Source organism: Fringilla coelebs, assembly GCF_963513975.1.
Source record: "Fringilla coelebs genome assembly, chromosome: 20".
NCBI classification, from domain to species: Eukaryota; Metazoa; Chordata; class Aves; order Passeriformes; family Fringillidae; genus Fringilla; species Fringilla coelebs.
The window spans coordinates 8345562-8469215 of record NC_140046.1 but is presented as its reverse complement, the minus strand read 5'-3'; the positions used below and the strand labels follow the sequence as shown (position 1 = coordinate 8469215).

General features: G+C 42.5%; 3 protein-coding genes across 10 annotated transcripts; all 3 read right to left on the bottom strand.

Annotated features, from left to right (window-relative positions):
• Positions 1 to 7115: 7115 nt before the first annotated feature.
• On the bottom strand, positions 7116 to 25778 carry RCC1L (RCC1 like). Of its 2 annotated transcripts, XR_014616650.1 has the most exons (12): positions 25478 to 25778; positions 24240 to 24369; positions 21665 to 21793; positions 20915 to 20981; positions 19807 to 19858; positions 18170 to 18254; positions 16982 to 17163; positions 15496 to 15580; positions 14257 to 14430; positions 12842 to 12927; positions 10573 to 11312; positions 7116 to 7271 (listed from the first exon to the last, which is right to left on the bottom strand). XR_014616650.1 is itself a non-coding variant. In XM_084219140.1 (11 exons), exons 1-11 carry the CDS (start codon positions 25742 to 25744, stop codon positions 11235 to 11237), a joined length of 1335 nt encoding a protein of 444 aa, XP_084075266.1. In that variant the 5' UTR covers positions 25745 to 25778; the 3' UTR covers positions 10019 to 11234. The 2 variants fall into 2 exon arrangements, 1 of the variants encoding a protein (XP_084075266.1); XM_084219140.1 differs by lacking the exon at positions 7116 to 7271 and having other exon boundaries at positions 10019 to 11312.
• Positions 25779 to 26386: 608 nt separating this feature from the next.
• On the bottom strand, positions 26387 to 34503 carry NCF1 (neutrophil cytosolic factor 1). Its single transcript, XM_084218990.1, has 11 exons — positions 34397 to 34503; positions 33866 to 33946; positions 33482 to 33557; positions 32107 to 32272; positions 31919 to 31974; positions 31495 to 31617; positions 31007 to 31114; positions 30086 to 30203; positions 29369 to 29476; positions 27691 to 27833; positions 26387 to 26764 (listed from the first exon to the last, which is right to left on the bottom strand). Exons 1-11 carry the CDS (start codon positions 34466 to 34468, stop codon positions 26646 to 26648), a joined length of 1170 nt encoding a protein of 389 aa, XP_084075116.1. The 5' UTR covers positions 34469 to 34503; the 3' UTR covers positions 26387 to 26645.
• A 3093-nt stretch (positions 34504 to 37596) lies between these two features.
• Positions 37597 to 107733, bottom strand: GTF2I (general transcription factor IIi). 7 transcript variants are annotated; one of them, XM_084219233.1, is made up of 47 exons: positions 107597 to 107733; positions 98338 to 98443; positions 96847 to 96985; positions 88717 to 88851; positions 88174 to 88357; positions 87955 to 87983; positions 86887 to 86935; positions 86135 to 86178; positions 84975 to 84992; positions 84799 to 84876; positions 80771 to 80830; positions 79247 to 79309; positions 78032 to 78160; positions 76982 to 77044; positions 76447 to 76548; positions 71762 to 71824; positions 71307 to 71420; positions 69790 to 69852; positions 68571 to 68675; positions 68195 to 68257; positions 66861 to 67046; positions 66482 to 66544; positions 66112 to 66216; positions 64409 to 64471; positions 63017 to 63121; positions 62172 to 62237; positions 60275 to 60458; positions 58878 to 58930; positions 57266 to 57349; positions 56387 to 56570; positions 56029 to 56087; positions 55290 to 55361; positions 54608 to 54791; positions 54030 to 54088; positions 53305 to 53397; positions 52729 to 52824; positions 51097 to 51162; positions 49385 to 49568; positions 48484 to 48536; positions 47827 to 47934; positions 46908 to 46991; positions 45916 to 46099; positions 44972 to 45000; positions 43542 to 43607; positions 42184 to 42222; positions 40685 to 40759; positions 37597 to 38536 (listed from the first exon to the last, which is right to left on the bottom strand). In XM_084219233.1, the coding sequence occupies exons 2-46, from the start codon at positions 98434 to 98436 to the stop codon at positions 40701 to 40703; spliced, it is 4128 nt and encodes a 1375-aa protein (XP_084075359.1). In that variant the 5' UTR covers positions 98437 to 98443; positions 107597 to 107733; the 3' UTR covers positions 37597 to 38536; positions 40685 to 40700. The 7 variants fall into 7 exon arrangements, with proteins under 7 accessions (XP_084075359.1, XP_084075364.1, XP_084075365.1 ...); XM_084219238.1 differs by having other exon boundaries at positions 63056 to 63121; XM_084219239.1 differs by having other exon boundaries at positions 66861 to 66965.
• Positions 107734 to 123654: the final 15921 nt, after the last annotated feature.

The window sequence follows — 123654 nt, the reverse complement described above, 5'->3', positions numbered from 1 at the left end:
GTGGGGATAAAGGAGGAACATGTCTCAGCCTTGGGCTAGGAGCCTGGATTACCTGCAGCTGCCAGTGCTGCCCTCAGCATCCCTGCTCATGCTCTGGGCAGTTCCACCTGGCCATGGCTGCTGTAATGAGGGATTCCCTCAATGCTGCAGGGCCCTTCCTGTGCCCTCTCTCCTCTCCTTGCACAGAAATTCACCAAACAGCAAAATGCAAAATTGTTTCCAGCCTTGCAGGAAGGGGTAAGCAGGGGAGGACAGCATGGCCTTGATGCATCCTCTTTCTTTCTCCAAGGCCTTTTTTTCTTAGGAGCCTCAACCTTTCCAAGTTGTGTTGTTAAACAGGGTTTTGTCTTTCTCCCTCAACCCAGGTAGAATTTGACTACAAGTTCCTTTCCACTGAGCAAGTGTGTGCATATATATATACACACACAAAGTGTTTCCATAGAAATCCATCGTGTGTCTCTATTTCACACCTATAAATACCCGTGTTTGTCTGTAGGGGTGTGGGCACTCACACACATGTCCAGGGTATGTGTGTATCCTCTGGGCACACACCCTTGTGTGTGCATCTATGTAGTGATCACTGTATACACACATTTATTCACCATATATTTTTAATTCAAGTAATGGCCAATATGAATAGTAGTTCCATTCTTGCTTTTTCTCTCCATATGTTTAGTGAAGAGCAGCAGTGCAGTTGACCTGAAGCAAATCTGGGGCTCCTCTGCTTGCTGGAAGCAGCGCTGGATTTCCCTCCCTGCTTCAGAAAATTCCAAAAATTCTCTTCCTCTCCAGTTTGGTGCCTCAAGCACAGAGACTGTAGGAAATCCACTCTTTTTCTTTCTGTATGTTTTAGCTGCTGGCCTAAATTCCCTCAGCCTGTTGGTAGGGCTGGTCTGTTTGCACAGTGCCTGCCCAGAGCCTGGCTGGGGTTTCCAGGGGGTTCCAGCTCCTGCAGGCACAGAGCACTGCCTGTCTTCCCCTGGCAAGGCAGGAGCTCTCCAGGTTTCCTGCAGCCAGGGTGGCTGGGCTGCAGCATCCCCTCTGAGCTGCTCCCTGGTGCCCTTCCCCAGCACCTCTGCAAGACCTGGGGCAGGTGCAAGGTTTGATTTCCTGGTGGGTTTGTCTGCAGTGGCAGCCCATGGCTAGTGCAGGGCTCTGGTATTTGTTGGGGAATTCACACTGGTTGGCCTGTGAGGAGCTGAAATCAGTGGCTTATTTTTAAATAGATGGAAGTGTTGGAGGGTCTTTTCCTGTTAATGGCAGAAGAGGTTGCTTGAACCCAGTCACTGGAAGTGTGTGGTCTTTGCATCTCACCACTGGAGATTTCTGCTGACCAGGAGTGCAGTTAGGTCCATGGAGGGAAACATCCTGCACTCCCATTTCAGGAGAGGGGGGTGGGGGCTGAGGGGTGCTGCCTTGCCACTGACCTTCGGGCACTTGGAAACTGTTCACTCCTCAGGCTGCTCCCCTGCACAGGTTTGTGCAGCTTTTGGTTTCTTTCCAGGCATTGTTTGGAGTTTCTGCAATGCTGTGCTTTAGTTGGCATGTATCAGCCTCTTACATGGGGAGGCTTTCATGGAAATATCTGGTTTTGCTGCAGCATAGAGACAGTGGCACCTGCAGTGGGTGACATAAGTATTAAGACTCACCTAATGACAATTTATAAAGCATACTCATCATAGTGCTGCTCTGAAATGTGTTTTAAAGTCCAGGTTCTCTGTTACCATTCCCAGGGCACAGGCTGGTCAGAGATAAATCAATCTCCCCTCTCACCAAGAGCTTGTTGGTGTCAGGTCCTGCTTTGGGCTAGCACGTGACACTGAGCAGGGATTTACTTTTTAAGATGTGCCATGCAGATTTGGGTGTGGAGACTTCTAGGTTCTTCTGGGAGGTCCTGTTGGCTCCAGCCAATGAAAGCATCCAACAGAAGTGAATCAGGTTTTATTTTTCTGAAGCATGATGTTTTGTCCTGCCAGAGAGGGAGGAAATAAGGCAGTGCAGCATAAGGAATGTGTGGCAGAGGAGGTTGCTCAGGCTCCAGCATAGCTCCCTGAGCACCCAGCTGTTTCCCTGGTGCTCTTGATGCTTTAAGGAATGTGTAGACCCTGAGAGAGGCAAGGCAGGGAGCAGCTCTGCTCAGAGCTCTGCCACTGCACTGCACTTGCAGGATTTGCTGCCTTCAGGCGTGAGCTCCTGACACATCCCCCACTGGCTGCCCCACAAGTCTCTCAGTGTGTCTGTGAGATGAGGGTTTAGTGGTTGACTCTGACATCCTGTGAAGGTTGGGAAGCTGTCTGGGGCATAAAAGGCTGAACTGCATGTGCTTGATCAGAAAACCTCTGAGGTTTTCTGTCTTTTCTCAGCTTTGTTATGCAAAGCTTGAGTTCTTCTTCTTACAAAGGGGCCCCATGCCTGGTGTAAGCTGATGTTGCTGTGGCTGCAGGAGGGCCAGGGCTGCAGGCCATGCTGACCTGCAGCAGCCACGGGTTCAGCCCAGGTTTCTCTGTTCCAGAAGGCTCTAGGGTCTGACTTGGCATTGTCCCACACATCCATTCTGTGGCAGAGCAGGGACTGCAGAGATCCCTCCTAATGACAGGCATGGGAAAGGCAGGGGAAGAACAGGGATAAGTGGAGTGCTGAGTGATGCAAAACAATTAATATGGTCATTTTTAGCTGCGCACATACACAGATATTGGAGTTCTGCTTGTTGTTGTGAACACCAAAGCATTTTCTTTCTCATTTTTGACTGAAACAGGCCACTCCACCCTGCCCAGCCTCCATGCTCAGCCCAGTATCCCAGAGGATGCTTTTGTCCCAGTCACACCATCCCAGCAAGGGTGGGCAGCATGACCCCTCTAAGCCCCCAGTACTTAGAATATCTCTTGGTGCTCTGTCCATTGGGGAAGGCTCCCAAGCATCACTGTGTGTTTTGATGTAATGATGATATTGGGTTCTGTGGCCAGAGAGGTTCCTCCCATCCTTGTGGTTTTCCCCATCCATACACCCACACAACTGTTCCAGAGCACCAGGTCATCCAAACTCCTTAACTTAGAGGTCAGCAACGTGAATAGAGGTGCTGGGTCCTGCACTGGTTCAGTCACTGTTCACTGAGCACAAGTGCTCCTCTCAGCACTGGATAATTGGTGTTTTCTGTTAATGAAAAGGGAGAAATTCTTTGTTTGGCCTCAGGCTGAGCATTGCTGCTAATTCCTGAAAGAATGACCAGCAGCATTCTGTTAAGGACAAGAAGTCATTTTCTGATGAGGATTTCTTCTCTCTCTGTTACTTTGACTGTTGTGGACACCTCCAGTAAGCAGCTTAAGGCATCTCACTTACCTGTTCCAGTCCTGCCTGCAAACATTGGATTGGATTAAACTTTTATTATCTGCAGGAGAGTAAAACCCACTAATCCTTTGCCAGTAGTATTCACACACTGTAGCATGCACTGGGTGTATCTACATTGGCTGAAATGTGCAAACCTGCCTCCAGATTTCCAGACCTTCTCCCCATGGGTGCATGTCTGTCTGTCTGTCTGCACCCTGCCATATGTCAGGGGCCAGCAATATCCCTCAGGGATCCTGGCAGCACTGAACTGGTGTGGAAACAGTCTGCACATCCTCAGCAAGGCTGTGGGACCTTCCCAGGCTCCCTGGAAGGGAAACACTTGACTGTGAAGATAGTTTTGAGTTACTCTGCTGTCCTTGGCCTCCTTTATTTAATCCTTATGAAGCACAGCTGGGTTGAACTACCAGCTCCAGTTAGCAAAGGTGAAGGAAAGAAAGGGGTTGTGCAGTGTGAGACGTGCCCTGGATGCTGATCAGCAAATCCTGGCTGCAGCAGTAACAGCCTCTGCAGATGCTCTGGTGAGCACAGAGCAATGCACAGCCCCTGTTGTATGAAGGGGAAATGGATGAAGTGTGTGTCAAAGTACATTCTCATTTTAGGATATGAATTTTAGGGTTCAGTACCTCTTTGGAACATATATAAGCCAAGATCCTTTCTTGGTCTCTCTAGACAGGACTGGTCATTTCAGGTTCAAAGCCTGGGAATGAATTAACAAATAACCTTGTTATTGCAGATTACATGGAATAGCTTCCTCCTGCTCCATAATTCTCTTGCAGCCATGACCTGTGCTTCTGCATGCTCTGAGTTTGCAGAGGGCCTGACCACAGGGGGCACAAACCCCTGGCACCTCCTCCCAGCTAAGAGTGCCCAAGTTTTGTGGCCAAGGTGAAGGGAGTGGCAGAGGGATGGCAGCTCTTCCCCTGCCTGCACAGTTCCAGTATGGCCACAGCCAGCCCAGCTCAGCCCTGTGTGAAGCAGGACAGTTGCAAAACAGCTCTTTAGTGCCCTGGGCTCCCTTGGGGTTTTGTTTTCATCCAATTTTAGCTCAGGACCGACCTGCACAGAGAGCAGGACCCTTCCCACCAGGGCTCAGCCCTGGGGCATGGGATGTTTCCCTGCAGCAGGACAGACAGAGACAGACAAACTGAACCAGAGCTGCTCTTAAAGAAATCCCTGAGTTTTAACACTTCCTTCCTGGGAGCAAACCTCTGTTTTTCCTGGTGCTGTGTGTCAGTCAGTTGGTGCAGATGCAGGAGGTTTAGAGTATGAAGGAGGTAGCTCTGCAGGAGGAGGAGCACCCCATTTCTCCTTCACCCAGCTCAATGACCTCAGCCATTTTTTAGTTCTATCATGGAATTAAACATGAGTCATGTCCTTGTTCTCCCCAAAACCCCACCTACCCAGATCCCTGCCAGCCCCATGTGCCAGTGCTTCCTTCCTCCAGGTCTTTATTTGTTCTCCAATTGCAAACTGCTCCAGTGACACCATGGCAGAAAATCAGCATCCCAGGGTGGTCTCTTCTGGATTCTTCTGGTTGTGCTGGATCCAGGGCTGCCCTCACCTCTTACCCAAAATCCTCCTGCAACTGCTGCTAAAAATAATCCTGCCAATCCAATGGCTGTTGATAATAGTGTGAGAAGTGCATCCAAGTGCCATTAGAGCCCAGGTTAATGCCTGGAGATGCACAGGGTAGTGCCTCTTTCCAGCCAGCAGGGTTGTGTCCCCTGTCCCTGCTGGTTGTGGCTGTTAGCCCTCCAGGTTTGACTTTGGGGCTTGTGGGACATGAAGCTGAGGAGCAGGGTGTTCATTTTGGCACAGTTGCAGCCACGTTTTCTGCCAGTGCATCCTCCTCCACACTGCCTCTGCAGCGGCTGGGGGTGGCAGTGACAGAGGGGACCCTTTTCCTGCTGACCCAAGCACCAGGACAACTGTGGCTCTTGGAGAGACAGAAGAGGAGGGTGCCAGGCAATAATTCACAGGAGGGTACAGCTTCAGAAGCTGTTCCTGCCTTTGGAAGAGCCTGTCTCATTCCCTTACTGTCAACTCCTTACATAACCCAATCCCCCCTTGTTTCCATTAGAATTAGAGGGTGGGTGATCACCTCAATTTGCTTGACACATTCACCTGCTCCCACCCCCAGCCATGCCAGCAGCTCCTGTTGCTGCTGTGATCTGGGTCTTGGTGCCCCAGTGCCCAGGGAAGATCTGCAGCCACCTTGCAGTGAGCCTGGCACTGGCTGGTTGGCTCCTGCTGGTTGGGCAGCCAGAAGGGTGAGTTCTGAGGGAGCCTCATTTCCTCCTCGGTGCTTAGGGCAGGATTTTAGTTTGGTTCCTCTGGGCTAAGCTTCAGCAAGCCACCAATGCAGCAGGGTCACACAGGGGAGGGTCACAGCCCCACTGCACTGCTCCAGTTCTGGGCTGGTTATGAAGGGCTGGCACAAGTGGCTTGAACAAGTCTGAGCATTTTCTCTCTTTCTCCCCTTTGTAGGGACTCCAAAGGAGCCCAGATTCCCTCCAGATACCTACACAACACTAACCCAGATTTCTAGAACTGCCAAGAGAGCAGAGATGCTCCTGGTGCAGAAGCTGCCCAGCTTGGATCAAGGTCTGTCTCTCATCCCTGGTCACCTCAAACAGCTGTGCTGACCAGCCTGGGGAGGAAACTCAAATCTTTAGGACTTTTTTATTTAATAAGTTATTTATGTATCATTTGCTCTCTAAGTGAAATAGCACTTTTGGCCTCAGACACACACCAAGCAGGCTGAGGTAGGGCTGTGAACCCCAAACTCTTGCAGCCTCTCCTTCCTGCTCACCTCTCAGAAACCCTTCGCAGCCTTTCACTGCGAAGGGTAGGAAAAAAAATGTATTTATTTCCCTTTAATTACCAGATCTGATGTATGCAGACAGGGTGAGGGAATCCTGCCTGTGCAGGGGCCTTTGGCACAGCTCCTGCTCTGGGCTGCAGCCATGGAAAAGCTGCTTGCACCTGCTTTATGAGCAGTGGCCCTGGGCTCAGTGGGGCCAGGCCCTGTAGGTGTGGGGGGACAGTTCCTGCAAACCTGGGGGTACAAGGCACAGGGGAGCCTGAAAGCATCAGTTGCCTTCGTGCCCTCTGCACAAGGGGGGATGTTCTACCAGCAGGCACAGGGAGCGGTGGCAGCAGCCTGGGATCATGCACTGGACATTGTGTGGAGCTGAGAAGTGGCTGCTTTGCTTTCCCAGCAAGTGCACATGCTGCTTTTCTTTGCTGGTCTTATGCTGAAAAGCTGAGATTTATGTACTGTATGAAAAAAAAAACAAAACAGAAAAAAAGGAAAAAATCCTAATGTTCCAAAATAAATGACAGTATATTTTGTATTTTGTAAAGTAATTAAATCGAAAAAGAATAAAAAGTGAAACTTATGCTGTCTGCTTTTGTACTGATCAAACTGATGAAAATAAAGCAGAGCTTGGCATTGTCTGCAAGATGTAACTCTCATTTCTTTCACCTGCAGCCATGCTGGGTGTCACTCACATACACACCATTTATGAAGACCAGCAGACATCCCTGAGGCTCTCTGGTGTCCAGGTCCTGTCTCTGGGTGCACTGTACCCCTACAGATGGAACCCACCACCATCTCCATCCTCCAGCTGGTTTTTGAAAACCACCAAACCTGCCATATGCTCTTTCTTTAAAATAAGAGGTCAGTGGGATGCTGCTAGTGCATTTGCCAGATGTAGTTTTACCTGCTCAGTGCAGAATGCAGGAGCCCAGGAGTCTGGGCAGCCCCCCCAGAGATGGTGGCAGGACACCCCCAGAGCTCTGCACCCCAGCAGTGGCAGGGGAACAAACTCAGCCTCCTCAGGGACTATTTTAGGGCAGCCACTGTGGGTCCTGAGTCTCAGCAGCGTCACTGTCACATGGTCTGCAAGAAAAAGCTGAACAACCTGTGTGAAGTGTGCAAGAAAAACAGTGAAATCAGGCATCTCATCAGCCTATTACAGTTTTAACCATTTATAGTGGATGTTTAAAGGGGAACAGCTCATCTACATAAACTGTAGTCAAGAAAAGCATCTCCTTTTTAGTGTAGTGTAATCCACTGTTTACTCTGGTGATCAACTGTTAAAACATTCATGTAAGAAATTAACTGAGGGATTGTTAATATGGAATGCAGCCTTAATGCAGAGCACTGCCTCAAGGGTTTAATCCAGTACAACAAAAACCCAAATAAATCAACACAGACACTGCCACACAACCTTAACACTCCCCATAAAAGCAGATGGCATCTTATGGTAAGTAAGAGGACTGAGGACTGGTATCCAGACCCCAAGGACACTGATGCCTCCTCCCATCAGTGTTTTTCTTACCTCACCTGCCCAGGCTCACCCCTTTGAGCAGGAGGTGCTGGGGCACTGGAGGGAGATGAGGGGAAATTCCAGCCCCTTGCAAAAAAGGCTACAAAAATAGATTTTTATGAGTTATCATGAAGCACAGTGAAGTAATATTGTTCCAGGAGTATTTTGAATGCCAAAGGCTAATTATTAGTTCTCTGACTCATCTGTTTTTGAAGGATCCTGTAGAGAAAAGTCTGTTGTAACACAGCAAGTGCCTAAGATAATCTTTGCCTTACAGGTGTTGATGTGTTTTATCCCCAGTGGGGCAGGCAGTCTGCTGACAGATGAGACCAGCCTTGCTGTGGGGGGCTGCAGGGCAGCCCAGGGGCCGTGCTGGACTCAGCTCTCCAGGAGGGAACTGCCAGGATCCCTTGGGATGATGGGGTGTGGAGACCTGAGCTTGCACAGGTGCACTTGAGCCTGAACCTCTCCCCCATCCTTCCTGCAGCTCCTGCAGTCCTCAGCCACTGTGGCAACCCTGCAGTGCTTGGAGCTGCTCCTGCACAGGGCTCTGCACCAGGGGACCATCCTGAAGCCCTTCTGGGCTATTTTAAGCCACACACACCAGCACAGTGCTGATGTGAGGGCAAATCACTTGTGTAATCAATGCCAAATCAAGTAGGTTATTCTAGTTCTAATTTGAGCTGCTCCCTATGAGCATCCTTGGCCCATACACTCCCTCACTGCAGGTATATTTAGGGATGCTGGTATATTTTGGGCTGTCTACTTTGCTCTACTTTGAAGGACAAAATGATGCAAAGTTGCTTTGCAGCTCCCAATGGTAGTGACCTGAAGCTACCCCAGCACAGTTGGTTTCCTGTGTGGCCCTGATCCTGCAGGAGGAGCAGAAGCCACACAGGTTGGACCTGCCTTCAATAGGCAGGGGGATGTGACAGGGAAGAGGGTGTTTTTGTTTTCTGAGCTAACACTGACCCATCAGCAACAGCAGCTCTCAAAGAACTGTATTTTACAAAGGGGAAAATCTGCTGCACAGCAGCAGCCAAAAGAAAGAAGTAAGGATCTGTGACAGACAACCATGTAGATACAAAGGTCAGCAGAGGAGATGAAGGAAGGAGAAAAGTCAGGAGCAGGGCTGAGCCTGGGAAGAAGGGAGATGTGTGGGAAAGGCACTGTTACACTTCTATTCAGACATACTAATTCCTCATTACCTTGCTCTACTTCATTGGCAATAAAATCATCTCCCCAACATGAGTCTGCCGTGCCCACGATGGTAACAGGTCCCCTGTCCTTGTTCCAACCCACGTTTTCCTTCAGATTCTCTCTCCCTGTCCTGCTGATGGGGGAGGGATGACAGAGCAGGTTGGGGGGCACCTGGCTAAGGTCAAAATGCTCCTCCCACACTGTAACCAAAACATGGGTAAGTGCTGGTGCTTGCCAGACTGCCCTCACTGCCACTAACCATGTTGCCACCAAGCAACATGTCTGAGAATGCCCACAACCACTATGATGAAGGCACAAACACCCCCACTGCACTAAGCCATACAAAACCTCTGTTTAGGGCTGAAGACCTCCCTGGCATCTCATTAACACAAAGAATTTGCAATTTATTGTATGGCAAGAATGCAACACAAGGACTGAACCCAGCTGTTCAGAAGGCCCAGCCCCAAGGTGCACTGGGAAACAGCTGAGAATGAGAGCCCAGCACTAACCAGCCCACCTCGACAGCAACATCCACAAAGGGAATTGTTTGTAACACCTTTCTCACCAGTTTTTGTACGTGTTTTCCATGGTTTAATAAACCTCCTCAAGTTGAAAGGGCAAACCCACTCCCATGAGGCCAACAAGACATGCTTGGGCACTGCAAGTTGCCCAAGTTGCACATAGAATCAGGTGTAAATTAAAGCCAACCAAATGGGAGTCCAGAGCAGTGAAGGTCTGCCAGTTTCCTAGCAGCTTTCTGTTCTGCCTCACCCACCCAGCAACACCTGTTACACAGGAACATCAACAACTCAAGAGATGGGTCTCTATTTCCATGTACTTTAGTTCACCTTTCCTATATTTTATGCAAACCCTTCAAAACTGATTTAATCAAGGTAAAGTTTACAGACCAAGTTTTGGTACAGAATTTCCTCTAATGAAGTCAATATATGTGGTGTCCCATGGGGCCATGGGTGCAATGCCTGATTACAACACTATAAATCCTGCAGGTAGGGAGCTGGCTCAGCTGACAGAAGTGGTTTCCTGTCACATAACTGTGACCCAAAATACTGCAGTTCAAATGCAGACCCAATCAATGCATGAGCAGATCATGCTCAAGAACATTCCTATTACTACTGATAAAGATTTTATAATCACTTTATTGAAAACCTACTAGCTTGGATTCCACCAAAATAGTTTGCACACTAGAAATATCCCACACAGAGAGAAAAGACACAACTCTGCCTGATATCTGGAGTGTTTCACAGGAGACAGTTTGCCACACTTGGGTGTGAGATTGGGTAAGTGCCTGCTACAAATACTCACTGTTGCATCCCACCTCCATCACCTTACTGCTACAAAGGCATCAAGGAATGAAGCTCTGCTTCTTACCCATTAAGACTCCTTCCCCTGCTAGGCCATCCTGAAATCCCCAGCTAATTGCAACTGAGAGCCATACCTCTGAAAACAGAAAGGGTGTAGGGAATCAAAAAAAAATCAAAGGCAGTGATGTGTGATCAGCACAAGGAGACAAAGGTACCTGAGGGGCAGTGAGCACTGCTCACATCCATGCCTGAGCACTGATTTTGCAGGGCTTTGTTTCCAGCCTCCCTCAATAAGCTAGATTGGCTGCTGTCACCATCCATCTGTCCTCCTGCAGCACAGACAGTCTGCTGTCTCATTTAATAGTACTTACCCCTGCAAAGAGGTTCTCACTCTTTGAATGTGTTCCTTTGGTGTTCAGTCTTTAGCACTAACAGAGAAAGCCTTCAACAGCCCAGAGACACTGCCTCCAGGCACAAGGGCTGTGCATCCAGTTTCTGCACAGGACAGCCTGGGCACAGTGCAGCTGAGGGTGGCCACCCAGGACTGCTGTGCTGGGCTTCAAGACCTTGCATGACCACTCTTCCACATAATAGTCATTAAAAAACACCCAACTTTTCACTTGAGAAATAGTTTGGCTCTGCCCAACGCTGACACTCCAGAGCTGGTGACAGGAAATGTCCATATATCAAAGTCCTGTGCTGTCGATTTCATCCCATGCCAGTCTTCCTTAGGGAGATGCTCTTCATCTTCAGGCACAGAGGAGCTCACCAGCTTGGGGCTGGGCCTCAGATCCTCTGGGAGCTCATCAGGAAGGAGCCAGAGCACTCCTTGCACTCTCACACTCCTTAGGGAACATGCTTCCTTCCTGCAGCCAGGCCAGGGCATTCCAGTGATGCAGGGACAATAATGCACCCAGACACTGCTGTCTCTGCTCACAGTCACTTGGTTTCATAAAATGAGTCTTCCTTTCCAAGAAGCTTGTCACCAAGTTCCTGCATGGCCCTGGTGCAGTGCTGAGACCCAGCAGCATCCCTAGGTGAAAGACCTGACCATGCTTACCATATGATCAACTCCACAGGCCACATCCACCACCTCACCGGGCACAGTCACCTGGATCAAACACAGCAGAGTGGGTTAGTGATCAAGCTGCTCCTTCACACCTGGTATTTCCTATTTCTCATCCTCCTTCCACTCAACACACCAGCTAGTTTCACTGGGATTTGTACCAATGTAAGTGCCAACTAGAAAACACAGAAAGAGCAAGATTCAGCACCAGGCAGGCTTGTGCACTGAGCTGTGAAATACTCCTCTTTTTCCTTCACAGAAGCACATAAAGTTTTGGAAGGAGAAAGAAGAGAAGGCTCACTAGCAGGCAGAGAGGAGATTGGAGCCTCAGCCCATCTGTTCAGCAGCAGAAGCAGCATGACTGAGCAGAGCATAATCTAGACATTAGGAAGAGGATCTGCCCAAGCACCACAGGGATTTGCCTCTTCTTTCATCAGCAAGAACTGGAATGAGGCAAAGGCTCAACTAAGCCTAAGGCAGTTTGTGCTTTGATGCTGAGACCAGCTCCTCACTCCTGAAGCTTAATTCACCTAAAACTGACTTAAAACTTGAGGAAAGCAGAGTCTAATAGAAAAAGTTTTTCTTCAGAGACAAGAGACAGGACAGCAGCTAGTTCTAGGGCAGGAGGTCACAAACAAGGATCCTGGCACAGTGCCATAGTACTGTCAGACAGGAGCTGGCTGGCTGACAGAGCATAACCCCCAATGTCCACATCTGGGGAAATGAATTCAGAAATTCAACCCAGCCACAGCAGCGTGATTTTAGGCAAATGTTCCAGAGCTGGTCTGGTTTTGTTCATTTTTAAACAAAGAAGAAAGCATACTACAGAAACACATTTGCTGCAAGTTCAGACACACAAACAGGGACTCCAGGGTGGTCCAACTGATTGCCTCCCTCATCTCCTACTTGGCCTTCATGGAGACCAGGAACAGCTGCTAGGCTGAATGCTGAACTCCAGAACCAAAGGCTCTTCTACATCCACTGAGTCTGGCTCTCAGAGCCAGCTGGGAGGAAACACTGGAACTGGAAGGACAGTGAGCAGCTATGAACACAGCTGAGTAAGGATCTCCTGGATAACCTGACAGTCAGTCCAGTGTGCCACCACCACAGATGGGAAGGAAGCCCACCACTGTGTGGACCTGTAGCCACTACAGACCAAAATGTTCACCTAATTTAGGTGAGTAATGATTTGAACAGAAGACCAATACTGATGTTTTCTTTGGAGCACATACAAATAGAAGAGCAGGTTAGAAGGGGAAGGAAAAGGAATAAAGGTAGCAAGCAGATGATGATGGACAGGAAGGAGACAAAAACTGTTCAGATGTGGTGGCACAGCACCAGATGCTGTTTTAGGATTCAAAATCATTACTGGCATAGCAGACTAAAACATTTACTGAATACCTCCATTCCCAGGCTCCACAAGGACCTCTGGAAAATAAAGCACTTCTACAGTCATCTTAGCCTTCCACTCCTTTTAGAATTACTCAACAAAACACAGAGCAAATTATGGTCCTTGCCCTCTGGATAACAAAAATTAGCCCAAGAACTCTTGGCCTTAATACCACCATCCTTACTCTCCATGGGAAGTACTGGTCTTCCATTCTTCCAGTTCCCAGGCATCCTCTTAGATTCTTCCCCCACACAAACAGTTCTCCTTTGTCTACACAGGAGAAAAGAAAATAGAAAAGAAGAGAGTCATTAAAAAGGAAGAATTCTAATTGTGATGCTGGCAAATGTGGCTACAGTGTTTCTGAGAGTATACAGGGTTATACAGGCAGTATGACAGCTATCAGATTTACTTCAATGTACAATAAATGTGTTTGGAGAAAATGATGCCTAATGAGCAGTACACAGAATTTGTTCCTTGCACAAGTCTTTGTTTCCCCCTCTTACTCCACCTGCTTTGGAATTTTATTTGAAGGAATAGTGCAGCAGCAGAAATTCCAGGGAATCATTTGTGAAGTGAATAATTTGTGCTGAAAGTTAGACAACTGCAGTTGGTCTGTGTCAGCTATCACCAGAGCAAACCCAGTAAGCAAGGCAGGGAGATCTGTCCCAAGCCATCATCTGGAGACTGCTTCCTTCACTGTCTAAAGAAGTGACCTTCTAATGAGAGTTAGGGAAAGGCAAAAATTTGTGTTCAACACAGTTGAAGAGCTTTGAGCTCCTCAGGAAAACACACAGATCTCAGAAGTGTTTGGATCAGCTTCAAAGCAGAAACAACCAAAACATAATCTATAAGATAATTCTTATGTATGATTAACAATTTAATCAGAACACTCTTTCTGAATACCAAGGGGAGCCCCCTTACAAGCACCCTGCAACCAAACTGACAGTGTCACACATACTGCTTGTCCCAAAGGACTCAGCCCTGGCATTTTTTCCTGCTGCCAGCTGGATCTCTGAAACTGCTGCTTGATGTTAAATGCCTTTCAAATTTCAAACCCTTTGAAGGCTGAGAACCCACACAGGGTGCACAGAGCACAGTATCACAACCCTTGCATATTAAAGGCTTGGGTCTGCCCACCTCAGGCTGCTAACTCAGTTGGCCAGAAATGCCAAGAAACTCTGATATTTAGCTTCATTTAGACTCAGTTTGTTCAATCATCACGTTAATTTTCTAAACTGCTAAAGTGCAGCAGACTGACTCATTCTGTACAGGAAAATTAAAAAAATCTGCTGGATTTTGTGTATGAGAAAAGTTTTTGTGTTAAGACAAATAACATTTTCTTATTAAAGCATAAATTAGCACAAAACATATGCCAGGAACCATCCTGACACCTGTAAATGTGCTGTCTGGCTCCCTGCTGCTGCATTCCAGTGTGCCTTCAGTTTCAAGAAAGATGGGTACATTTTTTGGGGTGTGGGGGTTTTTCTGTTTTGTTTTGGATTTGTTCTGGTTTTGCTTTTTGGCTTGGTTTGCTTTTTTTCTCTTCTGCCAATAACACAGCAACATGACCTCTCCATGAGAGCAGGATGAGAAACTTACTTGTAAGGGCTGCAAACTGGCTGAGCCCACAGCGAACATGAGCAACACGGGTGTCTGGACTGAAGTCTGACCAGCCAAAAAGGCTGGGTGGGATCATCTCTGGCACTGCTGTCTCTATTAGGTTTGGTCCTTTCCCAAGAATTCCATATCCCCAGACAAAAACATTTCCTTCTTCTGTATTACAATAAGAACACATTCTGTAAGAAAATCTGTGCTTGTGAAATTCATGCCACAACCAAAAGTTAATCAGAACCAAGGGGATATTTTCCTTTCTTCCAACTCAGTCTAACACTTTTTAATTATTTAAAATCTGCAAATAATGCATTCCCATCCAAATGCCTCAATCTTTTCCTAAGCTATGCAAGCAAATCAAGCCTCCCAGGCAGAACTTTCATGAGGAAATAATGCCAACACAAGAGTGAGCTGGATAAAATACTACTGACTGATGGGACAAAGGTTGAGAGTTTATTATCATGGCTTTCTTCTTTGATGATTTTTCAAGTGACAGTGAAGCTGTGGGCACTGACAGACATGCCCAAACCAGCAACTGGATGTCACTCTGCCTGGCATTCAGCCTTAAGCTGGGTGCCTGACAAAGGCAACAGTTGCACAGCATAAAAAAGAGGAAATTTCTATGTCAGCCAGCTCTGGTCCCTTCATATTAGAAGCTCTGGTCATCACAAAACCCCCATTATAAATATGAACATCTTCATGGAGATAATCCTTCAAGACAGTAATACAATCCCCTCCCTCACTCCTTCATAGAGCAAGCCTCCAGCTATGCTCCCCAGACACTGACAGTCCAAAGAACAGTCACTAAGGACTTGCTGCAGTTTCACTGTTCTCAGAACTCTCTTCTTTCCATCCTAGTTCATTATTTATAAACGTGTCAGATTCATATGGAGTCTGAAGGGCTCTACTTTCTCTCAAGTGCTGCCTTACTTCCTCCCTATATCCATACTCATCATAGGCCACACTCAGTATGACCAGCAAAAGAGAGCAGAAGAGCAAACAGCTGCCATGCTCCTGCTCCAGTCTGCAGGAGCACTCACAACAGCACACACTGCAGCAATGCTCTGCACTAGTAAAAACAACTCCTCTAGCACATTGTTAAACCATGTTTCTCAGTCTCCCAGCTCTCCTCACAACATACAGTATCTCCCTGCTCCAGAAAACAAGATACTTGTTTCATGATGTTACAATCCACCTACTGTGCAGCCTTGCACCAAGTGAACTCACCTGTTAGCACAACATTGCCAGTCCCTCCACAGGCAGCCTCCTTCACCTTCCCAATCTTGAATGGCAAATGCCTGGGAACATTCACCTGTACAAGATTGCAGAAGAGTTGTTAGAGACAAGGTAAACTACAAACTAGACATGCATTTTAACTTGTTCTCTAGTTTTGATTAGAGCTTACATACAATGGATCCTGATACAACCTTTATAATAAAGCCTGAATTATAAAATGAATGCAAGTCCCAAAATTTAAAAAAATCTACGTGAAATTCATTAAGGTGAGGACAAGGTGGGAAAAGTTGCCTACTGAAAAGCTTACATGCATGGCAACAAGGCTGAACATGGCTAATAACTGCTGCTTATCCCTGGCTTTTAAAGTCAGACACAATGGGGAGGTCAATAGGTGAGCATGTCTTCGAGTCTTCACACTGGATTAGATCACTAAAATTCAGTCTGCAGTGGCATTTTTTAACAACTAGGGAAAAATTACTTAAAGGAAATGACACTCATTTGGTACAGTCCAACAACACACATACACAGCTTGACATATGTAAAGAGCATTTTATAGCTCTGCCATTCTACACTTTGGACTGCATTAATATTTTAGCTAAGACTCTCATTTTTGGCCAAGATGCCATTCATCCATTTCAGATGCCACAAACCTCCATCACACACCCAGCCAGGAAAACTGCTGCACAATCTGATTGATGTCCTCAGGCCTTATGGGCCTCAGCATTTAGCCCAAAACTAAGGTTACACCAGGAGAGGCACAGGAAACAATGCTTTCTAAAATGTTGCTAAAGCTATTCTAATACAATTGTCTGCTTTTAGCCTTCCACCAAGAGTAACTTAAGTATTAATTACTTGACTCCATTTCCTAAAATAGCTGTAACATGAAACCAACAGCCTAATTACCCCAGTAGTACAATGCCTAGTGTGAAGACAGCACTCTACCAACGCCCCATGTAAGTTTGCTCAAAAAAAACTTTTATCTATGAGACACTGGAATTTGTTTAGGACTCAGTTTATTAAACCACTAAGGATGGCCATGAAAAATTAACCAGCAAACAAGGTTGACTGGAAGGGACTTCCAAGGGCCATCTGGATCAGCACTAAGCTCAAAGTAGTATCACTTTTAGCCAGCCAAAAAACTCATTCCTGTTCTGAAATTAGCAAAAGCACTTGAGCTGGGTCTCAATTTGGTGCGAAGTCCATGGGATGGAGAAACAAAAAAATGGAGTTCTTAGGCTAACACACTGGGTGAGGTGACACAAACCTTTGCCTATCAAAGCAGGGAAATATACTGTCCCCTAAAGCTACACAAACATGTCAGACAGGTTGGTTCTATAAGCTTATGTAAAAACAGCCTGCTAGTGGTGTTTGCATCTGCTGTCAAAAGAATCCAGAAGAGGGAGAAACATGTAATTTTTAACTCTGCGCCCAGCAGCTCAACTGAAACACATAAAAACACACCCTCAGGTCAACTGACCTGTGTGGTTTCTGTCACAGAAGCCAACTGCAAGTATTCTGAATTTCCCCAACCAAAGACATCTCCTTCATCTGAAACAGCCAGACAGGAGTCCCCATAGGAAGAGACCTGGATAATGTTTACTCCAGCAATGTCACCATGCAGCTTAGTAGGAACACTGGTGATGTTATAGTGTCCAAGACCTGAAGGGAAAAAAAGTAGAGATTATGCAGAATTTTTTTTCCAGACACACTTTTAATGCCTGCATAGGACCATTTTGTCATGCTATAACAAAATCACCCTTCCTCTGAAATAAATCTTTCTGTCCATACTGCTTACTGTCCACCAGCTGCAACAGAAAAGCAGCCACAAACACAACTTCCCCTAGCCAAAGCCACCTCTCTGGAGTACACAACTTTATACAATCACACCCTGAAGAGTCTCATATCTCTTGTCTGCATGGACCAAAGTGTTTGAAGAACAATAACCAAGCCAGGCAGATATCCCAAAAGGGATGAAGTTTCACAAACTGGCTGCATCCTGTCTTCTGCAAGGAGAGCCCTGAGTGACAGCACACTGCAATCAGTTAGCCAACAGGAGGGGAAATGGCTAAAGAGGCTGGGAAGCAAACATTCTACATGACAAACTGCTGCCTGGAAAAGAGACCAGAATGTAGGTAACAGCCAGGTTACACTATACTGGCACAAAAGTATCATGGGAAGAACTCAGCTTTGGGAGCAGCAAAACAAATAAAAAGTAGGAATGACTGTGAGGAGGAAGTTCTCTGAAGCAAAAGCCACCACAAAAAGGGCCTGCCCAAGGATCCCATGCTAAAACATGCAACAGCTACCAAAGGACTCGTCAGTTCAAAGGAGCAGAACAAACCCCAAGAATCAGGAAGGCAAAGCTGCCACCAAACTGAAGAGCAAAGCTGCCCATATCCCCTCAGAAGCTTTTAACAGCTGATACACTCTCCTCCCGACTGCATGCTTGGATTGCCAGGGCAGCATCCTAAAGCTCCTCAAAAAATGAACTGGATTGTCTCAGTTTGGTTACACAAGAATACTGAAAACATCTACACACAACTGGAAACACGAGCAGCCCCTTTCTGTCCATACATACATGACAAATACACATCACAACTTCTCAATTAGGAGAGCTTGCTATTTTCATCAATTCCCTGAATAGCAAGCTGAGCTGAGTTCCTACCTGTTTGTCCATCAGCTCCCCATCCACATGCATAGACTGTACCTTTCTTGGTTCTAAACAGACTGTGGTCTTGCCCACACACAACCTGTACACAAACAAGAAGTCAGTCAGGAAAAGTTACGTGTTCAGACTTGATTTAGTGAAGCATTACTGACAGCCAAATTGAGCAATAAACCTCTATGATGCCCATCAGCTCAGATTTTGACCTTTTCCTCCTGATCACATAGCTCTTGAGAAAGGGAAGACCAAGAACCACAAGATACAACAGAGAAAACAGCAGAATTTTCTTTATGGGAAGTGATGCTGCACTTGAATTGTTCTAAGATCCAAAACAAGGAAAGAAAGCTCAGTTCAGCAGTACAACACAATAAAAGCAGCAAAGAGTAAATAAGAGCTCTCCCTTCACAGGATGCTAACCACATCATTCTTGATGCCAGCTACAAACTGCTATGGATTCTTTGCCATGTAAGCGCTTGAGGCACTTACAGCTGTTCTCAAATCTATATTTATGTTGAAATAGCCATCATGTCTGCCACAGGCTTGGCATGAATTAAAGCCAAAGAAAAAGCCATTCAAAAGCAGACATTAAAAATTAAAATATTAAAGGGATTTAATCAACAAGTTAAGAGAGTGACTGCCAATATTAACTGCATAACCGCTGTTATCAAAGTACAAACAGGTACCAAGTATTCAATCCCCCTAAAAAAATTAAAACCATGAAAAGGCCAAACAGAAGTTTTACAAGCCTAATGTAAAACAGTTTTAGGATGAACCACAGCACAGTCTCATCAGGTGGGTGTAAATGAATGACCCTTCCTTGGAACAGGAGCAATATCTGTCCCTGTATGGCTACAGGGGCACAGACATACCGACATACTGCTCTGTGCCTGAAAGAACACTGCAGCCATGGCAGGTGTTTCTGCTGCCCTGCAGTCCCTTGCTCTCCAAGGAACCTGACCCAGAGAAATGCTGGCTAGTCTCAGTGGATGGTTTCACAGCCCATTTTTGAAAAGGCAAAGACAAAATTTAAACTCCTAAGCAATATAAAAGTGACAAAAGGGTACAAGAAATCACAACAGGAAGAGAGTAGGGGAGGAGAGAGCCCAGAAGTAGACACAGTACTCTGAATGTGGCTTAGCAGAAAAGAAGAATCATCTTCACCTGCAGGTAACACTTCTCCTAATGCAGCCCAGGGTGTCCTTAGCCTTCTCTACAGCAAGGCACATTGCTGAGTCATGGTCAGCCTGGTGTACCCTAGGGCCCTTTCCACACAACCACCTCCCAGACAGTCACCCCCAGCCCATGGTGGTGTCTGAAATTGCTCTTCACCAGCAATAGGATTTGGCCATTTCCACTGCTGAACTTGATGAGGTCCAAGTAGGCCTGTGGCTTCAGCCTCTGGATGGCAGCACCACCCTCTGGTTTATCAGGTGGTACTCAGAGAGCAGTGCCATCTGCTATCTGCTGAGGGAACACTCTGTGATACAGATCATTAGGGAAAATGTAAACAGGATTGGACACCAGATCCCTGGGGTACCCCACTTGTTACTGGCCTCAACTCAGCTTCGAGCCAACAACTGCCACCTCTGAGCCTGGTTCAGCTGGCTCCCAATCCATTTTCAGGACTGAGCTCTCACCTGGACAACTCTGCTGTCAAATTCCTTCAGCTGATGAATGAGATGGCTTCCACTGGACACCAAACAACCACCAAGAAGAGAAAAGGCAACATAGAGGATTTCAGAAGACTGCAAAAAAACACAAAGGGAAACCTGCCTCTACTGAAAGCCATTTTATTACAAATAGAGAAATTTGTTTGCATGTTGTTTCACTGCAAAATACCTGCACAAAGAAGGAACATAATTCTGTATTCTCTTATTTAAGATGTTAAGAATTGTCATTTTTTAAATATAAGCTCTTGTGACTGGGGGTAGGAGCAACCCTTAAAGACAGTCCCTAGTCTAGAATGAGCACACAATACATAATACTGCAGTACCCATAGAAAAACTACACCTAGCTAGAGATAATCCACATATCCCAGAGCACAGTGTAGTGCTAACATCCCTGACATTTTTTCACAATACAGGAATTATCAACAATTCAATGACTGATTTCCAACATCAAGACTAACAAAAGCTACCTAATTACAGCTATTTTCTCTAACTTCACAGACCAAGTGTTGTAGATCACAGAGCAATTTTTGGTCCTACTAGGGAATCAGAAACTCAACGTATTCCCACTATTCACTTACTCTATCATACAGAGCACTCTGAGCTTATGCTTTGGTGAGACCCACAAAAAACCCAATGAAGGAAAAGCACTACAGACTCAGAGGCAGTTACAGCAGAGATTTAACAAGAGGATGCCTCTTTCATAATTAAATGGCACTTCTAACATCCTCCAGAACAGCACATGTACTCTGAGCAGCTAAAGGGAGAAAGCCAACTACTAACACAAATTACCTCAAGCAATTTAGGAAGGCTGGGTTGTCCCACTATGCCCTGCAAGAACTATCCCATGCTGACATTCTTTTGTCTCCTGTGAATGTTGTCAGCAGAGTGCTAGTGACCAGCATGGGTTCAAAGTCAGGCTGTTTGTATGATACCTGCAGGACAAAAGCAGACTCCCTAATCTTAATTGGCATGCTTATACTACCAGACCATTTCCACCTTCAGGCTTTTCTACAGGGTTGTTTTCATGCAATTATGTTTCCAACAACAAGAAAGTTCAGGATCTTCGAATTCTCACCTGTAAATTTCATCTTCAACAACCTTCCGGCCACACTGTCCATAAGAATTGTTTCCCATTGTGAAAACTGAAAAACAATTATGAAACACACTAGTTTTATTACTGCCTCTTTTCAGGTCCTCAAAATATTTTCACACAGTTCTAAGTCTGAAAGGTAGAGCACAGCAATGTAAAAATTGGCATAAGCTTTTTTCAAAGTCCATTTGAACGAAAGTGACTGAATCAATTTTCACCAGCAACACCTGGCAGTATTGTTGCAGGCACAGCAGCAGTACCTGGAGCCTGCTGTCTGTCACAGTGGGGAACTGCCTAATTCATCCTGCCGCTGCCAAAGAGACTCAGAAACAGATCAGCATTCCCACAGGAGTGGGAATCAACAAAACAACCAGCACACCCATTAAGAAGCTGCACTGGATCACTTGGTGCAGCACTGAAGCCACTGCACCAGAGAGTTCCCAGAGATCTGGAGAGACAATTCACAAACAGGATCTTCTCTATAAAGAACTATTAATTAATTAATTAATTGCTTTTATAAACATAGCACTCTGGGGCTTAAAGGGGAGGTAACACAGGAGTACTGGCACAGTCAGAAGCAATCCCACAAAGCCCAACAGCTGCCTGCATCCCACTTACAGTGCAAACAGCCCACCTGGGATATAGTTCTTAAGGACAGAACACAATTTTTTTAAAGCTTTTAGTAAAAGCATAGCCAGGCACTCATAGACATCACCAGGACAAGCAACACTGTACCTCCTTCACTATCTGTCAGGACCAGGGAATGGGCTCTCCCACAGGACACCTGCAAGACTCGAGTTTGCTGTGGCTTCTCCAGTGGTAATGGAATTGGAGATGGTTCCAAGACATATTCATAGCCCTTAGCTTAAGGAAAAGAGAACGATTTTAAGTCAGTAGATTCCACAAAGTAAATTTAACATATATTTGCTGATCCTATTGTACATTCACACACTCACTTCTGCTTTTTTATAAAAGCAGATACATTTTAGAAAGCCAAGACACTAACCAAAGAGGCTGACAGGGATTTATCACAGAGGGAAGGAGAATGTAAATGCTATGGAGACAGCTGAAGCCAATCACTGCCTAAACAAAAGCCCACCATAACTAGAGGGTGAATGTTATTAAGGCTTCAGGTGCCAGAATTGAAACTGAGGCTTTCACCCACATGCTCAACCACTTCAGTGAATACAGCTGCATTATTAGAGCTTAATACCATGCACAAACATTCTGTGCAACTGGGGATATTGCAAGCAAGGTACAAGAGCAACAATCACAAAAATGTATCAGGAAAGGTGAACAAAAAAATCTTAAAGAAAAGTAGATTACAGGCACTTTCAGAAGTAAGGAATGTAAGAAAAACTAGCTAGGCTAAGTCCATAGGGAATAAGATAGCTAACGTTTATGAAGAATGACATGCTGTACTTTAAAAAGATTTAGCAACTTGAAGAACATGGACAGTCAACTGGGGGAGGGGGGGAAAGAACAGCAAACCCTAAATCAATACTAGGGAAAAAGTTAAGAGGAGATAAAACATCTTGATATCAAAGTTACTGTAATAAGTGAAATCAAATCCTGGAGGATCCAAAGCAATATTGCCCACAGGCAGCAGTGCTTTACTGGTTCTCAATAAAAATAAAAACTAAAAAAACAACAAAACCAACCAACCAAAAAAAACCACAACAACAAAAAAAACCACCTAAGATAAAAAAAAAATTTAAAATTAAAAAAATCTACACAAGGTCTTTTGCAGTAAGACACTACTGAATGTGAGGATAGGCAGCACAACAGGCAGCTTGCCAATGGTGGGCATCTGCCATGCAATAGAGCAGGAACTCAAAGACAACCAATTCTCTACCAGTCTAGAAACACCTGGAAGACACAAAGCAAAATAACCTTTTCCTCTCTCTGTCCTCTCCAGCAGAAAGACACATGCTACTGGGATATGTAGTAACCATCACTGACAGCTGAGGGGATCTGGAGAAAAGAGACAATGAGGTGGCTAAGGAACAGAGGGGTGAGTGTGAAATATTAGTAGTTTAGATACAACCACCTAAAAGTCAGAAGGCTGCAAATTCTCTTGGAAATGAAGCATCTACAGCAACACAGTGTTGGAAGCAGCAGGCACCAAAGTCAGTCTGTAAAACAGCAATGAGCAGCACATCCCAAAGGAAAGCTTGTCTGGGGGAACATTAAACATGGAGCAGTAGCAATCCCACTGATCTTCACCACATTTTCAACTGATCTTGCCAAACACACTCTCTTACTTAGCAGGGCTTGAACTATAAAACTATTTAACCTACTTCTGCATTCTCTGACAAAAATAATTTCCAGGTCACATGAAAAACAAGGTAATTGCAAGACACTCCTAAGATATCAGCACATACATAAGACCCAGCAAGAGCTGAAACCTTTAAAAGCAGAAGTGAGCAGAAGCTCCTGCATTTTGCAGCTGCTGTTTAAGCACACACTGTGTGTACACACTCTTACAGAACTACCCAGTGTGCCACCACAAAGCAGCACCACTGCAAACCTCAACATGCTGCAATTTTCTTTTGCTTCTCCAAGTTTAATCTTCCGCCCATATCAGACACACCCTACCATGATGGATTACATCATAATGACAAAAACTGCTTTTATTGTGATTTTCCTCAACTGTTTATGGAGGAATGTCTATGCAGTCAGCCATTCTATGAGGAAAGTTTGGGTTTTTCCTGTCTTCAGTGGTAGGTGGCAATGTTCTGCACAGAAATCCCCTTCTTAAATGAGTTTGAGAGCCTGGTGTAAGACAAAATGACTGAAAAACAAGTTTTTCCTTCAAAATGCAACCTGCTATTAAAATAATTTTAAAACAAACCCTACAGCTTTACAAAAACCCCACAGACTGGATTAAAAAAACTCTTAACTGGGGAGGGAAGGAGGACTAAAGGACTTTAGTTTTTAAGTGCAAAGGCAACAGAAGTGAGCAAACCATCCTGCCAAAATGCTTTTATTAACTACATTGTGCCTATTATAAACTATAGATCCAAAGCCACAAATTAACCAACATCACACTCTGTAGAATAAACAGCTACATTCCTATCCAGATGAAACTCATTAAGTGTACAGAACAGAGGCACGTTGACCAATTACAAAGCACAAAAAAAACCACATATAAATTTCAGAAGAAGATCTGTTTAAAAAAATAAAACACAACCTGGGATTGCATCAAAGCCTCCTGATGTTTTTCACAGCTCCAAACACACTGAGATTCCCATACCACAGGCATACTGCAGTGTCACCCTGTAAGTCTTTAAAACACTTAAATCCTTACTTTGATCTCTTCTGCTTCTCTGGAATCCAAGCTGGGAATCCTTGTTGAGCCCCATGCCCCACACTTTGGTGATGTCTCTGGTATTAGAAGCCAGCAGTGTGAATCCATAACCACAGGCAGCAGAGGATATCTTTGAAGACAGACAAAATCCACACCATTCAGTTAGAAACTGAGGTTTACAAAAGCAAGTTTCACTCCATGCTACATTTCATCAGCATTCATTCTTCATTAAGCTACATTCACATGCAGCCCAAATTCATGGCATGTATAGTCTTGCAAAAATTATCAGTCTTCTATGGTGAAAACTCAGGTCCAACCATTCTGCCTTAAAACTTTGGGTTTTGTGTGCATACATCTTTATTTCTGCATTATCTTGGTCCCATTCAACACCACAGAAAGACCTGTTTGCTGACCTGCATCAGCAGATTAAAAAGAAAATTAAAATTTAAAAAAAAAAGAAAGATACAGATATTAAGAGAATAACATGTTTTACTCCTTTTGACAAAAAAAGCCCAGCATAAGAGTCACATGAGGAGCAACTGGGGTCACTCGGTGTTCGGCCTGGAGAAATGGAGAGACTGAGATCAGACCTCATCAGGGTCTGCAGCTCCTCCCGAGGGACCAGGGACAGGACCCGAAGGCAGCCGTGCCAGGGGAGGCTTAGATTGGATTTCAAGAAAAGGTTCCAGCCCCAGAGGGTGGTCGGGCACTGAGGAGGCTCCCCAGGGAATGGCCCAAGGAGGGTTCAGACAACTCTCTCAGGTGCAGGGTGTGACTGCTGGGCTGTCCTGCGCAGGGCCAGGAGTTGCACTTCATGATCCTTCTGAGCCCCTTCCAACTCAAGCTATTCTATGAACGCTCTGACTTTCTTGCACTCGAAAGCAGAGGACGAGTGAAACACGTAAGCAACAGAACAACATGATTTTCAACACAAGCTTCCCGTTTGTCAGGTGGGAGCAGCCATTGGAAAAGGCCCCTTTTATCTGGCAAATGCTCTTCACACCCTGGCTCTCTAATGCTTCCGATAAAATTACAAATACATATTCTCTAAACTATAGGCTGCTGCAGTTAAAACAGTCATCATCCCAAGCAATACCACTACATTGATAAAAAACACTGAATCATAGCAAAGCCTTTAAAGCCGATCCAGTAAGGCCGTTCTCGGCTGTGCTAAGCCCTGAGCAGGCTCCGGAGGCCGGGGGAGACACGTTGGCCCCGCCGGACGGGGCCGGGCCCACCTTGTCCTCTGTCTCCAGGCGGTACGGCGTGGGCTGGATGCGCCGCGGCTTCTTCCAGCCCGCGTCCGGCTTCACGAAGCTGGGGATGCCCAGGGCGCCCGAGTAGCTGAAGCCCCACACGAACACGCGGTCCTTGCGCCTGGCCGCCTTCCCCACGTACTGGAACACCGGGGCAGCCTCGTCAGCCTCCCGCAGCTGGCGGGTGCTCGGCGGCCGCGCCGGCACGCAGAAACCCCTGCAGAGCAGGCGCCGCGCCAGCCCCGCCATTGCCGCCCTCAGGCCGCCGCCATCTTGACCGCTCTCACTCGCGGGCCCGCGCGGCGTCAGCTCCCTGCGCGCATGCGCGCGGCCGCGGCGCGCTTCTCTTAAAGGGGCCACACCTCCCTCTGAGGGGAGCGTCCGCACCCGCCCGGACCCTGAGCTGCGTTTGAACCTATAGCCAGGCCTAGGCCTAAATCTAAACATACCCCAGACCCCAGTGTGGACTTAGACCCAGCCCCAGACAATCAAAACTAAAGCACCCAAGCACAAACCTACAAGTCGACCCAGAGCCGTCCCAAAGCCAAAGGCAGCCCCGTGCAGCACAGCGATGGCAGCGCTGACTGGGCCCGTAACCGAGTGCAGCCATCCCACCACACTCCGTGTGTGAAGCGGCTCTGTCTCAGCACTGGGCCCTCGCTGTCCTCTCGAGGGAGCCAAGCAGCGCTTTCCAGGAGGAAGCTGCTGTCCTTTAATCCCCCCAGCTAAATTTCCTCACTGCCAGCATCTTTTGCAAGGCTGCCTTGCCCAATCTCCACCTGGAGGAACACCTTTCCTGCCGCCATGCCCACATTGCTCCTCAGGGTCTGTCATGTGTCTCTCCTTTATTGATGAAAACCACAAAAAAAAATTCAAAATACAAAGAGGTAATAGAGTGGCATGTAGAGATGAGGACTTGGTGCTTATAAGGAGCTGGTAGAGAGGACTGGTCCCTCCTCAAAGCGCTCCCAGGACACCATGGGCTGGCTGAGGTGGAGGATGAGGACGGGCCCTGGGCTGGGCTGATATGGCCGCAGCCTCCCTGGCCTGTGGTGGCTGCCAGAGCCACCTGGATCCCTGATCCAGCTCCGAGCCCTAGCTGCACAGGAGATGAAGCTTTGGGTGGCTGGTGTGGGGGCTCACAGGATCCTCACAGGATCTTCCTCCATGTGCTCTCAGTGCAGCGGTTCAGGATGAGGTCCTTGCTGGGACGGGGAGGAACAGCAGGTTGAGCCTTGGGCTTGTTGTCCTCTGGCTCGTTTTTCTCAACTGCAAGTAAAAAAGATGTACGGATGGGCCGGAGCTCTGCACCACACACCACCCTCACGAACATTCAGCAGCTTCCTACGTCATGGCCACCAAAGCTCCTGCCTCTCCTCCTGTCCCTGCTGCATGTATGGGTCTTTCTGTAGGTCATGGTGTCAGGATGCACCCACCAGTGCCCACCTGGGAGCTGTGCTCAGGGAAAGCCTGTTGTTAAATCTGTACGATGTCTGCCCATTTTTAGCTCTGGGAAGGTCATGGATACTGCATGGGGACTAGCAGATCTAAAGGGTATGCCTCAATGACTGCCTCTCTCCTTCTTCATGAAAGACACCTTTTACAAGGGCCTGAACTGGTAGGACAAGGGAGAGTGGCTTCACACTGTCAGAGGCCAGGGTTAGATTAAATATTAGGAAAAAATTCTTTTCTGTGAAGGTAGTGGGGCACAGATTGCCCTAAACAACTGTGACTACACTGTGCCTGGAAGTGTTCATGCCTAGGTTGGATGAGGCTGGGAACAGCCTGATCAAGGGGAAGCTTTGAATGAACTGGTCTTTAAGGTCCCTTCCTACCAAAACTGAATTCTGTAATTCTATGACTCTTCATGCAACACTTCCCCCAGGGGCTCTGCTGACAGCTAACATACATGGCAATTGCAATGGCAATGGCAGCATGGGGGAGGTTAGGTGCATAAAGGAGAGCACAGGTCCCCACTGTGGGCTCACCTCCTTCCAGGACCATATCCTGCTCTGTCTGACCCATAGCCAGGGGTAAGAAAACCCCTTGAAAGAAACACCTCCCTTCACAGACTTTCCCCATGGAAAAAGGGCAGATGGGCATGGTGTGACCTCAGTGTGCCATCCTGCTCCAGCTGCCAGCATTGGTGGGGTGCACGGGTCATGGTGCATGATTCCAGTTCCATTGAGACTTACTGATGACATTGGCCTTGTTCTGGGAATTTCCCCGCATTTTCCGCTGGTTCTGGATGTACTTCTTGCTGTTCCTCCTGTAGGTGTCCTGGCTGATTTGCTTCCGGCCCTGCTTGTGGATGCTCTTCACATTTCGGATGGTGGATCTGCAAGGAGTGAGAAGCAAAACTTTCAGTTTTCATGCTGGCAGCTCTCACACCACACACCTCCTTTCCCCACACTTCCTCCTCTGCTTCACCCAAACCCCAGTTTCTGCTTTTGGGTTCTGCCTGGTGGATGCCAGCCGTTGAGGGCAGCCATCAGTGAGATACAATCTATGATGTGTTCAGATGGTGCTCTGCAAGCAAACATTGAAGGGTGAACCCTGAGCACAAGTCTGGAAAGTAATGATAGGGATTGCTGAGGAAGATTGGGTGTAAGGCTGGAAGGATAAGATGGGCATGAGGGTTGTCCAAGAAAGCCCCAGAAGTGATCTATAGCTCTTTGATGAATTAACATACAGCACCTATCCTGGCCACAAAACTGAGGTCCCTGGTGTGGGGCTTGGCGTGGCTCCCTGAGGCTCAAGGGTCAGATACAGGGGAATGGAGTATGGGGAATGTGTCAGTGTGCACCCAAATGTGCAGTGTCCAACCCACAGGAGAGAAACTACTAAGAGAAATGAAAAGCTGAGCAGCCTGAGGCTGCTGCAGGGGAAACCCCAGCACTGGGACTGTCCCTGGGCAGGCAGACAGGGGACCCTGCTTTGTCTTCAGTACCATGGCAGGAGTGAGGTTGTTCCTGATGTCCACCCCTTGGCATCGTCCTCCTGCTCTTCTCAAAGAAATGTTCCTCTCTGCCTTCAGCCCCTTCCTGGTCTGAGCACATCCCCCATGTCAGAGCAAAGCTCTTGCCTGTAACAGGTCACCACATTCACAACAGGGCTTGGCCTGGCTGCCAGTGCCACAGAGGCAGCAGTCACAATGGCAGGGGGACAAGCCACTGTCCTTGGAACAGGCCACCTCATCTCCCCCAAGGCTACCAGCAAACATCTCTGTGGTCAAATAGGTGGATCTGGACTATTTTACACTGTCTTGCACTCAATCCATGCTCCAGCAAAACTGGATTTGGAGAGATTTTATAGCAGGCCTGACATGTCATCTTGCAGGGCAGAGAGATAGCAGCAAATTCTGCCCTTTTTAGCCATTCTCTTTGCACTGGAATTTGTGAGTTATTTGTGCTTTTTATCTTTTTATTAAAAATAAAATCCCTTGCATTAGCTCAAATCCTCCCATTAGATTAGGCCACTTGGCAGCTTCATTTAGTCAAATCTCTCCTTGCCTCTGAAAGATTCAGTGCACACACTTAGGAAGTAAGAAAAGGGCCAATTTGAAAATCAAACAAGATTAGCCCAGAAAAGAAACTCTGCAGAAGGACAAGGAGAAATACACCTGGGTGGTATGGGTGGACCTGTTGGAGCAAAGATCTTGGAGCCTTGCATCAGCAGTGCCTGTGGTAGTTAGGGAGCACAGAGCTGGTGGGAGGACAGCCCTGCTCTGTCTGTGCCCTGCTTACATTTCTCCAGGCAGTTCCTCACTGACAGGGCAAGCAGGTGACACCACAACACCCTGTCTGGTTTAATTTCATCTCCCTGACAGAAGAGGGAGATGTTCTTCTGCCCTCTACACAGAGCTTCTCCTACCTCCGTGGAGGAGCACCCCGGTTCCTCAGCTCACTCTTCACAGAGGTGTTCACCTCCCCAGCTTTCTGCAGGTACATGGAGGGGTAATAACCTGTGGTTTCATCCTTCCTGCAGTGCAACACAAAGCAACATCACTTGCAGTTGTGGCTCTGCAACCACCTCCTCAGTCCAGGAGAGAGATTGGATCATTCTTGTGGGTGGTCACAGAGTCCCAGAATGGTTTGGTTAGAAGGGACCTTAAAGGACCTCGTTCCAAACCCCTGACACAGGCAGGGACACCTTCCCCTGGAATAGGTTATTCCAAGCCCCGTCCAACCTGGCCTTGAACTCTTCCAACTCAGGACATTCCATGAGTCATGGTTCAGGCCTGTCCCTTGCTGCTGTCATGTTATCTCAGATGTTCCTTGCAGCTGGGATGAAAGTTGAGGTTTTGCAAAGCAAAATGTGCCAGAACAAACAGAGGCAAAATAACAGATACATGTTGTTTTTCCATCTGCCTCCTTCTTGGATATTTCTGAAGCCCTCAGGAGAGGAATTTGCAGCTGAAACGTTTAATATTTGCCAAACAACAGACTCTGAGAAGCAGCTCTGCAAAAGGAAGTGCTGGGCAGTGGCACCAAAGACAGCAAGGCTTTCAGAGCCCTGATGTGAGCACCATGGATGTCCCTTCCCTCTGCCTGAGTGCTGCTCGCCTGAGCTGCTCATAGCATCTCTCACCTGATGACCCACCAGCCATCAAGGAGCTTGTGGATGACTTCAATGGTATCACCCTCCTTGAGGGTCAGCTCATCCTCTTCCACAGCAGTGTAGCTTTTCTGGACCACGTATGCTTCACCTACACATGAAATGGTGATGGTGGATCATGTGCTGACACCTCGGGGATGGGGCTGAACCCCCCAGCCACTGAGGAGGCACCAGAGCATTAGGAGGCACCCTACATTTTAGGCAAGACTCAGGTGCTTGAGGTTTGGATTCAGACTTCTTGTCATTACCCATGGCTCATCCCAGCCCCTTCACCATCTCTCCAGAAGAAAACTTTTGGGTGTAAGCAGAGGAAGCACTTCTATCTCTGCTCGAAAGTGTGCTCAGAATTCAGGTGGTGAAATAAGGCAGAAGGAAGTGTTGTGCTAATAGAGCCTTTTCCAATGTTATGAAACCCTCAAAGCTGAAGCCTGTTGAGCAATTGGCCCGAGTCTGCAGGATCCTTCCTCTGCTCCACGTGATAAAGCCCCGCTGTCATGGCAGGGCAATGCAGAGGGCAGGGAGCAGGGCCAGGCCCTGATAAGGACAGTACAGAGGCAAAGCTCTGTGAATGCCTGTGCCTGATTTGGATGCTGCACCATGCTGTTCTGCTAGCCCAGCACCTCAGCCCTCACCCAGGCAGCTCACCATGGCCACTGGGTAAAGATCAGCCAAACCACAAATCTAACGCTGAGTTGCAGGTCATGGAAAGCTCCCAAGGTTGACAGTGAGGCACCAAGCCATGAAATTTATCCCTCCTGGCAGTTCCTACAGCAGCATCTCCCTGCCCAGTGATCCTGCTCAGTCTGAATTGCCCAGCTTTGCAACCATCACAGTGGAGAGCTGCAGAAGGCTGTGGTCTGACACACACACACCCTGGTCACCCCAACATTTTACCTGCATAATTAGGCTCCTGCTCTTCAGACTCATCAGGACCATCCAGTGGCTCTAGATAGGCAGCAGGTACCCAGCCTCGTTTATTCTTTAGTTGACAAAACCACCAGCCTGCAAAGAAAGCGACCATGGGCAAGAGCAGAGAGTGTTGTGGGGACTGGCACCAGGTCTGTCCTGGCCAGGGCAGGTGCAGGCATCTCTGTGTCATGGACCAAAGGGACAGGGCTGGGGCCAGTCTCTGTTGACATGGTGCAACCAGAGAAGTTGACCAGTTCATCCTGCTCCTGCTGGGCAGGAAGCCTCACAGGCTGAGGCATGGCCAGGATGTTGCATAGTTTTCTAGAACTGCCCCTCACCCTCAGCCTTCACTGCCACAGCTAGCTCACATGCTGTGTTTGGATACAAGATACAAGGGCAGTACTCATTCCTGCTGAAATTGTGGCAGGGAGTGGGCTGGCCCCCAGGGGCTCTCCAGGGGGATGGACACATACCATTCTCACTCTTCTCCACGACATCCACCATGTCCCCAGCCTTGAGAGCCATCTCAGATGTGGAGCCCTTCTCATAGTCAGCGATGGCTCGGTACGTTTGCAGGACAATGGGGCCGGTGATGTCTGCATGAGAGAAGTGACAGATGTTCCCTCCTCCAGCCTGCAACCCAGAAACACTCACACCAGGCAGGCCAAAAGCAGCCCCAGGACAGCCCAAAGTGTCCTCCCAGCCTCTTTCAGCCCCAAACCAATTGGATTTCAGGACAATGACTAATTCCCCCTGAGGATTTGGCTTCCAGAGCTGCGGCTCTGGCACAGTGACCATGGTTTTGGTGAGGGTATCTGCCATGGAATGACAACCTCTCTCCCCAGCAGGCTTTGCTGCTGCTGAGGCAGCCACTTGCAGCCCTCTGAGACCTCTTACCAGTGGGGTTTTTCTTGGAATCCTTTGTCAGGAGGAAGACCTCAGGCTTCTTGATCCTAGACAGGTCAGAGCAAAGGCAGCTCAGTGCCAACCATCCCTATCCATCAGCACCCTCCTTGCAGGCTACTGTCAGCACCCAAGGCCAGGAATGCAGGATTTCCCTCAAAATAGCAGGCAGCTGGACTCACTGGCTGTCTGTGACAGGGTTCATGTCATCATGACGGACCTTGAAGAAGTTGACCACATGCAGGCACCGGGAGATCTTGTGGGGCAGGTTCACCAGTGTGTGGCAGTACTCGGCCAGTGTGCCCTGCCTGTTCTCAGTTGAGCGCTGCCCATCAAACCACTTTGGGGCTGGGGGAGAGGAAAAAGGGCTCAGAAAAAGCAGACAGAACACCTTGTTTCTAATACTTTCCCAAGCACACTGTTCTGAATCATTAATTTTGCCCTGCAAAGAAGTGGGTCTGGCCCCAAGGTGCTGCACGGCTGCATTGTGCCAGTAAGGTGAAGCTTTGTGGGGGCACAGCTCTTGTAAGCCCAGCAATGATCCTGTTTGACCCGGTTTCAGTTTTAGGGTAACTCCTACATGTGTGTTCAGACCAAGCCTAACTGCTGGGCCAGAAATACAGCAGATGCACCAGGGTACCAAGAGGGGCCCAGCCTGCAGTCAGAGGAGATGTTTATCCTCCCACCCCACTGCTTATGGTGTTCTTGACTCCAGAGCTCTAAAATACTGCTGGCAATCCCGACCCCAAGCAGTGTTGTGCATGATGGAGATACTTCTGTGTGGTCAGTGGCACCCCATGCCCCCCCAGCAGCCTGACACCTGTCTTGTCCCCAGTGCTCTCAGTTCCTCAAATGGAATAAAGATGCTTTGACCAGCCCCAGCACGGTGGGGGACAGTGTAATGGAAAAGGCCCAGCATGGTGGTTGGTGTCAGTCCAGCTGCAAAGGAGCCCCCCCAGACTGGCACCCACACTGCTACATAGTGCAGGCTTACTCCTCTTCCAGAGATGTTGACCACAAACAGCTCTTTTTCAGACTCCCTTCTGCTTCCTTTAAAGCAGGAAATTAAATAAAATGGGGAAGTTTTCTGACATGCACCTTGCTTAGAGAAAAAGTGTCAGCTGTTTGGATCAAGAGTTCATTTTCTGTCATTGAAGACATATTGCATTATTTCCTCTTACAAAGTATCTGTGTTGCCCCAAGGGCATTAAGCCAACACCAGTGATGGTATCACCAACAGAGGGCTCAGCTCAGCTCCACTCAGTTCAGCCTCCCCAAAGCCAGACACCTAGCACCAGCCAGGAGTCACAGGGGTCACAGCTGATTCTTCTGGATGTGCCTCTGGGGTGCCTTCAGAGAGCAAGGATGGGGTCCACAAGGCTGGGAAAAACCACTGCCACTGCTCAGATCTTTCTGGGGTTTTGATTTCAAGCCTGGTGTACAGGAAATACTGCACCACCCTGTCTGGGAGCCAGCCAGCACAGCTCAACCCACCAAGGAATTTCCCAGCTAGCTGCAATTTCTATTCATGCCCCGGCCACGGTGCTTGCCCCTCACCTGGCAAGTGCGGGATGATCCGGTTCTCTATGTTGATGTCCCCGGATTCAATGGGGAACATCTCCTTCAGCGCTTTCTGCAGAGCAGAGTCAGGCACAACAGTGAGGATGGCACCAGGGGAACACGCTGTGACACCCACTCCTCTGCCCCTAGCTTGACTCCTTTCCTGGAGCTCACCCTGCTGCCACTAGCATGTCTTGGCTGGATCCCACACCTCGGCACTCTGTGCCCAGGGACACAGAGCCAATGGCTCCCACCTTCAAAAGAGATCAAACAACTGCACCCAGGAGCCTCTTTTGAACCAGGTTTGCTTTGAGGCAATTTCAGATGGCATTCACCCTCCTTTTTCCCCACCCCGAGCCCATGTGCCCTAGGAGGACTCACGTGGAACTCATATATCTCAGTAAAGCGGCGGTAGACGACCTTTTCGGAGAGGTCATTCCACTTCACCAGGAACATGTAGACCTGAAGAGCAAAGCAGAGGCTGCAGTTTTGCAGATAAGTGGGACACCACTCCCCACTGTGCCCAGGGAGCCCTGGGGATGGTCCAGTTTCAGATAAAATTGAATATTTTCCTTCTATCACCCCAATGGAAGTAGCTCTGCCTTGCCAGCAAATAAACTGGGCACTAGGGGAGTTGGAATGGATGGAGAGGGGACAGAATCATGCAGGTGGGTGGGAAACAAAGAGGAAAAAGCCCTTTCCAAGACTGCAAAGTAGCCAATGGCTTGCAAAGGAGGTGCCTGAAGTCTTGTTCAGGACAGTTTAGTCTCCGGCTGCCTGCAGCTCATGTTATCAGCCATGACCCCCTTAGAAGGAAGTATTTAGGCTCTCAGTCACATTTACCTAAGAAAATTTGTAAAAACCCTGGCCAGTCCTCAGTCCTCACATGCCAGAACGCTGCTGAGTACTCACATAGTGCTGGCTGGGGAAAAACCTTTTCTCGTAGCCCAGCAGTTCGATGTGCCGGATGAAGGCGTCCCCCATTGCTGCTCCTGCCCGAGGTGCTCTACTCCGGACCCTGCTCCCGCCTGTCTGGGCGCTCTCCCCTCCCCTCTGCCCTCGCTCAGCTCTGTCTCCCCTCCCCTCTGCCCTCGCTCCGTGTTAAAGCCCTGGGGAAGCGGAACTGCGGCTGCAATCGCACCCGTAACTGTTCACTCGCTGTGGTTTGTACTGAGCCGGTGTTTCCCAGCCCAGCCCCTCCAGTGGCTCCAGGGCTGGGGAGGAGGTGAGCTTGGAGGCCTCGGGGATAACCTGGAGCGACCTCTGGAATCAGAGGGCAGTGAAGGGTGGGGGCCAGGCTGGCTGCCCTGATATCCAAAGGACTCCTCTGACTGCTGATGCTGCCCCATGATGGCACAGGGGACTGCAGCAGAGGGTCAGGGACAGGTGCCTTGGATATGACAGCCAGAGGCACCTTCACCCTCTCTGTCAGAGCTGGAACGGCTGAATGAAGCATGTGATACACTCCCTGAGCCCCAAGAATGGCACTACTGTCTTCTGTGTGTGGGAATGGCAGGTGGGGAATCTGGGGCACAGCACTGCCAGGATGGGGCAGCCACAGGTGTGCAAGAGCCCCTCCCCTTGCAGTCCCCTTTCCTCTCAGTCACTTGCAGCTTCTTCAAAATCTGCCACCAGAAGGTTCCCTTGAGGAGCTCCTGAGGACCTAAGCCAGTCCCATCCCTGCTCAGCACCTTACCTGGGCACAGGGCTGAATGGAAGGGGACCCAGGCACAGGGAAACCCTAGAGTGGGCTGGAGACAGACCCCTGTGTCCTGCTGAGAGAGCAGGAGAGTCCTCTGCTAAGCTGTTCTGAAATGCCAGTGCACCAGCTGCATTCATGTCCTCCTCCTTCTCCATCCTCAGCCCTGAGCAGAAAGACCTGAAAGGATGTGAGAGCTGCAGGGATCAATTCCACACTCCTTGCAAGCAAAGGTGTACCCAGGAGTGCTTTTGTCCCCACCAAGGGCACCCTCAATTACAGGGGCACCAGAGGTGGGCAGTCACCTTACAGAGCCAGGCCCTGTAGGAGGAGGAGGAGCCCAGCTCCAGCCAGCTGTGAACACTCATCCCCTCTGGAAACCTGTGCCCCAGTGCAGCCGATGTCCCCAGCAGCCCAGCTCACACCATGAGCTGGGTGTTGGAGCAAACCCAGCCCGCACTCAGCCAGGGGCAGAGATCCTCAGGCTGAGGCAGCACCCCTGTCCCCTGCCCCTGGCAGGAAGCAGCCCCAAACCACAACAGAGCTGACAGGGGCTCTCCCCACTGACAGCAGCCCAATGCCCTTGTCAGCTTCTAAAGACCAAAGATTGCTCTGGCCACATTAAAAACATCAAATACTAACTGTATCCCTCCCCTGGAACTTGGCTGTGGTAATTGCAGCTGTGCAATAATAAATGGTCATTTACATTTGGTTTCTTATTATTTTAACAGGGGGACTTCCCTACATGCAAGGGAAGTCCCTTGCATATTACACAACCACAAATATTAAAAAAGACCCATCCAGGGCTGTTGGGATTCTGCTCTGTTAGTCACCAGATAGCTGCTGCGTATGCAGAACACCATAAACTTTGTCATAACAGCTAATTTCATAATTGCAATTGTTTGTACTAAATTTAAAACTGCATTACAGACAGTACATTTCTGGAAACCACTTAATTCACATGTTCCTTCCTGTTTCCTCATTCCTCATCCTGTGATGTGAGAAATGAAAGGTTTTAGATGCCACTGGCCCTCAAGGATTAGCTCACAGTGAAACACCACCTGTAACTGTGTGAGACACAAATGTCTAATAGTGTCAAGAAGCAAGATTTTAGAAGAAAATTCTCAGAAGAGGAACATCCCATCTGAACAAGCCAAGTCCTTTTGGTTTTGCACAGTCTGGTTTTTGGTAGCAGGGGGGCTCCGGAGGTGGCTTCTGTGAGAAGCTGCTCAAAGCTGCCAGATGTCCAGCAGGGCCAATCCCTGATGGCTCTGAAGATGGACATGCTGCTGGCCAATGCCCACCACAGACTCCAGTCCTTTCAGCAACACCACTGCAACCACTTTCACTTCATTTTTCTGTCAGCTCCTGCATACAGAGTTTCAATTGAGCCACTCTGCTGTTACACACTTGACAAGGCAACACCTTGGAATTATTTATTTTCCCAGTTCCTTTGCTGTGACACTGCCCTCATTTTGAGTGAGCACTGAGAACTCCACCAGCAACAGACAGCTGGGCAGGCAGCTGTGCTGGAAGTGCCTCCTAAAGAGGGCTGTGAGTAAAGAAGGGATGAACCATCCTGCTTTTTCAGAAGGGGAAGTCAGGCCAGCTGAAACCTGGGAAAGCTGCATTATGTCATTTCCCCGTTCTAAACATGTCCAGGAGCAAGTGTGAAACCTGGTCCTGAACTACTGCTGGAGGTTCCCTGGCTCAGCATGCCTGTTCAAGTGAGCAGCAGGCCAATGTGGGGTGGTTATAGGGTGGACAGTGCCCACATGGCTGGGCTAACAGGTAAGGTACAGCAGGTGGGCTCATTCCATGGGGCTGGGAATGCTGTCTGCTGAGGCAGGAAGGCAGCATGGCACCAGTCACCACCAGCTCCTATCTGGAGAGAAGGAAGGTAGGACCAGGATGAGCTTTTTCAAAATGCCTCAGCATGGAGCTAACCCTGCTCCTGCTGACATCACCAGCACAAGGTCCCAGTATTCAAGTGGGAGCACCTTGATCTGCATGCTGTGAAACACAAGCAGATGTCCTATAGGGTCTCCCTTATCTCCAGAATGACAGAAATGTGCTGCTCTGAATTTACCTGCTGAATTTCAGGTTGCTCCCATGCAACAGACACTGCACTCAATTGAATTTAAGGCTTCAAAATTTTCCTTGAAGATCCAATCACCTCACCCACCCAGAGCTGGACTGCAGTCTCACCAGCAGGACTGGACCTTATTTCTCTGCTGGGAGCCATGCTGCAGCATGTTCCACCTGCCTACAGAATTACTCCTAGGACTTGATTTTCTGTAAAAGACATAAATGCATGGACAGTCTTGAAAAACATCAGGAAGGTCTTTATTTCTTCATCAGGGAACATCACTTACCATTTGTGCATAATGCAATCATATCATATAGCCAGAACTGTACATCTCTTATGGTTTGAAATTTGAAAAAAAAAAAAAAAGTTTTTACATGTTGTGGCGCATAACCAGGACCACAGGGGACTTAATTTAATTGTTGTATTCACAGAGTATTCTGAGTTTTTGACATAATAGGACTTAGAGCAGGTTGTAGCATGTTTCCATAACTAGTTCTAGATGAACATAAGAGCATCCCCAACAGACTTCAGCAGAAAAGCTCTCCCACAAGTCCACACAGCTACTGCCTATGGCAGGACTGTAAGACCAAACCCATCATATGTAAACTGTGTGATACTCTGATATAACAGGGACTTATTACTCTGAATTAACAGAACAAACTATGATGGGGTTTCATTTCAGTTGGTTCCTCATCCACACACTGGAATACTGACCATTTCACAGTCTGTCTCATTAATGCACACTAACCATCAAGTGGATCATTTTATCTTTTATTTAGGAAAAACATAGGAATCATAATAGATATAATAGGAAAAATTAATTCAAATATACAGATATGTTGTCCAATGAGACATTAAAGCAATAGCTGAAAATTAATGTAGAGGGTTTTTTTTCTCCAAAGTAAACAAACTGAACTCTTTGCAGGAATTTTTTCATTACAAAAGTTAGGATACATTCAGGTACAGTGAAACTCAGCTTTATTGGAAAATGTATACAGCCTGAGCTATGTCCCAGTTGATTTTAATCCCTGCCATCTCCCCAGCATTGCTGCATCAAATTTAGTCCTTAAAATATATTCCAAAGTAAACTCATAAAATCCAAATCTACAGTTATTATTAGGTCAATTCACAGAACTGCTGAAAAAGTAGACATTTCTATATAATAGTACAAAAGGGTTTGTATAGAAGATACTTCTCTTATACAGTTATATTACACAGCTCTAGACAGGCCGAGCAGGCTCTTCTCACGACGGGCAGCTTCTGACTAGATAAGAGAAATTAAAAAATTAAGTTAATTTCATTGAAGCCTTGTGACTTATTACAGCTATGAGCAGTTTGTATTCTATTTTCCAGTTCTTTAGGCCTAGATTTGTGTCTCTGTTCTTCTAAAGTTCTTCTAAGCCTTCTGATGTTTACATTTTTGTGATGGGAGTTTCTAACGCACTTCCCATGTAAATAATGATTGTTTTTGCATTCCTTTCTGCAGGAGGAGAGAATTGATGGACTGTTGGTTTGACCAGTGTGGTTGGAGAGGTGGCAATTTCATCCTCCAATCCATGGTCACTTTTGGAATTCTATAAATATCCAGGTCCTGAAATAAATATGTGTAGCCATGATATTTTCTGAAAAATCCTTTCCTTAGGATTTTTTCTCCTGAGAAGCTGAGAGGCCTCAGGAACAAAATGTGAACAACGATTGTCTGCTGCTGTGGGATGCAGCAGGTGGATCTGGGATTGGGCTCATGTGGTTGTTTCCAATTAATGGCCAATCACAGTCCAGCTGTCCAGACTGTCTGGGTCACTCACAAGCCTTTGTTATCATTCTTTTTCTAAGCTAAGCCTTCTGATGAAATCCTTTCTTTTATTCTTTTAGTATAGTTTTATTATAATATATATAATAAAATAATAAATCAAGCCTTCTGAAACATGGAGTCAACATTCTCATCTCTCCCCTCGTCCTGGGACCCCTGTGAGCACCATCACAAATGTGCCTTTCTTGCCTTGGATATCTCAGCCTGTGAGTTGTTCATTTCGTGTTGTATTGTGACACAGATTCAGCAAGCATCAGAAACTGAATATTGCTCTCAATAAATATGAGATTAAATGTGTGCTCTAGTGGTCTCTCATCAGAACTTAGAACAAATAGTTATTTTAGTATCAATTCAGTGGATGGCCTAAAGCATCCAGAACTCTGAACTACTGCACCATCAAATTGTGCAGCCACTGCTCAGACAACATTGTTGTCACCTTTAATTGACAAGTGAGATGGTTTTTTATTTCTCACTGGCTGCAGTGCGTCCCATGACGAATCCAAGTTTTTCCTTTGGTATATTTTATCCTGCCACATTGGGTTTTATGACAAATACCTCCCACACAGACTTCACTGATTTAATAAGAGCACCATTGCTGTGCCTGTAGTGCTCAGGGCACAGTTGGGATGCTGGTTTGTCAGTTCTGCAGCTTTCCACCACATCATTTCATTGTCCTGGGCTGTGTTCATCCTGTACCAGCCGAGGGCCAAGGCTGTCCCTTGGCTCCAAAAACTCAGATGGTGCCAGGAATGAAACCCACAGGCTCCAGGCTCCCCTAGCAATGCTTCATTTAACTTTACACCAATTAAATCAAATTGCTGAAGTATCAAACTGCATAATGAGGAAGATATTTGGGGTTCAGTATTACAAGAAAAAACTGAAATGGGAAGAAGTACTATCATTTGTTTTGAATGAATCACAGAGACTCCAAACCTGAGCTTTTTAGATCTGGTGATGAGATAGCATTGCTAACATTTCTCTCCACCACCACAAAAACATAATTTTTAGGAACAAGTGACATTAAAAATAGGTTAAGAGAAAGATTTTGACATTTGGGCATTGTAAATTAAACTAGGCTTTTCATAAGAGTTTAATTTATGAAAAGAAAAGAAAGAAAACTTTTAAAAGAGGTTGGTTTGTCATCACAGTTAATAGCTTTACTGAGTGTCCCAAGCTCAGAAAATACTGCAATCATAATGAAGAGCTTTCCTGCTCAATTACAAGTTGGAAATGTATGTGCATTACCAAGAATAATAATGCTTTTTCACACAACCATGTCAGAGCTTTTCATAAACACTAATTCCCTCAGTTTTCACTTGCTCTGCTCCTGAGAGATGTGATTACCATCACACATTTTAGGCCATATTTTTCTAGGACTTCCTCACAAATTTGAATACTGTGTGCTTTATATTGTATATGGATAAGAAAGTGCAAAACATCTGACATCTTATATGTGAGAACTGAGACACATAAAATAATTCCCAACTAAAGTACTGGCACCTTCTGACAATATTATCCTTCATCTCTCCCTTCCCCAGCCAAAAATAGAAAAATATTATTCCTTGACAGGTGTTGACTTTAAGAAACACTAAATTCTTTTACCCAGTGTTGATGAGGTCTATGACATTGGGTCTGGATCTTGCTTTATTTGAAACTTTTCTTCTGTTTCTGTCTTACCTGTTAAAAAAGTAGTAGTGAATTAAAAAAGCAGTAGTGAATTAAAAAAGCAGAACTTCCCCACCAAATTTGTTACTGTTTTACTTAAGTAAAAATTGATAATAAACCTGAAAAGCATTCATTATCTTTTTAAACTAATAATAATAAATAAATGCATATTCACAGCAATCTGATTCTGTGAAAATTACTTTCCACTGCTTAGCATCTTAGAGCTTAGGATCTTAGAGCACTCTAACTCTTAATGAATGGAAATAAAATTGCCATTAGTAGGATTGCTTCTCTCTCAACTAATACAGATTTCTGCATTATTCTATTTCAGTCTTTCCAAAACATTTTAACCCTAGTCAATTTTCAAAGTACAGTATGACACAGGAAGGCATTATGATATGGTTTTTTTTAAAATCATGTTGGCTAATCATTCATCACCTTTTGATACAGTTTTATTCATTGCAGGGATGCTTGGAGGTAAATCAAAGCAATCTCATGTCTGTGTAGCACTGTCCATATGACCCAGAGCCTGATTCTGTTCTTTTTACAGACAATATGATGTTGGAAGGAAATTGGTTTTTCCCTGAAGTTTGGAAGGTTTGGGGTGACAGTAATTCATCCCTACAAAGCCAAGCTGTTTCACCACATGATCATTTTATACCTTCCAGCCTAGTTCTGAAGTGATTTGTGCCACTCTATGTCTTTTCACAAAAGCATTTCTGTAGTTACAGTGTCTGAAGCCAGTTTGGGATGACAGATTCATAACTATGCTTTGCTGTCTCTTCCAAACCATCACACTGAAGGCCCACAGCTGATTTTCTTCCACATGACAGCATTCAGGAACAAGAGTCTTTTTTCCTGCACCATCTAGCTTCAGCAATGCCATAGAGTTTTGGCATGATAAAGATATTTGATGTTCCAGCCTTCAAAACTGTGAGCTTAAAATCTGCAGCTCAGCTCTGCCATGACTCCAATCTTTGCCTTCTTTCTGTCTAGATTGCTGCAAGAGGCTCAGTCCATACTACAAGAAAGACTGACTTCAAACCCTTGGAGTGAACCTGTAACTCAGCTCATTCTGGTTGAGAATCTTCTCTTGGCTTGGCTTAGAGTTCAATGACCTGACAGGGGGAGTGAAGCAATAAAGGCAGGAAAGGGAATTTCCATGGAAAAGGGAGGAGAAGAACAGGATCATAGAGATTTGCTGCTTTCTCTTTTGAATTCATAGAACTCCTCTGTAGAATTATTAGAATAGTAATTTTTGCTGCTAAGTATTTTTCACATGATGCAGCATGGTATTACTATAAATGAAGAAATGTGCCAGGAACCAGTAAAAGACCTTTTCTTGGTTTTGATTGACTTGACTTTAAAAACAGATGCAACTTTGTTCAGCATTACTTAAAAATATTTCTTGATAGTAACTGAAGACAAACACTTACCTCCTAGAGATACTTCTGTTTGGCTTGGTTCAGCTGGCTCTTAAATGAAAAAAAAATACAGTCAAATGAATATGAATATAGTTTCAACAAGATGAATTACATTAGGGAAATCAAATTTCCTCTCAAAAAAGCACCTCATTTTTCTTAAACAATCAGACTCATATCTCTTTGACTGAGATAAATTTGTGTAGCTTTCCATAATCTGCAACAAAATAGAAAATATCCCCAAACATTTATTACATTCAACCATGTAACACTTTCTCTTCTAAGAATGGTTCACTGTGGCAGACATATCACCAGGACCCAGAACAGCATAATGAGCATTTGCACAGAATACACCAAATTTGGAACAGCTTAAAGAAAGAGTCCCCACTTCTCCCAAGCATTGTCTGTGATGGCAAATATGTGTACTTTGGGGCAGAGTGGGAAGGTGCATAACAGAGGACATGCTTTAATTCCATGCTGAATTTGCTACTATCTCTGCATGGATTGTAGATGAACACTTTTTAGGGAAACCATTTAACATTTTTAACACTGCAGATGTTAAGGACTAACAGAATACAGCAAGCTCACAAACCTCCAGCAGCTGATTTCCTCCCTCCCACACCTCCACATGGAAAAAGAAGAACCAGCAGTTTCCTTTATAATTATTTTCATCACACATTATTTTCATCCCTTTCTCTTAAAATGTTTATCAGATGTTTTCTCTCAGTTTCCCAGCTTCTTTGTGTAATGATTCATTCAGTCAATTGCAGAAGTTTTCCCCACACTACAACAACTTAGCATAAACATTTTTAAAAGGTATATGAACATTTAAAAGCTGTATTGGATCAAAGTGAAGTTGCCCAACCACATTTCATTTAGTTAATTCACAGCCCAAACTAAGTTCTCTGTCCAGACTAAGACAGGTGATGTGTGTGCAGTCCCAGATGCAGTCTGGCAGGCAGAAACTCCACCCAGAACCCTCTGCCAGCTATGGGCAAACTTCACTGGGCTGTACATGCAGACATGCACACATTTGAGTTAAGCAGACATTAATAAATGGATGCTGAATTGCCTTTACACATTGCCCCCACTAATCCTTCTTTCCAGCTCACTCATCATCTGTAAAAATCAAATCAAGGAACACACCAACGACACAGCTTCAAGAAAGGAGAGGCACTTTCCACTAATGTTTAACAGCTATTGAAGTTACTTAAAGTTTAACAGTTAATAAAGTTAACAGCTATTCATTTCTCAAAATGAAATGGCTCATCATGAGTCCCTCACACCTAGGACATGACTGTGATGATATCTGCCAAGATGCAGAACCCCATACCCCACCCTCCTGCAAGGACACGTGTCACACTCTGCATCACCTGGTAGTACTGCTGTGGTGGTGGCTGCTGGTGCTTCTGCTTCTGTTTCAGCTTCTTCTAGCAGCTCTAAGATTAGACATGATCACTGTTTTACTTCACAATGAAAATGGTTCACATGCAACACAAGAAAAACCTCTGAATCTGCAAATCCTGAAACTTCTCACATGAACAGGTTACTAACACCGTGCCTGAGATGCAGTTCAATTCTTTCTGTTACAGGAAAACATTCCCTGTGTTGCCTGCAAGTACCAAAACTCTCCTCTTAAGTTTCCACATGTTCTTTAGATGAAGACTTAAACATTACACTTAAAAGCAGTTGGCTCAGAGCCTTTCAATCATTCACCTTGGTATCCATCAGGGTAAGATCATTTTGATCATAATTTGTGAGCCTGTCACTCATTCACCTGGGTATCCATCAGTGTAAGATCATTTTGACCATAATCATGGACACAGACAATGCCCAAACCTCATGGGGTCCATGGCCAATCTGCTCCCCCAGTACCAGCACACATTGACAACTTAGGCTATCAATGGATTCTTTCATTTCCAACTGAATTCCCTGGAAATACTATTCCACATTTACTTGCCTGGAAGGCAGCCCCTTGCAGAGAGACCTCTCTGCCACCCCACAAGTGCCCCCAGGTCTGTGAGCAGGTCAGTGGGAGTCACTGGCTGCAATATCCTCTTGAGGACTGTGAGCTGGAATCCACAGGTGGCTGAATGTATCTGAACAAACACTGGGTTCTAAGGCTCCATCTGGGCAAGGCCAGTCTGTCACAGGCTATTTGGCCTCTGAATTTCTAATCTGACACTAACTCACAAAGAACACAACACAAGGGACACTGTAGTGACAGTCTTTGTGGTTTGTTTTTTCTCCTAAATGACATCTAACAATGAGGTCACAATTATTTTAGCAACCACAATACTATACCTTTCCTTCTCACTACCCCAAACAATTTCATTGTGAGGGCCAAATTGGCCATGGCACTTCAGTTAACTACAGTCTTCCTCTCTAAAAAGTTATAATTTCAGCAGAATGCAGAAGTTTTCACTGGAACAAGGTTGTGCAGCTGCTTACTAACTGCTACTGTGATGGATTTAAACCTACAACACAGCAACTCTCATGTGTGTTGCTCAATCAGGATCCTAAATTTCTTTGGGATTCTACATCTCAAAAATACAAAATCAGAGTCTTGCATGTTCATATCAAGTCAATGCTAATTTTATGCTGTTTAAATGTAAATTTACCCCCCTGCCCTCAGGTTAATTGTACATCCATGTTTAGTCAGGAAATCTTAATGAGAAATACATAGGCAAAATTATACAGAGCCCTTAACAACTTGGGGCCTCTGGCACTATGACACAATGTAGAACATGAATCTTGGTAGGTTACAAAAATACATTTGTCATCAGGTCTCATAAATACTCACGATTGTTAATCACAAGTCCTGGAAACGGTCTGGAAAAAAAAATTAAAATTACTGATTCTAAAATGCACTGCATGGTGTTTCCTCCCCACACCTTCTCTAACAGAGGTCATGCTAAAACAGGAAAAGAAAGGCAAGTGAAACAGAAGGAACAGTAGCTCGTGGGCACTTTGGTTATTCAAAAGTAGCATTTTGAAAAGTAACATGCATGGGAAGAGCTAAACCCTTCCCTTGGCCACTGGCACTTAGCAAGGAATCACCTCTGCTTCAGGGTTCAATTCAAAAACACATCAAAGTGCTTTTGTTTAGAATATGTCATGATTAAGGGTTGAGAGTTCAGATTCCTTAGTAAAATCTAAGAAATTTCTCTCTCTTAAGATAAACTGAAGCTTTTACACTCCTGTGAAGTCATCTGTGATTTGAGAAGTTACAGAAACTGATCAATTTTTATTTTCAACTCCTCCTTAGAAGATTCCAAAGTTTGATCTGTTCTGCTTCAATGCACACAAATTAACATTGGATGTGTGTGTGTGTGTGTATGTCTATGGAGATATACACATACAAATGAAATTCCCTTATACTGTCATTGGACAATATTGTATTTTAAAATATTGAATAGAAAACAATGAGCTCTGCACTTGTTTCAAAACTTGATTTTATGACTGGGAGAGCAAGGCCCAGAAAATGATAGGACTTTTTAGCATATTATGATTAGATTTGAACTCAAAAGACAGCTTGCTGTAATATGCAGGATTGGTAATATGCCTTTTGTCATATCAAACTGGACATGTCCATTTATGCTAGGAACATCTGGGCTTCATTTGACCTGATACATTGTTATCCAAAAAGAGCCAACATCTATTTCAAATACACTACAACTTCTATTCTCTCCCATTTATTCCAGCTATGGGATTGCACTCACAATGTGATTAATGGCAACTACATACCTAACGACAGTGAACTTGATAAACTTTGCTGAATCCAAAATCTTCCTCATTGAGCTGAGTTCCAGATAACTGGGTGCTTTAAATGCCACCCCTGGAGGCATTCCATCCACCAAGACACAGCCAGGGTTGTTAGTGATTTTTCTATATGGAACTTTCACAGGACAAGTCATACCAGTGGCTTCACCTAAGTGAGAGAGGTCATGTTTATTTTCAAGCCTACAGTATTTCTGATTACACTGAATAAAAAGTCCTCAGATGATTAAAAAACAAAATTCAAACCATGCTTTCTATCAGATCTGAAACAACGAAAATTCACTTGACAATGAAACAATTATAATGAGGTTAGAAATGAGGTTCTGGATTATTCCATGAGAGCATTGGTCACAGCTCCAACTCTGACACTTCAGCAGCATGTGAAGAACACAGACTCTGCTCTTAGAGATCAGTACAGAACAGGATATTAATGAGATAGCTACATGAAGAGAAACAAAGCATTTCCTGCAATGCTATGAAAAGCAATTCAATGCAGCACAAGTGAAGGAATTTCAGAAAAGGAAACCCAGGGCATTGCTACTGTACAAAGCAAAGTAAAAAAAACCAAGCAAAACTACACACAGCAAAAGGGTTAAACTGCATTTTTAAAATTACTCTAATCCCAAATATTAAGAGGTCAGGATTATGAAGCCTTGAGAAGAACCATGGACTGCCAACAAAATAAATACTTCATCCATGTTGACACAGAAAAAAAGGAAAAGGGAAGGGGAACAACGAAGCAATCCAGACTCTTAGGACTTTGTTTAAAACACCAAACTATCTACATCACTTACAAAAGATCCTTTTTGGAGTCAAAGCACAACATTCATATACAACTCTGAAATTTTAATGACCATCTATATAATTCACTGTGAATAAATATCCATTCAGTAACTGCAGTATGAACAACATTAATTGCACTCACACCTATATAAAAATGGGGAGTAAGAAGCAATTACCAAATTTCTGGCTAAAAAGATCATTTACTTGTTCTCTCAATTGTCTGGCATTTTCTGCTTTTGGCAGTCGCTCATTTTCATCATCTGCAAGAAATTGTTAGAACAGCTTGAGAATTAAGCACAAATTTCCCCCCCTGCTTGTTTACTCTGCATGTTGTTTACTCAAAGCAGGTATACCCAAGAGCTTATAAACAAAGGCTGTCTTTGTTCCTCATTTTAGTAGTAACACCAAATTGTAGAAATACACAATAGATGGTTGCTAAGAAATTACAGAATCCTACAATGGTTTGGTTTGGAAGAGACCTTAAAGATCATCCAAACCCCTGCCATGGGCAGGGACACCTTCCACTAGATCAGGTTGCTCCAAGCCCTGCTCAACCTGGCCCTGAACACTTCCAGGGATGAATCTAGAAATGATTTTGTGAAGTAATTTAAACCAACAAATTGTATTTTACTTTCTTATGGAACATAGAATGGTATGTAAAGGTAAAAGCAAAGTGATCATTCAGTAGATGGCCATGGCATGCAACAAAAAAAAAAAAAAGCAGTAATTGGTGCTAAATAAGTAATTAAGCTAAAGCAGTTCAGCCTGCAAGGTCATTCAATTCAGTTCAAGCACTGACATCTGGAAGTTACCAAGAACTGCAAGTGAATATTTAATTTATTGCATTATAAATATGTGGATACTTCTTAATGAGTGGTTGGACTAAGAATATTCTAGAGATGTCACTGATGACATATTAATGAGTGTTAGATAATATTTAACATCTCAGCAAAACCAAAAGGTAACTCGTGTTCTTTCTTGACTGTGCTTGTATTTCAGCAAACCAGCCTGACTGGAGGAAAATATCAAACCTAGCAGATATCATGGAGAATGTAAGCACAAGTATTATGATGTGAAACCAGCCAGTACACACACCTTTTATGGTGACTTTAACAACGTTTAGGTCTCCAGCACCTTCAGCTGTTTTCACTGTGTTTTCTGTGGTCCTTGCTGTATCGGCTTTACTGGAGGATTTTTTTTTTCCTAAGAGGATTAATTTAGAAAACATTTATAGAGAACTCAAAATCTTCAGTCTCATCTATAAAGAAAATATTGCAAAACAACAAATATTGGCAAAGTTTTCAGAGAGGACCTAGTTTCAGTTTCAAAATGGGAGCATTTATTCCATGACCCACCTACCTGACACAATTTTCTACTGGCTATCTGCACTCCTGTCTCTGCTTCCTATGTCATTTAGATGATCTACATACTAGGAGCAAATAATTTATTTCTAGACCTGAAGAACTCCTGTGAATCCAACATTACTGGCTACATTTTGATGGAATGTAGTAAAGAATACATTAGAGGCACAATTATTTGTGAATAACTTAAAAAAATTAATACTGCCTTGTTAGAGCTATATTTAAACTGTAACTGCTAAGTGCTTTTCCCATCTTAAGAACAAATAAACCAAGCAACTGCAATGTAGAATAAATCTTTCAGGATTTTTTTAACACTATGCTGCTCTCATAATTAATATTTAACCCTTGAAATAAACTGTTTTCTGCAAAGTTAAGCAGTTGCAAAACTTACCTTGGGAGCTTCTACCAGAACGTCCTTTGATAACTGCCTCAAGCATCTCAGGTCTGCAAACAGATTGAACATTTTACATAAAATAATAAAATTATACCATCAACATTAAAGAAAATTAAAGAATTAAAGAAAATCCCATTTTCTAAAAATGGCAACTCAGTGATATCCTCTCAGCCAAACAGACAGTCAAGAATGCAATGACTGAGAGGCTCCATAACTTCCCAAAATCACAGAATCTAAGAATGGTTTGGGCTGGTAGGAACCTAAACCATTGTCCCTGCCATGAGCAGGGACAGCTTCTAGTAGACTAGGTTGCTCAAAACCCCATCCAACCTGTCCTTGAATACTTCCAGGGATAGGGCAGCCACAGCAACACCCTCACAGTGAAAATTTCTTCCAAACATCTAATTCTACCCTGCTCTCTGTCAGCTTGAAGCCATTCTCCCTTATTCTATCACTATCTGTCCTTGTAACTTCTCTTGCCACAGTTTCTACACTGGCACAGGAATATCTAAACCTATTCTAGAAAAGAAAGACAATTCTTACAGCTCTCATTAAAATAATCTCCACTCTTCAGCTCCCAATACATAACCAGCAAAGTTTATGAGTAGTCCATAAGTGCTCCTTGCAGTAGGAACTAAACCAGTGATGTGATAATTGTGATGGATTAAGAAATAGGGACTTGCTCTTCCTCTCACAACAAAGTCTGAGAGTCTGTCAGAACAAAGAGATTATTGTATCTTGTTCCACCTGCACAAGAGCTTTCTGATCATTTCCTCAATAAAAATAATCCAGTGTGTATTTTATAGAGTAATTTAGCAACTTGGCAACACAATTTCATTTTTTGGTCTACATTTCAATTCTCCTAGAACAGATTATTAAAGACATATGGGAGCCTTACTTTTTAATAATAAATTTTATTTTGGATCTATTTCTCAGGATCTTCTCTAGTCTGGGAATCCCAAAGGTCGTAGGCTGGCGGAAGGGCACCCCCTCAGGCAGTCCTTCCACATGGAAATCCTCTGGGTAGGAATCAAACAGTGCATATGGCACCTTCACTGGCCCACTGTGTCCCAGAGCTTCCCCTGAAATGCAACAGAGCAAATAAGGTACCAGTTAGGCAACTGATGTGGAGATAAATAGAATATATAGAAATACCTCTGCTAGAAATGGAATAGAGTGGTTGGCACATCCATACTCAACTAAATAAAACCAGCAGGCTTTGCCTTTTTTGGTGACAGATATGAGCATGCAGGGAGAAATGAACAGTTTCAAACTTAACTCATTCTGTTTCAGTAAATCTCACTGTAATTTGCTGAAAATTAGCAATTTGCATCGAGCTCATACCACTGGCTTGGTCTGCATGCATGACTGTCCTATCTGTATGCCACTTTTGTCTTGGGTTGCAAATGCAAGATGTAGCTGGGGGTGTGTGTTCTATCCCCCTCTGTCAGAGCTGGGCAGTTCTCTGCTGTCCATGGGCAGTTTCTTTATCTCTCCCACAGCCCATCCTCCCTCCAGCAGATCTCTGCTGTCCATGGCCACTGAGTGTCCCTGCAGGGCTGATCCAATTCCATCATCCCATGGGGAGATGCTGTGCCCAGGGCAGGAGCCAAGCATTCCTACCTGGATACAATCTGCCCTGGAACAGCACAGCAACCTTTGCCCCCTGCATTCCCAGAGGAGCAGCTTTCTCCTGCCCTGCATTCCCAGAGGGAGAGCAGGCCCATCTCCAGCAGCCCTGCAGCTGCAGAGGAAAACTCCCCCCTTGTGCAGGATCCTGCTGCAGCAGAGCCACAGCTGGCACTGCAGGAGGGCTGAGCCCCCATGGGATGGGGCTGTGCCCCCACCCTGACACACAGGGGACAGGGACTGCTCTCACTCTGGCTGGGTTGTTTTGTATTGCTGCATTTTTATTTTGAGTTTTCCTAATAAAGGACTGTTATTCCTAATCCCATATCTTTGTCTGAGAGCCCCATAATTCAAAATTAAAATAATTTAGAGAAGGGGTTTTACATTTTCAAGAGAGGCTCCTGCCTTCCTTAGCACACACCTGTCTTTTCAAATCAAAACACACTTTGTTGAAAACAATGCGTTCTGCCTCTTTCTCTTCTAGAGAACAGCACCAAGGACAGGTAAGATTCAGGCTCTAATTCAAAAATCCACACTCAGGCAAGTAAGGAGAAGCCATTACTTCAAAAGTCACTAGTTTCCAAACAGTCTGCACTAGAAGAAGTGCTGGAATACAATGGAGCACATTCCTCCAGATACCACCCACAGCCTGTTCTGAGTCATGCAGAGTCATACAAAGTCTCATTTATAAGCAGAGTGATGAAAGCTCAAAATGATGTGCCAGGATGTGAAATCACTCTGTGGCTCATTTAAGAAAACTGTAATCCAAATACAACTTCTCCATTTTCAAACCCAAGTAAAATAATAAGTGGCAATCTGACAATGGATTGCAAGCACATGAGAATGAACTCAGATGGGAAACTCTAAGGTACACAAGGATTGCAGGACCTCTGGAATAAATATTTGAACACCTCTCATACATTTATCTAACTGTATGTCCATAAGAAAGGCATCTCAGTAATAAAGAATCAATAAACATACCACATTTTTCATTAAAAAGATCTTCAACTTTCTGCTTTAAGCCACTGATTTTGGCATTCCACAGCTCTGCCAGGAAGAAATTGAAAGAATTAGAACAACACTCACACAATGAATCAGTCTTTGAATAACATTTTAACAAATCTTTAATAAATTATTATGCTTGATAATTAATTTACTACGGCAGTAAAAATGTGCAAAATGGCTTTCATTCTGTAAAACTATATCCACATCAATCCTTATTTTCCTGAAGCTTTGAAAGATACTGTAACTAAATAAAGCAAAGGTGATTAAAAGCTAAATTAATTCAAGAATGATCCAAATTTACTATCAGATAGCAGAAAATTTACTCATCTGAACCAACACCCAAAATAGTGGCAGAAAGTTCCTCATGTGTTCAATGACACAGCCCTGAAACACATGCCTCTCTCCTGAGAAATTGATCTCTAGCACAGTTTCAATTTTAGTGGTGAGATTAAATGTCCATTTAATTTAAGCATTTTGTTTCTGACAGCCATCAGAGCAATTTCTAAACCAGTTTACTTGTGGCTGTACTAAGTGGGCCATGGATGGTCCACAAAACTAAAAACCTCAGTCTAAAGTTTAAAAAAGTTGCAGATAAAAAAAACAACAACTAGGTCTATCAAGCAACAGGAAAGTCCAAGAAAACTGTACACAACTGTGAATATTAATATCACCCCTGCCAAATCAGTATGTCATTCATTCTCAACTGGCTTGGAAGAAGTAAATAATTCCTTTCTTATAGGTTTTTGACCGTACAGTTAAAAAGAAAGAATAGGGGACAAAAAAGATAAAGTAAATAACAGCAAATTCCTACACAAATATAAGCAAATAAACTCAGACTGTAAGCATGCTGGAAAAAGGGTTTACTGAGACACAGAACTCCTCACAGCTACTTTGAATGCAGTCACTCACCTCCCTTGACAATGAAGAATTGTTCTGGATGGCAAACTGACCCTGCTTTCAGCACTGAGATTTCTGTTCCAGAGCACTGCACTCACAGGCCTGGGCCTCCTTGGCCAAAAAGCTCAGACCTACATTCCTGAACACAACTGCCTCCCTTTCAGTCCTGCCCAGCTGTTCCTCTACTGATCTTCCAGAACTGGAGAGGTCAGTCATGGCAATCCTGCACAATCACTTCTGACAGGCCATGGCTTACTGCTGTCAGTTCAAACCTTTCCTGGTCCCTACATCCCACCCAGTACCTCTGCACAGGGATGTCAATATTTCACATTCCTGGAGGGATTATGAAATGTAGAGACATTTCAGCTGGGTTTATGCACTTGGTGGTATTTTGCACCAGAAAAGTCCTTCAAGGGTCTGCAGCATTGTGCAGTAACAGAGCAGCAAAAATAAAAAACTGACTCTGCACCTGAATCAATAATATCTAATGGATCTGGGCTGCATTTGTACAGCATCCTCCACATATCATCCAGGATTTTTCTACTGCAGAATCACTACATGTAATGAAGAACTGAATGTACACAAAGGGGAGGACTTCAGTCATTCACTAACTGTATATCAGAATATGAACTCAAAATATCTGCTATGTAATCCAGGTGTTCCACATCAACATTAAAGGAATGCATGTGTGCTAATTCCCCCAACACTTACCAAAAGAAAAGTCTTTTCCTTGTTGGCTTAAATTTGTATCAGAGTCACTGGTATGTGAATTAGTTTGTGCATTTGTAGTTGGGTTTTTTTTAGGACCTAAGAAGAGACATTACATTTATAAGGTAGAGAGCATAAAAAAGACATTATACAAAAAGAACAATATATCAAACTTGATTACTATAGAAATCTTCAATTCTGAACCAAGAGTAGAATAAGTTTTAAAAACCCTTTAGGAAGTTCTAGAGTTGTATTTAAGCATTTAATTGTTGTATTTAAGCTACTGACCACATCTGTGATCTCTCTGCTCAGGACTACATCAGTTCCCACAGCTCTGCTTGGAATAAAGGGCCAAGCAAGCTGTCAAACTGCAACATTTTACCTAAGCATCATCTACACAGTATCCAGTTTGTTTCAGAAATGAAAAATAAAATTATTTTATACTGAAGTGTATCTGGAACCCTCAAGAGTTTGCTACATGAGGTGTATGTTACTTATGGGCTACAAAAAGTTAGAAGAACAGAAAATATAGAAGAATATAATAAAATAACATCAGGAGAATATTTATTTCTTCCATACTCTCTTCAATAGTAACTTCAATCTCCGGGACACTTGAATTTTCTGAAGAACTTCGTGACCTTCTGGTAGTCCTTGGACAAATTGGACTAATTCCTGGAAGCCAAAAGAACACAAGGTGTAAAGCACAAATTCTGCACACCTAACAAAGGAACAGCTGTGTTCTAGGAATTCTAACAGACTGAACTAAGTCTGCACAGTAAAACCTGAACAATCCAGTGATGCTCATGATCTTAAGTAGGTCTTAAAAAAGACACACCTAGATTTTCCACTAATTCAGAACAAAATACTTTGTTTTTTCTAAGTGTAAAGGAGAGTTTTGGTTCTTTTTATTATCTAAAACCCCAAAAACTTACTAACATCTGAAGTTTCTACAGACAAAAGATTCTTTTATTCTTTTCTTATAAAACCCCATTATTGTTTACAGCAGTTCACAGCTCTCAGTTTAAAATGGTTGAAGCCATTAAAAGTGAAATAAAAGTTGTCAAAATTGAGTAAATTCCATTTTCTGTACTAGAAGAGTCAAGTAGAAAAGCAGATACATTTATGGTTTGAGTGTCTTTCTCAAATAACAGCAGATTTAGAGGCTACTATGATAGATCATCTTAAATAATGCCTTTTATTTACAACACCTGCATTTTTCAACCACAAAGATCTCTCAGTCTGCTAGGGAAGCAGAAAGAAAGTATTTACAAATGGATGGCAGCAAATAGTATTTAATTGTTTACCTTTTTTCTTTAGTTTACTAGCCAGTCTTAGAGGCAAATGGGAAATGATAAGATCAGGCCTAGAAGTTGAACAGAACAAATCCAATTAATTGCAAGACAAGTCATACAACAAAAAGTTACCAATTTCTTGGAATTCAGTTGAGTTCCAATTCACATAACATCAATTTTCTACCAGGAAATTCTGTTAGAAGCATGGATGACTCTCCATCTACTATAACCACAAAAAAAAAACCCCAAAACCATAAAGCTGTATTTTCTATTCTGCAATTTTCTTCCAGGTTTATTTCAAGCAAAGAAAAATAAAGAAAAAGAAAAAATAAAGAAGGAACAAAGCTTCCACTTACAAGACCATTTTCCCCCCCAATTCTTGATGCATGAAACACACAATTTATACATCTACAGAAATCTAATGAGGAATGTATGTCCTTGTATGAGAAAAAACATATGTGCAAAATATTCCTTGTGCTTTGTGGAAGCAGAGTTTAGGTAGCATTTAAAGCCTAGAATTGCTGGGAATGAAGTCAAGTAACTTCAAAATCAGAGGATATAATATAAAAATAACTGGATCACAAACTTACTTCTTAATAACAAATTTGATTTTGCTACTGCCACGGATGATTCTTTCGAGGCGTGGAATTCCAAACCAGGTGGGGCTCCGGAAGGGAACTCCTTCTGGCAAGCCTTCCACCACCAAGGAGTCAGGGTTTGACTCAAACACAGAATAGGGAACTTTCACTGACTCTGAAACCCCCAGAGCTTCGGCTGAAAATAAAGATTAAATCATATATTACAAACTTCAATGGGTGGAATTTTATCTCAAGCGATTTTAAGAATTTTGTCTTACACAAGCTCTGCTACTCAAAGCTAACAACTCCCCTGAAAAAAAGTAGAAATATTTAAATATATTAATGGTATTTTCTGTGGAGTAACTGCAAATAAGAACTTGGCCCACCCTGTTAGAGATAATATCTAATATAGGCCTACAGTGCCTAATGCTTTATTTTCAGAACTTCTTTTAATCCAAAAGCTTTTGTGCAATCATCTCATCCCACAACTGGAAAAATAACGGCCAAGGACGCTGTTACAAAAACATTTATGTCAGTTACAGGAAAGAGTGAGTAAAACATAGGTAAGAGGAGTCAAGATTTCCATATTTGTCCTAGTATACTTCTGATGCTTAAGTAAACACTGTAACATTTAAACAGAGGAGTTTAAATATGCAGCAGCATTGCAGAACAGTTCATTTAGCATTTAACTCACCAAACTTCACACTAAATATATCTTCTACTTGCTTTCTTAGCTTTGTGATCTTGGAATTCCAATCTTCTCTTGCTGAAAACCAGAAACAGGAGTCAGAGAATCACCCAGCTCTGGATACAGAGGTACATTTGAACATACTTCTTTCAACATGAGAACATGAAAACTAACAACACAATTACATCTGATTAGACAGAGACACACAATGAGTAATGATTATTAATAGCAGCCTAAATGAGACATGTAATTTCATCTACATAATGAAAAATCTATTTTAATGTAGTTAAGAATTTCAAACTGACCCTAGCAGAACAACTTGTTTTTCAGAGCCTTCAGATGCAGGAAGAAATTATTTTAGTGGTTCTCCCTGTTAAAGGCACATCATGCTGTCAAGAAGTCCCAACAATTCCTTACCAACAGAGACCTGAAAGAGTTCAGGATCACCTGTGAAATCCCAAGGGACTCCAGACCTTTGATTCAGTCTAGGAGAGTAACTCCAGCTCTCTGGGGCTCTGAGGTGACCCAGGCTAGCTACTCAAAGGCAGCTGGGACTGCATCAGGATTTCACAATCCAGGAAGCCATCCATGTTTACAGTGCTCAGTTCATTCCTTCCAACCCTCACAAAGAATAAGCCAGCACACTCATCACACATGGGTTCCTTCTTGAAAAATGCTGCATTGATCTAGATGTGCTTCCCCATCAAACCCTTCTATTCCCACTTGGAGACAGCACCTGTCTTACCTTGAGGGTTTGACCTGTGCTGAGTACCTTCGTTTGAAGCGTGAGTTAGCAGCTCTGGCCTGCAACCAGGACACAAAAAATCTGCTTATTCTTGTCATAAAATAAATACCACTACCTATTATGACATAAACTGAAGAATTTTAATTTTTCCAATATGTTTTTCACACTTGTCAACATGTTAACAGATATGCAAAACACATTCTGAAATATTTGTCTGGATTGCAAATGCCCACTTCATGATGCAGAATATTCACTTTGCCTATTTGGTAACTAAAGACTTAATGAAACCAAGTGCTTGATTACACATAGGGTGTTTGTTTGGACTCTTTCTTAAAAAACCCTCCATGTTTAGACTTACCTTTTGATCACAAATTTTATTTTGTGGCCCACTTGAATGATTTGTTCAAGGCAGGGGATTCCATACCAGGAGGGACTCCTAAAGGGGACGTTCTCTGGCAGCCCTTCAACATAGAGGTCATCTGGATGAGCTTCAAATTTCTTGTATGGAACAGCTCTGGGGTCATTGCTCCCCAAAGCCTTGGCTGTTGGAAAAAAATACATCCAGTAACTGGACAGATTGGCCAATCAACCTTTATTAAAAGCTAGATGATACCAATTCCTCAGGCTGTTGCAACTGTGCTCTTAAAATGTCCTTACTATTTACAGGACATCTAAATCCAACAAAACCCAAGCCTCTGCATGTAAAAAATGTACAAAATTTGCTATATTGTATGATGTTGCTGTTGGTCAATAACAATACCAGACTGGACTGCTTACTGGGGCATAATATATTTGTTTTATCCAAAGTTGTTAATCTGTTATAGAGTATCATGAAAAAGTTTATTCTAGGTCTTACAAAGTTGACTTTTTTTCACATTGGACAGAACATAAAAATTCACCCAAAAATGTTTTAATACTAATTATGATGATATTGCAGTGGATATAAGTAAACAGCTATTTCACCAGCAAAGGAAAAAAATCCAAACAGGAAGGAATCGAGAGCAATCAGAAGAGCTGAATATGTAAGACTTAAAATTCTTTTTTAACTATGAATTTACCTTGTATAAGCAGTAAACTAAAACATTCTTTTTCACTGAGCTTCCAGAATTTTAAATACTTGGGGAAAAAAAAATCTGAACAAAGGTCTCATTCAGGCAGACATTCAAAGGAAGGAATGAAACTAACCTTCAAGAAATACAAAACCATTCAGAAAAGAAGATAATAATACTGTACTTACCATACATTTTACAGAAAAGTTGATCTACCACCTTTCTCAGTTTGGTGACTCTGGAATGCCAGTCCTCTTTCGCTGTATTTGAGACTGACACAGAACAAAACCAACATTCCTTAATTATGCTGGTTATATTTTCAGTTGTTCAGTTTATACAATGCAGAATCATCCTGCATTTTCAGGTAACACATAAATGCTGTATGTAAGAAATATGGATTCAATGTGGAACTAGAAAAAATGACCATAAAATAATGACAGAATATTAAAACTGACAAACCTCCACTGAACCAGTGACATCACTCTTGCTACAAAATACACACATGTTTTGGCCTGAAGAAGAACTGCAATACTTTCATCATCCACCTCTGAACTACAGATTCCACTTGGAGATGGAAATAGTTTTTCAATGGTTTCATTTCCTGAAGAATTTATTGACATTCAGTGCAGAATTAGGCATATGGGATGAAAACTTGCTTTTAAGGGATCAAATCAAGTTTGATCATTTAAAAGCAAAATAATACAAATCCATTTTTGCTCCTGAATATGTCTTTGTGACCAACAAGTGAATCTTCCCAGTCTCAAAGAAGACATTGGCCTGCTGAGACACCATGGGTTCAGTCAGAATGCAGAAGCAATGGCTTGTGTTCCATACTTGCACCAGACTGGGCTGTCAGCACAAGCACCAGCTGACACTTCCTGAGACCCAACTGGTCTGTCTTGCAGCCACTGGCAGTCTTCTCAGAGCCTCAGGACTGAGGCCATTCCACAAAACCTTCCTGACCAGACTGCTTCCCACAGGAATGCAAGTGAAAATCATCTTTTCCTCTGCCAGTCAAAATACAGGTTCCAGATGGATCCCATCCCTTTCCTGCTGGGGACACAAGCTATCAGGGCCTATGGACAGAGCAGGAATTGGACATGGAGCCACAAGGAGCTGAGAGAGCAGGGGCTGGGGCTCCACACCTCTGTCTCCTGAGATGGCAGTGGACACAGGGAGCAGCAGAGGAGATAATAAATTACTGGGAAAGAGGGAATCCAAACAGCAAGAAAACTGCAGGAAAGGAGGCTCAGACAGCTTTTGTCTCCTGTGTTCTCTGAGATGTCATTGACAGCTCCCAGGGATGCTCTCTTCTCCTATTAGGATGCAGAGGTCACACATGTCTCTGTGAAGTGATAACTGTTCAGAACCTTGTGCCATAAAAGTTGGTTACCACCAGTTTTTCTTAGCTACAGGGGGTTTATGAGTTGAGCAATGTACTCACTTTGCCTCCACAATCAGTATGATTGTATTAAAAATTACTAAAACAACACAAAAAGGCTGATTTAAACAGCCACATAACAGTGCAGTTAAGGCTAAGGCTCAGTTACTAGCTTACCTACTACTTTTGTAGTTAAATTTTGTGCTTGAAGGTACAGTGGGTTATTAAGACTCAAAACACTAAGTTCAGGAAAAGTTTAATTCTGTCACACTTGTTAAATAGACATCCTTATGGTATACCTGCTTAATTTAGATCGTTAATATTCACTTTAATCCAGTCTTTGATAGAAGACTATGAGTATATAGGACAAACAGGAATATCACACTGTGCCTGTACAACTCACACATTTGAAAACCCACCTTTTGAAGCTGTAGTGACCGCTGGAGGATCCGTCGAATTCAGAAGTTCAGGCCTGAAAGATTTAAGGTACATATTTCAACAGTGACAGACACTGGAGAAACTAGCCTCCAGCTACAGCCTCAAGTTACTACTTACTGAAGGATCAAAACCAAAAAATCCCCCAGGAGACATCATGATCCTCAGCACTAAATTCCAACTAATGCTGAAGTATCCCAAGAGCTGGCTGGAGCAGTATTGACAAAGCATTTTTCATGCCCAGTACCCATATCTGATGACTATATATGATGTATGACCCATTTCATGGTGACATACAGGTTCCATTAAATTTACCTCTGTGTTGTGAGCTACACTTAATCAGAAACAAAGAAATTTAAAATTCAATCTCTAAAAGAGTAAACTTCAAAGCAGACAATTCTGTTTCCAAAATTATCCACAGTTGAACAAACAAAAAATTAAACATTTTGATGTTTCTCACAGAGCCAAACTAGATTTTTAGCTGCTCTGGTTCACATTTCAAAATCAATGAACACCAAAAATGAATTTCTGTTAAGAACTAAGACATATTTAACAAAAGCGGGTGCCAGCATTGCATAAATAATCAAATCTATGCATGATATCTGATTTTAAATGAGACACAAGGTAGATCCACATTTCTTCCTTTTCTAGTTACCTGCAAGCATTAGGATGATAGAAACTGACCATGTTCCTCTCAAATGTAAGAAATAGCACCCCTGATAAAGGCAGCATACACAGAGGCAGGGGCTGCCACTACCCCCAATTCTGAGCCTGACCATTGCAATCAGCCATTTCAAAAACTCCTGCACCATTGAACACAGGAAAACATCAGCTGTTACTCACTGAAGCTTCCTTTAAACTTCAGTCAGTCTCCATCTGAGCTCTCCTTCATGTACACTACCTGATCTACCTCCAGACACACCAAGGACACCTAAACCACAGGAATCAGTAGCCATGTGTTGGCTTCAGGCTTGCCCTGGGAAATGCTTTCTACAAATACAGCCATAGATACCTTGATACAACATTCCAGCAAATTTAAAAAAAAAACCATAAGCTGAAATGAGCCAGGATCCTCAAAGAGGATCAAATATTCCAAAGTCAACGGCTTTCAACATGTACTGCAGCTGCAGAGATCTGAACAGTACAAAGAGATCTGCCCCTGATAAGAAGTCCATAATATTGAAGAGATATGAACTCTCAGTGGTCCACTGGCCTGATAAGCTGAATATATTGAAGTGGACATCACCTAAAACTCCTCCTTAGTACCATAAATTAATACACCAGTAGAAACCAGTTTGGAATTCCGTGAAGAAAAACGAAGCAAAGTGGCAGAGGCAGGAAACAATGAGTCATGTAGAGACAGAAATGAACAGCTGCTCACTTTTTGATGACAAAGCGGATCTTGTCCTTGGCCAGGAGGATCCTCTCCAGGCGGGGAATGCCGTAGGTGGCGGGGCGCCTGAAGGGAATCCCATCCGGCAGCCCCTCCACAACCAAATCTTCTGGATGGGACTGGAAGGTTGTGTATGGGACAGGTGCTGGACCCTCTACTTTTATAGCTTCAGCTTTAATGAAAAAGGAGAATAAAAATGTTAGTTTAGCTTGTGGTTCTACTCAATTACCTGTTTGATATCACTCTGATGAACATTATAATTAGCATGCGGGCAATAAACCCTCAGCACATTTAAACATTCAAGCATTCATGTTGTGAGGGACTTTGTTTAATAGCAAAATCACTTTGATTCACAGTAAACAAGCTGCAGCCCTGCAGATATATGCAGATATGCTGTTTTCCCTTTTTGTAAACATTTACTAACAGTGACCACTCCTGTCAGAGTGAAGAGTCTCACTATTTTAGTTTTGCTTAATAGAGCATTTTGAAAGATGAAGTTATTCTCATTATTTTGGTTTTGCTTAATAGAGTTTGAAAGATGCAGTTATCTAGACTTAATGGCAAACCAAGGATGTTTCAGTTCATGTTCAGTTTCTAGCTCTGTTATCATTGTTACTACTATTGGCTTACAAGTCAATAATGCCTTGGAGTAGGGGCAAACATCCCTTCTTTGCAGTGAATTCCTGAAGTTTCTGTGTATTTTAGATACCCAAAGAACCACTAACAAAATAAAAAATACACTTCTAACACTGCTGAAAAAAGCATGGCCCTCCTAATGAAATCCTTGAAACAAATGAAAAGCAAGTAACTAGCAACTTGGGAAGGAGGGGGGGGCATACCCCATCATTTTGGATTTCCCATTGTTGCCATGGACTTCCAAACATTTAACAATTTTGTATTTAATGATTATTTACTCTTACTTTTTGCACCTTGCTGTTTTGCTTGTAACTAGACTGTTATTTTTTTCACTACTTAAGTGTAGTATTGCTGGAAAGTGATTAGTTAATACCATAATGGGAGGCAACTCATTCCATAGTGTCTACCTCTCTTAAACTGTCTTAAACCAACTTAATTTTCTTCAACCAACTTTGCTACGTGCAAACATCAAAATCAAAATCAAAGCAGTTCCCTAAGAATGATGCTCCTTTCTAGAGCAATTAAAATACAGTGAATCAGATTCTGAACTGTATTACTTTTGTGCAAGTTGCTTTCAGTGGGCTGTTTAAATGTCACATGATAGTCACATCCCAAACATGTAGTAAATCCAAATCACAAGGGCTGTTCTGAAAGTACTTCCACTTTTTGTGGCAGAGGCACACCAGCATTTATTTTTAAATCTTTACTGATGCTGTTGTAGTTTGTGATATGTGGACACAAAACATCTAAGTGCAGTATTTGGAGACATATTCCAAAGTCTAACACATCTGCTGCTTTTTCTTTCCAAGAGCCCTTAGCATATATAATTTTTGTTTCACTGTAAAACAATCCTAATCAAAAATGAACAATCAATGAGTAGCAGTGCCACTCTAAAGACTCTTTCACCTCAAGACTCAGTGTAATTGCAGAGAAAAGAACAGCTCTCTCAAATGTGGGTCCCCAAGATACATGAGCATGCAGGTGCTCCAGGAGACTGAGCACAACTAAAAATAAAATCAAGCTTCCCACTTTGGTGCCAAACACAGATATCCCATTTTGAAATTACTCTTGTTCATCAAAAAAGCTACTTATCTCAATTTTATGTCTTCTAACAGTATTTAAACCTTTGGTGCTGTCAGTTCTGGTGTGCTCCTGAGCCAAGAACAAGATGCATGCCAAAGAGCAGTCTGCCACTTGCTCAGTGACAAAGGACTACAGGCAATGGCTTGGAAAGGTGTGTAGCACATACCATATTTTTTATCAAACAGCACTTCAACTTCCTTTCTCAAGTCTGTGATTCGTGTATTCCATTTGTCTGCAAAGAAAAGAGGAGGACATGTCAGACTACAAACAAAACTGAGAATCTTGTAGAATCTGTGTCACCACTAAATGAAATAGGAAGTGTGTACTTCTACTTGCAAACAGGTGCCTCCTGTCTACAGTACAGACTATCCTTAAAATGCAGGGATACATTAAAAAAAAAATAAAAGTACAGAATAAAATGTTAAAGGTTACTTCTGAAAGATGTATATTAAATGAAGTTAAAAAAACCACAACAAAAAACAGGCTAAAGTAACTTCCAAAAATAATTTCTCTCTTTGATGGCTCAGTCACCAGCTCTTGCTGCCTCCAGGGGTAAAGGCAGTTTATAGGTGCTGTTGACAGTTACCTAGATTTGAGTGCTGAAAAGATTAATGAAGCTTATAGAAAGCACATGGAATTGTTTTGGTGGAAATCTGTACAACTACATGGATCAGGAGGCATTTGCCCTTCTCTACTTTAATCCAGTATTTCTCCAAATCCCGCTGTTACAAAATACCCCCAGAAATCCAATTTCTGAAAGAAAACAGAGCTGCAAAAAAGAAGTTTATCCAAATCCAAACCTGTGCATCTAATCATGTTGTCACATCAAATAACAAAACCCAGCAGAGGCAGCCTGTGATGATGATTATACTGCTGCAGTACATCTAAACTGAGAGCAGGGCTACAAATGAAGGCTTGAAGTAACATGTCTTACTCCTGCACTATAAAATTACCCAAAACCTTTTCATAAAACAAAGCAGGGAAAAAAATCATCTTGAATTTTTATCTTACCAAAATTGAACTTTATTCCTCTGCTTCTCCCACTACTACCTGAGTCGTTGGCTGACTTGGGGCTCCTCTGCCTCCTCTCACGGGGTACGTAGTCATCATCATTATCTTCAACAGAAAAAAACAAAATCACTAGTTTTATGTCCAGGGAAGTCGTGTGCAGCACTGCAACTGCCTTGAATTTCAGAACTCTGACAGAATTAAGAAACTGTGCTTACCAGGGCACCAAATTTTCAACAAATTACTTAACTGAGTAACTTCAGAAAGCTCCTACTCCTACCTGTGAAGGAACAACTTGTTCCCTCAAAAAGGCCTGTGCAAAGCATAAGAGAGCAAAAAACAAAGCTGCTGATGCACTTCCTAAGGAAAACAACATTGTCTTCTGAAACATGACTGGGCATTGATTGCATGATCCTAAAACAGCCATGAAACAGCAAAAGGAATAGCAGAATAAATTGTGCAGATAGGGACCACCTTTGTTATCTAACTGGAAATAATACCATTCCACTAATAGATCTCAAAACAAAGCAACTTTTGTTTTTTATTATTATAATTATTGACTCTTCTCATAGAAACATTTCTGTCAAGGTAATGGTGGAGTTATTTCCATGCTGCATTGTAAAACAATGAAAGTATTTTACAATGCAGCATGGAAAGTGGGCCAGAAGTGCCCACTTTCTCAAAAATGCCCTGCCTGCTTTCTAAATTGCTGATTGGGTGCTCCTAATCTAATTCCACAAGCAAGCACTGCAAAAGCCAGTCTCAGGAATGTTTTAAAGCAGTTCCAGCACACTCAATTAAAATACAAGAAATACAGATCAACTCCAAATGAAATCCTAGCATGAGAACTGCAGGGACACGGCTTAGCACCTTTAGAGCCACTGGGATGACAAAGGCAGCTGGTCACTGCAAAGGTTTGGTTTGGATCTCACAGTTACCAATATTAGACAGACACCTTGAGGCTCTGCTTACACCACCTGCAACACTGCCTTTCTGTTCTGGTACCATTCTTCCCTGAAGCATTTGTTAACTACAAATGTTACATGTGATTACAGAGTGTTTATAAAGCAATGTGCTCTCCAGAATGAAGGAATGTTTTAACATCTCCATTCAATGAGTATTTCTCATTAACAACATGTGGAAATTACTCCAAAGCTACAAATTGCTGTCAGGCATCATTTCAAAACCAGCCCACCAAGTCCAATATGCTTCAGTATATTGTGGTTCTCTTATTCTTCACCACCAGCCTCGTTTACCAAGCAGTGCACAATCCAAACTCCACTCAACACCAGCATACAATTCTCTTCATTCAATGCCAGGTAATGCAGGCTTTGGAAAACACAGTTTAGATAATAAATGCCCAACCAAATGAAATCAGGGACCTGGGGAACTGACCTTCACTAGTGAGGTCAGCCTCAGAAACCTCACTCTCTTCTGATGAGTCATGCTGAGAGGAATCTGAAAGGGAAAAACAGGACTGTTGAATGATGGACATGGCCAAGATTTTTAACCAAACACTCCATGCCTTTGCATCTAAACCAACATTGTCAAAGAAGCCCCTTGCATTCACAGCAAGTAACAAAATCAGAAGCAAAGATATATTTACTGTGAGTCTTTGAGTAATTCCAGACAAAGGCAAGGGGGTGAAGATTACACATACTCAAAAGTATGTAACTGATAACCAGCTGACTGCTTAAAAAAGCTGGGTTTTTACAGGAAAGTGCCTCACCTTTGCTCCTGCCTGGGGACCCAGCATCTCACACCATGGACCCTCATCCACACTCTTCAGCAAAACCACGTGCAACTTTCATACTTCTCTTAGAGAAACTTGTAAAAACCAACAGATCTCAGAAAAAGTGTGTGACAAATCCTTAGTCTGACTCAAAGGGCCACACTCAGCATCTGTAGCTATAAAATTCTAGTCAAACCCAAGGCACAGTCAGAGTCCAGGTCATTTCCTATCACACTTCCCCTTCCTCACACTCCCTCCTCACAGTCAGGTATAAAGCACATGGCATTGTTCTGAGGAAAACCAACAAACCACCTATATTGCTCTTCTCCAATGAGTTCAGTTAATACTGCAGCCAGCACAAGCAATGAACTTCATTTTTCATTATCAGGAGAATTGCTGCTGAATTTCATGTAATGGTAACCCCTAACTATGGTGATGCCTACCTTCCAAACAAAACTAATGCCATGTGCAAGAAGGAGCACTGCTGCTAGCAAAACCTGCCTTGAAAAGCACACAGCTCAGGCTGGAGAGCCACGTGCTCAGAGAGAAGCCAGCAGGACAATGATGTACTGTTCACACCCTGCCAAACCACCAAACTTTGGGTGATGAGCACGTTAAAAATGCCTTTCATGACTTTAAATATTGATGACTACCATCATAATTTGCTTACAGCAAGCCCCAGAGTGGTGGGATTTGGGAGATTAAAAACAAAACAAAAGTCAGAAAAGCCAATCTGGTGGAAATATGAAAAGAGAATGATTGGAGAAGATGTACTATTTCAATTAGGTGACATCATTGCAAATATTTCTACGAAAAAATATCCAGTTATGTTAATTTATAAGCACAAAAACCACACTTGAAATGCCATAATTTATTTCCACATCTTTTCTTTCACAGATATCAGAACTCTGGGGGATGCCTTCAAAAATATAAAGGAAAAAACATATCCCTGACTGCACAGAATCTTATAAAAGCAGACAGATTAATGTGCCACTGAACAAAAAGAAAGCAAACCACAGGATATAGGAGAGGTACACAAACAATCCAAGGTGAAGCATCTTTAACCAGACTAAACTGAAGCACATGGATGCATTTCTGTGGAGAACTCAACAGAAGGGATCAAGAAAGAACACAACCAAAAGATCCCAACTTCCTGTGAGTCTATTTATGTAATCAAGTCAAATAACAAAAACGAACAGAGGAAGCCTATGATGATGATTATACTGCTGCAATTCATCTACACAGAGACCAGAGCTCTTAAATGAAGGCTTGCACTAACATTCCTCACTCCTGCAGCACAAAATTACCCAAAACCTTTTCATAAAAGAAAAGAGGGTGATGAAATAATCTTCAATTTTAATCTTACCAGAATGGGACTCTTCTTCTTTCCTTCTCCGAGTACTGGACTCTTCATTAACAAACCTGGTGCTCCTCCGTCTCCTCTCACGGTGTATGTAGCTATTGTCAGAATCTAAAAGAAAACAAATAAAAATCACTAGGATTTTGTGCAGGGAACTCATGTGCAGCACTGGAACCGCTTTGGATTTCAAAAATCTAACAGGAGTAAGGAATTGTGTTTATGAGGGAACCAAATGAAATTTACTGCACAATGCAAACTCCACTCAACACCAGCACACAATTCTCCTTAATCACTGCCAAGTAATGCAATATGTGGAAAACGCATTTTGTATAGAAAAATGCCCAAAAAAATGAAATTAAGGACCCGTGGTACTGACCTTCAAGGGTGACCTCAACCTCGGGATTCTCACTCGTTTCTGACATATCATGGTGGGAGGTCTCTGAAAGAAAAAAACAGGACAGCTGAATGATGGGAATGGACAAGATTCTCAACCAAACACTCCATGCCTTTGCATCTAAACCAACATCATCAAAGAAGCCACTTGAACTCATAGCATGCAACAAAAATAGAAGGAAAGATATATTACCATGAGCCTTTGAGCAATTCCAGACAATGGCAAGAAGGTGAGGATTACACTTGCTAAACTGCACATTCTGCACTGCAGGGTTGGTGCTATGAGTGAAGGGAATTCCATCTTCGTGGCTTTCTAGCGTTCATTCAATCATAAGTTTTCTCATCTAGAATTTTTATCTTACCAGAATTGAACTCTTCAGCTTTACTTCTCTCAGCATCGGGAGATTCATTTGCCAAATTGTTGTTTTTAAGTCTCTTGTCAGGTGGCAGGTTGTCTTCACCATCATCTTTAAGAAACAATAAAAAACCCCCTGTTTTTTTGTCCACGGAATTCGCATGCAGAACTGGAACTGCCTTGAATTTCGAAACTAAAACAGAAATAAGGAATTGTGTTTATCAGGGCACCAAATTTTACAACACATTATGTACATCAGCAACTTCAGAAAGCTCCTGCTCCTACCTGTGAAGGAACAACTTGTTCCTTCAAAAGGGCCTGTGCAAAGCACAAGAGAGCAAACAACAAAGCTGCTGATGCACTTCCTAAGGAAAACAACATTGCCTTCTGAAACATGACTGGGCATTGCATGATCCTAAAACAGCCATGCAACAGCAAAAGGAATCACAGAATAAATTGTGCAGATAGGGACCACCGTTGTTATCTAACTGGAAATAATACCATTCCACTAATAGATCTCAAAACAAAGCAACTTTTGTTTTTTATTATTATACTTATTGACTCTTCTCATAGAAACTTTTCTGTCAAGGTAATGGTGGAGTTATTTCCATGCTGCATTGTAAAACAATGAAAGTATGGTCAGAAGTGCCCACTTTCTCAAAAATGCCCTGCCTGCTTTCTAAATTGCTGATTGGGTGCTCCTAATCTAATTTCACAAGCAAGCACTGCAAAAGCCAATCTCAGCAGTGTTTTAAAGCAGTTCCAGCACACTCAATTAAAATACAAGAAATACAGATCAGCTCCAAATGAAATCCTAGCATGAGAACTGCAGGGACACTGCTTAGCACCTTTAGAGCCACTTGGATGACAAAGGCAGCTGGTCACTGCAAAGGTTTGGATCTCACAGTTACCAATATTAGACAGACACCTTGAGGCTCCACTTACACCACCTGCAACACTGCCTTTCTGTTCTGGTACCATTCTTCCCTGAAGCATTTGTTAACTACAAATGTTACATGTAACTACAGTATGGTTATAAAGCAATGTGCTCTCCAGAGTGAAGGAATGTTTTAACATCTCCATTCAATGAGTATTTTTCATTACCAGCACTTGATGAAGTCACAAAAGATACCAACTGCTATCAGGCATCATTTCAAAACCAGCCAATCAAGTCCAATATGCTTCAGCATATTGTGATTTACTAAAAGTTCTCCACCAGGTTTGCTTACCAAGTCACTGCCAAGTTTACTTCAGTCATTGCCAAGTATTGCAGGTTTTGGAAAACAGAATTTAGACAGAAATATGTCCAACCAACTGAAATCAATGACCTGCAGAACTGACCTTCAACAGTGACCTCAACCTCAGGATTCTCACTTGTTTCTGACATGTCATGCCGGGAGGTATCTGAAAGAGAAAGTCAGGACTGCTGAATGGTGGACATGGACAAGATTTTCAAACAAACACTCCATGCCTTTTTGTCTAATCAAACACTGTCAAAGAAACCTCTTGCATTCACAGCAGGCCACAAAAATAGAAGATATATTACCATGAGTTAGTCTATGATGATGATTATACTGCTGCAATTCTCCTACACAGAGCCCAGGGCTCTTAAATGAAGGCATGAACTAGAATGTCTCACTCCTGCAGCACAAAATTACCCAAAACATTTTCATAAAACAAAGATGGGAAACAAAATCATGATGAATTTTTATCTTACCACAATTGACCTTTTCTTCTTCTCTTCTCTCAACATTGGCCTCTTCATTCGACGAATTGCTGTTCCTCGGTCTCTTGTCAGGTGGAGGGTAGTCATCCTCATCATCTTTAAGAAACAATTAAATAAGACTCTGTTTTTTTGTCCAGGAAACTTGAATGCAGCACTGCAATTGCCAAGAATTTCAGAACTCTAACACAATTAAGGAACTGTGCTTACTAGGGCACCAAATTTTGCAAGAAATTACTTAACTGTGTAAATTCAGTAATCTCCTGCTCCTACCTGTGAAGGAACAACTTGTTCCTTCAAAAAGGCCTGTGCAAAGCACAAGAGAGCCAAAAACAAAACTACTTCTAAGGAAAGCTACTTTCCTAAGGAGGTAGCTACTTTCCTAAGGAAAACAACATTGTCTTCTGAAACATGACTGGGCATCACATGATCCTAAAAAAGCCATGCAACAGCAAAAGGAATCACAGAATAAATTGTGCAGATAGAGACTATCTCTGTTATCTAACTCAAGTAATATCATACCAGTAGTAGATCCCAAAGGACAGTACCTAGGTTTTGTCTCCAAGAGCTCAAATGTTCTAAACCCACTTTCAAACCAGTGGAAAACCAATGAAATTCATCAAACAGGTCAAATCTGCCTTAAACACACACACAAGTGGACAGACAGGAGAACTGCAGGGACACTGCTTAGCACCTTTAGAGCCACTTGGATGACAAAGGCAGCTGGTCACTGCAAAGTATTTCATGGTGAGCAAAATTAAACAGACACCTTGAGGCTCTGCTTACACCACCTGCAACACTGCCTTTCTGTTCTAGTACCATTCTTCCCTGAAGCATTTGTTAACTACAAATGTTACCTGTGATTACACAGTGTGTTTCTAAAGCAATGTGCTCTCCAGAATGAATGAATGTTTTAACATCTCCATTCAATGAGTATTTCTCATTAACAACACCTGAAAATTGCTGCTAAAGCTACAAATTGCTGTCAGGCATCATTTCAAAACCAGCCCACCAAGTCCAATATGCTCCAGTATATTGTGGTTTTCTAAAACTTCTCTACCACGTTTGTTTAGCAAGCAGGGCACAGTGCAAAGTCCACTCAACACCAGCACACAATTCTCTTCATTCACTGCCAAGTAATGCAGGCTTTGGAAAAAACAGTTTGGATTGAAAAATGCCCAACCAACTGAAATCAATGACCTTGGAAACTGACCATCAACAGAGACCTCAACCTCAGGATCCTCACTTTTTTCAGACAAATCTTGTTGGGAGGAATCTGAAAGAGAAAGATAGGACTGTTGAATGTTGGACAAGATTTTCAACCAAACACTCCATGCCTTTGCAGCTAAACCAACATTGTCAAAGAAGCCCCTTGCATTCACAGCGTGCAACAAAAATAGAATTATAGATATTTTACCACGAGCCTTTGAGCAATTCCAGACAAGGGCAAGGAGGTGAGGATTACACTTGCTAAACTGCACATCCTGCACTGCAGGGTTGGTGCTATGGCTGAAGGAAATTCCATCTTCTTGGCTTTCTCGGGTTAGTACAAGTATATTGCCCTCTCTGTTACCCAGGATTACAGAAAATATAAACAAAGGCTGCCTGTCCCCACAGATTAGGGATATTTTTACCAGTTCTACAGACTCATGGTTGCTCTGCTATCAAAAGTTCTATAACAGGTTGCAGGGCCAACAATCAAACATGGGAGAGAAATTCATGATCACAATGTTTTTTTGGGGGTAAAGTGCCTCAACAACACACGCAGGATTAGCCAATCAATACTCACTGTGAGAAAGAGCAGTTTGTACTTAATTGCACTACAGCTAAACAAAGTGAAGCTAATGGTATCAGCAACTGTATCAAAACTTAATTCTCTGTTATCAGGAGAATTGCTGCTGAATTTCATGTAATGGTAACCCCTAACTATGGTGATGCCTACCTTCCAAACAAAACTAATGCCATTTGCAAGAAGGAGCACTGCTGCTAGCAAAACCTGCCTTGCAAAGCACACAGCTCAGGCTGGAGAGACACGTGCTCAGAGAGAAGCCAGCAGGACCATGATGGACTGTTCACACCCTGCCAAACCACCAAACTTTGAGCACATTAAAAATGCCTTTCATGACTTTAAATATTGATGACTACCATCATAATTTGCTTATCGCAAGCGCCAGTGTGATGTGATTTTGGTGATTTAAAGTTAAACAAAACAAAAGTCAGAAAAGCCAACCTGGTGGAAATATGAAAAGAGAGTTGTTGGATAAGATTTGCAATCTCAATTAGGCTACATCTATTTCTATGAAAAAATGTTTCTGTGAAAAAAATATCCTAGGATGTTAATTTATCCTCACAAATACACTTCACATCTCAAATACTCTAAGTGTATTTCCACACCTCTTCCTGTCATGCCATCAGGACTCTGGGGACTGCCTCCAAAAATATAAAGTAAAAAACTTATTAAAATTATTAAAAAATACAATTATTTTAAAAATTATTATTAATGCAAAGAATGTTATAAAAGCAGACAGGTAAATGTGCCTATAAGCTAAATTAAACCAAACCATAGGATAAAGGAGAGGTATAGGATCACAAAAAATCCCAGGTGAAGCATCTTTAACCAGATTAAACTGAAGTGCATGGATCTGTTTCTGTGGAGAACCCAGCAGAAGGGATCAGGAAAGAACACAACCAGAAAATCGAAATTTTGCAGGGAGATAAAAATCATCTTACTGCTGTTGAAATATTTTGCTTTTCTTCTCCTTCTATTGGCAAATTCCTTAGCTGACCTGGTGTTCCTCCTCCTCCTTCTCTTGCTGGGGGGCAGGTACTCATCATCATCATCATCTAAGAAAGACAATTTTAAAAAAAAGTTGTTTTTCTGTCCATGGAAATCAGGCATAGCTCTGGAACTGCCTTAATTTCAAAATTTAAACAGAAATGAGGAACTGTGGGCACCAAATTTTGCAGTAAATTACTTCCCTGAGTAACTTCAGAAGGCTCCTGTTCTTACCTGTTTTCTAATACTTCACCACAAGGCTTGTTTACCAAGCAGTGCACAATCCAAACTCCACTTAACACCAGCACACAATTCTCCTTATTCACTGCCAAGTAATGCAGACTTTGGAAAATACATTCTGGATAGAAAAATGCCCAAAAAACTGTAATCAATGACCTACAGAACTGACCTTGACTAGTGATTTCAGCCTCAGAATCCTCACTTCCTTCTGATGAGTCATTCTGGGAGGAATCTGAAAGAAAGACAGGACTGTTGAATGATGGACATGGACAAGATTCTCAACCAAACACTCCATGCCTTTGCAGCTAAACCAACATCATCAAAGAAGCCCCTTGAACTCACAGCATAAAATAAAAATAGATGCAAAGATATTTTACCATGAGCCTTTGAGCAATTCCAGACAAGGGCAAAGAGGTGAGGATTACACTTGCTAAACTGCACATCCTGCACTGCAGGGTTGGTGCTATGAGTGAAGGAAATTCCATCTTCTTGGCTTTCTCAGGTTCGTACAAGTATATTGCCCTCTGTTACCCAGGATTACAGAAAATATAAACAAAGGCTGCCTGCCCCCCCAGATTAGGGATTTTTTTACCAGCTCTACAGACTCAGAGTTACTGCACTATGATGATTTCCATTCCATGAACATTCAGCAAAACTTTGTGAAACTTCCACGCTTCTGTTACAGAATCTTGTGAAATAGAACAGATCTCAGAAAAAGGTGTTACCAAACCCTACTCTGACTCAAAGGGCCACACTCAGCATCTGTAGCTATAAAATTCTAGTGAAAACCAAGGCAGAGTCACAATCTCAGTTATTTCCTCTCACACTTCTCCTTCTTCATGCTCCCTCTACACAGCCAGGTATAAAGTGAAGAGGGTCCCATGGAGAGTCAGCTGAGTAACAACAATCACACCAATGTGGCTACATGTCATTCCTCTTTATAAGCCAACTTTGGCATATTTATCCTTCTTTATACACTGTCTCACCCCACTAATGCTTAATGCTCATTGGTTAAGTAGCTCTATTCACACATACGTGTTATTTACTATAAGTGTTTTTAGCTAAGGTGTGCTAAATTAGCAGTTCCCACAATGTGCTTGGAATCTGGTCTTGTCTTGGCACAATGCTCATTCTTCCTTGTTGTATCTGTTTGAGGACAGTACATGGCCTATCTTGTTCCAAGGACAGTACATGGTCTCTTCAAAGTAACTCTGTAATCTGCAGGCCAGGGTCATCCAATTCCTGTAGGAGAATAGCATGCCCTTGTTCTGCCAAGAATTCTTCTACAATAAAGCACATGGCATTATGCTGAGGAAAACAAAGCACCTAGATTGCTCTTCTCAAATGAGTTCAGTTAATACTGCAGCCAGCATGAGTAATTAACTTCATTTTCTGTTATCAGAAGAAATGCCGCTGAATTTCATGTAATGGTAACCCCTAACTATGGTGATGCCTACCTTCCAAACAAAACTAATGCCATGTGCAGGAAGGAGCAATGATGTACTGTTCACAGTCTGCCAAACCACCAAACTTTGGGTGATGAGCACCTTAAAAATGCCTTTCATGACTTTAAATATGACAACTCCCATCACAATTTGCTTATAGTAAGCCCTAGAGTGGCATGACTTGGGAGTGTTGGAGGACAGGGGTTTTTTTCTTTCTCAGGAAATTTTCTTCCCATTTGTTGCCAGGGAAATGATGAATAGACAGCAGTCAAGAGAGAAAATAGGTGATTGATTGCCTTGGCATACTGCTGGGATGTTTATGGGGGCAGGAAGGGGAAGCTGGGTTGTTTTGGCAGTCTCTTAGCTGGGTGTGGGCAGCCTGCCTGGTTGGCAGCAGAGATGCTCCTGTGCTCTTCCTTCACCTTAGACCTCTCCTATACAATGTTCTTAAACACTGCCATGGAGCTCTGCCTGCTGCCATCTTGTTAGCCTGTTGCTTGCAGGAGAGATAAGATTCACCAGCTCCAAGAGGGACCAGCATGGTCCACATGGGTGCCAGGGGAAGATGTCCCTTCCCATCTTTTCCCCTGGAGCCACTGCATGGTGGGCCAGCTTGAGCTGGAGCAGGATTTCCACCAGGCTTTTTCTTGCACAGGAGTGTGACATGGTGATAAAGTGCTTCCTGCTTTCCAAGCACAGTCCAGCTGCCATTCCAGACAAAGGCAAGGAGGTGAATATCATACTTGCTAAACTGCACATGTGACACTGCAGAGTTGGTGTTATGGAATGGAAGGAAATCCCATCATCCTGGCTTTGTAGGGTTAATGCAGTGGCAAAGACTGATCACCCTTCGTGGGTGCTGTCACGATCCACTAGTACAGTGATGGTTCCTTAACTGATCTCAGAGTGCAAAAACAACAGAGAGGGGACTTCAGTATTGATCAAAACAAATGCACCTTTTATTGAGTGCCTGCAGCAAATGAGATAGAGGGATTAGAAAAGGAGATAAAAAAGAGAGAGAGATAGAGAGGGGGGGGGAAAGGGTATAGCTACCAATGTAGAGATGAAATCCTTGTGGTCTGGCCAATAGAATCTGTCTTGTCACATCAGGGAGAATCTCAAAGTCTTGGTTAACTCAGGGATCTATTATAGTCCTCTGCTGAGGGGGGAACAGGAACAGGTAAAAGACAATGGAGAACAAGTCTATTGAAATCGCTGAGGGGGAACAGGTACAATGAAGAATAAGTGCATTGAAGCCATCGAGGGGGAACAGGTCACCTTCTCAGCAGTGAGAGAGAGCAATTGTTTTCTTGGTCCAACGACCACACCTGCAGGCAACACCTGGGCAAACATCTCACTTTGGTCAGGCCAGCCCTCTCTGTGTGAGAATTATAGGGGTCTCAGTCTCAGTCCTTGGGAGGGGGCTTCAATCTCAGTTCATCACGGTGCTCGTAAAACAGATGAAGGATTTTCCATGGGGGACCACCAAAGTTACCCCAGAAAGTTCATTTGGCCAAGAGGTGGGGAAATTCACGGGCTACTGCCATGAAGCATATAGGGCAAGTCACTCTTTTGCCAGGCCCTGTTTGAAGCAGTGTACTGTGGCGGTAAGTGCACCTGCAAACAATCCCTTGGCGAGCATCCACCTCCAGCAGGCCAGAACTCCACTCAGGGTCCTCACAGTCCCGGTCTCTGTCCTTGTGACAGTCATGAGGCAAACGAGGGAAATTTCAGACCATCTCTTACAGGGGCCTGGGGGCCTCGGACCTTCTTCCCCCTCCCGGGAGCCATTGCCAGCCCAGGGAGCGCCGCCCCTGTGACACAGCGCCCCCCGCGGCCGTGGGCAGGCACTGCAGCCTCCGCGGGTGCCAAGAGCGCCCTCTGCTGGCTGTCGGTGTGAGCACACCGCAGCGGGCAGCGCTGCACGGGCAGGAGAGCACCGTTAGTGCACGTTCTTCTTTTTGCTTGTTGCTGATGGTGCTGTGCTTGTTTCTTTCATCTTGTGTATGGATATCGATAGATAGATAGATAGATAGATAGATAGATAGATAGATAGATAGATATAGATATGTGAGAAATGCTACTCACGTCCAAAAATTTAGAAGGTTACTAAAACCTCATCAAGAACACAACAGAAGACTGAATAGAGAAAATATTACAGCACCAGGAGCAGAGGATCTTTCCCACCATGTGCTCACCCACCCCATGGAGGTTTCAGCTTTTAACCCTTTGGCCCCTCCCAAAGTTCTGTCCATGGACTCCTCCTTCCCTGCCCAGTGCTGGAGATCACTGCCTGACACCTTGATTGGAGCTCAGGGGCTGCCACAGGAACGAGTGACCCTCCCAAATGTCCCACACCCAGGGCACCCCTGATAACAGCACCAGGGGGTTAAAACACAACTATAAATCTACAAAACTTCTATTGGCATATTTACATAATATTTGCCTTTTAATTGTGAGAGTCAACCCTGGCATTGCTCATCTATCACACATAGACTACGAAAAAATATATTATTCATTTTCCCATTCCTTTCCGGGGAAGCAACGTATTTCAAAGTCATTAAAATTTTGGAAGAAGGCAGTCATCTTTCCATTCCAGGGAGGGCCCCACATTCCTTGGAACACTACTGTGTTCTAAAGCAATGAAAAGGAAAACAAAACAAAAACCATAAAAGCCAACTAGGCGAAAATATGAAAAGAGAATGCTTGGAGAAGATGTACAATTTCATTTAGGTGATATCTTCCAAGTATTTCTGTGAAAAAATATCCTAGGATGTTAATTTATCCTCATAAAAAACATTCACATCTCAAATGCTCTAACTGTATTTCCACATTGGATCCTGTACTGCCATCAGAACTCTGGGGGCTGCTTTCAAAAATATAAAGTAAAAAACACATTCCCAACTGCACTGAACCTTATAAAGCAGACAGATTAATGTGTCCATAAGCCAAACCAAACCAAACCATAGAACAAAGGACAGGTACAGGATCACAAAAAACCCCAGGTAAAGCATCTTTAAGCAGACAAAACTGAAGGGCATCTATGCATTTCTGTGGAGAACCCAACAGAAGGGATCAGGAAAAAACACAACCAGAAAATCCCAACTTTCTATCTGTCTATTTACCTCATCATGCCAAATAACAAACACCATCAGAGGTAGCCAATTATGATAATCATACTGCTGCAATACACCTATATAGAGCCTGTGGCTCTTAAATGGAATTCCAAAAATGCTCAATATCTTTTAATTTTAGCGTCTAGAATTCCCTCAGAAAGGTTCTAAATAATCAGTTAAAGAGACAATTATTTTTCTGATGATTATGATTTTTTTTTGCAGAAAAAAAATCACCCAAAACCTTTTTATAAAACAAAGCACGGAAATGAAATAATCTTTAATTTTCATCTTACCAGAATTGGACTCTTCTGCATTTCTTCTCCCAGAATTGGCCCCTTCATTAGCTGATTTAGTGCTCTTCTGTCTCTTGTCAAGTGGTAGGTAGTCATCATCATCTTTAAGAAACAAAAAAAGAAAAAAAATGGTTCTTCCTTCTGTGGTAAAAAAGCATTTCTTAACTACAAATGTTACATGTAACTACAGAGTGTTTATAAAGCAATGTGGTCTCCAGAATGAAGGAATGTTATAACATCTTCTCTGTTCAATGAATATTTTTCATTAACAACACCTGAAAATTACTCCAAAGATACAAATTGCTGGCAGGGGCATCATTTCAAAACCAGTCCACCAAGTCCAATATGCTTCAGTATATTGTGGTTGTCTAAAACTTCTCTACCAGGCTCATTTACCAAGCAGTGCACAATCCAAACTCCACTCAACACCAGCATACAATTCTCTTCATTCAGTGCCAAGTACTGCAATATGTGGAAAACACATTTTGGATAGAAAAATGCCTAAAAACTGAAATTAAGGACATGTGGTACTGACCTTCAATGGTGACCTCAACCTCAGGTTTCTCAATTGTTTCTGACATGTCATGGTGGGAGATCTCTGAAAGGGAAAAGCAGGACAGTTGAATGTTGGACATAGACAAGATTCTCAACCAAACACTCCATGCCTTTGCATCTAAACCATATAGGTAAAACCTTATCAAACAAGGGCCTTGTTACCCTTGTAAAATCATGGCTCAGGCCTGTTACTTCAGCTAAGCAGAAAAGGACTTTGGGAACATGACACAGCTGCACAGGAGCCAGAAAAACAAGTTATTTAACCATGATGTGGTCACATTGTGGTTTAGGGTGGTTGGTTGAATTATATCTGTTATACTAAAATGGAATGTAACAGATAATGGGCTACCTGCTTAAAAAGGCCTGCTTTTTGCAATAAAAGACTCTCCTGTGCACCTGCCTGGGGACTCTGCATCACTCTGCTTTGTACTATTTGTCCTCACAAAAAACATTCACATCTCCTAGGCTATAACTGTATTTCCACATCAGTTCTTTCATTGCCATCAGAACTCTGGGGGCTGCCTTCAAAAATATAAATTCCTGACTATACAAAACCTAATAAAAGCAGAGAGATTAATAAACCAAACTAAACCAAACCACAGAATAAAGGAGAGGTATAGGATCACAAAAAATCCCAGGTGAAGCATCTTTAAGCAGACTAAACTGAAGTGCATGGATGTGTTTCTGTGGAGAACCCAAGAGAAGGGATCAGGAAAGAACACAACCAGAAAATCCCAACTTTCTGTGCATCAATTTCTGTCTTCATGTCAAATAACAAAAAAAACCAGAGGTAACCTATGATGATGATTATACTGCTGCAATTCACTTATACAGAGCCCATGGCTCTAAAATTAAATTCCAAAAATGTTTATTTTTTAGCTTAATTCTGTCAAAAAGGTAATAAGTGATCAGCTATTGATGTGACAACTATTTTTGCAACAATACCGAACTTTTTAGCACCACAATATCATCCAAAACTTTTTCATAAAACACAGCAGGGAGACAAAATCATCTTTAATTTTCATCTTACCAAAACTGAATTCTTCTGCATTGCTTCTCCCAGTATTGGCAGTTTCAGTAGCCGGACTGGAGCTCCTCAGGCTCCCTTCAGGGGGCAGGTACTCACCATCATCATCATTATCATCACCAACATCATCATCTTAAAGATAAAAAAAACAACTAGTTTTATGTCCAGGGAAGTCGTGTGCAGCACTGGAACTGCCATGAATATCAGAACTCTAACACAATTAAGGAACTGTGCTTACCAGGGCACCAAATTTTGCAGCAAATTACTTAACTGAGTAACTTCAGAAAGCTCCTGTTCCTACCTGTGAAGGAACAACTTGTTCCTTCAAAAGGGCCTGTGCAAAGTACAAGAGAGCAAAACACAAAGATGCTTCTCTACTTCCTAAGGAAAACAACATTATCTTCTGAAACATGACTGGGCATCACAGGATTGAAAAAAACTCAGGCAACAGCAAAGGAATCACAGAATAAATTGTGCAGATAGGGACTATCTCTGTTATCAAACTGGGAGTAATATCATTCCATAGTAGATGTCAAAAAATAGTGCCTATGTTTTGTCTGGAAGAGCTCAAATGTTCTAAACCCACTTTCAAACCAGTGGAAAACCAATGGGAACCAATGAAATCCATCAAACAGGTCAAATCTGCCTTAAACACACACACAAGTGGACAGACAGGAGAACTGCAGGGACACTGCTTAGCACCTTTAGAGCCAATTGGATGACAAAGGCAGCTGGTCACTGCAAAGTATTTCATGGTGAGCAAAATTAGACAGACACCTTGAGACCCCACTTACACCACCTGCAACACTGCCTTTCTGTTCTGGTACCATTCTTCCCTGAAGCATTTCTTAAATACAAATGCTACATGTGGTTACACAGTGTGGTTATAAAGCAATGTGCTCTCCAGAATGAAGGAATGTTTTAACATCTTCTCTGTTCAATGAATATTTTTCATTAACAACACTTGAAAATTACTCCAAAGATACAAATTGCTGACAGGCATAATTTCAAAACCAGTCCAGTACTCAAATATGCTGCTTCAGTATATTGTGGTTTGTCTAAAACTTCTCTACCAGGCTTATTTACCAAGCAGTGCACAATGCAAACCACATTCAACACCAGCACACAATTCTCTTCATTCACTGCCAAGTAATGCAATATGTGGAAAACACAGTTTGGATAGAAAAATGCCTGAGATCAATGACGTGGGGAACTGACCTTCGTTACTGAATTCAACCTCAGAATCCTCACTTGTGTCTGACGACTCAGGCTGGGAGGTCTCTGAAAGGGAAAAGCAGGACTGCTGAATGATGGACAAGATTCTCAACCAAACACTCCATGCCTTTGCATCTAAACCAACATCATCAAAGAAGCCCCTTGAACTCACAGCATAAAATAAAAATAGATGCAAAGATATTTTACCATGAGCCTTTGAGCAATTCCAGACAAGGGCAAGGAGGTGAGGATTACACTTGCTAAACTGCACATCCTGCACTGCAGGGTTGGTGCTATGGCTGAAGGAAATTCCATCTTCTTGGCTTTCTTGGGTTAATACAATCTTGAATCACTCTCTGCTACCCAGGATTACAGAAAATATAAACAAAGGCTGCCTGTCCCCACAGATTAGGGATTTTTTTACCAGCTCTACAGACTCATGGTTACTGCACTATGATGATTTCCATAACAGGCTGCAAGGCCAACAGTCAAACATGGGAGGGAAACTCATGATCACAATGCTTTTGTTGGGGCAGAGTGCCCCAACAACACAAGCAAGATAAGCCAATCAACAGACACTGTGAGAAAGAGCAGTTTATGATTAACTGCACCACAGTTAAACAAAGGGAAGTTAATTGTATCAGAAACTCTATCAAAATGAAGCAGCAGTGCATGAAGGAACATATTTTAAATTATTCCAGCAGAGTAAAGCTGCACTTGTGCATTTTGAAGAGTATTTTCCTTTAGATCTCTCTATGCTTAAGTATTATAACATGCTGATGATTTCCTTTACAAATATTTTGACCACAGTCAAAATACATAAGTTTTTAACAATTTTTAATCCTTACTATTTAAAGTAAGGATTTTCACAGGAGAAATTCCAGAATTATTTTGTTCATGTGAACAAGACTCAGGGGACCGTTTTCTCATCCTAGAAATTTAGGGCAGCAGGAACATTCTGACCTTACTACGAAATTCATAGTGTTAAATGCAGGTTAATATTTTCTAATCTTTGCAAATGGGCAATCTAATACTTTTAATGTCAACAGTAAACAGTTGAAAAAATTGCATCTTTTTTTTGCAGAGGCATTTCAGCTATTACAGAGTTTTGGTAAGGTACTGCTTTGAGTAACACAGACTTTATGTGTTCAATCACCTCACAGTGAAGTGAAAAACACAGTTAAGTTGCACTTACTATTTATAAAGCAGAGTTTTATTAAACTCTGTAAGTCATTATGAAACAGACTGAATTTCTTGAGAAACATAACAATTTACACAAACAAGTTGTGCTTTAGAGTGATCAACCTGATACTCCTCTTTAAATTTAGAAAAGGAAGAAATTAAGTTCCCATCTACATGTCTGTCTACTTGAACAGCTGGAATTAAAGCAACCGTAATTTTCATTTCTGTTCAAGTTCCAATACCCTCAGTTTTATGGCAAATCAAGTAGCAAAGCTGTGAAAAGCAAAACTCACACACTCAATTTCTAAAATAGATGTGGGAAAAAAATACAAGTAAAAGATCTACCTGTATAACTTTTTCCAGGAGCAAGGTTTTCACCTATCTCTGGTGTTTTCGAAGGGCCTGCTTGAGAACAGAGAGAACAGTTTTTAAGGGTGTCTCACAACAAACACATATTTCCAGCCCATACAGGAATTTGCCAAATAACTTTTAATTTCATATATTATGTGCTCACTTCATTCTTTCTGTAATGTTAAACTTTGGAAAGACTCTGTTAAATATTAAATATTTATAAATCCTTACTTGGTTCAACAGAATAAAAATGGGTTTAGTGGCAGCATTGTTCATTTCTTGGACTACTGAACAGTCTAGAGACTCATGCTGAACAGCAGGTTTCAACTAATAAACTAATTTTCAAGAAATAAATGTTGATGCTTCTGCCTTCCTTCAATGACATTTTAATCATCTAGATCTTTTTCTTGTTCATTAAATTGACATTCCTAAGGATTATTCTTTGACTTGAACATTCCCACCTACATTTAATACATAAATTCACTGGGATTAAAGTCATTTACAACACTCCAAGGCTGTTTACTTTTCATTACAACAGTTCTTTTGAAGACTACAGACTGGTTAAAAAAGACTGGTGTAGAAAGCAGCACAAAAACTACACTTAACAGATTAAATTAACACTCCTAAAACCCTACTGCTTACTGCTGTGGCTGTCCTGCAGCTTTGCTAGAAGGGTGAGCTGCTCACAGCACAAACAACACCACACTGAGCAAGAGGCCAATCTATACCACAGAAATAGCACAGGCATGAAAAACCTGCCTGTGTGTGGCAAACAGGAGTAACTGGAACTGACTGATTTGGACTAATTGTTCTGTGCAAATCCCATAATTTCTGGGTGCATTTGCAAAAGCAATCTGCAGAAGCTCGTATAACTGACCAGAAATGCTAGTTGTTTAGAGATATGTTCATAAACGTATCAGCAAGAGTATTAACAGTTCTACAAGAGAAAAGCTACTGTTAATTAATAAGGCAATGAAATATTCTAAACTCTATTGCACCTGCACAGTGAGAAAGAAAATAAAGACTATTGTCACAATCAGACTTCTAAAGTATTTCAGTCAACTCAAAGTACATATACAGTATAAATAAGTGAATATCTAAGTATTAAAGAAAAAATGGTAATTAGGTAATGCTAACTTGAACAGTTCTGCCTAATTTGATTATTCAGATTTTCAAAGAGATTAAAAATGAACAGTATTTCAATGAGGAACCTATGCAAAATTCTTTGCTTGAAACACATTTCTTTCAGCAAGTGCTGCTCAGATCTGCTCCTGCCACTTTTCTTTGCTGGGGGAAGGTGCTTCCCCCTTTTTTAATTTTTTTTTTTTTAATCTGTTTACTTCAGAGGAGCTCCCTGATTTTGTTGAAAACACAGCTCCACAAACACTGATGTTGGCAGAACCTAACCACAGTCCAAAGATGGGGAAAAACAGGGAGGAAAAGGACCCAGAGACACTGGTGGCCCTCCAGGCCCCAGCAGAAAGAATTCTCATACCAAGAGTGTGATCTGCAGCTGTTAGGGGTGAGTGGGAATAGAACACAACCCCTCTGGGTGTGCTGAAAATGTCTCCACCAACTAAATTTGCTTTTATTTAAATCAGCATATTCAGCAGATGCACCCAGTCAGGTTTGGCATTTCCCAACAACTCCTGTGAACATGCAAGTATTATTACTCATAAGGCACTGACAAAAAAATAATATGCATCCCACTACAACCCAATATCTCAAAATATGCACAGTTTTGCATTTATTCCTTATTTCAGAAATCCTGACAGGATTTTTTACCCCCATATTGTGAAGTATTCTCTGTATTGCATTGTCTTTGTGCCAAATACATGCTGTGACAGTAGTAAAAAATGAGAACTAATAGTCTTTCATGCATTTAAACTTGAAGAAAGGTCTCAGAGTGAGAATAAATGCAATGTTTACATTCACTTTTTGGGTTTTTTCTTTGTAGGAGAAGACATTTTCTCTCTCATTTGGGTTTGGATGAATGTCCTGTATTTTAACTGCCTCACTAACATTGTCAAGAATTCCAAAACTGACAGCACTGTTCAATGACATGGTGTTTTAAAGAGAAAAGCTGTTAGGCAGTTTTCCACTCACTTCTAGGTGTTTTATAAACTGAATCAGGCTATTCACAGGACAGACTGTTTACAGCCTTTTCCTTCTGCTTCCATTTTTCTTCATTGTAATGTCAAGGCATCAGTGAAGACCTACATTCATAAAATTTACAGGATAACATGCCACTTTTACAAAGTGTTTGGTCGTAAGTCAGCAAGTAATTCAGTTCTGTATGGGTTATGTCACCAAAAACCCCTGCTTTATCCTGTGATGATAAAGCACAGAGCACTCAGCACTCACTCAGCAGTACCACACTTATAAGCCCCAAAGGTTTTTTTCCTATAGGACAAATGGTGTATTCTCAAATCTGAAAATACATCTGACTCTTGAGAAATGATTATTTAATTTCTTTATTTCTAGAAAAAAAACTAAATTATATTTAAACCACTACACCAAGAAACAGCATTCTCAGTTATGTTTCTTTTCATAAGAGCCATAGTAACTCATTTTTACAGGCAAGGCACATGCAGGAATAATAGCTAACATAGCTGGAATGCCCCAGGATGTGTCACTTAGTCCTGATGATCAACACTCAGTCCTTTTCCTCATTCAGTCAATCACCAAAATCTGGACCTTTTTCCCAGAACAGGTTGTCTTTGTTCTCCCCCAAGTTTAACACTGCAGTAACCTTCACATTTGTCCTGGACACTTGAAATAAACATCCACTGCCATAGTGTTTGCACTAGTTTGAAAGCAAACCAGTGGGAGACTCCAAGTCAGAACAACCATTTAATAGAAATATTAAAATAAAAAGAGAAAACACTGGCTTAAACTGACAGAGTCAGAATAGAAAGTGATACCCTGTTGGTCAGGGTGGTGGCAGCAGTCCAATTAAATGGTGGCTGCACATCTGTTGGACTGATAGATGTGGTTCTGTCGAAGCAGTGATCCTGTAGAAGGGTCTGGTCTTCCTCTGAAGGTCCAGTGGTGGTTATGGAGCTCTTGTCCTCTGGGAATGCAGTAGGTAAGGCTACCCATGGTGTTCCAAGCCTCAGATTATATCCAGGTAGGAATCCTTGGTTCCTCCCCCTGGGTGGAGCATCTCCCAATAAGATGATGGAATTTAGGAGTCATGCAGTGAGACTTGATGGCTCATTAGCAGAGACAGACCCCAGAGTTATCAGGGATGGGCCATGGAGGAGATAAGGAGCACTGCCCCACCTGTTCTAACAGCTTATGAAGATGGTAACAGAATACATACTTTTGGTTACATCTTACTTTGTAACTTAAGACAGTTCTAGAGCCCACTGACAGAAAACTGCCCCTTATTCTCTGTCAATACACCCACATGAAGTTTTAGATGGCTGAAGTCCCTATTTCTCAGTCACCTTATTGTGTACTGCTAAAACAATTCTAAATTTAGTAATTCAGTATTAACTCATGGCAACATCTAAATAGTGCAACCTTCAACCGAGATGAGAAGAACATCCACCTACAGATATAATACTCCCTCTTTGATTAACAGGAAGAGTTAGTGTGTCACCCAGGCACACAGCACATTGATCAGCATCACAGATCTTTGAGAGGAAGCACTTAAAGAAAAAATACAACCATTAAATTTTATCAGTGAATCACTTTCCCCAGGAAGCCCAAGCAGATTGCTGTTCTCTAACACTTAAGTTGTTTCGTTCTCAGAAATGGATAAGCCTGGCTTTTGCTGTAGGTTATTTTTAGAAAACACACACATATGGGTTTGGGATGAAGTTGTTCTTTAGGTCTTTTGGTATTCTTCATAATAACTTACATGATAGGCAGTATGGAAATGCTGTATCCTAACAAAGCTAAGTAATTGCACATTTAATGACGAAAAATTACTAGAAACATAAGCATGGAAGGATTAACACTTAGGCAACCAATCATTTCATGAGATAAACACATATAAAAATTAGTATCATTACCTGGATTATTAAATTGATAGTAGTTAGGATCATCTCTTTCCTGTTTCATTGTTACTGTTGACATTTTGGAAGAAATTCCTGTAGAAGCAACAAAGGAATCAAATATGGAAACCAATAAAAAGCAGATTCTTAAAACAAAACAAAAAAACAAACAAACAAAAAAAAAAAGAACCCACCATGATCCTCATTGGTCTCTATTAAAAAAAAAAAAAATACAAAACATTACACATTTGTTGAGCTAAAGCAATGGTAACAAAGTGACCTGCTGGTTTCTTATGTTTCAGTTTGGTCAACCCTAGAAATAATCTAGGATTAAATACCTCCCTACAAACTAGGCTTCCCTGATGATGCTGTCTAAGATCTGAATATTTTTTAAATGGGCTCCTTCCTCTTTGCACGCTACCACAGGAAAAAATTATATTTTATCACTCATTATGCTGAAAGTCCTGGGAAAACTCCTGCTCACTCTTCTGTGAGAATTACTTAAAATGCTGAAAAAGCAGCACTGGAAATAATCTGGGACTGACTCAGCAGAAAATTCACATTAATGCTTTGTGTATGTCAAACCAAACGTTAAAAAATGGAGGGTGCCTAAACCACAAATTTAAAATTGTGAAGCACAAATAACAAGAGCAAAAAGCTGGACTACATATGAAAACTTAACTCTAATAGGAAATTGAGCAGGGCAGCTCAACCCAGCAAAAGGGAAAGTCACCAGTTTATCTCCCAGCACACCTGCTGCCTCACTGGCTTTAATGGGATTACCCAAGCTTTTATCTCCCAGCACACACTTCAGCACTACTCTGCCACAGATCACAGTGCCTTGGGCAATCATCTGCTACCTGCAGAGCAACTTAGCAATGATCTGGCAATTTTTAAATAACAAATAACACATCTTGTTATTTATGACCTCTTTATTTTGATTTTAGCTAGAAAATTTATATTTTTTCATTTTCAGTATTTTAGGAATATTAACAAATACATTCTTCTCTAAATCACATAAAGATAAATTTAGTCTACAATGTATTACAAATTTTTGTAATTTGTAATTTCCCTCTTGAAACGGAAGCATTTAGCTAGGGTTTAATATTTGATAAGAACTCCAACTGAAAAACGGACAGTTTGAAGGAAAGAGATGTTTTTCTGTGTCACCAAGGACGTCTTTTTGCTACTTTTTTTTTTTTTGAGCTTTTTTTTTTCTCTTTTTGCTTAAGTTCAGTCTTCTAACAGAATATGTTTTTTTTTCTTTTGCTTTTGTCTTTTTTTTTGTTTGTGGGGTTTTTTTTTTGGTTGGTTGGGGTTTTTTCTGCAAATTAAGGCAAAATTTTGAACATACCAGAATCCTTGCTTGGTTCCGTTTTCACATTAACAGGGGGACAACTATAAAATTAAGCAAATCAAACAGAATGACATTATTGAAAACACACCTTCGATTTCTGGGAAGTTCTTAAAGCTTTATAGCTTGTTAAGCAAAATCAATCTCTCAGAATTTTTTTTCTAACAAGAACATAAAATTAAAAACCCCTGCATATTGGCTTATCTGATTTTTCACAACTGAATTGCCAGCAATCTCCCATTTCTATATTTTTCTGAGGCATACCCAATATTCAGATCATGTTTAGCATTTAATGAGAGGCAAACACAGAAGTACAAAAAACTGATCCCTGTTTTAACGAAATTAACAAATTTTTGATATATTACAGATATAGTATCTTCATTTACTAATTTTAAAAAAATCACTTTTTTCAAATTGGGGAGGGGGGAGGAAACAACATTACATCCATTGCCCCTCACTGCTGTACCATAAAACATGGCAAACTTATCCCTGACTAACAGACTGTGAATTAAGAACACCCATTGTGCTAATTAAACTAAAGAAAAACTTTGCCATTTGTTTAACTTGTAACAGTTTCCTTACAAACTATGATCAAAAGAAAGAGAAGATTGAGCTTCACGCTTTTTATAATGCCAAGCAAGCAAAAGTTATGCAAAGGTCAGCTGGGCAGAAAAAGCATATTAAGACAAAGATAACAACATGAAAATAGATAGTTGATAAAAAAAAAAAAATCTACATTACTATAAATTCACCTTTCACATGGGGGTATAACTGAATGTGAAGGATCTGTCACATCAGCTTCTGAAAGTTAAAAGACAGTATTTGAATTTCCTGTACTCCATTTACTTTAAACACAAATTGAAAATGTAGCATTGATTTCACAAAGCAAAAGCCTGTTCACAGTTTACAAGCATATGTGCATATTTTCCTCATTCACAGATAATGAAAGATCCTGTTAAACTGTACTGACACAAAAATAGCCTTAGAATGTCACTTAGAACACTGAAAACCTACCCTGTATTTTTGATAGAACTATATTATTAACGGAATTTCTGTAATATTCAATCTCTAGTCCTCAATCTGAGCATAGGCAACACATCTCTTATTTTGCTAATCAAGCATCAACTTCTGGCTCTTTCACTAAAGAAATTAAACTTTTCCTTTTTGACTACATTCCTACAGAGACTGTTTCATGGTTTTCATAAAACAAATCCCCACACTTCTGCAATTATCAAGTAAAGCAACATGATACTATAAAAGGAAGAGGAGAGGGGATTTCTCCTAAGCCAGAAATGAATCTCTCTAGAGTTTTACAATACTCACTCTAGCTCAGAATTTTTCATATATAGAGGTTTCCATAGGGACTACAACACCGAGCCACTTCAGAAGATTAGGTTACTTTTTAAAATTAAATATAAATGCCAAACTCAGCTGGGTAGTGGAACACGAGCACTAGAATGTCTTGGCACCTTCTAAAAACTGAAAAGTCCTTCCTATGTTCACTTCTCCTTCTCCTAGGATACTAAACAATTCCCATTAAATTTAGATTCAGTGTAAGGATGAAGAATGAAACAGAATGGACTTGATCAAGACAAAGAATGAAATAGAATGAATTCCATCTCTAATGAGTTGCTCCTGACAAATGCATAAAGGAAAGGGTTATATATAGGAAAGGGTTACTTACAAGAAAGGCAATTCACAGTCTAGAAATTTCTGCAAAGTTTGCCACTTTATTTACATGACCAAATGCTCTACATATATTACTACCTAAACTCAAATTCCAATCTTTTTCTGTTTAGTCTGAATAAGCATTAACTTACCTATCTGTTTCTTTGGTTCTGCGAAAGACCTGCGTGGAAATATGGGAAGAAAAACTCAGTTTTAGCAAAGACATTGTTAATTACTTGGTAGTGTACATTATAGAGAGAATTCCTGTTTAAGAGAAACAGTCTGCAGTGTATTTAATTAAAAATTAAAATTAATTTCACTTAAGTACAAAACCAAATTGAACAGACCAGCACAAGAAAGAGAGCAATAACCTGTTGATACTAAATGAGATCTCTGATTTGTTTTCCGAAATCCATTTCAGGGTGGAAACATCATAATTTGATGGATGTTTAAATGTGACTCCTTCAGGCAGGCCCTGCACTATCACAACAGACGGATTCCTCTGAATCTCTTCATATGGCACAGGTACTGCTGTTGACTTTCCTAAAGCTTTACCTAGAAAAAAAAGAGGAGTTGTTTTGATGTTGAGACTGCTGAAGTTAGCAAAAGGATGAGTCCCTCATAAAACTTTGCAACGTTGGACAGAACTGGAGCAAAATCAAAGTGTGGATGCAAATCTTCTCAGAAAACCAAATACTGCTGGCACTAATGTGCACTGTGCAATGATCTCAAATCACATCCCACAAAACACATCAAGAAGAACCACTGCATGTGTATTTTTTAGAAACAGCTACTAAAAGTTTCTGAAAACAGCAGTGTAGTTGGAAGGCTGAGATCATGCAGTCCATTCCTCCCAAATGGAATAAAAATTTAAAAACCTAGAACAGCTCTTCAGAAGAATTTAAAGCACCCACCATAGGAAAAGCAGAAAAACTCCTCCACAGACTTCCTAAGAGCCTCCAGCTCCTCAGCATCCAATGTCTGTCTGTTTACAGGTGGTGTAGTCTTTGTTTTCTGAAGTTCTGGAGGCCTGTCCTCTTCTGTAACACCTGGCAGTCATTTATAAAAATAAGACAAGCATAAAATAGTAAGTTATTAGAAGTGCCTAGTCCCACCACTTTAGACTAGAGATTCTCAAGCAGGAATCCTGCCAGGAAATTGCAAGAGTTTACTTGTATTAGAAGCAAATGCACACATCTATGTACGTAAGCAAGGAGCAAATTTAAATGTACACCAGAATTATTATATCCTCACTACAATCTTTGCAAATATCACCCCCTGAAGAACATGAATGACAAATTAAGAAACACATCCAAGGAGGCTTTTTTTGGCATGAAAAGGTTGAAAACACTATTAATCTCACAGAAGCATAATACAGTCAAAATAAAATGCTAAACTGCCAAGAAAAGAAGGACCAACAGAGTCACCAAGGAAAAGGTAAAATGCCAGTGTGAAGGGTCCCATAGCTCTCTAGTGCTGTGCATGACATCTTATGCAGCATTTCTGTTATGTCCTGGTTTATTTATTCTGTATGTGCTTTGCAGAACATTTTACAGAAGGGATCTGACTTTTGCTATGACAGCTCATCTCTTTCAAAGGACATTTTAAGTACACACCTCCTACTGCTGAATAAGAGGAGCTACAAACAAGATATCATCACGCAAAACAGAGAAGATTTCAGCCCTACATCTTGTTCTAGTCTCTGAGCAAAAGCCACTGCAAAAGGAGTGAGGAAGTACGAACACTTCCAGCATTAAAAAGATTAAAAAGCAAATAGAAGCGATGGCTTCGGGTGGCAGCCTTCCTTTCTCATAATTCAATTCTTGCTAAGATTTACCAGAGGCAAACAACAGAGATATGCTTGCCTACCTTGAAGGAAAGGCAAGGGAGATCTGTGTTCCTTTGTGCAAGAGCATGATCAGTGCTGAAGCTGGGGTCATGACTTCACCACGAGCCAGCACAGCAGTAAGCCTGTAACACTGCGATGTGCATCACCAGGACTGCTGGCATCAGAATTCTACACTGACACAAGAAAACAAACATCAGTTTGAACAACTGATTACAAATGGGCTGTGAAATGAGCTGAAGCAACAATGCTTTTAGTAAACCACATTTATCATCTTAAAAACTCCTATCTTCATTTCAAAGAGAATCTCATCCTTCCTCTGCAGATCATACGTCTGCTCCATGCCCTGGAAACCCACCTCCACGTTACATTTAGCTTGCCAGCTCTTCAGGCCTGAAACTTTTACATTCTCTGCAGTATGACAGGGCCTATCAGAACATGAAAAATAATGCAAAACTGGGATACTGTTACATTAAACACACAGGTGTTTAATCAATGACAGCATTTAAGGTTTGCCTGTGGACTTGGGATTACACATCAGTTTCCATTTACAGCTACATCTAATGTAGCTTTTTTGAGTGGGCGTTTTTCCTATGTCAGAAACTGATTCAGTGAAAATGCCTTTACTGCCAGCAGCTTCAGAAAGTGTGCCCACACTTTCTAAAAATAATAAACAAACCAAAATTAAGATGACAACACTGCCCTCTTCATATGAAAATGAAAAGCAGACAGAAAGGTGGAGAAACTTTCCTTCTAAACTAGAAGACAAACCCTTATGGGTTTTTTTAATTACATGATTTTTATTCATTTTCTTAAGATCACATTATGCATCTGCCTCCCTAATCCCTCCCACAATCATTGGCCAATTTTAATCAAGATTAATCAAGACAAGATTAAGTTTCAAATGCATCAAGATTTGTAACAGCCCTGCAGAACTGACCAAACCTAGCAGGCATTCACTCCTCCTGTCCCTAATGATGGACACACAAACCCTTGGAGGTTACACAACTTCACAGGCTCCTCCAAAGCCCTTGCCACAATTACTGGAATCCTGAGCAAGATTCATTCTACCTCTGGGAGGGGATGTCTAGGACATATGCAACAAGATCTGGGGCAGAAGAGGGATAAGTGGGCTGTATTTATGGCTCACAAAGGGGGAGGAATGGTTATATGGCAAAAGAATAGCATTCTGCACAGTTGTGAGCATCCTGTGGAATTCACTACTCTTCTGGATTCAGCTACACAACTCCCAGCAACCCTCATTTTGCAATCAGAGTCAGTATATGCTTAAGTGTCTCTTATTTTCTTCAACCGTCTAGATGTTTTGGGGTTCCTTAGAAGATTCCTTCCCTCCAGGTCTGACAGTCCAGCATACCACTCAGCTGGAAAAGGAATCTCCCAGCTGTCCCCATTCTAAGCAACAAATCAGCACTGTCCTCATCTCACCAAAGAATAAGAAACAAAGAAATCAAGCTTTAGCAAAAAACCAATTTATTTAACTGAAACTTCCTCAAAAAAAAGACCTGAAGATGAGATGTTCAATAGAGAACGGCTGGCACAATTTGGTGTCTAAAGCTGACAGAGCTCAGGACTCCTCTAGCAAGAGAACTGTCAGTCCCATGTAAGTTAAGGCATCTTAGAACATCAGAAGGTTTTTTAATCAGGTGGCTTTCAATCCCTCAGGGAGGGAAAAACAAGAAGCAATTTTAAGAATATGAATGTGACCCCTGCACAGGAACTCTGAGATGCAACTTATGAGCAACAAAAATCTTGTGACACCACTCCTATACATGTATTTCATTGTTTGTACTTAAGGAAAATTACTGCAATGAAAGAGAGAAAGTAAATGGGTGCATAGCTAAAAGCATTTTGCTTTGGTTATAACGTCACTCACTCAATTCATCTGTGAGCTTTTTAAGGCCATCCAGCTTTACCGTTCATGAAATTGGAAAATTTCTTCAAATTAAAGAAAAGTCACTTTATAATTATCAAAGGATCACTTGAACCACACAAAAAAGCAAATCACCTGAAGAATTTAGGAGGCATGAAATTTCAAAAATACTGATTACAGATACAAATCTGATTATCTACAGTAATTTTGTGTTTGTTTTTGACTCTGAGGGAACAAGATGTGTGGTTTCCAAGGAAATGGGACTGAACTTCCCCCACAGGTTTTTAAACCAGCCACTAACTTCATACCCCTTAGCTGACTAGGCAGAGACAGAACATTAAAGGTTTGTGGCAATCAAGCCAAGCAATCTAGCTGTACAAGTTACTCAGAAGGATTCAATGAGACAGAAGCTCAGCTGCAGATCTTCAAGCAGGTCCACAGTAGCCTAGTTTATGGGAAGAATCATTTTACTTGTTTGCAGATGATGGAATACGTCCAAGATGAAACAGATATTCACATACCAAAAAAACATACTGAAGAGCCAAAGCTGACCAGTCTTTCCCATAAGTTTGTGGAGAACTGCATTCCCTTCATTCTTCCTGAGCAGCAGGAAAGGCTGTGTTCTTAGATAAAGAACACTCAGATGGTGAGCATTCCTGAAACTACAAGAAGTTGTCCCAACCTGTGGCTGGGTGGACATGGAAGTACAGGTAAGAAGAGTAGAAGACCCTGGTGCAAAGTCTCTAGCAGGACTCGAAGTCAAACTCAGGCCCATACCAGATGCACTAAGATCAGTGTGGAAACCCAAGGCCATCAGGAGAAAAATGAAGGCTCCAAAAATAAAGGACCCATCCAAGATGAACCACCTACAGGTGCAAGATGGCTCCATCTCAGTCAAGTGAGCCCAAAGCCCTGGCACCACTGAAGGAAAAAGCAGCATGACTGGGAGAGCTGACAGAAGTTGAGAACCAGCACAATTAAGCTTCTCTGCAATATCAATGGTGTAGCAGCCAGTAACAATGGAAATGCTAGCAGAGGCAACTGGAATTCTTGGATAAGAACTGTCTCCTTGGCAGATGGGATGGAACACATGGTGCTGGGTAAATATCTTTCCAAGTCCAGAACAGGTGACCATAAAGGTGCTTCTGAGTCAGGAAGTTCTTCTGAAAGTTCCCTTTTGACAGGCAAATACAACCTGGGGAAAATAAGGCTTCCTCTGGGTTTTGGGGTTTCTTTGGCTGTCTTATAAACTATCTACAGCTCACATTCAAATGAGAATGAATTCCTCAGAGCCCAAGGGAAACTACCACAATGACAAAGATGAACAGTGAAGAGAACAGCATTCTTCAGATACCCCAGGAGTAAGCTGTTCAGGATAGCTGATAACCCACAACTCCAGAGCAATCCAGAGATGACAATCCAGAGGCATTTTATATTGCCAAGGCCATGCAAGAGGAACTGAGGACCACACAATACACTTTAGCAGGGGACAGCAACTAAAACAAAGAGGCACTGTTGGAACAAGATTTATATGATCTTGATTGCTTACAGCGCAGAAGTATCTACACTTGTCCATAAGCTCAATATGAACAGGTGCTCAAAGAAAATGCTCTTTTCATATACAAAACAAATTTACACAGGCTTAGAATGTCTGACACTGCAGGTTACCCAAGTCACATGTTCTGGATACAAGAACATGCAGTTCTACACTGATTGAAACAGTCTACTTCACCATGACTTAGGGCTCACAGCCATCTTCATTAAGCAGAGTTCAGAAGAATACAGTATCTGACTCAGTTTTAAATAGTTAATGTCCGTTGACGAGTTTTTCAACACTTGCTACACAACCGTATTAACAGTTTAAAAAGCATTGTTATTATTAATTTCTAACACATTGTCTTAAGATAACAAGGTAAATGAGCTATGGTCAGGGCTCATCCTGGCCCTGCAACAAGGTGTTAGGGAATCCAAGAGGGCCAAAGTAATCACGAATGAAAGGCACAGGAAACCAAACTCCATTGCTGCTTTTATTGAACCACTATTATTTTTATTAGTTCTACACTGCTAAAAAGTATACATGCTACTTCCTTCAGAAACCTCATAAATACATATCATCAGTTTAGCCCACTAAATTATATTCATTAATTTTTAAAAAGCAGCAGGTTTGAATTCTGAAAATGTTTCACACACTACTCAAATTATACAAAGAAAATGTGGAAATAAAGACTGAAGATATGTGCTGGCTTGTAGAGAGTCAGACATAACCAGAGGTGTGCTTACTAACTAAACTTCTCTTTGCATATTTAAAGATATTTGAAGACACCCACAACTGGAGAGGTAATTCCTAAAATATTGTCAACACCATGTGTTCCAGGGACTGACATCACAGATGAATTTTTAAAGGTTTAATTCTAAGAGCAAGGTAAAAATCTCTTAGAAGCCATTATCAGTACTAAAGTAACAAGAAGGACTCAAGTCTCACTTGTTAAATAGACAAAGAACTGTGTCCTTCCTGGATTCTTACAAAACACCTACTAAAATTTTAACTACCACTGCCTATTGCTCATTTTCATACTCAGCTGAAGAAGCAATGCAACAAGGAACTGTTGACTCCACAGCTCTACATTTCAGAGTAAAAGATATTACACTATAAACTTCATCAAAACTTCAAAGCTGCCAAAGGCAGTGGTGGAATCAGCATCACCGGGAATAAGTAATCCTATTATTTCTAAAAATTGTTGTTCTGAAGTAATGTTTTCTGGAATTATCAACATCATTCTCAGGGACAAAAGAAAACTACTTCCAGCATCAAGACTCCCCTGAAAGCATGGGAGATGTGCACTTAGTGAAACCATGAAAGCAATGACTGACAATAGTTGACCTTGTTCACACAGATCTACACCATAATGTTCTGCAAGAATCATAATGGAAACACTGTTTTCAAAGTTAATATTCTTTAATCCTATCAGCCTGACAGTACAAAAACACAGCCCACGAACAAGTATCTTGTAACTGTAATAAAGCAAAAGGTGAGGATTATGAAAACTGATGTAGGATTTAAACACAGGCATGCATCTATAGAAACAACATCTCATACAGCCAAATACAAGCATGGACGAGAAACCAGTGCTTCCTGCAGTACAAAATCTGAAACAGAGATCTAGCCAGGAGATGAAACAGCAAATCCCCATAATTTCTGATTTCCTACTAATAGGTGTGTCCAGTACACAAAGTCCCTGGTATATCACAGCCCATGATACCACTGTACTGGCAATAAGACATAGTACCAGGATGTCAGGGAAGTCCTTTAAGCAAGAAGAACAAGACAAAAGAGCAATCAAGTGAAAAACTAAACTCCCTCCCCAGTACTCAGATAGCAGTTTTCACAAAGAAAGGTATACAAAGATTGTCCCTGTAAAAAATGGAAAAAAAAAAAGAAAAAGAAATTGATTCATCTTATACTTGATTCCTCAATCAGGTTACAATTCTACATTTTGATATCAGTATCTGTTACAACCCAACATTGCGTGGACTTTCCTTGAAGTAAATATGTGCACAGAAAGTCACTGTCCATACCAGTAGGACAAAAAAAAAAAAATCCAGCGCCCTACTGTCTTAGGCTGCAAGATGTGGCTGGGGGCGTGCATTTTATCACCATCTGTCAGAGCTGGGCAGCTCTCTGCTGTTCATGGGCAGTTTCTTTATCTCTCCCACAGCCCATCCTCCCTCCAGCAGATCTCTGCTGTCCATGGCCACTGAGTGTCCCTGCAGGGCTGATCCAATTCCATCATCCCATGGGGAGATGCTGCGCCCAGGGCAGGAGCCAAGCATTCCTACCTGGATACAATCTGCCCTGGAACAGCACAGCAGCCTTTGCCCCCTGCATTCCCAGAGGAGCAGCTTTCTCCTGCCCTGCATTCCCAGAGGGAGAGCAGGCCCATCTCCAGCAACCCTGGAGCTGCAGAGGAAAACTCCCCCCTTGTGCAGGATCCTGCTGCAGCAGAGCCACAGCTGGCACTGCAGGAGGGCTGAGCCCCCCTGGGATGGGGCTGTGCCCCCACCCTGACACACAGGGGGGTTCTGACTCTGTCAGTGTTGGTTTTGGGGTGGTTTTTTTGTACTATTGCATTTGCATTTTAATTTTTCCTAGCAAAGAACTGTTATTCCCACTCCCACATCTTTGCCCGAGAGCCCCTTAATTTCAAAATTATAGTAATTGAAAGGGAAGGGGTTTACATTTTCTATTTTAAGGAAGGCTCCTGCCTTCCTCAGCACACACCTGACTTCTTCAAACCAAGACCCCTACCACAAACAACTGACCTTGAGACAGAGCCTCCAAAATCATTTTATGTAGCAGCAAAAGCAGTTTTGGGAGTAAGTCTTTCTGTTACAGACTAAATGCAGTTGCTTTCCAAGCAGTATTTAACTTGACAACAACTTGACAGTTTATTAAACTCCTCCTCAGACTGATTCCTCTGTCATACCCTACCTCTGACCTCCATCTTCTCTCTTTCTCTAGGCAAATAATTTTGTTATTAGGCAGGGTCCACCACTAACACCTTCCCAAATGAGCGCTTCAATGCTCCCCTAAATCATCAATGAATCTTTGAAACTTATCCCTAAAAATACTGCTCTGTATGAATGAATCAATGAATCAAGTTTTTTCAACACAAAAGTTCCATAGTTTTACTGTAAAAATGCAATTAAACAAAAAACACAACCTAGATGTACTTAAAGCAGTACAAAAATAATGCAGATATAGTTTTCAGTCATTATAGTACAGATGCTTACTTCTGTCTACTAAATCAAAGTGACCCAAAATAGCTACATGAAAAAATACTATCTTGTCAAAATTGTGCATCTGTTTTAGTAAGGCATGAAGTAATCTCAAGAACCAGGACCACATGAGTTGACAGAAGTACTTCTCTGCCTGTTCACTGCCCTCCTCTGCCTTCCTGAGAATAAAAATGGTTTGGAGGAGAAAGGATACAAAGAAACACACAATAGGAAATGCAGGATGTATTATAAGGGTGGACCATGGACCATCTAATACTTCTTATTGTACTAGTTTTCACATTATCTGAGAAAAAATGAACATTTCCAGCCATTGTAGAAAAAACACTATAAACAAGACCACTGTTACTGCTCATTTTACAGCTTGATTTGCCAACATAATTACAGAATGCAGTGCTACATAAATTATAGCATGCAGCCATTATAGACAGCATTTTGCTCCCAAAATTATTAATATTATGCAACAGACATTAAGTAGCTTGTGACATACAAAAATAAAACATTGAAACTTACAGTATTCAATAAAATCCGTCTTAAAATCTTCCCTAGAGTTGACAAAGGCTTTTCCTCTCTCAGTTCCAACAACAAAAACGTTTTTTGCATATACACCAATACATGCAATTTCTGCCTTGGACTTGGAAAGTTCTTTACACTGTAAAAAGAAAAACAAAAAGGTTTTCTTACCATAGTTAAGATACAGTTAATAAAAATGTATGTGATACCATGTAAAACAATTACTATACTGCTGCCAGCATCCACCCTTCAGAAGGTACTGTGAGCAACATAACATCAGCCAGTAGCAAAGCACAATTTACACATCTGGAATGCTTTTCATCAGAAATCTTAAATGCATTGTAGATTCATTAACAAATTAAGACCTTGTACAGACTCAGAGATTGCATTGTTTTAAATTAAAATTATTTATGATATTAATCCACGTTGAATTACCACTTCCATGTTTATCATATTGAGTGTCTTACTCCAACTTTCAACAAAACATACAGAAATTTTGTATATTCACAGCACACTTCTCACACACCATCTTCTGCTCAGAAAGGTGTGGTTGCAAGCAGGATGCCTCCCTGTAATCTGCCCTGTCCTGTCTGCTGGGCCCAGCCTCACGAGAATGCCCCTTGAATGGAAGGATTGCATCATCCCTGCAAACACCCACATATGTTCTGCCAGGAGAAATTTCTGGCAAGAATCAAGGCAGGAAGCCTATGGAGAGAACAAGGATCCCAAGAAAACTGGTGAGATGACCAAGTAGTGATCACAGAAGGTCAGTCTCTCCTAGGACCTAAATCAGAGTTTGCTACAACCTATAAAAACACTAACAGTTGAGCATGGGAGGAGAAAGTAGCACAAAGACTTTAGGAAGCAATGGGATAAAAGACTTGCAATATATTATCTTATAATCATTCCTCTCAAACCTTCATTGCTAAAAAGAAAATTCTTGCTTATAATTTAAAAAATTTTAAATAAACATGTCTTGGACAGTGCCTCATTTTCAAGGAAATGGGACAGGCATTTCCACTCACAGCCCTAGCCAACCATAAACCCCACCACACAATTTAATAACTTCTAAAAAACAGATGATATGCCAACAAAAAAAAGCATTTTCTGAACAAGTTTTGTTGAGTTTCTACAGCAGCTGAAGACAAGGCATTAGCCTCAAAACCATTTATTCACTCTACATTGTATATGACAAAGACCAGAACATGCCCCCATGCTCTTGTCTTTCAGTCATGCTGTACCAAAACAATCAACAAATATTTTCCATTCTTTTGACAAAATAATTTTTAAAACAACCACGCCCCAACAAGAAACAAGATTCTGATGGCATGACTTATCACAAGCAAAGATACAATTACAGCTGGTTGGACAACACACATTACAGTACAAACACAACAATCCACCTTCCCTGCTGCTCAGTGGGAAGCAATATACTCATGTAATCCTGCAAATACCAAGACACATTTATGATGCAGAAACTTCTCTACTAACCATTGACTCAAGTCCTGACATGAGGAATGTAACCACCATTCTGCTTTCCAAGGATTCCTCATCATGGAGAGATGTTGCTAGTCCGAGAGTTTGAGCCATTTTCCTCCTGTAAAATGAAAGGCAAAAACTTTTTCAGATACATACAACAGTGAAAAAAAAAATAAAAACCCCTCTTATGCAAGCAAAGAAAAATAAATTCAAAATCCCACAGAACACAGCCCACTACACACAAGCAGCCAAACATATAGGTAAATAAACAGGAGAAAGTGCTTGCTCTTTTTTCATGCTTCCTGCTGTTTCATCCAGAGCCGGAGCTAAACATAAGATAGAATGTTCTATCATGATCTGGCCACAAACTATCTGCGCCCAGAAAAATGCATTCTAATTGATTAGCTGAAATTACATTGGTTTTCCTTTCTTAGCATGTCTAAATAAACACAGCAATGAACACTGGCATTAACAAACAAATGGCAAATTGTAATTATGACACAAGTATGAGAACAACTTTCCCTTATAATTATGATAGCCTAGCTCAAAAATCACCATCCTGCCCCAAAATCACAACCTCATATAGCTTCAACCAGAATGTGACATTCTTATTTGCATACTTTTCAGTTGTAGGATTAACTCAAAGCTAAGTAGTCTCAACTAAGGTGCTAGAATTAATAACTAAATTTCGACACCCTTTCTTTCTGTATCTCATTCAAGAGATTTTCAACTTACTTTAAGTACTTGATTATTACTAAAGTAATAACCAAGATTTATTTATGCTTCTGTTGGTAAAAATGTTTATACAAGACTGATAGATGAGAATGAAGTTTCAGCAGCTTCTAAGAGCATATTTTTCTAAAATACTGTATAAGCATTCATATCCCACAATAAATTCAGATTATTTGACCATCATACTGAGTTCTTATCTTTCTCTCTTCATCACCAATAGTGGCTTTTCTTTTTCTTGGAACTGTAGAAACCTGCTCTGGACTGAAAACCCAGGAGCTCATGTGGGCCACTGGGACTGGCATTTTCCAGCACAGGAGGGACTGATAAGAGACTGAGATCCGAGCTAGCCTCCATGAAAAGGACTTTCTGAATTTGCCATCTCTTCAGAACAGCGAGAGGATTTATCGCTTAATATTATTCATTTCTTATGCTTGTGAATACTTTGCTTGTTAAATAAATGTTCCCACTTTTCCCCAAGGAAATCTTTTCCTTGTAGCAGGAGAGGTTTTCCAGTAGCAGGAGAGGTTTGAGTCTGCTTTCTGGAGGGACCTTTCTGGTGCTTCCTAAAACACGACATATACTTTTTTTGGCGCCCAACGTGGGGCTCGAGAAAGTGGAAAAATCCTGTATTGATTGCGTTTTGATTGTACTTACTATGTATTGGAATAAAGCAGTCAGTAGCCATATTGTTTGAATTGATAACGTCTCTCTGGGTGGAGGCCTTCATGTGTCTCTGGTGCCCAGGCTTTTTTGAGTTTTTAATCTTTCTGGCCCCTAGATTTATTTTTTCATCCAGAGATAGCTCCAGTTTTGTCCCTAACATAGTTTTTACAGTAGAGTAGCACAGATTAGAATAGCTATTTTTCTTGACATGGTGATAATGATTTACAGGGAGTTTAGAAAGGTACTGGAGTTTGTTGCAGATATATATGGTTTATGGTTTCTTTGTCCTACCCTGCACCCAGTTCCAGCGCCATGTTTTGGGGGTTTATTGGTAATTGCACCCAGTTTGTTGGAAGAGGAGCAGGGAATGAGGCTTTTCAGCCTCTCTTTTCTTCCTTTTCCTTTGAATCAGTTACGTTACCATTTGAGAATGTTCAGTTTCCCCTGACATCACTTTCCTGCTATTTTATCTGGTAAGCTTCCTTGGTATGGTCTGCAGCTTGTCTAGAATAAGGGTTGAGATATCCAGAGAAGCTAATGAAACCCCTGACCCAAAAGTAGACCCAGGCATGGAAAATCCTGAGTGGCATGGAGAATGGGAGGATATGGACCAAACCCTGAAGAATTTTCTGACCCTAGAGCCTGGGACTTCCCACGTGAGAAAATACAGAACCCAGCTGACGTGGGGAAATACCTGAAAGAGAACTGTAATGATGACTCTAAGGAGAAAAAGCTTATTGCAAAAAGCTCAGCCCTGGCCTATGTTTATCACACACTGCTAGATACTGTAGGGCAGCAGATAGAGGCAGGGGGGCAGGGAGATAAATCAGCAGCTACCCCAGTCACTCAGGCTGCAGCCAACACCCCAGCTACTCAGATTGGTAGCTAAACCAGACAGTGAGCCTAAGCCAGCGGCTAAACCAGACAGTGAGCCTAAGCCACTGGCAGTTGCTGCCGCAGGAAAGAAGCATAAGAACAAAACCAATCAACAAGTGGACAATTGTCTTGGGGGAAGGTCTCTTGGAATGAAGAGTATGATCCCCCTTCCATACAAATTATTATAACTCTGAAATTAAGGAGTTTTCAGACAAAGATATGGAAAAAGGAGTAACAGTTCCTTACTAGTATGCCTGTGTATAACAAGGCAATCATACAAACAAACAAGAGAAGCAGAAACAAACAGAAGCAAAATCCCAGCCCAGCCTTGTCCCGCTGCAGGGAGAAGGGCACCTTCTCTTGGTGCAGTTCCACGCATGGCCAGCAGAGGCGCTGCTGGCTCCCAGCAGGCAGGGTGGGTGCAAGGGTTATTGCTTCTGAAATATTGTGCATGCTAACAACAGAAAACTCCCTGATTATGTATTATATTTTATATACATATTCATTAATTTTCCCACAATAAACATACACATGGTAATATTTTCTCCTAAATCATTAACATATTTCTTCTACCCTTTATGCATGCATTTTCCTGTCCTGGAGGTCTTTCTGGTGGTCGGCGACCCTGAAGTCATACTGACTACTCAGACCACAACAGCCAGGCTGTTTGTGTTCCAGTTCTTCTTAAAGAATGGGCATTGTGCAGTTCCACATCCAACAGCACTGATTCAGCGCCGTCACACAAGAAACCAGCAGCATTTTGGTAGAGGAGGATGAGGCAGGGGGTTGCTATTTGAAGTGTCCTAGTGCAGCATCTAGGAATTCATAAATTACACTGGAATCATGTTAACAAAATTAAATATTAATCACAGCACATCTGACCACCCGATAATTCCTGTCTTTACCAGCGTAATTTTATTTACTTAGTCAACATGATGATCTGGTTCAGTATGAATGACTTTAGTTCTGTGTATCCATCAACACACAGAATATTTGAGAAGTGAATTCATTTAACCTAAACTCTACTGTACTTCTCTAATTACAATAATACTGGTGCTGACACATTTCTTAGAGAGAGAAATTGCTGTCCTTACTAGTGCAAGTCGTTACTTTGTATTTCTATACTACAAAAGTCAGGTACAGCAAACAAAAGGCTGAGATTTAAAGACAAACAAAACTTTTTGCATTTTTCTGGGGCTCTCACAAAGAGCTAATCCAACACTAACCATCCATTCACATTCCTTCACTTTGGGGAAAAAAAATCATCTGGTAAGTTTACAGCTGGTATCCCAAGCGGGCACCTTTGATCGGCGGTTTCATGCAGTCAAGTGCCCTGTGTCCTCATTGCAGTACTGCTGCCTACCACAGCACATATCAGGGCACTGACTGGGAAACCCATCATCCCACCACTCTTCAGCAGTCATCAGCCCCCCACCTTCACTTGGTCACTTCATTCCCTCTGCAGCTCTCTTCTTTGCTTTTATTATTACATTGAAACTAATTAACCAGAGCACTGATTTCCATCAAATTAATTACATGCGTTCTTCCTTGTGTTAAAGGAAGAACATTGGTCAATCCTATTACGAGGCTCTCTTCACCTAGGAAAAAAAAGTCCAGGGATCAGAAATAAAAGTCAACTCAACAAGCCAGAGTTTGGGAATGTGTCAGAAAATTACAAATACACAATCTTTTCAGAGGAGCACAAGCTTTAACCAAACTTCTATGAAAAGGTTTCATGTTGTTGCAGAAGGTTGAAAATTATTGAAAATCATATTATAGTTAATAGATAGATATCTAGAGTAGTGAAACAATACTATAGTTAGCATGAGTAGCAGTAGTCATGTTAAGGCCGCAGCAGGCCCAGTAAACTTTAAGTGAACTTTAGTGCATGATACAAGGTTCGGTGCATGGTAGATCGAAAGAATGTATTATCTAGAGAATGTACAAAGCCTTATCTAGGGAATGTACCTTTTGGCTAAATAACAAAATGTCATGATGTATCTAATGAATCTTCATTTATCTATAAAATGATTAGTGATGTACACAAATCTAATGAAGCAATAATGTTAAGAAAAGTATATAAACCCTGTAGATTTTATCACGAATTTGGGGCTCTGACTTTGGACGAAAATCCTCAGGCTCCCGGGCCCTCAATAAAGCACCGCATAAAGCAACTTCAGTTGTTTTGTGTTTTCTTCGGATCGGGCAACAATGTCCTGATGGATAAGAAAAAAGGGTTACCACTAGTGGTACTTCAGTTATCCCTAGGGCCCCCTATACTACACTGCTTAACAGACAAACTTTTATGCCATCTAATTTACATAACAGAATTACAAGTGACTTTTTTTTGTTTAGTTACTGTTTCCTTTAAAATGCTTTATTGAATTTTGTTACCTTAAATGCAGAGCTTAAGTTAAACAAGCAAGTGAAAATATGAAAAATATTTACAAAAGGAGTCTAAAAGTTGTTTCACATTGTGAGATACTGACTGAAAGATTTGTACACTAACAACTCTGCTACATGATTAGCTTACAGCGGGCAGCTGCACTCATGAAACAGTCACGATGCAGATGTTTGTCTCAAGCAGCTTACATACCAAACCTTTGGTAAAAGAAGACTGCAAACAAAAAATTGACAACACAACAGGTGATACCCAAAATATTTTGTGATTGAAAACATTGTTGTGAAGCCAAGAGAGGCTAATAAGGTTATATGTCCATATAGATGTACAATTGTATGCCAACTTCTCTTGAACACCAGGCTAACAGGCTCCTGCAGCAATTGTTGACAGCTGGAGCTGTTCGTTGCTGGTGGCTGTGTTGTTGCACACAGGGTCACTGATATGGGAAATGTATGTTTATGAAGCATATAATGTACTTAGGTGGATGGAAGAAAACAGAAAAATATATATATACAGATTATTTAGCAAATTTGCAGAAAGTACAGAATGAAACTAGTAACAGGAATACAACCTGTTAGGCAGAAACAACTTGTAAGAAAACACATAAGAATATAGCTGCTATGTAAAGGCCATAAAGATAAGAAAACTCAGTAAAGCAAGACTCAGGTATTGTTGAAACCCATACAGCAGAACCCAAATCAACCAGGACCAGGCCCCTGGCTTTGGCCAGGACAAACTGACCTGGGAGAAAGCCAAACCTCCACTGTGCTTGTGCAGAAGAAGAAGTCAAGCGGCAAACACCGAGGAAGATCTTACTGCATCAAGAAGACCCCCGCCCAAGACCCCCCACAGGGCATGGCACCACAGAAGACTAAATATGAAATGCAAGGAGGCAGTGTGGGCAGGGCATGGGTGGGCAGGGAGGTGTGGGCTTGGGAGATCAAAGTGTATTTAAACCTGAAACCAGTCTCACCAGGCACACATGTATGAAGGAAATATCCCCCACATGTCCCAACTAGTAAGAAAACATACCTGCTTTACAATTTTAAAGTCCTTATTCAACAACTCACCACTAAGATGATTAGAGGGATGGAACAACTCTCATATGAGAAAAAGCTGAAACAATATATTTTTACATATATATTAATAGCAAAACAAAGGGTAAGACCAATCTTTGTTCTCTACTGGATGCAGGAAGTAACTTAGTAACAGATAAGGAGAAGGCAGAAGTGCCCAACGCCTTCTTTGCCTTTTTAGAGGGAAAACAGCTCATCCTCAGGACAATTGTCCTCCTGGGTTGGTAGATGGTGTCAGGGAGCAGAATGATCTCCTTGCTATCCAGGAGGAAGCCATCAGAGAACTGCTGAACCACTTGGATGTTCTTAAATCTATGGGCCCAGATGGGATCCACTCCAGGGTGATGAGGGAGTTGGCAGACGAGTTTGTGAAGCTGCTCTCCATCCTTTACCAACAGTCCTGGCTCACTGGTGAGGTTCCAGCTGACTGGAAGCTGGCCAATGTGACAGCCATTTACAAACAGAACGGGAAGAAAGATTCTGGTAATTATAGGCCAGTTAGTCTGATCTCAGTATCTAGTAAGGTAATGGGACAGTTTGAGCATCATATTGAGCAGCATCACTCAGCATTTACAGGATGGCCAGGGTATCAGACGCAGCCAGCCGGAGTTTTAGGAGGGATCGATCACATTTGACCAACCAGGTCTCTTATTATGACCAGGTGACCCTCCTGATGAATGCAGGAAAAGCTGCGGATATTGTGTACCCTGACTTCAGCAAAGCCTTTGACACTGTCTCCCACAGCATTCCCTGGAAAAGCTGCAGCCCAGGGCCAGGATAGGAGCACTCTCTGCTGGGTTCAGAACCGGCTGGCTGGGCCCAGAGAGATCTGGTGAACGGGGCGCATCCAGCTGGGGCAAGTCACCAGTGGTGTCCCTCAGGGCTCTGTGCTGGGGCCAGTTCTCTTCAATATTTTTATTGACAACGTGGATGGCAAGATTGAACCTTACATTAGTAAATTTGCAGATGACACCCAACTGGGAGCATGTATCCATCTGTCGGAAGGCAGAAGAGCTCTGCAGAGACATCTGGAATGGTTGGATTGGACGAGCAGAGTCCAATAGGATGAAGTTTCATAAATCCAAGTGCCCAGCCCTGCATTTTGGCCACAATAACCCCCTGCAATGCTCTGGGCTGGGATGGTGTGGCTGGACAGTGCCCAGGCAGAAAGGGACCTGGGGGTGCTGGTCAACAGCTGACTGACCGTGAGCCAGCAGAGTGCCCTGGTGGCCAAGAAGGCCAAGGGCTCCTGGCCTGGATCAGGAATGGTGTGGCCAGCAGGAGCAGGGAGGTCATTCTGCCCCTGCCCTGGGCACTGCTGGGGTCACACCTGGAGTGCTGTGTCCAGCTCTGGCCCCTCAGCTTGGGAAGGATGTTGAGACACTCGAGCACGTCCAGAGGAGGCAACGAGGCTGGAGAGGGACTGGGAACACAAACCCTGTGAGGAACCACTGAGGCTGGAGAAAAGGAGACTCAGGGGGGCCCTCATCACTCTACAGCTCCTGAAAGGTGGCTGTACTCAGGTGGGGTTCGTCTCTTTTCTCCAGGCAGCAACTGACAGAAGCAGAGAACACAGTCTTAAGCTGCGCCAAAAGAAATATAGGTTGGATATTAAGAAAAGTGTTTTTACCGAAAAGGTGATAAAGTAGTGGAATGGCCTGCCCGGGGAGGAAGTGGAATCACTGCCCCTGGACACGTTTAAAAAAGGACTGGATGTGGTAGCACTGGGTGCCACAGTTCAGGTGATGTCTTAGATCATGAGTTACACTATCTGATCTTGAAGGTCTCTTCCAACATTGTGATTCTGTCATTGGGATCAGTCAGCCTGGAGAAAAGAAGGCCTCAAGATGACCAAATTGTGGCCTTCCAGACCTGGAGGTAGCCTACAAAAGACCCATACAGTGAATTTGAACAAGGGCCTGGAGAGACAGGACAAGGAAAAAGGGCTTGACACTGAGGCCAGGGTTAGACTCGATATTTTGAGGATAATAATATCTATACAAATAGCTTGAATTACAAGATACTCACATAACAAAATACATCTATATAATTTGATATCACTATAACCTAAATCATAGCTTTTTGTATCTATAGAACCTGATACAGATAACCTTCTATACAATGTGAAGGCTAAAGGGGTTGACTAGTTGCTTAACAAATTAATAGCAAAAAACTCACCAAGTAGATAGCTTTAGACAAGTCTAGTACTAATAAAAAACTGGCAAACGTAAAGCCAATTAGCCAGGAAACCAAAAATTTAGAACCAGACGGACCAAAGGACACCATAACTGCACATGCTCCAAAGACCAAGTTGAAAAGTTTAGGTGTGAAGAAGACCTTGCAAACCTTCATCAAAGATCCCCTGTGAAAAATGTTTTTGTGACTTGTGTCAATTGGCAATGGAATCAGCAAATGCTTGCATCTGCTGTGTCGAAAGCAGACGCGTTCTCTGGAATAAGTGCAAAGAACGGATTTGAAACTTTTGCACCAAATAGCCAAATAAAGCACCAAACAAGAAAATAAATGAGGTATAGCAGAGTAAAGAGATGGAGTAGCCAAACAATTGGTGCTTAGAATAAAATAGAGGAAGTTGCGGTACAGCCAATGGATATGGTAACAAAGTGACTAAATGTTTATGTAAAATAAAAAGCTTGGTGCATTTGTACCAGACTAAAATTATGTAGAAGACACCAGTGAAAGGCCTCCCTCCAGATGACCACAAGAAGGACAGGAAGTCAACGACCACCTGGAAAGACGAAATTGCTGATTCCAGCTTATTGACATTTGTTGATTCAGACTAACACAAGCACACTGGAAAATGCTTTGTAGACTTAAAACGAGTAAACGTACTTTGTTAAAATTTTAAGTGGCACGCGCTGTTAGTGGAGCAGTGACTTCCCAGCCACCCAGCGCTGCTTTATCGCTTTCTTTAAAATAAAAGATATAAAAATAAAATTCACTTTGGCTATCGAAATTTTATATCACCCTGACAACCTCCGAACTGGGGAGACGCACGCGTAGCGCAAAAGAACTACCTAATAACCGTGAGCTCACACTACGTAAATTACTTCTGGCACATATATCACATTGTTAGGTTAGTAACACTAAGCAACACTTACTGTATAAATATACCACAGCAGTTTGCAACGATGGGTGAGTTAGCCGGAGACGTCCTCCTCACCACCAGCAGGCCGAGCCAGTTTCCCCCACTGCCATGTACAGCCCTCGCTTGGCTCCGCCCCTTCCCTTCCGCGCCCGACGGCCGCCGCCACGCGCAGGGCTCGGGCATGCGCGCGCCGCCCCGCCAGCCAATGGGAGGCGGCGGCGCGGCGGCAGCGCCCTCTCCTGCCCGCGGAAGAGCCGCCGGAGCGAGCGCACCCCCCACGAGGGAGCCGCGCGACCGCCGCGCCCCCCCTCACCCCTCACAGCGCCGCAGCCTCCGGGACCGCGCGTCACGGTCCGTCCCTCGCCCCACCCCGCCGGCCCCGGGCCCGCCTCCCACCCGGGCCCGCCTCCCACTCACCCGCGCCGGGCGCAGGTAGCCCGGTTCCTCTCGCTGGAGACACCGCACGGCTACGGGAGGAGCGCGGCGGCAGCGGAGTCTCGGCGCTGCCGAGCGGCCCCGCTCCTCGCGCGCGGTGTCGGGCCGACCCCAGCGCCGCGGCGGGCGGGGGATGATTGGCTCGCGCAGCCGCGGCGGCGCAGGCTCTCGCGGGGGCCGCCGGGAAGCGCAGTCTGAGGGCCGGAGCTCCCGCCGGGCAGCGCGCCAGGGGCACGGGCCGGGCGGGCTCACCGCGCCCCAGCCCCGAGCGTCCCGGGGCCTCGGCGCATGCTGCGGTTCGCTCAGAGCGGCCACGCTGGACACCCAGAACTGCTCTTCAGAACCAGCCTGGGAGCAACAGCCTCCACCAGCAGGAAGCCTTACTTAGGGTTAATGATGACCTTCATAGCAAAGCTGTGTTTTATTTCGTTTTCAAAGACGTTAAGTGTAGTGAATGCTTATCTATGGGATCTTTTTTCCTGGCTAAAAAGAGTCAAATTTAGGTTCAATGTAGTACTGTGGATGGAAAGCTTTCCATTTAAAGCAAAATGCTGCATTTCATCATTTGATCCCAATTGAAAATACTGCAACAAAACCCAAGAGATTTTAAATCAAACTACCACATTCATAAATAACATTATTTGCAGTGTTTAGACTCCCAAAACTGCTGATATATTTTCAAAATGTTCACAGTGTGTTTTAGAGTTGACCAAGAGTAACCACCGAACACTACACCTTTAAGTAAATCTCATTTGTAAAGAAATTTAAGCATTTCGCTTCCTCCTAGCTGTAATAAATAGCAAGAAATCCATCTGGGGAATAAAGCTCAGAAGCTGGGAAAGGGCCCTGCAGGATATGCTTTGGCCATTTTTGTACCATCATTGGAGGCTGTGGACATGTGCAAATCAAACTCCCAGCTGCAAACACTGACCAGCATACCCTAAACAGCTCATCTGAGTGATTCTAGAGATCATAGCTTTTGTCGTTCCTTGTCACTGTTCAGCTAGACATACCTCTTCTCATCATTTACATTGTGGGAGACAGGAGCCTTCTGCAGCAGCCTAGAGACACAAATCGCAAGCCCCAACCACAACAACATTTCAAAACCCTAAAAAAGTTAGAAATCATCACCACCTTAACTGAAACCAGTAGATTTCACCCTGCAGTACTTGGATGGTTTCTTTTTGCAGACCGTGTGCAGGGGAAGGCGTAGCTGCTGGTGAAGAATTTCTGCACAAAGAAAACCAGATCTTTCTAAGAAGCCACAACTGTTTACTATATCAATTTGTCAGTTCCCTTGCTGTTTAGATGGCATTTTCAGTAGAAGGCATCCATAACTCCATGCTCCACCATATCTTCATGCTGGCATCTTCCAGTTGCACCTTACTGCACACACAGCTGATACTGACCATTTCATACAGATTTAAATGTCATAAGTACACCCTGCTCAAAAGTTACTCACGCAAATCCTTCTGGAAGACCAGAGGAGTTTACTTGCCTATGAAATGGAAGCCCACTGCCAGGACATCATTCACAGGTTGTGTCCAGACTGTTGTCCTGGGGGCGGAGAAGATGCCTTTTGATTACAAATCACAATCATGATTCTATTTGAGGGTTATATGTACCAGCTGCTTCCCGCTGGTAAGACCATTATTGCTATGACATGGGTCCTCAGACGAGTGGAAATTTGGTATTTCTGCAAGTCAGGATTCTTCCCATTCTTTTGTATCCCTCTGTGAGGATCAACACATACAAGTAACCAAGGATAACCATGAAACCAACGCTGAAATGCAAAGAGTAGATTTATTACCTTGCTAATAACACCTTGAGGAAGACACCTGGGAACACAGGCTCTGTTTGGGTTAGTTTATTCTAGCAGACATTGGAGGGGTGCTAACTGCCTGCCTCACTGAAACAAAAGGGTTTACATGTTTTTGACAAAGCAGATGAGCAGCATTAAGCATAATAAATGGAGTATTCTCACACCAAAATTTCTCACATTCCCAGATGCATAATCACTTTGAACAAAATTATTCTCTCTCCTCACCAAACCTTCCAGTTTTTACCCTTTCCTCCCAACACACTCTCTATAACCTCCTCCAGTCACATGAGCTATGAAGCTGGATAAAGTTAACTGAAGTCTTAAAGTCACACACTATGTGGAACAGTGTTTATCCAGCATGATTACAAGATGACTAACTGAAAAAAATAATTTTTTTAAGACTCCTGAATCTATCAGAAATGTTTGCTATCTGCTGAATCAATGTTCAGACTAGAAGTAACTTGTATGGTTTTAGCAGATGTCGTAATTAACAAGTGTAATATATTACCATAACAATTGCTGCATCAGTTCAGAGCCTGGAAATTAAGGACTTACTTCTAGAAAAGGTGTTCAGTGTAACACACAGCCTCCATGAAGTTTTGCTGTTAGATTCTTAAACCAAGTATAATATATATAAAACACCTGACTAATTAATTAGATTTAAAATTCAAGAACGAGCCTCCTGGAAGAAAATGTTTTGATCTAAATTCCTTGGTTTAAAGTATTTAGAATCACTTTGCTTTTCTACTTCCACTAGTTAACCAGCTGGGCTTCAACAGTAGATTGAAAGAGGTTTTCATGTAACTGGCTTGTGTACTGTAGCTCTTCTAAAAGAAGAGGAAAACATTTAATAATAATTTACCTTTTGTGCCAGAGGGTTACAGTGACAGTAAATATGCATTTTTCCAAAGTTCACAAATAAAACCCCTCAACTTAACATGCTATCCAAAACGGCAGGCACTAGTAATATGTCATGGGGACCCCTAGGCACATCTTCAAGCTAAAAAAGAAGCTGCCACTTTGAAAATCTGGCAAATTTGTGTGGTGAGATGCTTCAAAGAGCATACTGGTTAACAGGGATATTGAAATCATTCATGGCTACTGAGTAAGCATTCATGTCTCTGAACAGTAGCTGCTGTGATAAATAGATATGATTCATGCTAACCCAATTGTAACTATATCGATAAACAAAAAAGGAAAAGTATATGTGATGAGTGTTACAAAGCAGATGGGCCCCTTTCCAGATGTGATTGTATTGATATAAAATAAAGGAAAAGTACAAGTGATTAGTGTTGCAAAGCAGATGGGCCCCTTTGCAGATGTGACGTTGAAAACAGGATACAGGATGTAGTATTGAGATAAGGAAGATCCCAAAATAGAATCAGCCTTGGAATGAACAAAGTTGGTATGTGCTTGATTACATTTAACATACTTGATTGTATTCATTTATATAAAAAATTGCTGCTCAATTAAAATTGCTGCTAAATTCAATTTTGTTGTTTATTAAATTAGACATCTAGAACTTCCTAACACTGCCATTGCAGGCTTGTACAGACACTGTTGCAGCAGTTTGTGATTCACAAATTTTCCTCCAGGCATCTCTAAAATCAAAGCCAAAAGGGTTGTACACAAGTTGGCAGAGCAGGAGAGGTCCCAGCCACCACCAGGCTTAGATGGCCCTGCAGAGGGTCCATGGGAGCAGACAGAGAGATGGAACAACTGGAGTGCCCAAAAATCACATTTAATAATGGAAAATAAAAGGTGCACTAACAATCAAAGTGCAACAAAACGTAATCAGTACATTGTATAGAGATGCTCCAGAAGACCTTGAAATGAGGCAAACGCAACCTTATATACACATTATCTGAGGGCAGGGAACCAATGAACTGAGAGAATCAGAAACAATACCTTATATGGAACACAACATTACCCAATCAGAAGGCAGGGTATCGAACATAACCTTATATGGAATGATTTAATCTACATAGCTGTTCCCATAATTCCTCTCTTCTCACCCTTATATTGTTACCTTGTGAGGCCAGCCCACAGCCCATCCTTTCCAAGATGGACTGCCACATCTCTGCCGTTTAGGTTTTTTTTTAAAAATTAAAAATATCTCAAGGTCTTCTATAGTAGCTTTCAGCAAACAAATTTAACAAGACTAGCATTAATAACTCTTTAAACAAAACCAAATCTTGGTATAATTATTGTTGAATAAAATTTTTAACAAGAAACCTAACATAAACACAATCACTACTCTACCTAGGTTAGCAATTCTATTTTAATCAAAGAGAACAGTTGCCTTAGCAAAACTTTAACTTTTAAATTGTTTTACTTGACAATGTGTAGTATTTGTAAAAGTCATGATGAAAATCAACAGCAGGGAAACTGGTATTAATGATGAGATGTATTTTTATAGCTACTGCCAGTTTGTAAACTGCTGATATATTTGAGTTAGGAATGAAATGTGGTAATTATTCAATGGGTTAAAATAATAATATGGTTTTGCAATGTGATTAAAATTAAAATCTTAGGGACTGTATACAACTAACTATGATTGGCTTCCAAAATTAAATTAAAAGATAAATAAAATCATTTAGTGGAATTAAGAAGACAGACAAGAACTACACCACTGAAACAGAAATACCAAATAAAATAAACATTTGGAGGGAAATGGAAACCACAATTTTCATATAAAAAATTGTATAAAACTGTTTAAATTGTATAAAATTGTATAAAATTGTATAAAACTGTGTTTAAGTAATTGCTTTAGAAATGCACAAAACAATTAATTAAATAATTGCAAGGTTTGATAACTCTATGGGATAAACTTAACTACTTTAAAGTATATTAAGTAAATCTATGGACTCAAACTGTAAAAAGATAAATAAGAACTAGAACTACTTTGCTAGATTGTTACTAAAGGTATACTATGTGATAGCTAAGATAAAACAGAAAGTATAATTGTTGCACTTTGTGTAATTGAAATCATATAAAATTGATTAGTGCAATGTGTAAAATAAGCTACATTTCTTAAATTGAAAACTGGAAAAAACAACTATTCAATTTGTTGAAATATACTCAATTATATATGTTTAAATCAAAATTTAAACACTATAGATAAAATACTATCAAATTTATACAGTTCAATTAAACCACTCAAATATTAAAAAATGAAGACACTTCCTCTACCTAACACTTGTAATAAAATTTTTTCGTTGTTAAGCTAATCTAAAAATCTAATTATTTTATTGACACAATAATTATATTCTTCAACATAGAGTGGTATTGATGTCGCTGATGACAGGATGTTATTTGCTGAAGTTGATAGATGATAAAGGCTGAAAAGATATAGTTGCTGCTAGGCATTGCCTAGTAATAGCTGAAGAGCTTCAGGTGGTAGGTTTGTGAAGCTGATAGAATGGTGATGTTGTCTTGCTAATTTTCTTTTTCGTGTGATGTTGTTGCTGCTAAAATCTCAGCCTAAGCTTTGTTGCTGCTCGTGGCAGTGACGCCATTTTGTAGGATGGTGTTCTTGTTAAGATGGCGTCTTGGGAGGATGTAGGAGAACGGCAGTTTCTGGAAGAGGAGGAGGGAGGAAGAGGTGGAGTGGCAGGAAGGGGAGGGTCTGGTGGGTCCAAGATGGTGTGACCATTACCATCCTGGACCAACAGAGAAGAAGGAGTAGGAGGGCACAAGATGGCGGAAGGACGGTAGGTCATCCATGCCTCATGGCAGGTTCCATCTCATGTCTTAACTCATAGGCACTAAGGGACAAAGGTTAGGGGACAGTGCTGTCTCGGCTTGGGTAGAGGTGGTAGTGGCTAAGATCACATGGAAGGCAGGGGCCTGTGAGGTGCCACGGAGCCTCTTTTTGTAAAGTTTTGTTCCCACGGAGTCCCAGAAATCAACCTAAAGTTGTTAGTAGCCAAGGAATTGGGGAAATTACAGAAAAGCCACTTCAAAATCACTTTTGTGGGCATTTCTGGACTTCCTTCCTATGATTAGCCAGAAGTAATTGTAACCATCCATATATATATCCCTCTGCTGGTTAGACAGTCTCAAAAACATTTCACACCCTCTGATTCAGCAATGGGCCAATGTCCCCCCCGTCCCTCCGGCTCATCTGCAGTCCATCACAGGAATCCTCACCTTTTCAGTCAACACAAGGTCAATTTCCTGTCACCCCTAGTCCACCACAGTCTAACACCTTCAGAGGCACAACCTACTGGTCAGCACCCCTGATGATCCAATCCGGAGAGTACCATAGATATCAGTGTCCCTGTTCGGGCGCCACTTGTTGCATTGCATCTGACGAATGTAAGTTTCAGACCGGACTAGGCAGGAGTTGTGCAGCAAAATAAAAAGAGACAGGAATGACTGGAGTGGAATATCAAAGTTTAATAATGGAAAATAAAAGGTGCACTAACAATCAATGCGCAACAAAACATAATCCATACATTGTATAGAGATGCTCCAGAAGACCTCAAAATGAGGCAAACACAACCTTATATAGACATTATCTGAGGGCAGGGAACCAATGAACAGAGAGAATCAGAAACAATACCTTATATGGAACACAACGTTACCTAATCAGAATGTAAGAAAGTGACTTCCACCACTGGACAGCAAGGAAGGAGTTGACTGACAAGGCTCTAGGAGGGGCTAGGGATATAAAAGGCAGAGCATCTGTTTTGAAGATGAGCCACGTGGCTGGTAGTCATGGGGGAGGGCTCCCAGTGCTGTATTTTTTCCTTATTTGGTCCTTTTGTTGTATTTTTTGTTAAGGTTTAATAAACCTTTAAAATTTTCAAAAGTGAGCGGTCCTTTCTAACAAGGGGCAGGCAGTAACACCTGTAAATATGAGAGTGAGACAGCTGTACATTTAGTAAAAGAGTTTAGTACTCCACTGGCAGCTTTTCCTTGAAGCCAGCGTCCATAAAGGAGACAGAGGAGTCCTGCAACTTTATTTGAATAAAGGGAAAGAGGCCTTGGGCGCTTTCTCACTTGAGGTCTAGGAGGGCACAGCCTCTTTTTATTCTAAATTTCCAACCGCATGCTGCCTTCCTCCTTTCCCAATTGGCTGAGGTACTAGGAAGATACCACCTTCCGGAACTGTCTACCATACATGCCTCCTTGAACCTGTCATTTTTCCCCAAAGTTCAGAAACTCAAGCTTGTGCAGACCCACTTGACTGTTTCAAGAATCAGGCTGTCTGGGCTCTGCAACAATCCTGCTGCTTGAAGTTGGTAGAGGCATTAGACCCATTTCAAAGCCATTAGCACCCATGCCTTTATCCACAGAATTGTTTGTAAAGACTAGCACACATTTTTCCTAGTAGGGTTGACCTCAAGGGCAGCACTGAGCCCTGGATGGAGCTGCCTGGGAGCTTCCAGAGCAGCCAAGCCTTGCCACAACCAGAATGGGGCCTCTCACAACCTGTCAGCCTCCATTCCATAAGCTTTAGCCTTGGATAAGCAACTTGCTTTAAGCTGTGTAGGCTACAAAGAGCTACAGGAAATGTCTGTGCAGCCGTGCTTGCTTTGTGTACTGCTAGAGGGGTCTGGATACTGCAGGAAGGAAATGGTTGTAATGACTGCTGGAAAACAGTCCAAAACTGAATTCTTGATTGCTGCTAAGACATAGTCTTACTCTTACAGCTGAACTCTCCAAAAATAAAATAAACATTAAAAAAAAAAAACAAAAAAAAAAAAAAAAAAAAACAAACAAAAAAAAACCCCAAACCAAACCAAACAACAACAACAACAACAAAAAAAACAACCAAAAAAACCCCCCACAAAACCAAAACTACCCAAAATAGGGAAGCAAGACCTCGCTCTTGACTGCATCATTACTTTTCCAGCCCTTCCCTAAAGTCAATGGAAGTAAGATCCTCTGGAGACACCCTCTGGTCTTGCTGCCCGCCGAGCTGCATCTTACAACCTGGGATTGCTCTGGAAGATGCTGCAAAGGGATTCCTCAAAAATGCATTCAGTCTTCTGAATAAAAGCGCAGATGCTGTTTATGCTGTTCTTTAGCATCTCGGTGCACTATATTTTTTAAAAATTATTTGAATCAAAGCTCTCATTCTTTAATTAAACTTCATTTAGTTGCCATCTGTCTGGGATCAAAATGGCTTCATGTTTTGCAGCTCTTAATGAGGATTGTTTTTGGATTTGTAAACACATAAACACCACCCCCAGCCTCCTCTGAAATACCAAATAGTTTGAAAGGTGATAAATGAGAAACAGGGCTCAAGCGTAAAGATCTGCATCTTCACTCATCTAATTGTAATTGCCAGGAAAATTAGTCCACAAACACTAGAGGTCTGTGTCATAAAAGGAGACAGAAGAGTACTGTAACTTCATTTGAATAAAGGGAGAGGACATGGGGCATTTCCTTTGGGGTGTCTCAAATTTTTGGAGGACACAGCCCCCTTTTTCTCCTAATTTCCTGACTGCATGTCCCTCTCTCTTTCCCCATTGCCTGAGGTACTTCAGAGGTCCAGACTTCCTGAAACACCTTATACCAAGACCCCCTTCTAAGGTAAACCCCCTCACTTTGTCTTTTCCTTGTATCACTCAGTGGAATTTATGGTTCTTCCCATTGTTTCTTTCATCTCTCAGTATTATCCTATTTTATTTATCAGCAGACCTAGTTTGTAAAGATAAATCTCTCATTCCATTTATCAATCAGTGGAATCCTTCAGATTGTTTCTTTTATCTCTCAGTATCTAGCTTTATTTACCAGCAGACCCACAGTTTGTTTCTAAAGACAAGTACCTCATTCCTTTCAATCCCTCCTTTTTTATTTTCTCAATAATTCTTTTTACAAACCTTAGTTATTACTGACTTAACTTTCTGTTCATGGGTCCTTTTTGGTTTAGTAATTATTTGCAGTGGCATAATTTTCTTTCCTTTTGTAGCCATTTCTGGATCTGTAAGCATGGTTACTACCTGCATCCCATTGATCATGTGTTTGACTAAATTGCACTAAGCAAGGGGTTATACATGGTAAAAAGATTAGAGTTACTAAGCACATAAGAGGAAAAAACAGCATTCATTTAACCCATAGTCTACCATGTGACCACGAGAACATGTCCCATTCCCATCCTTTCCACATTTGGAGTGGTACATGAGCTAACTTTTTAATCTCATTTGTTATTTGTTTCACCACTTTTTCATTGTCATCTATTTGCAAACAACAGTTTGAGTAATTTAATTTTCCACACACTCCACTTTCTTCTTAACTGATTTCCCTGAGCTTGTGGTAGCAAAAAGAACAACAGTCTAATATATCCTATATAACATATTCCTGACCAGTTTGAGGTAACCTGTGATAGGCAGGTTGGCAACCCATGCCCTGTCTTCAGATCATCCTGGCCTTCTGCAGATCCAACAATTGCTAATGTTAAAGGTTTTTGCCTTCCTCTCCTAGGACTAAAAAAATCGATTCTCCTCCCACTTCTGGTCCAAACTTAATATAAAGCTGAGATTAAGAAAAACATTCTAATGGTGTAATCTAATTTTCTAATCTAATTTTCACAGTTGTCTTCCTCACCACCTGTGGTGACTGAAGACACAGAAACAGCTTAACATAAAGAAAACAAGGACAGCGAGGATTAGCCCCCAGTGAGTGGAGATTCTAAAGAAGGGATGCCCACCCAGACTATTTCAGCAGACAGTCTGTGGGTAGGCACAAGGGGCTTCCCCCAGTGCCGATGCACCGGCTGCTGCTCCAGACCACTCCTGTGGAGTGTCAGTCATGGCCTCCCATCCTTCTTCAGCTGAGATGCCCAGATCTCCAGGGCTTCAGAGACCTTGACCTGAGTGTGATGGGTCACCCGTGTTCAGCTGTCTTGATGGCTGTTTCTGTGGTCAGTAACTCCTGGAAAGGTCCACGCCACTTAGCCACCAGGGCTGCTTCTTTCTACTCCTTAACTGGGACTCAATCTCCTGGTTGGATGTTATGAACAGCAAAGTGCAGAGGCAGCATCTGTGCTAACTGGGCTTTCTGTCAATGGGATTTCACAAGAGACAGGATGCCGGCCACATATTGTTTTAAATGTCCATCAGTTATTTCCACACACCCCCCCTGCCCTGCCTGCACCATGTTGAGAATTAAATGGGTAAGGAATTACAAACATCATTTCAAAGGGAGATAATTGAGTATCTCCTCTGGGTGGCCCTTTTTCTTGCCACAGCTAATGGCAAAAGCATGCCCATGGCTTAGTTTCTATCACCAGCTTCAAAAGATGTTTCTTATTTCTCCATTCATCTGTTCTAATTGCCCTGAATTCTCAGGGTGCCACGGCTATGGAGGTCCCACTGAAGTCTCAAAGCAGCCATAATCCCTTGAAGGATCCCCCTGTAAAATGAGTTCCCCTGTCCAAGACCACTGCCTTCACAATCCCATTTGTTAATTGATCAAATAGTCGTTGAAGTGACCAGAAACTCCCCTGGCCACCCTGCCAGGTGGCATATCACTACCACTATCTAAGCCCTCTTGCCTAGGGCATCTCAGCAAAATACACCATCCCTGGAGAGGCCACAGAGCCCAAGGTCATTTTCACTGCCTTGCAACCTCCTCTGCAGGCTGGCTGCTATTGGCATCCCTCAATAGCTCGTTTTGCTAAAACAAAAAGACTCAAGGTAGTCCTGGAGAGTCCCAACGACTCCTCCCATTGAGCTGTCTCAATATTTGCCATCTCAAAGTTCTTGGCATATACTGTTTAGTCTCCTTTTGAAAATCAATTCTCCCTGCTTTCTTCTGCTCTACCACCTTTAATTATCTCCGACTCCTCTGGTGGAAAAGACAACACCACCACTTCCTTCCTCTCCCTGGCAACAGTTGAGCCACAGGAAGCAAAGGGAGGGTCCCAGGGAGGATCACTCTGGCATAAGTGCTGCTATTTGAACATCTCCATTGACCAGCTGATTACCTACTATCTCTTCTGAGCACTCTGCCCGATGTCACTTAACAGCTCTTACTTTTACCTCTTATGGGAAATTCACCACCTGCAGCAAGTCAGTAATTGAGCTCTCCTTAGGGGACGTTTTCCCTAAAAGTTTAACCTCTTTCCTCCCAGCCTTCCAAACTCACCAGCCTTATTTACCAGCAGGCCCACAGTTTGTTTCTAAAGACAAGTCCCTCATTCCTTTCATAATGGACTAGCTCCACTTCAGCAATTCCCATAATCACATCATACACAAAACCCATGTGTAGAATTACTCTACCACTGCAGGATCAAGATTAGGGAAGCTGTGAGAATTAAAGCTGAGGGAAACCAGTAATAAAGTACAATCTGACTTTTTTTCAAAGTAGGTCAGTATTTCTGGGTCACAATGTTACTGTTAAGCTTTGATTCATTCTTTCAACTTTCCTGTTCCACTTAGGTCTCCATAGAGTGTGCAAGTCTCACTTCACCTCTACTGTTTTATTTGGCCTTTGCTCTATTTCAGCAATGAAGTGTGAACCACGGTCTGATGGCATTCCCACTGGTAGTCCAGACCTCAGGGTAATTTCTTTGAAAATCTTTACCACCCTGCCAGCTTTGTTGCTACAACAAGGAAAAGCTTCTCACCATCCTGAAAAAGCATCTACTGGTACCCATTTTGTGGAGAAAGCTCTGCAAAGTCTATTTGCCAATAGTCTACTGGTCAATTTCCTTTGTAAACACAGTCTCAAGTGCAGGCTGCTTAATCTAATGTGCCTTCTTCTTTAAACAGGTTTGACACTTTTAATCAATGTTTTTATTATACCAGTCATTCATATGCTCAAAACTTGAGGTTTCAATACTTCTACCATAGACTCTATTCCCCAGGGAACAATCTTCTGTTGTTTCTCCGCTTTCTTCATAAGGTGTTGGGGAATTGTGTGTTTGCTGGGTGTAATTCACTGTCCTTCAGTACTCTTTTCAGCACCTAACAGTTTTGCCAGTTTCTCATCTTCAGTCTGATAATCAGCAGCCTCCTTGTCCAAATCCTGGTACTTCTTAGGCAAGAACAACAGGATGTCCCCACTGGCAGCCTCCTTGGCTGATTTGTCAGCCAGGCCATTTCCAGTATTTACTGGGGTCTCTCTGAACTGGTGAGCTTTACAATGCATTGCTGCCACCTTTTGAGGTAGCTGCCCCCCTTCTAACAACCTCTGTATTATTTTTCTGTGTTTCACAGGAGATCCCTGAGAGGTTCATCGCTTCCTCTCTTTCCACATGAATTCATGTAGACCTCTCCAAAAGTAAATTTCGAAGCAGTCCATATAATTACAGTCTGATCCTGTGAGAGACATAATGCTCTTGTCAAATGCAATCAGTTCTGCTTTCTGAGCTGGCATGTTGGGGGTCAGAGCTTTGGCCTCTGTTATCTCGGGCTGAGTTACCACCACATTCCCAGCTTTTTGGGTTCCATTTTTCACAAAGCCGTTCCCATCCATGAAGAGTTCCCAATTGTATGGAAAATCACACTTTGAAAACCCAGTGCTCATAAAGGAGACAGAAGAGTCCTTGAACTTTATTCAAATAAAAGGAGAGAGGCCACTGAGGCACACACCCACGTGGCTTTCTCTCTTGGGTTTCTGGGGTGCACCCTCTTTTTATCCTAAACCCCTGGCCGCATGTTGCCTTCTTCCTTTCCCCACTGGCCAACACTAGGAAGGTACAGCCTTCCCGAACTGCTTACCACATGTTCCCCCCTTGAACCTGATTTTACCTCGAAGTTCAGAAACTCGAGCTTGTGCAGACCCATTTGACTGTTGGGGAGTCAGGCTGTCTGGGCTCTGCAACAATCCTGCTGCTTGAAGTTAGTAGAGACATTAAGACATTTCAAAGTCATTAACACCCACGGAATTGTTTGCAAAGAGGTTAGCACACATCTTCCCTATCAATCCCTCCTCTTAGTATTTCTCAATTAGTCTTTACAAACCCTAGTCATTATTAAATTAAACTTTTTTAACAATCTGGCATGGTATAAAGATTAAGTCTTGAAACACCCCCTCCCAACTTTTCTGCATCTGGCCCCTGCAAGAGGTGTGGCAAGTAAATACAAAGAAACAGTATACAGTAAATACAGTGAATAAAGAAGACATTAACAGGTCATATTAGCCCACTAATCACTAGAGGTCCTTGTAGATGATCCACAATGACCTCAGCTACTGATGGCTGAGGACTCCCATCCTTTTCCTCCTGCTGAGAAGTCCAGATCTCTGGGGTTTTAGAGACCTTTACTCAAATATGATGGGCCCACCCGTGTTCAGCTCTCCTGACTGCTCTTCCTGCAGTCCTGGTTGGATGTTGTGAACAGCAGAGTCCAAAGGCAGCATCTGTGCTAAGTGTCAAAGAGATTTCAAGAGACACAGTATCCTGGACGTGTACTGGTATACATCTTCCCTCTCCCCACCACATTGAAAATTAATTCCAAGGGGAATGATTTCCTCAGGGTTTGGCTCATTTTTGCCACGGCTCATAGCAAAAGCCGTGCCCGTGGCATCTTAGTTTCTGTCACCAGCTTCAAAGGTGTTTTTTTATTTGTCCATTCATCCTTTCTACTTGACCTGAATTCTCAGGATGCCAGGGGGTACGGAGGTCCCACTGAAGTCTCAAAGCAGCCATAATCCCTTGAAGGATTCCCCTGTAAAATGAGTTCCTGCAGCTCAGTCCACTGCCTCCATAATCTCATCCCCTCGAATTACTTGTTCAAAAAATACTTTAATAACTGACACAGTAGTTGCTGATGTGACCAGAAACACCCCTGGTTACCCTGCCAGCTGGCATACCACTGCCAGAAGATATATAAGCCCTCTCATCCGGGGCATCTCAGCAAAATGCAGCCGACATCCTTGGACACATAGCCCAAGGTCACTCCCCTGCCTTGCACTCCCCTTTGTCTGGCTATCAGCTTTAGCTGGGCAGCCCTCAATGGCTCGTTTTGCTAAAATAAAAAGACCCAAGGCATCTCAAGGAAGGTCTCTGCCAATCTTCAAGAGGCCAAATGACTCCCTCCATGGAGTTGTTTTAATATTTGCAGGGTGAAAGCTCCTGACATCCACTGTTTACTGTCCTTTATATAAATTCTCCCCTCTTTCTTCCACTCCACCACTTTTCATTCTCTCCAACACCTCTGGTGGAAAAGACAGCACCACCTCCCCCTCCCCCATCCCCCCCAGCAATGGCTGGGGAGCAAAAGGAGGATCCAGGAGACTTCTGGCAGAAGTGGTGCTTTTTGAACATCTGCATTGGCCAGCTGATTACCTGGAGAGCCCAGATAGCTTGAATCCTGAAACAGGCAAGTGGGCCTGCACAAGCTTGAGTTTCTGAATGTTCAGGTAGGGGGGATATGGAGCAGGCAGTTCAGGAAGGCTGTACCTTCCAGTACCTCAGCCAAAGGGGAAAGCAAGAGGGCAAGATGTGGCCGGGAGTTCAGGATTAAAGGAGGCTGTGTCCTCCAAGACCTCAAGAGAGAAAGCCCCACAGGCGTGTGCACCCAAGTGGCTCCTCTCCCTTAATTTGAATAAAATTGCAGGACTCCTCTGTCTCCTTTGTCAGGAAAATTAATCCACAAACACCAGAGGTTTATGTCCAAAAAGGAGACAGAGGAGTCCTGTAACTTTATTAGAATAAAGGGAGAGGTCATGGGGCATTCCCCATGGGATAGCTCAGAATTTTTAAAGGATGTAGCCTTGTTTTTCTCCTAATTTCCTGGCTGCATTTCCCTATCTCTTTCCCCCTTGCCTGAGGTACTTGAGAGGTACAGACTTCCTGAAATGTCTAATACCCCTCCTGTTTTTCTTTTTCCTTGTGTCCCTGTTCTTTTTCTCTAAATCCAAAGATGTAGCACAGTCTTGAGTGAGTCACAGTCTGTGTCAATTAGTGGAATTCCTATGGAATTTATGGCTCTCCCCGTTGCTTCTTTCACCTCTCCATATTTGGCCTTATCTATCATCAAGCCCACAGTTTGTTTGTAAACACACCTCCTTCTCATTCCTTTCACCTTTATGGACACTGGCTTTTCATAGCCTGATTTTCCACACGTCTCTGAATCATGTTTCCTAATTGGAGACGCCACAGGTTTAGTACCAGGCAGAAACAAGAAAGAATCAGATTTTGATGCAAATGCTCAGATGTTAAAACATATTTCTAACTCGGGTCACTGATACAGACTTCACCACTTTTATGCCATATCCTACATTTACCTGGGATTTTGTTATCTTGCGTGATCATTTACACCTAACTCCAGAGCAAATCCAAGTCCAGATCCAGGAAACTGCAGCTGCCTTGAGACATCTACTCACCACCAAATAACACTTCCATGCCCTGTCCAAAGCCTTCTCATGGCCTGAAGAGACCCAGACTCAAGCAGAGCGAGCACATGTAAAACAAATAAAGCAGCAGATTCCACTCAGAAAAACTGTCAGGAGTGATTTTGATCCTCTGTCTGTCACCATCTCCCCACCAGCTGACCACAGCTGCTGCTGTTGGGGCAGGTTTGCTGTGACAAGCCTGTGGTGACCCATCCTGCAGTCCTGGAGGGACACTCAGCAATGGTCACCTCACAGTGAGGCCACACATCACTGTCTATAATGACTCCAAAGCTAGAAGCTCCAGGGCTCCAGGATGTTTCTTCTTCTTCTTGGTTTCTCACATGACATTCCCACCGTGTCTCACCCATGCATGGCTCTCAGCAGGCACAAAGCACAGGTTAAACACACACAGGGGGAAGTCACAGCATTTGCTTCTGCTGCCAAACTCCAGGAATGGAATGGAAATATAAAGGGGGGAATTTCAAACGATATCCCTCAGTTTATTGGTTTGTTTATTATATGGGGCAAAGTCCAGGGTACATGGAGGAGTCTGGGGTCACCCCTGCATGCACTCAGCATTGCCACTTGCCGTGGTCCAGTGCAGTGGAGCCTGTGGAGCATCAGTGGGATCAGCCTGCAGAACAGGAGGCTCAGGGGGGACCTTCTTGCTTATAACCACCTGAAAGGATGTTGTAGCCAGGCAGGCAGTGGTCTCCTTGCAGGTAACAAGTGATACAACAAGAGGAAATGACCTCAAGTTTTCCCAGGGGATGTTTAGATTTGGTATTAGGGAAAATGTGTTTGACAAAATGGAGGTCAGGCATTGAAATAAACTGTCCAGGAAAGGGCAGGCATCACCATCATCCTGCCACCATTCAAGAAACATGTGGGTGTGATCCTTAGGCATGTGGTTCAGGGGTGA

Excerpts from the sequence above, each read along its gene's own strand:
- RCC1L (XM_084219140.1), bottom strand. The coding sequence starts at position 25,744 with ATGGCGGGGCTGGCGCGGCGCCTGCTCTGCAGGGGTTTCTGCGTGCCG. Across the intron at positions 18,255-19,806 it reads TTGACAGCAGAGTTGTCCAG|GTTGTGTGTGGGCAAGACCA; the intron begins GTGAGAGCTCAG and ends GTTTGTGTACAG. Across the intron at positions 15,581-16,981 it reads CTGTGACAGAAACCACACAG|GTGAATGTTCCCAGGCATTT; the intron begins GTCAGTTGACCT and ends AATCTTGTACAG.
- NCF1 (XM_084218990.1), bottom strand. The coding sequence starts at position 34,468 with ATGGGGGACGCCTTCATCCGGCACATCGAACTGCTGGGCTACGAGAAA. Across the intron at positions 32,273-33,481 it reads GATCATCCCGCACTTGCCAG|CCCCAAAGTGGTTTGATGGG; the intron begins GTGAGGGGCAAG and ends CCTCTCCCCCAG. Across the intron at positions 30,204-31,006 it reads GCAGGAGCCTAATTATGCAG|GTGAAGCATACGTGGTCCAG; the intron begins GTAAAATGTTGG and ends TTTCATGTGTAG.
- GTF2I (XM_084219233.1), bottom strand. The coding sequence starts at position 98,436 with ATGGCTCAAACTCTCGGACTAGCAACATCTCTCCATGATGAGGAATCC. Across the intron at positions 80,831-84,798 it reads CTATCAATTTAATAATCCAG|CAGGCCCTTCGAAAACACCA; the intron begins GTAATGATACTA and ends TCTGTTCTCAAG. Across the intron at positions 47,935-48,483 it reads TTCTGGTAGAAGCTCCCAAG|GAAAAAAAAAATCCTCCAGT; the intron begins GTAAGTTTTGCA and ends TAATCCTCTTAG.